Below are 139,819 nucleotides of genomic sequence, written 5' to 3' on the forward strand. Positions count from 1 at the left end.
GAGTGTAGACAAGAAAGGGCAATATTCCATTCCGGTAAACATAAAGTATAAGCTATGTTGGCAACAAAATAGCAGATATAGTTTGAAGAACAATAGATCGGGGACTATTTTATTCAACATCATTAAGAAAAAGGAAAAAAGCTTGAGTAAATCGAGAACAAGTAAATATCTGGAATGACAAATGTGAGCCTAAAATAGAGTAGTACATGTAGTCGTTTCTAAAAAAAGAAAGAGACGGAAAAAGAAAGTGCATGCCAAAAATATACATAAAAGCTGAATGTATAAGTTTTTAAATAAATCGGAATATAAGAAGGATTTAAAAAAAAGCGCGTCTTTAATTATGAATATTTAAAAATATAAGCAATAGACGATTTTATAGAAGAATAATATTTATAAATATGAAATATTTATGTAGTAGCATCGAGCAATATTATAATACTACGCTTAAATATATTTATTCTGAATTTTATACAATTATTTTCTTATTTACCTCCAAGTAAAGCATCCAAAATAAAAATCCAATATGTATTTATAGATTTTGGCAATACAAATGAGATTTTCGAATTCGAATCGAGTCTTGAACCTAATGTGTAAAATAATGCTTGGGAAGTCTTTTAAAAAGGATAAATCGATAATTCAAACAACTTTTAGACCAAAGAATAATAAGAATAACTAATGTGTATTCTGACTCTTTGCCCTGGATTTTCTGGCTGTTATGTTCTTAGTAAAAGTGCAGTTCTAAATTTGTATAAATACGTATGAATCATGTTTCTTATATTTCATCCAGGTTAACCTGTAATGCAGTAGCAATGATGATTTACAAGGCATTTTTTCTTAATTTTACGTTGCTTAATTGCCACAAAAATATACATGGTAAGTTATTAATTTTGACGATTATTTGCGCTCCCATGATTATATGTTTGTGAGTATTGTTAGAATTGAGACAAATAGTACAATACCGTATTTTGTATATTAAATATTTATTTGATATATTTAATTATTTATTTAGTTATTTTGTACAATACATTATAATACATATTAAATTAAATTAATATAAAACTGATTCTCATATTCAAGAATTATATTTATAAAAGCAACATTGTTTACATTGAGCATTAATATCATAGGAATTTGTAATTATTGTCTGTATTGTAAATATGAGGTATCGTTCAGTTTAGAAAGATGAAAGGAAAAATCTTTGAAGAAATAAATAGTAACTATTTTTTTTTTTATAAAGTCCCTCTTTAAAAGTAAATATAACACATTTGCATATAAAAATGAAATATTTGACAATTTTATACAATTCATAATTATTATTAATTTATGAAATATGCTAATTCAAGGCAATTCTTGGATATTTGATTTTTTGTTCGAATTTACTAATTGAAAGATAGAAATGCGTGGAAACTAAAATCGCGTAATATCGCGTTTAATGCAAGAGTGAATGTCATCAAAATTCTTCTGCAATGTTATTTATCTCAATTTAATTAGCCAAATATTTATAATTAATCGCATACTTTTCAAGCGACTGTTTAACATATAAGAAATATACATATTTGCATGAACACACTGACGGTAATTATGATTCACGGTTTATCTTCATTCGAGGCTTGGCGACAATTAAAGTGCAAACGCTCCCTCTATGAGTCTTTTTACTGACAGGTGCAAGAAGCGTGTAGCTCTAGGTCATTAAAATCTGCCAATTTAATCGCATGAGTAACTTATTCCGGGGCAGTGTAGAGGAGACAATATAGAACATTATATGGCGAATTATTTACAATTACAAAGAGTGAGCCATTGCTAATGTATTAACATCCGAATTTGTCGACAAGGTGCAGTGCGTCCAGGAAGACGATCCTCCACTGCATGCCGTTTTATTTATCAAACTGACATGGGCGCGGCAATACAATGTCCAATATTATGGTGTGCATGCACAAAACGAAACTCGTTTTTATTCCATTTACTGTTGTATATCATGGGACACTCAAAAATAATTTACTATCCTTCGGCAAAGCTGTAGGTTTATACTTTCACAGATAAGCTTATACATGAAAAGTATTCAGTATGGACTATATTAAGAGTTCTATATTTCCTAGTTATAAATGAACTTTTTTATAAAAAAAAAAAAAAAAGATTAATTATTTAAAATACCTCTAATGATTTGTTAATGCAAGTAGTATGAATGATAAAATGTTAACGTTATTGTCATATGACTAAACTTTACTACTTGATTTATAATCTACTACTTAATATAAATAAATCTACTTGATTTTAAATCTTACTAAAATATTAAATACTGATATTAAAAGATTAAATACTGAATATTAAATACTAATTAAATACTGAAAGAAAAACTAAAATTGATTCGATGCTATTTAATATAGAATATTTCATCAAGTTCACTAATTACAATATTACCGTCTTTAGAGCATCGAGTTGTTTTTAACAAACATTGTGTTTGTTGAATTTGTATTTCATAATTTACCTTATATCTATACCTTTTCCATATAAGAATAATGTATTTGTAATGCTAAATCTATCTATAAAGTCCATAGAAGCAATATTATAAATATTATAAAGTATTCCTGTAATTTAATGTTTACAGTGACTTATTAATGCCTGAAGTGTCAATAATTTTACTTTAAATTAAACTTTTATATTATAATCATACCTATAATAAAAAATATTCATTTTAAATGCATTTTAAATATTTTTGTATCAAAAAAAAAAAAAAAAAAAAAAAAAAAAAAAAAAAATAAGAAAAAGAGAAAGGAGCCATATTTAATTAAAGCTTAAAATTAGGTTTACAAATAATAAACGAACACTGATTGGCGCGGCTCAGATCAGATTATCACTCCGAGTTTTTATACGTTGTCTAGAATTTTTCAACAAGAAAGTTTCGAGCGAGCTTTACTTTGTAGCTGAAACTAAGATCCCAAATAAAATTATGGATATCCAGATATACAGTTACGGGTCTAAGCAAGCTTAGCCGTACGCTTTATTTATACATTCTAGGGAGCGTTGAACGCACGCACGACTGCACCTAGCACCTGCACACTCATACATAGAAAGTGCTCGACCATGGTATTGTGAATTTATGCGAACGATAAAAGGAGCTAGTAGCTCCGAGCCTTTTTTCCGACCGATAAATGTACCCCGCTAATACGTCATGTGCTCTCATGCAGTGATTTTACAGCTTATCGAACGGGACTATTATATACGTGGAATTTTTTTTTCATGCTCGAACATTCAATGTTTCGATGCATTAAGTTGGTAAAATTTATCACATCCTCGGGGCTGGTTTTGGCGAAAAATTTTATTGATTTTTAGATATGGAAAATTTATTGTTTCGTCGACAGTTAAAAATAATTATCATGAGAAAATTAATTAGGACTTAGTTAGACTCTTCATTAATATACCATTATTCGAATATTTGCAAAATTATATATATATATATATATATATATATATATATATATATATATGTAAGCATGCACCGATACATACTGAAATGAAAAATTATTCCCATCCCTTAATCGAATATGATAGGTTTATATTATAAAACATTGTTATTATTAAATTTTGTTTCAATTTTTATTTTTATTTTACTTTCAAATTTCGATTTCATTTAGATTGGCAAGTTTCATCTTTGGATTTTAATTTAATAATTGATCGACAATATTCATACGGCATTATTCATTGTTAACATTATGTAATAAAAGTTTATTGAAATTAATTCTTTCAAAAAAAAATTTTTTTATTCTTTATCTCGATGACATTGCAATTGATGTTAAACTTTAATTAAAAACAAACGAATGAATATACTAATAAATTAATACTTTCTATTTCTTAATTATTTTGCACTTGGAAAGAGAATTATTTTTTCATTTAGAATTATCAAATTAAATGAAATTTTTTAAATGAAATGAAAATATAAATTACAGCTGCTACTGAAAAATGATTTATTTTAAATTGAAATTTTTATTTTTAAATGTTGCAAAAGGGACAAATATTATTTTATCTCTTTATTCATTTGTTCTGAGGATTTTTATTGTAAATATTGAAATCAATATTTCTACAAATACTAACAAGAAATATCATTGTCTACAGCACTGTAAATTAAAAATTGATCAAATTTAACCTTTTTTAAATAATATATATGTATACGGGAAAATTTTATTTTTAATTTTAATATATCGTTAAAAATAATATGCGTATTTAGATGAATATTTAAAAATTCCAATGGTTTTTAAAAATTTGTTTTTATTTGTTAATGAATGAAAAACAATTGTTACAATGATCATTCAGTCCTTATATAAACGTAAAAAAAACTTTGTTAACGGGTTAAATTTCATATTGCATTGAATAAAAGCTAAGCTATTGGACATTAATCAACTATAATTATATCGAATTAAAAATCCATGAAAATATTTTACCATTTGTTAGGTGTGCGCGCATGTGGATGCGTTCGACCGTATGTACGTGTGCGCGCGCGCGCGCGCGTGTTGAATATAAATATACGTATATACGTTTTATATTAATGCAAGTAGAATGATATTAAATTGATTGTATTGCAAATTATTAATATCCTAGACGTTAAATACTGTACAAAATTAAATGAAAATTGTAAATAAAACATTTCTTCAATTTCAGAAGAGCATATACAGCTTGAAAGAACAAAATATCCAATGCATCTGAGATATTGCATTATTTAATAATTCAACAATATTATCATTTTTTCACTCTCTTAAGACAGTAACTTTTAATGTGAAATAAGTCATCATCGATCATTATACTTACCCGTGCAACAAGACTTGTCTACAGAGTATCATAAAACGACAAGATTTCTATTTTCATCATCGACTCCCACTGCACCCACAGCGAACCTCCGCACTTAAATTCAAAGCGTAAGCTCACCAAGACGAAAGTCACGTCCGGTGCTGTGCTCCGGGAAGCGTTGATTGCTCGCGGACTATCGGACACTTTGTTGACTTCGGCCCACGCGATCCCTTATCAGCTCTCCCCTGCAATGACGACAGATGAGCTTATCGATCGGTCATTATCCTTCCGACCGTCAAGTACGTACCACTCGGATTCTGAGATGGCGGCGAGGGGCGGAGAGGGGATGGTGAGGGAGTGCGGCGTGAGGAGGGGGGGTGGGGGGAATTGCTCGAGCACTGGCCCATTCCAAATTTGCCGTCGTGTGCTTCTCTACCAGATGATAAGCAAAAACGATATTCGGTTCCCAAGCGTTATCGAGCAGATTAATCCTTTGTGACGTACTGTTTCCATTTGTCATTGTTGAATGTCTGCTACCGAATGTAGTTGAAATCGTAAATCAAAAGAGACATAAGCAATATTTGTATCTTTTTAGTAGTATCTGCTTGACGTTATAATATTTTTTATAAATTATATAACGAATCGTAGTACCCTTTGCGAGCTTTTATTATTAGCTTACTTACACGTGAATATTAATTCAATATTAATTGTTGCAAGAAAGAAAAAGAAAAGCAACTGAAATTCGTTATAAAATTTCTTGAAATTTTACAATAAATATCTTTAATTAAATAAATATTTTAAAATTACTATTAGATGAATATTTATAAATTTTATTACCAAACATTGTTGAATTCCCATACGTTAAATTTGAAAAAAAATTAAATGACAAATATAAAACTTCAGTATAGAGGCAGTTTGTAAGTAGAATATAAAATAAATAAAATATTAAAACAAGCTTTTATTTTGTTTTGTTATTTGAAATTGTTTATTATGACGAAGAGAATATTTTGCTATTTTACATTATGAAATTATTAAAATGCTTTGTACAAATAATCTTCATTTTCTGAATAATTAATCGTTGCTCTGTGCTTTGAGCGATGAGAAATTTCTCAGTAGCCACTAAAGCTAATAGCTTCTTAGACTCAACGATTCAAAAGAGATGTAGAGAGACTAAAATGGAAAAGAGCAAGGGCTATAATAAATGTGTAATAAAGGGAGGCAAGAGAGGAATCGAGTGAGTGTGGAGGCGGACAGAGATAAAGTAAAATGAATGTTAACCACATGTTACTTTAATGATCGGAATCATTACTTATCTACCTGCTAACTTTCTTCCACACTTTGGGCGTAACTTCCGCAGAAATAAGCATCCAGATAAACACCTCAGTTGTATCTTTTGTTAATCTTGGAAATCTTAAATAAGTAACTGGTGCTTAAAGTTTTGTAAAAATTTATTTTACAAGAAAAATATTTTTTCATTATTCGCAATAATTATATACGCAACGTGGCTTATAATATACAATGTTAATTCGGAATTTTAATATATAAATTAGAATTCATTTAAAGATGTGCATGAATATTCGTTAATAATAATAAATATACTAATATTAATCGATAAATTGTTGATTTATTTTATTCTAACATAACACAATTATAAATTAATTTTCTTCATATTTCTTTTATTTCCCGTATTGTAATTAATAAATCGAAGCTTTAAATATTTTATTCTCAATTATTTATAATCTTTTTTTTTTAACTTATATGGACATTAAGTTTATTTTATGAGTAAGTCAATAAGAAATGTCCCTAATCGAAAGTTGCGTCGCTAGATACGATTGAATTTCGTTGTAATATATTTAATTATAAACATTATCATAGAATAACGAATTAGAATCGTAAAACAAAATAAACGTTGGCAACTTAAGCAATTGATCCTATTGTTCATCCTACACTACTCGATTGTATATATTATCGTTCAAACGCGTATATAAAATTTAATACTCTAGTTAAAGTTAATATAAGCCATTTATTGTTTTAATAAATATTCATATCGAAACATTGTGAATGACTCTCTGCCTTTTACGATGTGACACGTATCGTGAGGGTAGTAAATCTTCGAGAAAATTATGACAATTGTAAAAGAAAAGTGAGAGGGGGGAGGGAGGGGGCGAGAGAGAGAGAGAGAGGGGGGGGGGAGTGTATGTATCCAGTTTTATAATTCGTTAATCACAGTGTTTTAAAGGATCCGACGATCTACTGTAGTTCCGTAGATAATGATGACTGCCATGGGGTCTCGATCTTCTGGTCGTTGGTCGATGGCACATTCTGGTATCCAACCGAGGAAATTGATTCAAAAGAGAAGGTCGTGGGTACTGTTGCATTTGATCTACCTAGCTTTGACAATAAGTCCGAATTGAAAATGCATGGCGTCGTAACTTGTGAATTCGACGATAAAACCTTTCAGTCAAAGATATTTTCTATCGCTCTCAGCACCGAGGATATGATTGACGGTAGCTGGCATTTAAATTTTTGTCCAGCTTCAGCGGAATCCAGTATACTTGCCCTCAAGGTAATATTTTTAAGAGAATTTTCCTTGTACCGCAATAAATTTAACCGCGAAATAATTTTCCTTTCGTCTAAAAGGCAGATTCGATTTAGATGGATTATGCTTATCTTTAAAGTATAATATTATTATTTACTACATATAAAATGGCATTTTATAAATAAAGTTCTTAAATTCTGTGTTAATATTAAGAACTTAGAAGTATTTGCTTTCAAAATTAAATTAAACAGACTAGTTGGCTTGTAGCCACAGTACAGTAGTAAATCAAGATTAAAAGGATGCTTTATAAAAATTAGAAAGAAGACCATTTATAATGTAAATTATCATTTATAAAATTTTTATATAAATTTTTTTAAACTAAATCAATTTATGTGAATTCAAACTATACAGTTGCAAGTAGCATTAAAATATATAAAACATTCAGAATATACTTTAACTATTACATTAATTAAAATTAAACGTTACAGTTGAAGAAGCAAAATGTAGGAAATATATACTTACATTTGAATATTTGAAATATTTATAGTTAAAAAGAATCTTAGTTTTCCGACAAACAACATACAAATACAAAAGACTCTGATATTCTGATAAATAACAAATAAATACAAAATTACAGTTATTTGGATTTTGTATGTGTAGATTTTTCTTTAAAATTGCTTAAGCGTCGAAGATGTACATATTAGTAAATTAAAAATAGAAACGTCTCAATTTAAATATGAAAATTTTATATTATTTAAAAAAACAAAGAAAAAAATGTATTTTAAGTAAGCAACTTTGGTTCAGTCATTTTTACGATTTTTCTAACACACTCGGAACATCTAAGATTTGTATAAATTATTGCACTGCCGTAAGAAAAGTAAAAAACTGACTAGACTAGTTTATGAAATTTTTATAAAAATTGAGTAAATAAAAAGGTAATTAATATTGTAAAAGTAGGCTTTTGTGAGGTCGAAAATATTTCCTTATTCGATATTTAAATGGTGCGTGAAAAATTCTGACATTAATTTTGACAATTATTTTCACTTTCTTCGATAAGAAAAGGAAAGGAAAAGGACCGAAGGAAACCGGAAGCACGTAGTTTACAAAATTTTAAAGTATATTTATATTACTTTAAAGCAATAAACATTCTGTTCTATACAGACTATCTCCGTAGATCGACTTGTCATATTACCGGTACAGCCAGATTCTAATACCGGAAAACGATTGATGAGATTCTTAGATAAATATGAATTCAAGGAAGTTGGTAAAGTTTGCTTGGTGAAAAAAGCCGGCGCATTGCAATATTGTCTTCTTGAGGTTTTGCCAGCGGATGATTCCGACGTAAGAGTGCTGTTATCGGCAAGGTAAAGTGTTTATATTTTTTATATCGATACCGGTTCGAATATTTGAATATAATTTTAATTTTTTAATACTATCGTGCTACTAAGATTATTTTATTTTCTGTATATATCTGCCGTAATTTCATAATAAAGTTAAAAATCGATCTTATTCCCAAGCAGGATACTATTACCTTTTTAACTAACTAACTTTTTAATTAATAACGTAACTCCATTTCACCTTTAACTTGATTATTCATTTTTAACAGATCTGAGACACAATTGTCATTGTTAATGACGCTCATGCACAAAGAATTTCCAGAAATGTTGGATATCGAAAAACAAGAACTCCTGGAGGAAGCTGCAGAGGCATTACGCGAAGAGTTACAACTCTACCTCACCTGTAACGATCCTTACCAAATAAAACAAGCAAGAATTAAGTCGGACCTACTCATTCCATAAATCTATTACTTATGTAAATGCTTCTTTAAATCATACTTAATCATTGTCAGGCTTTTAAATTATTTTTTATTTTGTGTAATTTTATTGGATAAATATATTAAAGAAGAAAAAAAAAATACGGCGACAAACTCGAGCACAATGGCTCGTGAAACATATGGTTATATTATGTGATCAAAATGTATCCGAATGGAATATTTACAAAAGATTTTTATAATGTGCACTGAAAGAATGAAATGTCACTATATTAATTATGACTTGTGAGAAATAATCCTAAAAATAATAATAGTCCTTTAATTTTTATATCTCAATTAACGATAGATTTATTATAATGATTTCTTACAACCAATAAATCAAATACTGTAATATAATTATTGACAAATTAATTGTTTTGCATTACAATGTTATTTGCAAAATTATTTTCTTTTTGAAAAAACACGTTTAATAAATTGTGATTTTTTAGAATAATTGTTTGTTAAGTTTTTTTTGTTGTTTATTTATTATTAAATCCATTTTTCAAAATATTATCAGAAAAACATGAAATTTCAATATTTCGGAAAAAATGTAATATTTTTGTGCTAAAATTGATTGAAATTCAATAAATAATAGCTATGAGACGATAATCCTCAACTCTATTTTCACAAAACATACTGCAAGTCTACAAACCTTGATTTAAATAAAACAATATACATCGTACGTTTTTGTTAAACTGCAAAATTCTGTTTATTATTCTTCAACAAAAGAAAATTTTTATAATTAAATTATTTTTACGCAAATAAATGTGTGTGTGTGTGTGTGTGTGTGTGTGTGTGTGTGTTTGTGTGTGTGTGTGCGCGTGTGTTTTTATAATTGAACATATTATGAATTGATAAGTAAATCGATATAATATGCGTTCAACAATGTAATCATAAAAAATTCCTTTATCTTTATAATGGCTTATAATAATAAATAATATATAAATTATTATTTAAACAACCCAGGTATGTTCTAAAATAAATTAAATGATGTTGGAAAACTATTTGTCACTGTAACTGCTTAAGTTTAACATATTTAATTCATTTGTAATTGATTCACCTAAATAATCTATCTAAAAAATAAAAAGAGAATAGAGAAATTTTAAGCATTCAAAATTAATCAAAATGTATTTAATGTATTCAATTATATTCAATCGAAATTTTCATAAACAAAAGCAATTATATATACATTTGAAAATAAATTTTCGCTTATTCATATAAGAATTAAGAATCAATTCTTTGTAATTAAGAAACGATTGATAAAAAACGTGTAAAATTACTTCCATTAAGAAATGATTTAAATTTAAAAACAGAAATTCAATTGATTTGTAATTGTTAGTCTTAAAATCAGATATCTTGTTGTAATCACAGATTTAATGGGATTAGAAGGGAATTAATACGTTTATTATTACGCACAAACAAATATGTCCATGAAATATCAAAAAAAACTTTTTATTTTGCATCCTTAAAAATACAAAAATATACAATAAATACTATATTTTATTAGATTTACAATATATTTAAAAAAAAATTTTATTTCACTATATTTTATTAAAATTTAGTCTTATAACAAAATTGAATGTTACAAAATACAATAGTATAAAAGAAATTTCGTAATTAAAAAATTGCATTAATTTCGTATTTTAAGCAACAGGTCTAAAAATATAGTCAAATCGTTTATTTAAATATTAAAATGATCTCTCGAGTTTGGACACGTAAAATATATATTAATAAAAGATATTCTGAGAAATTAAATACTGAATAAAACTGTGTTTATAGAAACAACACTGAGCACTTCTGATAAAACATATTATCAAACTTACTATATTCTGTGGTTTTGTGTAGATAAAACTTGGACATTATAGTTCCGGGGTTAATTATTTTATATATTACATAGGATTCTTCTGGATATATTTTATAACTGCATAATTAAAATGAAATGTACATATATAAAGTACATGTTTAAAGGATTTTTGCCGTAATAAAATAATTAGAATAAATTTAAAATGACGAATAACAACAGAATTATTATAAAAGTTTAAAAATTACAAAAATATATTAATACTACATATTAATATATATGTATTATGTTAATAAGAAATACAAGAAATTGAAAAATTAAATTAATATAAAATAATAGTCAAAACTAAAACTATTTTGCAATGTAACATTATAATATTATGAATGATAATGATAATAGAAATATATAAAACTACATTATTAGAACATTGAAACTTATATAAATAATCAATTTGGCATATATAATGAATCAATATCAAGTTGAATGAAGTTAAATATGAAGTTTCAATAATACTATTTAAAATAAATTTAAAAATGGTAATTTTATCTATTTGAATCACATTATCATTATTCTTAATATCACATTATTTCTTATTCTACTTTAATTAAATTTCTCTATAAATTTTCTATTAATTTTTGAACCACATGAATTTTTCAAAATAAATTATAATTTTATTTCACCCACATTCATTATAATAAAAAAAAAACTTATTACGACATTGTCCAGTTAACTAATTTATACTACATTGTTAATTAGTATCGTTTAATTTAATTATCATAATTGGTAATTTTCAATAATTATTAACAATTTTTATATTCTTTTACATCTTACTAATATTATATAATTTGTAATTTAATTATTAGACTTAATAAAATCGATTGAATTATTATTGATTATTTTATTTAAGGATATAAAGAAGACAATACGTAAATGAGAAAGTTAAACTCTTTTTCTAAATATTATTTCCTCGTATTTTAGAACTTCTAATCATAAAATGTAATAAACGGGTTAAATTATAATTTAAAATTTTTAAAAAAATTTATAATTATTTGCTAAAAGTCATTTCACTTGATTTATTAAAATTATAATCGTTCATTATAGTTAGCAATTGTTATCCTTTAAATACAGAAGAATGTTTTAAAATAAATTAATAAATTAAAAATATTTTAAAAAATACATCAATAGTTTAAAGGAATTCTTAATTTTTAATTACAATAAGTATTAAAAATTATTATTTTCCATTTAACATCATTGAATAAAGACACGAAATTTGAATTATGTAGTATATTATATTTTATAGAATTCAAGTTTACAACCTTTAGTATATAACAAAATGATGATCTACAATAAATTTTTTATCTAAACATAAGTGATCCATTTTGTAATTAACCTTATTAGTATAAATAACTGAAATAGTGTCATATTTTTAGTTATAAAACGGCAATAAAAATAATTTCATTTTCATAAACATTTTATTAAAAAATAATAGAAAGTAGTAATACGATTAGTGAAGATTTTTATTGATTCAAAATCAGATTCGACGAACAGTATTTTGCCAATGTAATTTCGCACTACAAAATAAAGTCGTATATTGCCAGTCACTAATCGCCTTTCTTTCTCAAATCAGTTAATAACGGAATACGGTGAAACCTTTTGAAATTATCATCGGTGTTTCACGCGATGTTTATATCAATCGAGTTCGCAAGAACAATGTCGGTGCTTCTTCACTTTTTCCTTTTCACACATTTTCTCAATTTTATCTTATTATTTCGTACCTCGTCGATACACACTGATCATGAAGATTTCCACACGTGAAATGTACATACTTTAATGACTATGTTTCAAATTGACCATTTCATTTTCTCTTTCTTTTTATCTTTCATCATTATCATCATTATCATAGTCGTGGTTAACATTATCTTAATGCTGAAAATGAATCTACAAGTAAGAAAACGTCCATTTTTTTTAAAATATTTTTTAATCAATTTATATATTTATTTATGTTTTTATTTATTATTATTATTATTATTTTTTTTTATTGAAGCGACTGAACTTCTCTTATTCTTTCGTCTAACTGATTTTCTTTAAAATAGATTAGAAGATTATAAAACTACGCATTTTTTTAAGATAGTTCAAAAAGATTAAAATTTGACCTTTTTTTCATCAAATTTAATTCAATTCGGCTTATAAATGTCATGCTTCTTCATCACCTATGGTTCTTTTAACTTTTTTCTTTCATGTATAATTTTCATAATCGAATAAAATTGCACTCTACTTCGTAAGTATATGTGGTCTATTTGTATCTTGTAAGATTTTCCGATCATTCATCGTGTGTGTGTGTGTTTGTGTGTGCGCGCGCGCGCGCGCGCGTGTATATATATGACTGTGTGTTTATGCCTGCGCGCGCGTGCGTGCGCGTGCGTGCGTGCTTTTGTGTGAAGGACCGCGCCCGTGCGCGCGCGGGTGTCTGTCATCATTATACGTCAGCATTACTAATGCATTTTGTGAGAATATTTTTGAAAAAATTGCCATCTCCGTTACTATAGTATTTTTATTTATATAGAAAAGGAGAAAAGCCAACTACGAAAGTTGATAAAGAGGATGTTTTTAATAGTACCGGCAGCGTTAAAATTGTTCATGTATTTCTTATGAAATGATCTTGCACATACTTTTTTGATAATAACTATTTTTGATTAGAAAAAGAATGAAGCTAAATTATTAACATTTCTTTAATTATTCATCCTATAAATATTAATTCATCATCATTATGCTTATTTTTATTTTATTCTATTTTTATCCTTTATATGTCATACAGTATATTATTTTGTTTTCATCATTTTTTATTATTAAAGAGCCTTCTTTTTATCTGCGTTTTAATTAATCTGCATATTTTAACAAGATATATTTGACATATTAAATACACTAAATTAAAAATTGGCATATTTAATATGTACGTCACTAGTGTGTCATTATATTTTCTTTCGTTTTTTTTTTTTTATTTAATTTTATTGTGTAACTATATAATATATACATTAACGTATTGCGATGAATACGTGGTTACTTAATTTTCTGCGACTTCAAATTTACTTATACATTTTGAATATATTTTATTTTTACATACCAATTTGTCGAATTGGATTTTATATATATTCTATATTTAATCTATAATAATATCTTCTTTTTTTATTTTCGTATTTTATGTGTTTAATACATTATGTTTGCTAAGGCATTCATTATGGCAATTATATTTAATATTACTGATTTCAGGACATATAGTTGAAAATTTTATTCTTCTTTTTTCATTAATATTTTTATAAATATTATACTTTTAAAATAATGGAACGAATATTATGAATATTATGAAGTTATGAAATTAAATATTTTAATCTAGATTTCCAGTTGTCCTTATTCCGTAAAGCATTAACAGACGATTGATACTTTTACAGTTGTTTTTACTTTGCATATCAATGATAAGTTAAGTGACATCTTATTTTTTATATAAGAATTTCTTTATAATTTCATTATATATTTTTTCGTTAAGTTAAATTCGTTAAATTAAAATATAATATATTTTCGTTATCCCATCTATCTTAAAAATATTATTTTATAATTACGTTAGTTTTATCGTAATTTTACGGAATTTAACCAATGCTTACAAATTACATGATAAAACGTGTAATAAACACTTTTGATTCGATATTATAATATTTAATTTCATATTCTTTCAGTCTACTTATTGTAGGTAAAATAATCTACCAAGATAAAGTGATCGATTACAATACGAATACCCGTGGAGTAAAAATTAATAACTAATGTCTATACGGTCGCTTTATTAACTTATTATAAATTCACTTTAAACGTATTTTCAATGTAAGTTGCACGTAAAGTTATTTATAATTACAATTTTTTTTTATACTAGTTGCTATATATCACTAATTTGAAGAAGAAAAAATAAGACGGCAAATTGAATTTATATAGATATTTGAACTTTTCTTTTGTTTACTGTTCAAAACACTCTTCAAACATATTATTCATTATACATAAAAAGAATTTAATAAACTTCGATGTTGTAAATTTATACATAATATAATCTCGTTTTTATAAATAGGCATTTTCACTTATAGTATAAATTTTTACTCTTTCTAGAAAAATAAATTTAAGAATAGATAGTATTGTATCAGCTCGGGTGATAATACCTAATTTTAGCGATAATTAGTTGTTATATAGCTTTTTATTCTTTGTCATTGTGCTTTTTTTTTTGTTTTTGTTTTGTTTTGTTTTAATTATATGAATTATATGAATAGGAAGAATGCACTAATTTTATTTTAAAGTACAGCCGCGTTCTTATGAATTATTTTTACTGTTTGGTATTTATGATATATAAAATTTATATTTAGTGTAATAATTAATATCTTTATTTTGACAGAAACGATAATATTACAAAAATTAAAAAATCGACTTATTTAAATTTTATCTACTATATAAAATTTAATATTAAACGTGAAATTTAAAATTATTTAAGATTCATATATATATATATATATATATATATATATATATATATTTATTAATAATAATTACTTCGAAAAATAGAATCATTTTTACCCATATATTTTATTTCCAATCGAAGAAAATAGTCCATTGTTAAATATTATGCAATGTTATCCGAATGCAGTGAATAAAAAATATTTTTCCACATGATTCATTGGATACTAAATAAAAGAAATTTAAACATGCAAAAAGAAAAATAATTAAATTAATATTGAATTTAGCTAATAAGCAAATGATCCATAAATCAATTGTTTTTAAACATTAATGATGATAATAATGATATCGTGTTATATAAAAAAATTCATCTGAATTTATCTGAAAACAATATACAGTAAAAACTTTAAATACGTAATGATGATATAATTATTCAAAGAACTTAAGAGGAATGTAATGATTAATTTATTATATAAAATGCAAAAATTATCAATTTATGTAACTATGTTTTGTTGTATATAAATGAACATTTTGCATGAACTAATAGGTTTAATATAGAAATGAAAATTTATCTTATATTTCATAAACCATTCCACTGTTTTTTAATAAGATTATTTATACATAAATAATTATCTATTATACAATTATTAATAACAACGTAATTTTATTTAAATAATTTTTAGTAAAATATTTTGTTTCGTATTGTTAAAATACAATTATGTAGGAACTTAATATAATGTTCCATTATTAGTTTACTTTTATTTTACTGTAGGATCACTTATAAAATAAAAATATTGCAATAAATCGTAGTTAAATTATATTATAATATAAGTTTATACTATTGTTTTCAACCTCTTCTCCAAAAGCAAAATTATTTGAGGATCAAACTATAATTTATCGAATGTATTAATAGTGAATATTCATTAAACAATATTTAGTAATCGAATTTTTAATTAATAATATAATTGTTCAAGATTTCTATTTTGAAATGAGTTATTTTATAATTATCTAATGATGTTTTAAGAAGAACGAATTTTTTAATTTGTTCAATCTGATAGAAGAAGTTAACAACAATATATTCTGCATGATATAGAATAGTTTATCAATTCTTAAATCCATATAATATTGCTACAATGAAAAATTAAGCTCTATCTAACTACTAAATGTACCTCTATACACGTAAATGCATATTCACGCGCTTACATGTCGTCATTAAGCCGTGGTTCATCAAATCTGTGCGTTTTCTTGTCGTACTTCCGCATACATACATACATACATACATACATACATACATATATACATATACATATACATACATATGTATATATATATATATATGTGTGTGTGTGTGTGTGCGTGCGTGCGTGCGTGCGTGCGTGTGTGTGAGTGAGTGCGCGTGTGTGCGCGAGTGCGGGCTGTGCATGTAAATTGTGTGCATTTGCATTTTAGGAGGATATTGCGTGCGCGCTTACGCATGCGCGATGCTTGCGCCTCTCTCGGAATACGCGTCCGCACAGATAAGTGTGATAGTTTCGCATGTTCATTATATTCGTAGAAAATTGACACTAGGGTGATTATTTTATAAGGCATACTACATTGAGCTCTCTCAAATATAAACGCCAACAAAAAATTATATATATATATATATATATATATATCTACACATACTTTATACATACTTTTACATACTCATATTCTTAAACACGCGAATAGATTTTTAAATAAGTTTAATACTATGACAAAGTATAATTTATATATTTCATAGTGATAAATTCAATTTCAATATTAGAAAAAAAAAAAAAAATAAGAGAAAAAAGTCATGCACGTTTAAAGATTAAAATATGCAAAATGTATCATCAATTAATTAAATATAATTCTGCTTAGTTTAATTTCTTATATACTGAGATTAGAATGAGAATCGATAAATAATATTTGTCAGTAAATTTTTTAAATTAACGAAAATTTTATCATAAGTTTCAAAAGAAAAGTTAAAAAATTCTTTAAAAATTTATAACTCTAACTTTGATTATATGCTTTATCAATGCTTAAAACAATTTTACAATGAATACTGAATATATATTTCATGTAACAGATTAACGAACTAGCAGATTTATTATCCTAAAATTTAATTATCATCCTTTTAAGATGTGTCACTTTATCTAATAATTAATCATCATGAAAAGTCAATCATCGTATAAAATGTGTTAAAAATCATGTTCGAAAACTTTACTTAATAATATTCCAAATTAACGTGCATAAATTGTTTGAAAAAAGCTGAAATTTCATACTTCATGTGTGCGCGCGTGTTTGTGCGTGCACGCGCGCGTGTGTATGTAGGTGTGTAGGTTTGCGTGCCTGAGCGCGCGCGCAAATGCTTATATACGTATATAATCAATGTTAACACAAAAGCACAGTATAATAGACTTCGGTTGTGTGTAAATTTTTTTCACTGTGTCCTTGAAACCGGAAACGGGTTAAATAGTGACAATGTTAAATATTCTTTAAAGAGTTAGAATATCAATACGAAGTACTTTGTTTTGCTTCTCTTTTTTCAATTCATATATTAAAAGATTAGTACATCGGAATTCAAATTTACCATTTATTTCATTTTAAAGGAAAATCATTAAAATAGAGAAAGTTGTGAGAAAGTCGTTCAAGTTTTACATACTTATTGACAAATTCACAAGTATGACGATACGTTTGTTGTTTATTTTATACACTAACGATGAATACACGTTCATCGTTTAAGAAAATAATTTCCTGATATGCAAGATTGTATTGTTTTTGTTTAATGAACATCGTAGTCTTGAATTCCCTAAATAGTACAAGCTCATTGGCTAATTAATAGTATTATTATGAGACTTTATTACTGCTTTATCATTTCATAATTTCATATATTTGCTGCCTTATTTTACAAACTTTCAAGAAAATCGCATTTGATTTTGAAATAAAGCGAAATCTAATTTATACCACCGATTTATTTTATTTATTTATTTATTTATTTTTGTGAATTAATAATAAAAGTATTTTATCAATCAAATAGATTTTTCATTAATTTGTTCAAATAATATTTTACGTTTTTAATCATCTAATTTTAACTGTCTTGAATACTCAAAGGCATTAACTTTTCTTTGTATAAATTAGTATTAACAATTTGTCAAATGATAATTGAATTATTAAAGAATGAAAGAAGATTTTTAAACTTTTTTTTTTTTTTTTTTTTTTTTTTTAAATATACTTACTTATAAAATATTAATATTATTCCATTGTTAACAATATACTTTATATAATATTTCATAAATTGTAAGAAATTACATATTTTAATCTTTTAACTGTTTAAAACTTAAATACTTGTTACTTAAACGGTCGATGTAATTATATTTTAATTAAAAATATTAACATAAAAATCCATATATATTTTATAATGTAATTATTAAATAATATTAAAAAATAAAAAAAAAAAAAAATAATCGATACGAATTAATTTTATTCACAATTTAATAAAAAAAAATGCAATATTTTAATTTCAAAATAATGTAATATGGGGATAAAAACTTTTTATACTTTAAGTTTTATTCTTAACTGACATTTAAAGAAATTGAACTTTAACGAACATCAATTTTTTACTTCTTATTAATTATTAAAATAATTTAACTATATATTCGAATGTGAATATAATATTTTTATAATTTCACGGTAGAATCTTGAAATAAACCATTTCCGGTTCTTGGACAATTTATTTCACTTTCACATTTACGGAGCTTACATTTCGAATTTTTAGCCGCTATAAAAAAGTTATTTATCTCTTTCTCATTCTCTTTGTCAGTCAAACTACATATCATTTACACGGAACACCTGTAAGTTTATACCTTATAGATTCGCTACACGTTTTTATTTAATTTATTTTATCTGTCATTAGTTTAATGGTGCCTAATAATTATAGTTTTTCTTTTTACTAATGTTTCAGTATTTTGCAGTGTTTGTTTTTCTGTCGATAATCGATTATCGAGTATGTCAGTTCTTAATATATTAGTAATATATAATTGTTATCTATTCTGTACGAACCATTTCTATTTCTTTCTTATGTATTTCTGATCTAGAACTTATTTCGTTTTTTATGCAAGTTTTTTTCTTGAATATTTTCTTTTCTCTCGTTTAAATAGCTCCAATTGAAGTAGTAGTAGTAGTAGTAGTAGTAGAATAGTAATAGCACGCGGTTTTCTTCCCTTATTTTTCTTTTATATTACATGTTTATTTAATAATAATTATTATTATTTGTTTGCAATCGACGTATTTGTCTGTTCACCGAATGATTTTCAAGGCGAATTAAGGATCGCGTAAAATCAAGGCATAAAAACTATCACCTCTTTTTTTTTTTTGTTTTTTTTTTTTTTTTTTTTTTTTTTTTTTTTTTTTTTTTTTTTTTTTTACAAAAGAAAATAGGTATTTTACTTTTCATCATATATTTTATCATTTGTTGGCTTTGTGTATGTTTACATATGTATAAGTGTTGTCATTACGCGTGCAATTGTTTACAGTTTCATTATTCCGTGTAGGATATATTTACATTATTTTCAAGTTCTATTATTCTATATGTATGAATGCACTGTATGCCAAAACTGAAGAAACAAGCAAATTCATAGTTTATCACCTCTTCCTCATTTTAATATTTTTTTTTATTTATAAGCATTAAATTACTGTTACGCTTTATAAAATTATTAATATCACTGCTGCATAAGAATCGAAATTTAAATATTAAAACGGGGCCATTGCTACATAAATAGGCAATATTTAAATATTATTTTAAAATATTTTCAAGGGACTTTTCTATCCGCGATAGTATTAAATAAAATGATTATGTCTCTAGTTTGTGTATCAAACTTATACCTTCAAAACTTCTAAATTAATTTATAAAGAAATAATTCTTCCGGAAGCACCTACTGTTTTGTGAAATTAAAACAAGCTGAAATCGATAATTACCCTAAATATCCGTTACATGTTTGATGAAAAAAATAAAAATCTTATTAGCTATTCAATTTGATAAATCTCTTACATTTTCATAGATTAATAATCATTTTTCCATTTTCTGACTAAAGATACTCTTTTTAATTTTCTGCATATTATATTGTATTTATATATTTATAAGTCGTCTAATTATGTAGTAATGTTTTGGTAATCATTGCAATTTTAATAGTAACAATAATAATTTATTATATTTATAGTATTTATAGTATTTATAGTTTCATCGTTTTTTTTTTTTTTTTTTTAATTTATTTTATAGTACATTGCATTCGTTCAACTTGTATAAAGACTGCGTACGTGTGCTTTATGTATTTGTTTCACCTAACTCGATTTTTCTTTGTATCTCTCTGTCGTTTTCGGAGCCCTAAAATCTCTCAACAAGTTAACATGATTTTTGGACTCGAAGTATCGTTATTTATTCATAACTCATTCGTCTTATATTATTTATTTTCATGTGAATATTTTTAAAATCCATGTAACGTTATACTCCGCCGTTACACATATGTAAGGACGGTCGTTCAGATTCTGATCTTACCTTATTTAATTTTGTTCACAATTGACATTTGTATATTATCTCCTATACTTAATTTCTTTAAAAATTAAAATTATAAGTAATATGGACAAGCATATTTCCAACTAACTCGTGTATCGAGGAAATGTGAAATACTGTTCATTATAATTGTACTGACAGTGTACTAGTTTATACGATTTGCTTGAATAAACAAACTATGTGATAATAAAGAATAATTATTTTTCATCTTATAACGTATATAATATGGAAGCATTCCAATAAATTATAATCCAATAATTTGGTTTTATTAAAAGATTAAGGAACAATATTTTACAAACTAAGAACGCATTTATTAAAGTAGTTCACATTTCTTTAACTTATCGTATATTGAAGACAATAAAGATATAAAATGGTGACATTTTATGGTAATAAAAATAATATTATCATATATCTAGTATAAGCAGCTTAATTTTTGTGCTAATATATAAAATATATTCCAAAGTTGTATGCGATAAAAAGAAACTTTACAAATATCAATTATAAACAATTCTGACGACCATAAACATACAATAGTATTTCTCACATCATCAATATCCTTTAATATTTCCATCATTTTCAGTATTATTGCACGATAAGCTATTTTATATACTGTTTTTCTTCCTTTCTGCACAGAGGTCGATTGTATATTTGAATGAAAATTAAAATCAAATGTACACCTTGTTAGTGACTAATCGAAAAGTTTGTTAAGAATTACCGCTCGATTATAGTTATGAATTTTTTTTCACCACAATGTCCATTCAATATATATATATATATATATATATATATATATATACATATACATATACATATATATATACATATACATATATATGAATTATATTTAGAAAATCGTGCTTTCAATAATTTCTCTTGCTAGATCTATATAATATCTAATAACAGATAACGTAACATTTCCACCTTAATCTTTCTATTATCATTAGCGCCAGCACACAACATATTTCCTTTCATAGGCCTCTACTTTCTTTTATATTTTCAAACATTATATTTTATCTCTAAATATTTTGCTCAAATAAAGAATGAAGTTTTTATATCTCTTGTCGTTTCTGCAATTTATAGAGGCTTGATTCTTCTCACACGCGTTATCTCGAAGAATGAATAAACGAAATAGAACGTCGAATCGCACACGATTCTAACACTTCTGCACTTTTTCATTTTGGCGATATTATTTTTTATAATGATATATAATGTCAAGCTTCGAATGTTCAGGCATTATATATTATATTGCAGTAGTAGTCCAACAGTACTAAAGTATCCTTCCTCCAATAATTGTTATCTGTCTTTTCTTATTGTTATTTTGCACTTGAAAGATACACTTTATAGAGGAGAATTCATGGAACTCCCGCGATGAAACGTTCATTAATTTTTCCTTTCTTTTTTTCTTCGCATCTTGATATTGTCCTTATGTTCTTATACGCTTTATGCCAGTGGGAGCTGCGAGTATTTAAAATGCACGCATTCAGCATTTTTTTCTCCAATATCTCTCCAATCATTCTTTCGTCCTTTTAAAGAGCTGCGTAAATATATTTTGTTTCTGTGTATATGCGAGCGAATGTAGTTTGTATGTGTGTGTGCGCGTGTGTGTACGTGCGCGCGTGTGTACGTGTGTACGTGCGCGTGCGTGTGCGTGTGCGTGCGTGTGTTTGTGTGTTTGTGTGTGTTTGTGTGTGTGTGTGTGTGTGTGTGTGTGTTTGTGTGCGCGCATATACACATATAAATGTCCACATACGTAAGCATATGCAAGTTTTTTTTTTTATATTACATATATCAACATATAAATGCATATGCGTAAATCCATTATTTTTTTATCACCATAATTATACTTATTGCGTGTTACGAAGGAAAATTATTCACAGCATCGATATAATAATTTCCTTACGTTCCTCCGAAGACTCTTTCTGTACATATTTGATGTTATCCTTCTCATATTATGCGTAAATGTGATCGCGCGCGAACGTAACTGGTTCTATGTTTGTGGTGTGCTCACTCGTAAGCATGTAAAAAAACGAATAAGGGGTCCCATGAATGACGTAGCTGCTAAGGGCTAACTTTAGTACCGCTGCGTGGGCTAGTAGTAGGAGTGTCGTCATTGATACGAGTCCTTGTGGAAGGTATCGCTTTTGTGGAATATTCGACGACCTTCGCGTGTCAGCTCCTGACTAGCAAAGTTGTTCTCGGACTTCGGCCTGGGTAATAAACAAGCCGGTAGCGATCTTAATTCCATGCTGTGGACCTGCAAATGTTTGAGATATTTTCCATAAAGTTTATATATTAAACACTGGAATAATTATTTGTATTTTCCTGCCTTTTGAGGCATAAACGTTTTTTCAACATTTCTGTTTTTTCAATATTCATCGCCGCTGAATATATTTTTTTTTAAGGCTAATTTTTTAAAGTAATTCGAACATACGTTGAAAAGTTAATAATTATTATATAATTTTTCCACGGTTTTATCATTTCTTAAAGGGTAAGCGGTAAAATAATTGAAATTTAATTTACATACTTATAATTTTAATTTCTTAGATATATTTATACATTTTGTAATATAAGTCAAATATTTGTAATTATTTGCTCCATGTATAATTTATTATATTATAATATTAATTTCAAATAATAAAAAGTTTCACGAAGAAATAGTGAATTAAAATACTGAAATTGCAATAATTTAAAGTAAAATGATTGTAATAAAAAATTGACAAATATATATTTTTATATTGAATAAGTAATTCGATTTTCATCTAAATTATATTGAAAATACAATATTGTTGTTATCCGGAGATATTCATTTAAACTACAGAAATTAAAATATTTCGAATTGAATAAATATTGAAATATATATTATATCATCTTACCGATCCAGATTCATCTCATATTTTTAGATTTAGTTTCACGAATTACAAATAAGACAATACAAATATACATTTAATATATTTGTATTCAATATTCTACATTATGAAATATTTATATTCTATCATACAATTAATGCATATTTAACATTAATATTTTAATCTTTCATTATTTTTATATAATTTTTTCTATGATAATGCAATATTGAAACTAAATTATAAATAAAAGTTTCATATTACCTCCTTACATTTCAATTACTTACATTATTTTCTATTTCGATGACATAATATGTTTCTTATGATTAATAACAACACCTCGACTACAGTAGTATTTGTTAGTTATTTATATATGCAACTTATATATATATATTTGATATATATTATAAATTAAATGTTTAAAAATTAAAGTTATTTTAGGATTAAACAATAGTAAAGTTAACAATAAAAACGGTTTTGAACCCATTACCAGTGCACTTTTTTTTTTAGTCAATTATAGTTTTTCTCTACAAACTAAAAAGCAACAAATTGACCAAAAAATAGGCCAACTTCTGATCAGTTTTTGTAGTGCAACTATTTAAAGGGGATTTCTTGAAGCTGAAAATTTATTTGACTCAGAAAAAAAAGATTTCATTTAATTCTAATTTAGAGGAATAACATGAAATCGAATGTACAGGCGTTAACCATTTGGTTTGTTTATATGTACTCTCTCTCTCTCTCTCTCTCTATATATATATATATATATATATATATATATATATGTATGTATATAATGTTTTAAAGTATTTTATTATTATTATTATTGTTATTATATAAATTTGTTAAATTTGTTTTGTAATTTATTTCGTTATAATTTTATGAAAAAAAAAAAAAAAAATAATAATAATAAATTGCAACATATATTTTTCTTCGTGCTATGATATATATTTTTTATATTGTCTCATGTATTTCTAATCTAATGATTAAATTGAATAAAATAGTAGTACCTTTATCACGCGTAATAACAATTGCATAAAAAGTTTTCAATCCTCTCATACGTTCGAATATTTAAATATTTCTAATATAATAACAATATTCATTAGAATATAAGATTTTCTGGAAATATCTATAATTACAATTTTCATTATTCATTTGAGAAAAAGTTGAATAATTTAATATATATATATATATATATATATATATATATATATATACATAATGATATTTTAATACATTAGGTTTAATAAACCGAGTAGGTTAAAAGATTATAAAATCCAATATTAATTTCATTGCTGAAGTATTGTTTGAACTTTAGTTAATATAAGATCTTTTGTCGATAAGTTTGAATAAGGAATAAGAAATTTGTTATAATTTAATTGGGTAATTTTCATTGGATTTTGTTAATAAAATTGTAGCCTGCATTGATTGGAGAGGCTTAATAGTTTCACGAACGCTAGAATTGCAAATTCTCGAAATGCCAAGGCTTCGGCCACCGAAAATAAAATCTGCAATAATAAATATCTATTCTTCCTTCGCATTTTTCATAGTTACCGATTCCTCACTGGCGCTGGCGTGCGCCGCTTGCTCCGCCAGGGCGTTCACGACGGCGTTTATCGTCTTGGACTCGCTGCCAAGATCCTCCTCACGGTGCGCTACCAAGTTCGGATTCTTACCGATCTTGTTCAGCCTGTAATATGCAAGATGTCGTTAAGCGTAGGGAATGTTGCATGGAACGTAACCATCGATTAATCAGGCTTGACCGTGAAACATTGAGCAGCTGAATTAACTTGATTTTCCTCTTCCTTCTTTCGTATGTGTTGCGCGCTTATTCTGAGCCATATTCGATATAATTGGACATCCTAGACTATTTGACTATTTAGGAGAGTTCGAGTGTGCATTGAATATAATACATTTGTTAGAAGTCGGTGCTTTGCTTTTATATCAGTACCATTAAAATTGTTATTTCGTTTAAAATCTGCGTAATTTGCAACCATACCCACGATTGTGCAAGTAACATTTAATGTACCATTTATACGTATAAATGAAATGAAATTGAAAAATAATAATGCCCATTTTGCATAATTAATAATTACGTTTATTTAACGAAATTATTAGTGACATCCGTATTAAAACGAAGACTATTAATATTAATTGCAATTTAGAAAATAATTTAAGAGCATGTTAAATGCTCCTGAGAAGTAACAATAATATTCTCAAATTTATTAGCAGTGTGCTTACGTTTAACAAATCTTACTAGTAAAATCTACAATACAATTAATTATACTTACCAAATATAGTAAAAACTAAAAGGTATTAATAAATAAATTACATTTTATAGATACGATTTTTAACCTGTAATAAATATATTTTATTTCCTGCTTGCTCGAACCATTATAATCCGTAGACGTTTAGTCTATTACGAATATTCTATAACAATTATGTCTTTAAAATTGATTTACGAAGTTAATTAATTTTAATTAAGAAAGAAAAAAAAAAGAGAAAAAAATTATCTTACTTTCATTTATTTTTCAAAAACACAAGAATCAAGTTTTTAATCAAAATACTTAATTGTGTGTAATGGGAGAAAAATATTTAAATTTTTTACTGCTGAGGTGCGATAAAAAATCAGGTTACACTAGGCTGCTAAAGGTTTCGATTAATGACGGAATAGTTGATAAATTAAAACGTAGATGTTCTGATTCGAGTGTGATTTGTTTGCATGAAAAGTTATCGTGTTAATTGATATAGCAACACACAGAATTATTTAGCAAAATAGCGACAACACTGTTTTAGCAAATAGCGAGCAAAACGCTCAAGCAGAAAAGGTGGATATTTTTCCTTTAAGTAAATTTTTAAATGCCAGTATATTTATACACATATAAATACATATCTAAATACATACATACATATATATATATATATATATATATATATATATATATATATGATTTAATTCATTACTTATTGATTTTTCCACCATTTTGCTCAACGTATGAATAATGCGACAACCTTTCTGCAAACCTGCCGATCTTTGCATATTGCATTCAACCCTTAATATGTTTTAAAATCACTTTCCATTAAATTGCAAAATTTGATTATTCAATTTAAATATACGTATTTGTTTGTTTTTCTCATTAGTCGAAATAAGTAAGGAATAGTATAAAATGAAAATTAATTACTAATTTAAATAATAAATTCTAAAGTAACTGTATTGGTATTAAGTACCGACATAATAACTCTTTAAGTTTATCCGATAAAAGGTATTGAGATTTCAAAATTTACAAAAGGATCTAAAATTTTGTAACTATTGTTTCGATTATATTAATATAACGTTTTCCACTTTCGTGAATTATCATTGAGCATTCCCTTTAATCGATGCAGAATATTATAAACAAGCTATATGTAATAATTAAGATTTATTTTATATATATTTATTATAAATGATATTATTGTACAAAAACTATAAAATAGAGATTATGATTTGAAATTTATATTTAATCTGGATTCTAGAATCAGTAAGTAAGGTACTCATTGCATTTATATTAATAAATGTATTAATAATATCTTACTTATACAATTTCATTTTACACAAAAATACAGCAGTCACTTGCGTTTTTTTTTCCTTGTAATAATAATCAATTGTTATACAAAGTTTAAGAGAAGTAGTGCCAAGTTAATTATTAGAAGTTTCATTAGTCCTAGCTCGGTATGCTTGGAAAAATATTAAATTACGGATATGTACAGTTGATGGTTACTTGATTTGTAAATTAATACCATAGTTTTTGTACAAAAAATAATAAGAAATGGTATCTCGATTACAAAACAATGTACAACGGGAAATGATGTACTCGAATGAGGGAAAGTAGTGAATGTCGATAAAACAGAATGCCCAGACGATAATCATCCAGAATGTAAACATCATTGGCAGTCACGTAAATTACCGTTAAATTTTTATTATGTCTCGTTGATATAAGAATCGTAAGCTCCAGAGTTGTCGATAATAGGCAGCGTAAATGATTAGCGATGACTTGATAAAAGTGTATAAAACGAAAAACATGATCGACAAGAGCTGCGAGTCAACTGGCCGATAATAATGTTCGACTATGTAGGTGCGTATATATATATATATATATATATATATATATATATATATATATATATATATATATATATACACACATATGTATGTGTGTATATATATACACGCATATGTATGTACGTATATTGTATGTATAGTATAATAATAATGGGGTGGAAGAGAGTAAGGGCAGCGATCGACATAGATAAATAGCACACCAACTCGATAGAACAAACCTAACCAAAGCTTATACCTCTCGGCGGCGACGCTCTCCATCGTGCGGCGCATCAACGGGTACTGGTCGAGCACCGCGTTGAAGTGATCCACCGAGAGGCTGAAGAGATTGCAGTAGGTCTCGGCCCGGACCGACGCGACTCGCCTCGCGTTCGTCAGCAGGCAAATCTCGCCAAAGTACGAGCCATCAGAGAGTGATGTCGCTACCTCGCCGTTAGCCATCACGATGTCGACGATGCCCTCCTGGATGAAGTACATCTTCGAGCCGATCGTGCCCTCCTTTATTATAATGTCACCTGCAGCCATCACCAGTGCCGCCCGTGCGTTTTAGCAACCGCCGTGTCATTTCCCTGGGGCTCATTATATTGCGCGCGCGCGTGTGTGTCCGCGTTATACAAGCCTAATGTCCTTTCGTACATTGGGAGGTTATTAAATGCGCTTGCTTCTGACAAATCTCACGCGCGTCTTTCAAACTTCATGTTTTTTTTTTCATATTATTCGCTTATTATCGTTTAGAAAATTACAGAACGGTATTATGATAATATTGCACTTTATTGGAATTAAAATCGCGAATTTGAACACAACAATGGATTATTGCTCGAACAATTTTATACATGAAATATAACGTATTATCTTATTTTATAAATAATGTTTGAATCTATTATAAATAACGACCATGGATTATGCATTATTGTTCCCTTAATTATAAAAATATTTATGAATTTAACAAATGCTTTAACATTATTTCATAATTAATTTATAATTTCACCACACTATCGTGTCAATATAGAGGACCGTTAACAAATTATTTATCATCATACATTGATATAATAATTGCATAATGGAATTGGGTTCGATTTTACCTGGTTGGAAGACTTCATATCTGAGTTTCGTAACGACATCCGAGACAAAGTTTGAATCCGCGTTCGCAAAGAACGGCACTGATGCAACTAGCGATCTGCAGTTGTAATTTATTACGTCCTAAAGGAGAGTAAAAATCTCATTAGCATTCGTCGAGTAATCCTTTAATTTAATATAAAAATAATCCAGAATACGTTGCGTGATATCATGTAAAATGATGATAGATGCGGTTGGCCACTGATTATATTTGGAAAAAATGAGTATAAGAATCAAAGTACAAATCCTCGAGGGATTGAAATTTGCTTAACTACGCTATGAGCACAGGACAGATTTTAATTATAAATAATACGACTGTTAATGTGTCGCATGTTTTGTTTAATAAATGGTAAAATATAAACTGAATATAAGAGGAGTTAATAATAATAAATAGTTTCATCATTACCTCTCTTAATTTTTCGGAAAGTTCGCCGAGAATGAGCTCCTCGTCGAAGAACTTTCCTTGATAACGGTGTTCAAAATACTCCGTTATCCTTTGTCGCATTTCCCTCGGTAGTTTACGATAGGCCATGTATTCTTCTACTTGTTTCACCTAATCCAGATTAATGTTATCAATTAATCCAACTCTCATTAAATCCAGCTCTCATTAAAGCCACCATTGGGATCGGAAGTACGAATGACAAATTTTAAACATATTAACCCATTTCCTTATAAACGGGACTTATTTATTAATAATATTTTATGCATACATATTTGCAAATGCACCATTTAAAGTGCTTTAAATACACGATCAAGATAATAAAGATAATAAGTATTTATAAATCATTCTTATTACAGATGAGGCTAAGGCTTCTCCTATGCCTATCATTTTCCATAAAAATAAATTACTGCGATTCGTTCGTTATATTGCTACAATATATTTTTTTTTTTTACTTGCGATACCTTATTATCGTAGACTAATATAGAGATGTATATTATATTAACGTAAATAGCATTAAAATGGCAATATATCGATCTTTTCGTAAGGAATAGGAGGGGAAAGATATGACGGCAAATAACTATTTTGAAATAAGCGTCATATTGTGTATCGATTGATCAATTCACCAACCCATAAATAATCGCTCTGCCGTTTAAAAATATTTTATACAAAATGGCTACCTTATTTACGGAGGAGATAAAATGGAATGCTCACCTTCTCGCGATATTGTCTTCTCGAGGAATCAAGAGACTGTATGAGATTCGTCGCGTGACCGAGGAAAAGGGCGTAACACGTAGCCCCGCTGATCATACTCAGCATAGTCAGCCACATGTCGGTTAATGATTGCGGTGGAAATCTCCCGTACCCTATGCACAGCATGTGTGACATGGCCTTGAACAGGGCCCACGAATATTGTTCCAGCCAAAATGAGTCCTGAAGTGTGGTTTAGTTATGAAAATATTACATATTTCTGTTGTATTCGAATCCGTTAAGTACTTATATTACGGAAGCTCCTGCAAGCTTTTCTACGAATTCAAACAGAGATATATTGAAAGAAAAATTGTCTCTGAATAGTGAACTTTGACTTATTCACGAATTCAAGTGTCCAAGGATTTGCATTATTCATAATGTTAACTAAATATTTCTTGGACTATTGTACAGATTACGTAATTGCACTTCATTATTAACAAAGCTCCACTTAATAATTTTCAAAGGCCAGTATAAAATTGTTAACTAAAGAGCATTGTCGAACGAGCAAAGAGTATAATTTTATAATAGACTTATACCCGCCATATTCGTATTTTTTGTGACCTTGGTATTATGCAGAACTCGGTTTCCGGTAACTCGGTAATAATGTCTTTTAATTTCCGCTCTCACATTGGGCCCAAATTTTAAAAGCAGAATACCGCACTATAATGGTACAAGACTACTATACTACAAAAGAAATACTGTAAAACTATATCATTAACTATTTTTCAATAAAAAAATATTTACTCTTGTTTAATTGATTTTCTATATTCTTTACATAAAAAACTACGTATGCATTGGTATTAAATTAGTAGACAGTAATTTAAAAGTCATATTATGATTGCATCAAATTTATATCGATATTTGCAGATTCATATAGATGATACAAATGAAAATTTATTTTACACTATGGATATGAGCTTATATAGCATGATTTTGAAAAGATTTATTTCAAATATATTTAGAAAGTTTAATCCAAGACATTAATACGCATCATTCGATTTAATTTAACAAACCAGCATTATCAGGCACTTTTTTTTATATATTTTATTTACAAATAAGAAATATATATATATATATATATATATATATATATATGTCTTATAATGCCAGTTTGTTAAATTAAATCGAATGATGCGTATTAATGTCTTGGATTGAAAATTCTAAATAATTTTAGTACTGCATACATAGGCGTTCGAAGGATTTTTTAATATTTCAACGTAATTGTCGACAGTTATAATGAAGTAAAAAGATTCGCACTATCCCATTAAAAATCTATTCTATAATAATTTTTTTTAATTATAAAATGTAAAAATTTAATAAATTTGTATTTTATAACCAATCTTATCCAAATAATAAAGTCAAATATTGTTTGTATTTACTTTTAAATAATTTGAAATAATTTACAGGGAACACAGCAATATACAAAAACATGCACGGCGATTGAATCGAAATCACTTAGTTAGTAACAAGTCGTGTCCCAATATTTTATTTCATATATAAATTCAATTTATTGTTTTTCAATCGCGTAAAGTTCACATACGCGAAGCTTAAAAAATCAATTAACTTACTTGTAACTCATTAATTGCGACCCACGAATTGCTTGGGAAGCCTTGAAGCATGGGCACGAGGAATTGCAGGCAGCCGCTCCAGTGTCCGATAAGGAGCATCATGCAGATAAGGTTAAAGATCCGCATAAACACCGACGCCATGTTCAGGAACTGCCAACAACAATGTCATCGGTTTTAGTATATTTTCAATAAACCGCAGACAACCCTTGAGTCCCACCCATCAAGAAGAACACAATTCTTCCCGCTTTTACCTTGCAGAGAAATAAGAAAATAAATAAGAAAAATGAGTCGAAAAAAGATAGAAGAAAAAACTATAATTACACCATATCCCTCAAACCTTGACTATCTTTTGTCTCATTCATTTAATACGCTCGTTTGCTTCTGACACACAACCAGTCGTTTAAAAGGCAACCGAAAGCGCCGTTGCGTAGTGTACAGCAAATAAGCAAATTGTGTACTGCACGTATATAAACAAAAAATTAAAAACACACATACAAACATACACACGCACAAACGCACGCGCATTCACTCGCTCGCTCGCGCACGCACAAACACAACACACACGTGTGCGTACACATATATATATATATATATATATATACATATATATATATATATATATATATGTATATACACACACATGCCTTAAATGACACTCCTCAACTACGCTTTGCCTTCGTTGCACTGTGATGGTATCGAGTTAAAAAATAGTCTTTAGCATATTTAGTTATTTGCTAATTTCAAATAAATCATAAGTAAAAGTGCAAGGTCCATAAGGAAGTAAATAAATAAATAAATAAAGCAAATAAAATTCAAAACAAATTATTAATAATGTCTAATAAAAGTACAGAACATGATGAAAAAAAAAAGAAAAAGAAAAGGCGTTAAAAATGAAAGTTTAACGTTACGAGAGCATCGTTGAAACTACATTGATCGAATCATTTGTTTATTCTATTAAAGTACATAAAATATTATTTAAACAATATTTCATTCATGCATTCCATCTCGTTAACGATGCTCTCGACAGAACCATTGTCTTGTACACAGTTTTATACGTGCCGATGTCACAGCAACCTTTTTCTAATGTATTGAAGAGTCCGGTTATTGAAAACATGCCACACCAGAAAAATACGTATGTGATGATTTATACAAACAAATAAAAAGAAAAAAAAACAGAAAAAATTATTTACAAATAGGCAAAACTTAATAAAATAAGGAAGGCAAGGATAAAATATGTAGTGTTAGAAACAAAAGATATAAATAAAAACCAACGATTAAATACAACGTTGCTACAATGCTTCATAAAAAAAAAAAAAAAATTAAATAGCAACAAATAATTTTATTTGCAAAATAATTAGTAATGATAATATTCATTTGAAATCATCTCGACCAATCATTTATTCTTACATAGAAATGAAGTCGAATTTATAAAAAATAATTTCCAATCTCGGAGTTCTTCCCTTCGTGCAACAATTTTATGATACCAAAAGATTTCACTTTTGCTGTTTATGACAACTATGCGTTATTTTATTGCAGACATGTGCTCTACATAATCTTGCAAATCTCTGCTAATACTTATGATATAAAACTACATTTAATATTAAGGTATACACACACACACACACACACACACATATATATATATATATATATATATATATATCCGTATTCACGTGGGACAGATAATAACATTTAGTCATCTGTCCAGCATGATTCCCGTAGCAGTTATTCTGTCTTTATTAGAGGGACAAACCTGCTTGAGCTACGATCTATTTTATTTTAATTTAAAGCTTTGGTTATTGTATTTATAATCAGCTTTACATGCATCTATTACCGAAATTTTAATCTTTAATCCCGATTTATCCCTACGATCTATGAATATTTTAATTGAAATACTAGAGGAAATTTAAAATAAATTTATTAGATATTTAAAAAGATATAAGTTACGTTGCACAATTTAATAAGAAGTAATGAAACATTATTAAAATAAGAAAATCATTTAAATAGATATAATGTTTTATTAATACAACTATTATGATACAGAAATTTCTTTTACTTATTTAAATAATTTTCATAATCGAACAAAAGGTAATTTAAAGTTTTCAAATTCTTATTTCCAATATTTACCGACAGGATTTGCGAAAACATATTACACCATAATCTATATGATTTCATTTTTGTTAAATAAAAGACCTCATAAACGATAATTTAATTATAACGTAGTCAACTCAAACTGCATATAATCCAAAAATATAAGTGTAAATATGATCGTAATTATGCTCATAGGGTATTTAATATAAGCAGGTCTATCACTCACAATTATCGTAGTATTCGTGAATAGAGGAAATAATGATGCTCGCTAAATGGTAATTTGCTACTCGCAATTATGAATTGTGATAATCCGTTTAATCACTGATAATTATTTTCCCTATTATTTTCATTATAGTTAAAGGAAAGCACTAAAACAGTCAAATGCACGATCTTGAGAAAACTATATGACTTACAAATAATATAATAATACATTACCTCGTGTCTAGGATTTACAAATAAACTAAGAGATTATTGATTATTTGACTAATCAACTGTACATAATAATGAAGTCAAACAGCAAAGAGAAACAAGAAAGTTGATAAGTTTTTGGAATTGAAATACATTAATAACAATTTATTTATTAGAATTTCTTATTATTTCAAACAATTTCAAACAATTCAATAAATTTATTATAGCTAGTTTGCAAAGCCTTCAAACTCTTATCAATTGTCAAATAGTTCATACAAAGTAACTAAAATCGAAAAAGCATAAACGTAGGTGACATATCTTGTAAAGTAATTGTAAAATTATATTCTTTATTAACGCAAAATGTATGATAAAATGTGGCTTTCACTTATTATTAACATATTAATTTCATTATATAGATACCGTAATGATCTCGAATACAAATTATCTACAAGTAATCCTTTCAAAAATTCTATAATTGTAAGAATATAATTGACTGACAACATACACTTTTTATTAATATGAAATAATCAAAGGATAATCTTGTATTAATCTTCTTATTAATGTAATTCTCTGAATGATTATTTTTCACAGTGACTTTGTACGAAAATCAATTGCTGGACTCATGCGTGAATATTAAAATGCATGTAATGGGATGACGACTTTCTAAATATATAGCTCTTAAACGATGATACTCTCTCTAATTTGGAGACCGTTATATGAATGAAATGAAAAAAAAATATAATAAGGATGAAAAAGAACCGCCAACGGCATTCATCGATAGCATTCAATTGGAGAACGAAAAATGATATTAGAGATATTACAATTAAATTTAATATCGAAAGTAGTGTTTAGTAAAATAGGCAACGAGGAAGAACAAATATATTGATGCGACGAAGATAACTGTCCAACAAAAAGACAAACGATAAATATATGAAATAAAAAAAGATGCAATACGTAGTTGTGCTTATCTGTAACACAACATTACATACTGCATGACCTCTCACACACACACACACACACACACACACACACACTCCCCCTCTCTCTCTCTCTCTCTCTCTCTCTCTCTCTCTTCCTCTCTCTTCCTCTTTTTTTCTTCCTCTATATATATGTATATATATATATATATATATATATATATATATATATATATATACGCACAGACACACACACACGTATACGCGCGTACGTGCGTATGAGCGTGTAGACGTGTGTGCGTTCATATATATTATTTTATATGTTATATATGCATAAGCATGTATATGCTATTTTATATATATATATATATATATGTATATATATATATATACATGTACGCATATACAATAATAACACATAGAAAGAATGGACCAATGGAAAAAACAACGGCAGGTCGCAGTTTCTTGCAAACAAGATCAACAATACAATAAATACGAAAGCATTAAAGCGAGAAGTTTAGAGCAATAAAGCAGGAGGATTAATACTAAAAATATTCTTCTTTTTGTTATGAGTGAAAGTTAACACTTATTTAAGCAGCAATAAGCCGAATATTCAAAGCAATACATAAAAATTGCAGAAGTATGATTAAGCATTATCTTTATAGACACACATTTATAAAAAAAAAGAAAAAAAGCTAGTTAATTTATTTAGCTAAATCGAGCTAGTTATATAGCATACCATTGCCACTCTTAACATGTATATTAATATTTAATTAAACAAGCATCGTGCACTCCTTGATATACCATTATTTTAACGTACGTATGATATAAATGTATCTGTGTGGCTAATGAACAAACCGGAAATGCAGCGGTGGCCTTTTTACTTCCTTTCGCGTGACACGTAATTGCTATTTTGCTACCAACTGATTCTTCGGGTGCATATTATTTATTCCAATTAAAATTAAAATTAGCCGACAGAGAGAAAAACCTAGCTTAAATGCTGTTTCTAATATCCTATGCGTACTGTGAAATCGGCATTATTTACCATTACCATTAACAAATAATTTATACATATGCACATTGAGTTATCACACGTAGTTAGTAATACTTGTCCTCTGATCTCGAAATACGTTTCTTAAACTTTTAAAACAGGAGAAGGAAGCAATACACGCTCAGGCTATGTCGGTATACGGCTCGGACATTCTTTTATTATCTTGGTATTGGTGTACGGTTTTGTTTGTGAAAGTGCATCTTACGCGATTACAAAGCGATAAAAAGGGGACGCTTAATTACGTGCGCAATACGCTCATGAATTCGGAAATATTTGTTTAATAGAAGTTAGATCATTTGATAAGCAATGAAATAACAAGAAAACAAAGGAAAAAGCGAAAGACAAAGTTTTTTATGGAATACAACAACTTAAGTTTGTAGAAAAATAATTATTTTGATCAAGGATGATTTATGCGAAAATTATATTAAAAATAAATAAATAATTGTATTGAATTAGATATTTTCTTAGTGAAATCATTAAAAATATTTTTGTGAATATAACAAATTATTAAGTAATTTATTACTTTTACCTTCGTGGATTTAAAATTTCTTCATTAATTAATCATTTCTTACAATAATATGCACGTAAAACAATTATATAGGCGATTTTACCGATATTCTATTTTTTTTTATATTTTTTTTTTTTTTAAGTAGAAACAAATTTATTAAGGATTTTTTTTTATATGTGCAAAATTTATAATAGATGATTATATGAATAGAACCAAAAATTTATATTTATTTCGGAAAACTTTATCTTAAGCTATATACGTATTTATAAAAAAAAATGCTAAAATTATATAAATTTTATAAGATAAACTCTCTTTTGTTTGGATACTTGAATTGTTTTAGATTTTATAATTAGATTTATAATTTTATAACTTCTATTTAACGTTTTCTCATCTATTTGACGATATATGACATACGGACTCAGTCTAGCGATTAAAGAGCTATAAAAAACGCTTATAAATTGCTTTGCATTTATTAATAAGGCAAATTTAGTTTTATTTAAAATCTCTGAAACTCATTGTTTTCATTCATTGTTTTGGTGCAGTTAATTTTTCAATGTATTTAACATTGAAAACTTCATTTTCAAAAGATAATTTTCAGCTTTGCTTATTTTCTATGCTCAAATGATAATAAATTACAATGTTTGTTAAATTAAGTTTAATATATAATATCAATCAAAAACTTAATCTTCTAATACATTCAATGTATCTAAAAATAAACCATTTTAAATGAATGATTAACAATCATATAATTGTATTTTTAGTTAAATATGATTTATAATTCTATCCGATCAATTTTAAGGTATTAAAAATGGGGTAAATTTATAAAATGCGGTATGTTTTAATTTACAAAAATTTAATTATTAAATTTTAAAAAATCTCAAAAATGATGACACATGGGTTTCTAAAACATAAGTATTTAATGTTTAATAAATATGAAAAATCATATAAATCTTATAATTTCTTTAATGCGAATTTAAAAATGCGATCATGAACATCTAATATTTGTTCAAAATTGATTTTATAATATTACATATCAAAAGGTATATATATTTATTATATATATTTATTATATAAAATTATTATATAACATTATTATATATTTTTATTATATAAAATTATTATATATATTTATTATATAACATTATACATAAAATACTTATAAATATTGTTAATACTAGGCTGAAGTATGATTTGTATTAATTTTGAGAGATGATATAAATAATTTAAATTAAGTGATCACTGTAAATCAAGTATTCTTTACAAGGAAGGATATTAGTTAATGATTATTGCAAATAATAATATTAATATCGCATCTTCTTATTAGTGTAATTTATAATAATTTAAATATATATTTTAATTTTATTTTTTCAATGATATCATACTACATAAATATACATGAAATTTCACGTAAACTAAAGATTTACTCCAATTTATTTTTATAAAACTACATGATGATGACGGTATAAAATATATATGATAAAAGTTGTTCGCAATTAGAAACTTTACGTTATTTTATATAAAAAAAAAAAACTTATGGAATAGTTGTTCTTGCCACTTCTCATTAGAATAAGTAAACTCTTTTAATCGCTAGACGACTGCCAATTGCCAATGGCATGGAACTTACTACGTAAACAATGTTTATAAGCGTAGCTTATATGCTGCAGTTACATATGCATACGCGCGCGCACGCACGCACGCACGCACGCACGCACACACACACACACACACATATACACATATACACACACGCGCGCGCGCGTATATTTTTATTTTATTATATATATATATATATATTAATTTTTATTATATTAATTTATATTACATATAAATTATATTAATTTATATTACATATAAATTATATTAATTTATATTACACATAAATTATAATATAAAATTAATTATTTATAAAAAAAAATAATTAAAGCAAATGTTTTTAATATAAAACAAAAAAAAAAGAAAAAAAGAAAGAAAAAAAAACCAACGAGCCAATCAGCGTGCAGCTGCTCCTCCCTCCACTGCTTTCCACATTACAGCCGCGACACGTTAATGCTTCGAAACGCGATGGAGGCTCTCCCTATTCAAGATATCGTAATTGTCCATGAATTCACCCTAATATACTATAAAATCTATCGCTATTCGTATGACCTGCTTTTCTACTACGTACCCGAACGAAATTACGGAGCTGTGCAATTCCTGAGTCTATGTATGAGATATTTTGCAGTGACGAAATCGCGAATATAATGATAATTATAATCGATAAAGTACGTTCACAAAAGACGCTATGAGCGGCCTTGATATCCACTTGATTCCATTCCTTCTGCGTGCCTAATTAAGTTGACGCGCTACGATGATATTGATGAAGTTGATGGCAGTTCTTCCATTCTAGAGAGCCTCTATCGGGTTATCGAAGAATCGTTGGGTTTGGGAATAAAACGAGAAGCCGCGAAGGAATTGTCTTTTTACATTTAATTGGAAAACGAGGCGACGATCGGCGGGAGTGCGTGGATTAAGAGCGTTGATCGCGTTTTCGTTTTAAGGGTGGGTTACCTTAAAAATAAGGTCGCTTTTGCTGAAACCAGACTTCTTTTTATTCATATTGTCAGAGCTTAGGCGCCCTCTCCGCTCAGTGCGTTTTTTTTGTAGGTTCTGCAATATCTAGAAACAAAAGAAAGCCGGGACATAGCAAGACATAGTAAAGAAGAGGGGAGAAGGGTTACAGAAAATTTTGATTTTAAAAAAACTCTCTTTTGCAAGTTTTTCTTTTTTTTTTTTTTTTTTTTTTTTTTTTTTTTTTTTTTTTTTTTTTTTTTAAGAAGGGGGTATTTAAAAAAAAAAAAAAAAAAAAAAAAATAAGAGTGTTATATATCATTTATAAGTAGAGGAAAAGAAAAATTAGAAAGGAAATTCGTCAGTTCATTCTTTAGTTCGTTAGTATGCTATAGCTGAAAAAAAAAAGAAGGTCCGAAGAAAGTAAGAGCATCAAGAAGTGCAAATGCGAAATATGAAGTTACACAAGGCTGGCCCTTCGCATTTTTCTTTTTCAATTTATAAATTGTTTTTATAAATAAAGCGTTATTTTTGGCTTATAATTTCATTAGTGTCACTCTTTACTTAGTAAGTTATTCATTTATTATTCATACTTGCGCTTGCGTTGGCTACAATTTTTTATTCATGTCTCTTTGGTGTGTATAAAACCGGTGTGAGACGAAAAAAAAATATTTTGGCAAAATCACATGTATAATAGCACCGATATTTATTTTCATGATTGACCTTATAGTTAAATTTTATAACGAGGGCAATTGCAAAATATAAGTAATGATCGACAGCATTAATACTTCAATTATATGATTTAGAACTTGTTGACATTTTCAATTTGAAAACATTCTCAATATAATAAATGTATTGTCAATCAAATGAGCCGTACAAGTTGACCAGTGACAAAATGAAACAAAATAAAAAACTTTCTTATCGTAACTACGTATTATCCTCTTAATATAAATATCGATAAACATAATATAATATGTCAATGAAACGAGATTATGGAATAGCATATTTTATTAGACAACTATATAATTTGTGCTTGTTGTAATCTTATTTTTACGTATGCAAATAATAATATACTTGTAATTTTATAGTTTGCACATTCAAATTATGAAATGTAATTAACGTATTATAAATGTACATTGAACGTTTATTTTTATAATTTTAATATTTTCTTTTACTAACTATAATGTGATGAAAAAATATTTTCATATATTTTTGCAATGATTTTCTAATATCTACATTCAATTTAATTATTGAATACCCCAAATATTATTTGATGAATTCATGAAAAGTACAATTATTTTAAAATTTTATAATGTTTTCTCATTTCTAATATTATTACAATACACATAATTTATGTAACTATCAAATGATAAAGTACTTGTTGATTTTTAATCTAAAATAACGTAAAATTCTTTTAAGAATTTCTTTAAAAACGAATAAAATTTTATTTTCACATAAAATTTTTTATTTAAATGCATTCGTACGTATTGATGTTTACGTATTTCACTTTGGCTATGCTGCAAGTGCACACAATAACCATTTATATAACCATCATTATTATATAAACATAAAAAAAATTAAAAATTAAATTAATGCAGATAAAAAACATAAATATCAGTACTTATTGATAAAAAACGATTGATGTAGCATACTGAAATATAATTTAAAGGTAATGAAATTATTAGAATATCAAAACTAATTAATCGAACGTGCAAAGAATATTTGTCAATAAAATGATTTTCTTTTACATCTATTTTTTTTCTGGCAAAATATAATTTTTATGATTTTTATGATTAATTTGACAGTTCCATATTGCATAATATTTAATTGTCGGTATAATCTCATTAATATGCACGGGGTTGAAATTATAAATTTTGAATTAAACAATAATAAGTCAGTTTTATTTAAGGTAAACACTATTACGAAAAGATTACAACTAACTTTCCAAATTTGGCCTAGTAGCCTGATAAGGATGAGCTCAATTTTTCTAATATCATCGCTGATTGTAGATTAGAATAAATATATTACCATTCGAATTAAAAATAGTCTTAGCAATAAAACAAAAGTTAGTTATGAATATAAATCTTATTATTTAATATTTAGTTATATGGCGTGTTAATAAAACAGAATATTTCAGAATATATTACGGTTCTACAATCTTAAATAAATTATAAGTATAATAAAAGAATAAAGAAGCAATTGAAAACAAATTTGCATATGAAATAATTTATAAGGATCTATATATATGTGAAGATATAATAAATAAATATGAAATGTGCAGATTGTGAATTTCATCTATTTTAAATTTACAAAAATGACAAAAAGCACTAAATGTACTCAATTCTTTTTGAATTATAAGACATTTATGAGATCGTTGATGAGAAAAGCGTCTCTATAAATTAAAATAAATTTATCGCTAAGAGAAGAAGAATGAAAAGAATAAAATGTTAAGTATAGTCTTGGTCAACTTGCACATAATCATTAGCCTATTGTACTTGTATTCATAATACGTAAAAATGTAATTGTATACATTAATTATTAATTAATTATAAATTAGGCATAATAAAGTAATATAATTCTGATAGTTATTGTTACATCTGTTTTATGAAGTAATTTTTTTTATTAAAATATATCACATTGTTACTTTTACAGATTATATTTTTAATGTGATCATATCAAAATATTCAAATAATTCTGAGAAGGGATAACGCGTAGGAAAAAAAATAAAATATATATATATATGTATATATCCATTATCTTTCTTAATATTTTACAATTATGCTATAAGTACATATCGACAATGATTATACATTAAAAAAAGGATATATTTTTAGCATGCAAGGTTTGGTAATACAAATATTTGTTCAAAACGGAAACATAAGTACAATATAACCGTTATATAATTTACGCACCTGTTTTATTCCTCAGATATATGATTATAGATAAATAAATAAATAAATAAATAAATAATTAACAACATTTATTGGACTTAAAAGAACATTTGTATAATTTGAACATTTTTACGACCACAAACAATGGTATCAACGGTCTAAGCGTTCAAAATACTAAGAATCACTGAACCAACAATATGACGACTAATATTCAACAGTTGAAACTATAAAATCTTATTCAGATATCCTTGTTACAAAATCTGATGCAAATATTTATTATAAATAAAAATTACAAAAAGTAGCAAAATGTGTCAAATCATAGAACATCAAATCCCATAGATTTAATTGATGAAGACTTTTTTTTACTTATTATCGATAAATAAATTTATAAAAATATAGAATCAAAAACAAAAATTATTCCTTAAATTAATTTTTATTTAATAAATAATAATCTCCAAATTTCTTATACACAATATGGAAAATATATTATGTATATTAAAAATATGTTCCTCAATAATAGTTTAATATTTATTTACAAAAAAAAAAAAACCAATACATTGATATTACTATTTTATCGTTAATTAATCGAAAAAATATAGATAAATTTCATGTTTATCCACGAGATTTGACGCAACAGATTCTTAACTCGAAAGGAAAAACAATAAAATATATACGTGCAAAGACTAATATAAATATTTATACATCTCACACGCAAACAGACATTTTTTCAATTATAATATGTTAACTTATGTCTGTTAATTTAATTACAATTTCATTATAAAATTATTTATTATTCATTTTTAATTTTTATTACAAATTTGTTGTATTTATTGCATTTTATTTCGTATAATTGATACTTATGAATTGGATCTACCAATATAATTAAATATTTAATAATTCATTATCTAGGTTTTATCACTTCAATAATATTCAGTTTTTTTTTGGTATAGATTATTTCATGGCATTTTTGTTGTACTTTCTAAAACGTGATATTTTATATAATCGAATGATCAAAGAAAGAATGCTCACAAATTTGCAAATGTTTGAATTTTAATGGACAAAAATTAAACATTAAGAGAATGTTATTGTATAGAAACATGTGTAGCAAAATTTCAAATATATTAATTCAAAATTCCAATTAATTATTATGGCTATCAATTTTTTATCTTATTTTTATTAATATTCATTGGTTTTACATATTATACATTGCTATTAGTTAACAGAATGCCTATTATCACATCAAAATATTATATTTTTTGTCGATTTTGCATTTTATTCAACATTTACGTAAATATAAATTAATTTTTTAGTAAGTCTTTTTAATAAGTTTCTAACGGCAGATTACAGTATTTTCCCGTTAAAAAACAAAATTTCTATTACGTCATTAATTTCATTCCACAAATTCTATTTTGAGAGGAAAGTAGAGGAATTAATTATAAAAATTTTCCGAAGAAATATGTTATTATTGTCAATATAAGGAGTTCGAAGGATTCGATGAAAGCTGACTAAAAAAAAAATCATGAGATACTGCTTATTTGGAATATGATTACATCGCACGATTAATGTATATATTACTGTTATAATTACTACCGAATATCTAAATGAATAATTAATGTTATGTAATATTGATATCATGTACATTCTTAACATTTTATGAGTATTTCGATACTTGTGTAATAAATATTAATGTGTTTTGAAATATCAATTTGCACGTAATATTTATTGGTATGTATGATTGTTAAATGAAATAGAACATAAAAATAGATTACATTTTTAAGTAACTATGTGACATTAAAAATTTATATACAATAAATTATTTTTCAATCTAAATATTCATTATTTTTTTATCGACAATAATATTCGAAATATTAATAAGAAAAGGATCATGTATTATGCATTTTTTATAAATTATAAAATGTCGAGATGTTAAATTGAAATTATCGGAAATAAATAAATAGCCCTAAATTTTAATATAAAATTTGTATTAAATAAATAGAATTCTTCATTTAAGTATTAAAGTACGTTATTCATTTTTTTTTCTTGAATATTTTTAAATTGTCGATTAAAACTTTTGTATAGGCTCATAAAAATCTAATATATATATATATATATATATATATATATATATATATATATATATATAACAATATATGTATATAACAATAGAGGTTAAAATAATGTTTAATTTTTTTCGAAAGTTGAATAGCGAAAAATTGTTGATTATCGATTTCACGAATCAACATATAATATATCTATCGAGCACGTGACCTCAGCACAAAGGTACAAGAAATTCTCGCACACTAATTTATGCAAAATCGCCAGAGCGAAATTTGTTATTCCGTATAGGAACGGGGACATGGATCGCACCCAAATTCTAAAGGTACTTTTATAAAACTGCATTCGTGCCTGGTCGATTCGAATTTTTTAGCTACGCATTCGTCGACAAAACTAAGATAAATCGAAAACGCTTCTGGTACGTCTTTCAAACACTCTCATTAATAACATTGACATGAAATTTTTTTATAATGCTAAGAATTCTAATTCCAAATTGTTTATTATCTGTCAAAGAATTGAGGTATTGAAGAAACTTCCGTAATATTAATGTTGCAAAACTAAATGCAATAACGTAGAAGAAAGATATTTGAAATGTAAAAATTCTTGAAAATATTTTATTATTTGATTGATATTTGAAATGTAAAAATTCTTGAAAATATTTTATTATTTGAAAGTCTTTAAATTTATCGGAATAAACGATTAGAATAAAATTTTTTTCAAAAATAATACATGTTTTATTTGAAATTAGACGATATGCTTTAAAAAGAATGAATTTACATATAATTCGAAATATATATACATATATATTGATAATATTCGATATCTTAAGTGTATTGTGAATATTTTTCCTTATTTTTGAAAAATATTTGAGATTACTGATTGTTTATTGTCATTATGACCACTAAGTAATTTATAATAATTATGATAATAATTTAATGAAAATTTTGAATTTATTTTACTCCTAATATAATAAATATCACATGCACTTCTAGATTATTGCTATAAAATAGAGTTTTTCTTACGTGGACTTAAATCAACCGATCACCTATGGTGTAAAGCATCCAGATTTATAGTCTTAGGACTAAATATTAACTAAAATTAATACCCTACAAGCTCATTAAGACTTCAAAATTTGAAATGTTATTTATTCGTTAATTTTTTCGTTTAAAAATTTACTTAATTAATTCGTTCAACTAAATCTCCAAGAAATTAGTAATTAAAATTAATTCTAACGTATATATATATATATATATATATATATATATACACAGATACAATATATATCATATATGCATAAGAAATATTTATTCTCATAAGAAGATTCTAAAATATCTAAGAGTACTTTTGTATTTAACATTGTCACTTATAACCCATTTTCCTGTAAGAGTCATTTTATTTAAGGCTCTTTATAGTGTTGTATAATAAAATTATAACAATACACATATAGATAATAGTTTATTTTCTGCTAATGTGATGAATAAGATGTGCAGGAAAAATGAAGCACCACGTACAAAAAAAAAAAAAAAAAAAAAAACAAAAACAAAAAGAAAACAACAAATAAAGAAATGAAAAGAAAGTAATTTATATTTTTATGTATTTTGAAAGGGTGAAAGACATTAAAGAGTGAAAATTTTTTTCAGAAAAAATATCAAAATAGTTTTAAAGAAGCCTATCTCAAATAGTGGTGATAGTAAGCAAAATGAGTTGCAGTGTCAAATAAAAATTAAAATGATATTTAGAAAAGATGAAAGTTATAAATGACAAAGTGAAAAAGTCAGTAATGGAAGTGAAGATGGAAAAAAACAGATCGGGTGGATTTAGATAGAAGTGTGCGAATGAAATTAACGAATATAAAGAAGGAGACAGTGCCGTTGTTTTCTCGTTTTTTTATTTATTTTTTTTTTTTTTTTTGCAATTTCTGTTTGTTATCTAACACGTTATTATTTTATTGTAATTTTTTTTATCATTATTATTCTTCTTACATCATGTAATTTCTTATCCGATTCATGAGAACAAAAAAAAAAAATTCCAACACCGAAGAGAATAGATAAATAAAAGTTACCTCCGCGATAAATTTATAAAGCAGACGTTCGATATTTGAAAATCGTTTTGATTTACAACAAATAAAAAAAAAAAAAAAAAAAAAAAAAACCAACAAAAAAAATTGCAACTATAAATAACATAAAATAAGTCAAGCAGGCAATAGGTAATTTTATTTGAAGTACACAATATGACATTGGACTAATGGTAGCTGCAAGGGATCCCATAAGTGTAAAGACACGTTTTTCCACTAGAACAATGCACTATTCGTTGTACAATCAATCATTAATTCTATACAATTGCTGTATAAATTACTAGACAACCATAAGTACTTACTATCACTTTTTTTCTACAATTTACTTCGTATTATACCTGGGAATAGTAACACACGTGGAAACAAAATACGAAGGGACATTGGGGAATGAAGAAAGAGGATCGTTAAAAGGGACAACTCGTTAACAATGAAGAGATATAACAAAATATAGATTCATAAACACAGGTACATAATGTAATTAAGAAATGAACAGTAACTTAAAAAAAAAAAAAAAAAAAAAAAAAAAAAAAACCCAATATGAAAAATACGGGCAAAATTCGGGCGGTTATATACCTAACACTCACAGGCAGACCTACGGTTAGTAATAATCACAGATCAACCAATTTATCGCTAATAAAAATAATATTTCTTCACGTTCCACGTTAAATATCAATAGATTAAAGGCGATTATTATGGTCGCTATTAATTACGTTTATTTCGGATTAATTAAAGTACCGAATGTCGACAATGATCACAATAACTGGTGTGCTTAATCTTTTATTTTTTAACCAATCACGGGAAAACATAGTAGGTGATTGATAGGCAGTCAGCTGTCAATGGTTAATTGACAGCTGATCGAGCAACTGCAATATTTCGTTACTATTGTGATATTTCACGTGAAACGGGATCACATCATATCATTACACGAGATCTAATATATAATACGATGGAACACACTCGCCTAAGAACCTAAAGTCGAACGAATCATTTAGTATATGACTTTTAAAACACGTGGCATACGCATGCACACACATACACACACGCACACGCACGCACACGCACGCGCGCACACACACAAACACACAAACACACAAACACACACACACACACACACACATATACGCGCGCACACACATATATGTGTTTGCTATGATGGCTATGATATTGCTAATTAGCAAATATATAAGTAAATAGTCATAAAAATCATATACTCTAATGTAATGGTAGTCCGGCGAACATGTCAAGGCACGGAAACATAACAGAAATCGTTCCCAAGAATACAATGACAATCAGGATTATAGCTACCGCATGGAACATGGATCTTTTCATCTTATTCACATTGTATTTAATTTGAATTTAATTAAGCAACTAAAAATTAAGGAATAAAATTTTTAAAAGGAATATGTCTGAAATCAATGAGGTCGATTCAACATAATAGATAATAAATGCTCTCTAAACACGTATTATAATAGCAAACTAAACTGTAATTTCATCTATTCGTCACATTGTTTCGTTCTCATTAATGTAAAAGTAAAGTTCGTAATTCACATTACATTACATTTATGTAAATTGACAATAAATTTAATTGGATTAATTTACCATGGCTCATTCTAATATGCAGTTTAATTCCTCTATCAATATCATGTTTTTATCACAAAATGTCGAGTAGTCTCTAATCAATAGGGATGATGCTCAAGATAAATTTCGCAATTTACATTTACAACATTGTATGTATTGCCTCATCTACAATTTGCTGGCCTTTTGTTTTGATATAGTCTAGTTGTTACAGCCAATTATCTTGCACATTTCGATAATACAACAATAAGACGAACGATGTTTTACCTTCGATTAATTTCCTTTCTCTAATGAAGCCAAGAATAACGGTGAAGATGATTCTTGTAACACAAATGATAAAAAAAGAAGCAAAATTATTAATCTTTATTCGACAGCTCCATGTTACATGACGGGGATGTTTATTTGGTTGCATTTGCTTGGCAGCAGATCTGATCAAAGCACATATGGTTATTACGACTTTTTCTTTTGTTTTACCGATGATTTACGTATAACTTACGGTGTGCGTGTGAACGCCTGTTTACACGCGCACGCGTGTATGTAGGAAGCCGTCGTTCGCTAGGATGCATTTGGCAGATGCATTCGACGAGAGATGCAGGATTGCGGGACATACTAATAGCGAGACAAATGTCATTTAATAGTATAAGTCGATGAGAAACACGAACGCGTTATAGACGTCTGCGTGTTGTATGTCGGTGTTGTTGTCTGCGTGCGTATGCGTGCGTGCGTACTTACGTTTGCGTGGGCGTCTCCTCCCCCTTTCCCCTTTCTCTCTCTCTCTCTCTCTCTCTCTCTCTCTCTCTATGTGCGTGCGTGCGTGTTTGTGTTTGTGTTTGTGTTTGTGTGTGTGTGCGTGCGCGCGCGCGAGTATATGTATTCAGCGTATAATACCGAGTAATAAAGCGTTGTAATTTTAACTGAAATCGTAATTTTTAAATTGGAACTTAAACACTTAATTAAATTGCATCGATTCGAGTGTTGTAATTTTTCATTACATTGTTTCGTTTGCAATCATTGAGTCAATAAAGCTTGCTAACAAAAATCTACGATTTGTAATACTTTGTACTATTTGCGACACAATAACGAACAAATATTTAAATATATTTAAATAGCAATGTAGTTGAAAAAGTCCAAACTTTTGACATTATTCGATCACATTATCCCTGATCGTTGGTCATTGTAGCCACCTATAATAAGTGTATGGCTTTTCTCAGCGACGACTTGTCTGACTTTAAGTTCAATCCAAACTACTATACAATAACAATACATACGAGTCAATATAAGGCAATCGATGTAAGGAAATGTGGCCAGTTCGCGTCAGGTCGATCAGATGCCGAACATATCATAATAAACAGTACAATAAGATAAAAGTGAAATTGTCAGCTTGTGATCAGTTCTGCTCTCCAGGAAGGACTAAGATATTTAGTAAGGTTATGAGAAACTTGTTACTTGAGACTGAAACGACAAACTATATGCAACTCTGTCTAGTGTGTCAAAAAACCACAATTATTAATAATTAATAATTAATAATTAATTAAAGAAAAAGTCAAAAATAAAGATTAAAAAAAATAAGAAAGAAAAAAAAAAAAAAAAAAAAAAAAAAAAAAAAAAAAAAAAAATGAAATATTGGCTTGGGAAAAAGAAGAAGAAAAAAAAAGATCTAGCGTATATACGTAGAAACATTAAGTTTGAGTTAACGAACGCTTTCATATTCAAGAGAACAAAAGTGCGGGCCTTTTTTAGCGGGCCTCTGGCTATTGCGTGGGTATATCATATGGCAGGCACACCTTGCTGGTTCGGTCTGGTTGGGGCGGTGTAGCCCGACGCTCGTAGTGCCTCTCCGGCTGTTGGTAAAGGGGGATCTGCAAACCCATTTGGAATACGTGTTCGCAAAGACCCAGTACATATCTCATCCTTTATGTTAATTGTGTTGGTTTTAGATATTGGTTTTGGTATTGGTTTTGGTATTGGTATTGGTTGTGGTTTTGGTTGTGGTTTTGGTTGTGATTTTGATTTTAAATTAATGTGGGATGGGTTGTTGTGGGTCTGTTTGGGGCCGGGGGAAGGAGGACACGGGATCGGATCAATGAGAGGCTTTCTTTTTATCTTGGCTATCACACATCTATTATCTGCTCCTCTTAATTTGTCAATTTTGCTTGCTGGCTTATGCGTTGAATTCTAACTAGCACGTTTCGTTAATATGGATGTCGCGCGGCCATTGACAAGGTTCATTGAATTCGCTCGTTGGTGTAATGTAAATTCAAGACACGTTTTGCAATTATTAGAGCTTTTTAAGCACGATGTAAGAATATTCTACGATACCGACAAACGTATCATCCACTCGTTCGCATTAGAGCCGTTTGTTTAGCCAAAATCAAAATTTTCTACTGCGCGCGTTATTTTTATCTCGCGGTATTTTCTTTACACAGGCGTTCGCTTTTTTTTTTTTTTTTTTTTTTTTTTTTTTTTCATCCAAGTCTTTCAACAATAAGATATTATCGTCTTTAAAAGTCAATAAGTCTTTTTTTTTTTAACGTTGTTTTTTTGAATTATTAATCGACGTGCTTGTTAATATCCTTTAAGCTTGCCTTTTTACTTTTTCATTTTTTATTTCATTTTAATGGAATATATGTAGAAACTTCTCGATAGTTGCATTCAAAATATGAAAAATTTTAATCTGTCAATTTATTATTATTCTGAATAAATTCTTCGGATGTTCCGAATATTTCGAACTTTTCGGTAGAATGACCAGTTATACCGATCTTCAATATATATTCTAACAAATTCAATTTTTTTCTATTTTTATTCTTCGAAATCTCTCATTTTAGGAAGGAATCTTTAAATATTTCAATAGTTAATCAAATTAACCTTAAAAAAAAAAAAAAAAAAAAAAAAAAACTAAATAAATAAAATCATAGACAAAAGAAATTATCTTTAAAGCTTTATATAGGTGGTATATTTAAATAACAATATCAATATTTATTCCATCCGTATGGCATTATACTCCAATTATATTTAATACTTTCATACTTTACAGGTAAAGCAAAAAAAAAAAAAAAAAATTTATATATATTCTTGTGCTATATGCCTACTTAAAGATAAATCGAGTCTCTTCCTAAAGCACTAATTATCATGTATATATGAGACATAATAGTTTAGAGAAATTAGAGAAATGGAAGAAAAAAGATGAAAATATCAGAGTGAGACGAAATACAAATAGGTACAATCTTACAATAAAACATGACATGACTTTGGCTTTTCTATTTCTAATGCTTTCAAGAAGTATATGAATTACGTTTATTATCTTTTATCGTTGTTATCTTATTTTTATGGGTATATTGAAAATTTTGGATTATGCATTGATGATATTTTAATCGAATAATTGATTTCTACAAAGTTTTAAGATTATAAGTGAATGAATGGCTTGCACGGATGAATACATTAATTTCAATTCAAATACGTATTATAAGTTTCGAATGATATGCGTAACTGCAATTTTAAAAAATCAAACAATCAATAAGCACTGTAATTTTATAAAGATACGAATGAAAAAAAGAAAAGAAAAAAATTTCAATCATGCGTTAACATAAATAGTCTATCAATTTATTTGCCATTTATACTAATAATAATATTGTATTTTACGTATGAAATTCAATTTTCAACCTCATAGTCTCAAAATCGAACTAAATTTGTTAATTAGTAGCGAGGATGCGGACGTGTAATAAATATCATACACATGGAAATGTTTGAAGATTCGAGAAAATTGACAGTGTCTGCAATTGCCTAAATTGGCACAGCGATGACCAAGATGAGGCAACATTTTATTGCATTTGGTTGCGTCGCGCGCAGTTGAATGGAAAAATTGAATCGAGCGGCGATCGTTGTCGTATAATAGAATATGACAAAAAGGAAAATACATAGAATTAATTCTATTCGAACAATACATTTGCATGCAATGAATATATATTTTTTTTTTTTTTTTTTCCCTAATTATGCTTGTTTCCACTGATTACGCGCTCACATGTAATAATAGCATTTCTGTTTATAAGTGTAAACAAAATGCTGAATGACTCGCATTTTTACGTTTATATTCTATCACGTTTGATTGAAAGAAGTAGAGGTGATCATCTTATTCTCTTTTATACCGAGCCATATTTTATGCCACATAAGGATGCAATTAGTTTACACATTTATTCTGGTGAGATTATAAATAAACAGATCACATAGTAGAAACAATGTAACGAACGCTATTGTAATTTGAATAACAAAATTCATTTGTCTTTTAAATATTCTGCGCTCTTTATGTCACAAACAACGAAAATAACTAGAATTTTTTTTTTTTTTTTTTTTTTTTTTTTTTTTTTTTTAAGGTTAATTTGATTAACTATTGAACTAACATTCTTTAATAGCCTTAAATAAATTTGATTTAATATGAAACTTTATACGTGATAATAAAAAAACACTATTTTAAATAAAATCGCATAAATTTTATAACATTATAAAGACTTTTTTTTCATTTTACTTGCTGTAACAAGTAAATGATACAAATTTATATGGCTCGTTCATACGAATGAACATCAGTATTGTGCAGTATAATTTTTCTTTCTTTTTTTTTTTTAATATTAAATTTGGATATTAATTATACTTTTAAATATTTATATGTTATAAACATTTTCAATTTACTTTACTTGATTATATGACAGAAATTTCATAAATATATTACATCTTAAAGATTTCCTGAATATTAAAATTTGCTTTTATATTTTTATGTTATTGTAATTTTTACCGACTTTCTTTTTATTAGAGAATAATTATCGATAGACTAGTGGTACATTGATTAACTAGAGAATAGAGGTGAAAATCGAACAATATTCTTCGAAAAAATTTTAAAAACTATATTTATATGACTTTCAATGTAATCAATTTATCGGGACAAAATATTGATATTAAATTTAAAATAGAAAATGTTTAATATAACCTATTCACATAATTTTTCTTTAAATAGCATTATAAACAGCAATTCGTTGTGTAATAAATGATGTAAGCAAAAGCCAAAATAAAAAAAAATTTTTTAAATTCGCGCGTAAATTCTGTATTCGTGATTCATGGAACATCATTCATTATTAATAATATTATAATTATTGAAAGTTGTTTTATTTAACTATCGTAAATTTAACGATTCGACGTATTTAATTAATTTGAACTTTTATGTGGCTTTAGCTGATTTATAAAACTAAATTGATAGTGCACTTGTCATTTAAAGCCCACTTTTCTCTATGAAGACGTGCCTCATCCGATCCCGACTTATGTTTCTTAACATCAGCTCTTCGCAACACAAGTAGTGTTAAATTAGGCGAAATTAAGGCGACACCGCGCCGAAAGCCTAAAGTATTTATGATTAGCGTGCGACTTTCGCGGAGTAATGCCTACGGCGTTGGGAGGAAGGTTTCCTAGGTGTTTATTCACATTGTTTAAGCATTTAATGTCGATGTTATTTCGTTCAATACTTCTTGAAATATTAGATAGAATACCTTTTTTCTTTTATTTTCGCGCTATATTTTAATAATTTTCGTCCAATTTTTTATTCATCACTCTCTTGATATTTTTGTACTTTTTATTTATTCATTATTCATAGCACTTTTTATCTAACTTTATTTTATGTAAGTTTTAACTATATGATATGTCAAATTTTTATAATAGATAACAGTCATTTATTATTCGGTGAAATTATTTTAATTTATGCCTAATATAATGCATTTCAATCACGTTAAAAGTATATAAATTGTGATTATTTGATACTTAAAAAAAAAATGTAATTTACTAGTTTATTGACTAGATATTGGCACATAAAATTATTAAATAATTTTTTAAATATCTGAGATTAAATTATAAACTAATGTATTACTTACATTGTGTGAATTAATGAAAATAAGAAATAACCATATTTTTTTTATACGTATTTAAATACTATTTTTATAAAATAAGACTTTAGAATATTATCTTAAAATATGACAAACATCCGTCTAGTTAGCACATTGTTATATAAATATTGTAATTATATTATTAATTGTATTTTAAATACTTTTCGTGCTCATGTAGTTACATTAACAATTGACTTCTTTTTAAATTTATTCCAAATCACATCTACATCGATTATTTTAATCTATACATAGATGTATTATCACAGATAAACTAATAAAAAAAACTAATTAAATTGAATACTTTTTATACTCCAATAAAGAAAATTTCAATGTACGGCATTTAACATTTTAATTAGAATTTAGTTTTTTTCTACATAATAAATACGGAATATTTTCTATACTTTTTGTGTACCATAACCATTATCATTATAAATGTCGCGAGTTTTCATGACGAACGTGATACTATAAAATCTTGTTGTTTATATAAAATAATAGTGAATATTATTCATTATTCTGTTGAAAAAGATAAAAGAAGAAGTAAAAATTATTTTAAACATTCACTCTTATAAAAAGAGGATCTAGAAATTTATTAGAAAAAAAAAAAAAAAAAAAAAAGGTTATTTCATATGTACTGATTTTTAAATGTGTAATTAGCGAGCATTTTAATAAATCATTCAGATGATAATATAAATTAAAACAATTTATATTTCCTACATAGTTTCATGACTAATTCAAACGCCTTAATTTAATGTATTTATTAAACGTTTAATGTAAAAGAACAATATAGTTAAATTTTCGAAGCTGCTCCAAATAATTTTAATTGACTCTAAAATATTATCATTCAAGTAAATTAACAAGGTCATTTTACATATGCGTATATAATAAAATGAATTGATTGTTAATAAAATATACAATATTATAGGTATATATCGAGTGCTTATTCAATGGTTAAAGATTTCGTATTGTTTTATCCACTGAATTTACAAAAGATATGATTAATTATTTTTTTTTAAATATTTCCGTATAAAAATTTCGATTGTACTGATAATATATATATATATATTGAATAATAATTTCTAATTTTTCAATAAAAATTAATATTTTTTATAGATGTATATTTAGCGCGTGAAAAAAATTTTTCAGTGCGATCTATTTACTAGTTTAAAACATTATTATTATTTGTATACTCGCAGACTTAATTTATTTAACTTTTTCATAATCTAATTAATCAATTCAAAACAAATAATATTAATAATATTTATCTTAATCGTACATTTCATACATTGTTTCACTTTTGAAATATGCAACAGCTTTTAATAGTAATTTTCTTCTATTATCTTCTTTTTCAAGTGGCACTACTTATTAACGTAGCAATAATAACGTATAAACTTATTAAATTATTACAATATATAAATTGTACATGAATGTAATATTTATAAATACATGTACCTATATGCATGTGTGTATATATATAATATATATATATATATATATATATACACATGCATATAAGTACATACATATAGGTACGCGAGCGCGCTCGCGTTTCTGTTCGTATGCATACATATGTGCTTACGTAATAAATATAAAGACTCGGACTGTGTTGTTGTCAATGTATGGTAAATATATGTGGATACTTACATAGACCTCTTCCCATTGTGACACGTATCGCACCAGTCTCGACAATCGGAGTAACCTAACGAGTGATAGGAGTTTCGCTAGCCTAAGAATCCTGAGGGCACGACCAGCATGCAGAATCTGGAAAGACTCGCTGAAATCCTGAAACTAATGCCAAATGCCACGTTCATTTATCCATTCTTCTGAATTATTTATCTGTTTTTCATGATTGGCTACTCTTAACTTTGTGCAGTGTTAGTCGATGAGAAGCGTGCGTTTCTTAATAGGCATTCTTGAAATAATAACGCGTACTCTGTCGGATAAATCGTCAATGGAATATTAGTCCAGCAAACGTCACAATTTAATGAAATTTTAGAAAATAATGAAAATAGTTGAAAAAAAAAGTGTTGTCATTAAGTATATTTTCAATAAATCATATTTAACTGATTGTTTCAATATTCAAACATAATATGAAATTCACGGCGTTTAGCATATGAATGTTTTGTTGAATTGTTAAATCAATTTATGTTTTTTATTAGTTACTTTGCGTATGCGCGCTGCCTCTTTAAAGCTTAAAATAACTCTTACGCACTAATAAAATATTAGATGACCCGTAAGCAATAAGAAAAATCATAAACCCGTCAAGCAAGAAATGGGGCTATTAAATTCACAATAACCCGTAGAAGCAAAATCCCAAAATTAACTTCTAAGGTTATTTTAGCTTTTCGGCTTATGCCTCCTTCCAGTTTTATTCACGTATAAAAAATAAGCTCAAGGAGAGGAGAGGCAAATCCGGTCGGTCTCTTAACTATACTTGCCACTACGAGATACCGTAATGTAGTCCAAAATGAGAGAGAGAGAGAGAGAGAGAGAGAGAGAGATAGAGAGAGAGAATGAATAAAAGAAAAAAGAAAAAACGTGTGCCAATGCTGGTCCGTCATTTCGCTGCTGATTCTTTCTTTAGACACGTGGGAATCCGCAAAGAGGCAATACACGAATCACGGTCTTGGGAAGATATAACCGATGGCGAAAGTAATTTTGTTCCTGTCAAGGTCTCTACGAATCTCATCGTTTGAGATCTTAAGAATTTCCTCAAGGGAGGTGAGAGCCTGTATGTGTGTGTGTGTGTGTGTGTGTGTGATTTTTTTTTTTTTTTTTTTTTTTTTTTTTTTGTTGGACTTTTTCATGCATTGATTTTTCAAAGTTGCTAGTTATTTAGAGGGCTTATTAATTTAAGCTCTACTGACAAAAAATTGTACGAGTGAAGAAGTTTATAACTGGAATGAATGTAAATTTTTCTCTTTTAACGATCCCTTTGGATGAAAATATATTATTTTTATGGAATATATTTGTAATAATTCATTATAATTCATTCATCGATATTATTTCAAATTCATAAAAAGGTATTTCACACAAAAGATATTCATTTTTTTTATATAAGAATATAAATTTAATGATTTTATTATTTGACTAATAATATATTTAAGAGAAAAAACTCGTTATCGTCTTTTTTGAGCACTGAAGTGTGAATAAAAGGACTTTCATATGTGCGGATAAATCTTCTCAAGATATACAATTACAGCAATTATATACAATCTAAAGACATTTCAATAAAACATTTACCTTCAATCGAACAATAAAATTTTAATTTATTTATATGATTAATGAGGGCAATGATGTTACTAATAATATTCTTAATATTCTAAGTTCATAATGGTTAAGCCAAGACAAATATGTATATTTGCATATGTATATCGAAATTCAGATGAATTATCAATATACATTGATTATAGAAATGATATTAAATTAAATTAAATAATAATAGAATGAATTGTAGCTGATGCAATAGGCAGAGTAAAAATACAATAATAATAAAAAAAAAAAAAAAAAAAAAAAGGAAAAATGGAAGCTGATGTACTTACTTGATTAAATATGAGGAAAATATAGTCTAGCGGTATGGAGGAGATGAGGTCAAGAAAGAACCATGTCCTGAGGTAGTGTTTGGCGATTAATTTCGGATCCAGTATTACTTGCTCGGCGTTGTCCTGTTGCATTATGCCTAAAGTTATGAAAGAACATGATTAACCAGGCTCCCTTCTTTAGATATTTAATTTTTTCTATTATTGTAAATAACGCACTTAAAGCAGTAATATTCCTATAGTCTAATTATTAATTTTTCTATAAATTTTTTTTATTATTTTTTATTATTTTTAATTTATTCCTTGGTAATATATTGAGATATCTAGGTCTTCATAGTTTCTATTCAATTACTAAAATTAATAATTTGTCTGTATTAGATACCGAGTTATATAGATAAGTAACAGAATGTAATAGCGATATTTTAGTCTTTAATGCTTCGATCCACTGAATTCGAACCCCAAATGCTCATTAACGTGACCTCCTTACTTTTAACCAATATCGACTTCGGTTACACATTGGGTTTTGATTTTACGCAGATACTCGTAAATATAATTTCTTTACCTTTTTTTAAAGGGAAATCTTATGTCTACTTTAAGAAATAATGTTACTCTAACGATGGCATTTACATATCACAATGACAACATTAATAATAAATTAACACATATAGTTTATTCATTTATATTTTCAATTTTGTATTTCACTTTATTTCCTTATTTTCATACATTTTCAAATATATTTTTTGTCAGATTTTTAGTTTATATTTTGATTAAGATTGTCTTAACTCTTTATAAATATTCTCTTAAATTATTCTCTAAATACTAAATACACTAAATACTTCTCTATAAATACTTTACATGCAAAATGATACTTGAGAAAAGAAACAGCAATAAAAACTTATTTAATTCCCATTTATTAATGAATTTGTTAATTGATAATAAATATAATTATTTGGTGGAATACGTTGTCAAATATTAAATAGAATATATAGAGTGTATATTTATAGAATAATTGAGCAATAGTCACTACAAGTATATATATATATATATATATATATATATACATTACGTTATTTCAATAATTAATAATTTTCAAAATATTTATTACGATTCTCGAATTATAATCAATATAAAAAGCTTCTCTTTATTGTCTGCTATTCACTGTAAATTTTAAAATTATTATTGATTTATACTTTTCTACATTTTATTTGAAACGTTTAAAAATGTGTTCGACGTTTTTAGCATGAAATTTCCAGGAGTAAAATTAAGGTCATAAAAATTATAATAAAGTCATAAAAACTAACCTTCCTCGAATATTTCTTCGATATTGCGAATTAAATTCATTTACCTATTCTATAGTGAGTTCAGAATTAAATTATTAACTATTTCTGTAATAACTGTAGGCCGTAGCAATATGGTCGTTTGAAACTAAATCTCATTTGTTACTAAATATTTAAAATCCAAAAATTAATACCAAACGGAAATAATAAAGAAAAAAATTAAATAAAAAAAAAATGATATAGAATCGAAAAATTCGAAAAATGGAAGAAAATTTAGTAGGCCTTGCTTGTAACTAGCCTCGATTCCTTTGGGATATATTTTTTTTTCAGATACAAGTTCTCCGACGGCCGACATAGAAATGTGAAATTCCACTTGCACTAAGAAGTTCCCCTGGGCACAATTGTATAAAGTGACTCGCACTACTTCACACGATGAACTTGTTATTACATACGAAGATAATAAATTTTTGTAAACGGTAACTGCATTGCCGCAAGCAAATGTAGACTCGCGAATGTAACAATTAATATGCATTACTAAGTGATGTTCTTACTGTGAATATTTAATTATAATTGAATAACTTGTTTGTACAGAACTCAATATTTACTATTTTCGAAAAGATAATGATTCAGTGCAAAGCTTTTGATAGTTATAATTAATGGAAAATTCAAGAGAAGTAAATGACAAATTAATATTTCAAATTACTTATGTATTGTATATTTATAAAAAAAGCTGCTAAGGAGAAATTATAATGAAAGAGTACATTAAACACGTCTATTACAATTTTAATCATTACATAAAAATTGACAAATTTTCAATTGTCAATGTTGGAACATTATACTTCGATTTATACACAATTCTTTATAAAATAATAATTATTTACGTATAAAGTGTAAAAATAAATTATTTTCAAAGAAACAATAATTTACATTTCACGCAATTAGTCTTAAAATTTGAAATTTAAAATCAATTCGTAAAAACAATTTTAAATGTAGTGAAAACACCATTTACAATAGCATATGATCGTATTAATCTAAGATATAGTAATTCTTTAGAATTTTTAAACATGATGAAGTTCATCATTTATTATTCATAAATATTAAAATCTACAGTGCGTCACTTTCATACTACTGACTAATCGCCTAATCAGACTTTTATTGTTTTTTATAAGAAAGAAAATACAATCACGTGGTATAATTATCAATGAGAGTAAGAAATACAGTAATAAGTAATATAGTATTACTCGTATCCGGTATAATCATAATTCAGTCACATTTTACTAATTCAGTTAATTCAGCAATCAAAACCATTTTTAAATCTATTTAAAAAATATTATGGAACGCTTAATATTTAGGTAGACGTGACTCAAATGAAGATACAAAATTTTTTATAAAAAATAAGTGTAACAGATTTTTGTTTTAATTCAATTATTTAACTCTTCAATAAATAAATATTAAAGAAAATGTTTTATTAATAGTCGTCATTATCTCCAAGTATTCATTCTTAAGAAAATACAGCATTAATTTTAATTAATTGCATCAATCATTAAAATATTTGTGACGATAAAGGCCAAATCAAACTATGCAAATAATCAGGAATTATATATGTAATATGTATCTTAATCATAATTTATAATTTTATTATTCGCATTTAACGAAATTGATCATTAAGAAATACATTTTTTCGTTCACCTATAATTCACTCAAATTCATCTATAATTTATGATACCTAAAAAATTTCTGTTTAATTTCCATAAACAACAAATATATTACGTTATATAATATATTATATAAAACATTTACTTCGAAAATATATAGTGAATCAGAGAAAGATTAACCAAATTTTTGAAATACTAATTTTTATCTTATTCTAATGATATTATAAAAGTATTTTATTTTTAATACTTCATTAGTTAAATTAAAAATGATAATTTCAGTATGTACAAACTCAAAGAAATAATAATAATAATAATAGAAAAATATATAATTAATATTTGCTTATGATAAATTGTGTGCAATAGAAAAATCTGCTGATAATTTTATCAATGTCAACTTTTAGTAAAACATTAACCTTACAATAGACGATACAATAGAAAATTGAATTAAATAGTAACGATAAATGTTAATTCGTCGATGAATCGAAAAGTACTGGAACAATTGACAACGTACGACAATGCACTTTAATAATAAAAATAAATAAATTAAAAATGATGAAAATATAATAAAATAACAATAAATAAGTCAATTATAATAATTGTTGGGTTTGATTTTATGACAAATTTCCATCCTTAATGTAATATTATAAAATTCGTAATACAATTTTATGGTTACCTAATTTGTTAATTTTTTTATTATTTGGACATGTATCATAATCATTAAATTTTTTGATAGACTCTTTCGAAAAGTTCTAGAACTGGTATTTAAGACTATAGGAATGACATTGTTAAATTTTTTGTATAATAAACTACGTTTAAAATCTTACATTATTTACATTTATAATTCGAACATTGATCAATTTAATAAATTTTTGTAAATTATCGTATCTGAATAGATTTAAGTAATTTATATCTGCCGTGTATACAGAAATGAAAATAAAGCAAAAATCTAATTTAAAAATTGAAAATATATTTCCATAGCGTTAAATATAAATTTCAAAACAATATTAATAGGATTTTATTTCCTCGTATATACTATAGATGACAAAATTACTTAAAAGATTTGAATAAACTGTGGCATATCTAATCAGTTAATTACACATAAATTCTTTTAATTAAGTGGTTTAAAACAAATACAGAAATATTATAGAATAAATGAAAAAATATTTACAAATTATCGTTGTAATAAGTTATAGATGATACATGTCATAATTATTAAAATTCATTAATCGAATAGATAATTTTATCAAATTTTTATTAGTAGAATTCTTCTTCTTCTTCTTCTTCTTCTTCTTCTTCTTCTTCTTCTTCTTCTTCTTCTTCTTCTTCTTCTTCTTCTTCTTCTTCTTCTTCTTCTTCTTCTTCTTCTTCTTCTTCTTCTTCTTATTATTATTATTATTATTATTATTATTATTATTATTATTATTATTATTATTATTATTATTATTATTATTATACAGAAATTGTTTAACATCTATTAGTTGAAAATCCTCTATTAAATTTTATTATTTATAACTAGTTCTTTTTTTATTTTATAATAAATGCGAACGTTACTTTAAAATAGTATTTTCTTTGTTTACTTCTATAATAATAGGTTTCAAAAAATCGTATAAAGAATAATTGGAAAAAAAAAAAATAATAAATAATATAGAATTACTTTTTAAAATACACATTACAAACAAAAAATTGGAATATCTAAAAAGACAATAGGCCAATAAGTTCAAATAATCTGTTCTACAGAGAAATTTGTGTTTAAAAATATTATCTAGCAATTAAAAAATAATCTTCCCAATAACTGGCTCTACGGCTATGTATAACGGCTTCTAAGTAATGAAATTTCCTTTTCGCCAACAGCTTCACTAGGCTGATTAAATCTGATCTTTCCGCAACAATTACAAGTTTCAAAAAATGACCATCAATTATTTGTATACGAAATAAAAATGAAAAAATATATTGAGTACCAAATGCAAAATTATAAAACCATCCATGTTTTAAAATAGTTTTGAGTCCACTCATTACACATTGAACAATATAATAATCTCAAAAATTTGATTCTTTTCTTATTATAATTCATCCATTGAGACTACATAGCAAAAAAAATATTTTAAAAACTATACGTTCTTTACAAGAATTAAATAACTAAACATAATATTCAAGATTAATGTCATTACCATTTCAATCTCATAGAAAGCAAATATTATGTAATAGAATCTATCACAACAAAATTATAGATTTTAATCTAGGAAAAATCTTTTCCCAAATAATTATTTATTAATTTATCACACAAATCGAATTTTATGTGCGAAAATAAATACGATGCTTTTAGGAATTTAACCTAAATAATTATATCTGATATTTTTATTGCTTCAATTAACTCTATTCTTGAATATTGAGACTAGAGGACAATTTAATGTCTACTTTAAAATAATAACTTAATTGAATTTAAAACTTTATAAACTATAAAGTCACATTTAGTATTATTTGATATAATAAAAGAAGATAAAAATATTGATTATTTAAATAAATCTTTTTTTTTTTTTTTTTTTTTTTTTTTTTTTTTTATTTTGCAATAAAATATCTCAGTTATTATAATAAAATATCTCAGTTTATAAATCTTGAGACTATATTTAGAGAGTCCTTGGTATTTTGAGAAAGTCAAGTAAAATTACAACACATTAATTATATATATATATATATATATATATATATTATTATAAATAATTCTATGTTTTATTCATTAGGACTTTATAATTTTACTTTAAAGATAAAGTACCTTGAAAGTAGCTTAAAATTATTGACACTATCGATGCGACAATTGTCCTTAATTAATTAAAAAAAGTGCGTTAATAAAATTGGGCTTAACGTGATAATTAAATTTACCGGTTCTAAAGTTGACAACGAGATCTATAAGGAATATCGTATCAGAAAGGCAGTTGAAGGCTATCCACCGTGTGCTCAAATCGTCGTTGAAAAAACTAATAGCGACCGGTAGGATGATTAGGTTGGCCACCAGTAGAAGAAGCATGCACAAGTCCCAATAAAATCTGTAATAATAAAGAAACACATTTTAGAGATTAACTTTTACATTTTATTTACTTCCTATTGTTACAATGAAATGGAATTTTGTTTAATATGCAAACTGATATAGCTGCAGAAACCTTGAGTCCACGCTTCATTCACACTTATTATTTATCATTTTTAGGTTGATGTTATTTATTACGTAGTTATAAAATATAAGCCATCGAAGTAAACAACAATAAAAGCGTTGCATAAAATTTAATTAATTTTTCATAACCAACATTTAATGTTTGTGTTCTAATATTATTATGAATATAGGATTATAACATTATATAAATTAATTTGTAATAAAAGATTTGTAAGATGATAAAGTAGTATAAAATTATTAAGTAACATATTATATAATACAGTTTAAAAAAAAAATAATAATAATAAAAACTATTTTATTTAATAAATTTTTCATTAAGAAATTACTGCACATTCTCTAAATATACTGGAAATTACTAAATTGTTAAATACGAATGGAAATATTTTCCATTATCTAGAGCTGGATTCCCGATGTAATGCGTATGTTTGTTCGCACTATGAAATTAGTTTAAATAAATGCTCAAAATAAATGAGAAAAGTTATTGGTTCAAGTATGTAAAAATTACACAAATATATGAAAGAAAAAAATCAAATTAAAAAGGTTTGTAACGTCTGACAGAAATCAAGCACTTGTTAAAGAGCGTGAAAGGTATATATATATATATATATATATATATATATATATATATATTAAGAGAGAGAGAGAGAGAGAGAGAGAGAGAGAAAACGTTGATAGTTTTATAATTATAACAGGGTTAATTAAATCTTTAGAATTAACTTATAGACTTTGTGAAAATGTCAAAATATACTGGATTACTTAATCGAATCGATGTATTGCTATAAAATTATTTTTAACGATAAATTGTGGAAAATCTTGTTAACTATCGCTTAATTGACTACAATCCTCTCATGCTTACATTAATATTCTTATATTTGATTGTGGATATTACCGTTACCATATAAAGGGCGTAAAGCTGTAGGGCATAAAAAGAGATATACATAGATTTACGGCAGATAAGCCAGACGACAATTGTCGAATTAGTAAGTAAGTGTCTTTAATGATGTGATATTGCTCAATGCAGAAAGAAATATTAGTTGTTGGAGTATTTTAATTTCCATTACATTATCGTACTTTTAAATTAAATTAATAATGAAAATTTTGTTTTTACAGCAAATTTAAGTCAGCGTGTATGTGTGTGTGTGTGTGTGTGTGTGTGTGTGTGTGTTTATTTTTTTTTTTTTTTATAAAAACTCTACTTATTACATTAGACAATAAGAAACATTATTTTATTTATGATTACGAAATCATCTACATAATATAAATTTACTTATGCTGCACGCGAACTCAACATATTTATGAAAATATGCATCTAAAATACATATAGTATTTCAGAAATACATTTTTATATAAAACTACAATATTCGATTACAATAATATTACAATGTAATAGAGAATTTCTGCGTAATATATAATGATAGTTATCGTTCTTCCAGAGTTGGAGCTTCTGTTGTACTGTTTATACTGAAATCGCATGCCATATCAATCAGGAATTACAGCGAGCTTATCATAAAAATTCACGATAGTAACATCGTACATTCAATTTCTTCAGGGGAGTAAATTTACTCAACTTGCTTCATCGAGTTTCGACAGGCGTCGCCGATAAACAAGCTACTAATGATTGTTAATTTATGTACATATAGCGTGAGTCGTTACAATATGCCCCTTGCCAGTGATGACATCGCGATACTACCCAAACGATTCCGAAGCTCCGTCTATTATCGTAAATTATAAATGTCGCTTTACTATCCGTTCAATGATGCTTGTGCTCAAATCACATCGGACTCATCCATAACGAAGATGCCAATAAACTATTTGTAGCATATGACTGACGTAGCTATTGATCCGTATTTCCATAATCTTCCTACAATATTACGTATTCCCACCTCATTGTTCTTAAATTTAAATCATTTAAACGAATTATAATTATAAATTTTTGGTAAAGGTTATCATTCGTTTCAAATATTTATCTCCGTATATTAATAACTTTTTTAATAGATTTTAAAACGCTCATGCGTTTAAGCAAACAACTACGGATATTTTATTAAGGTAATGTAGCGTTAAGAGTGTACGTGAATCAGAAATTACTACATCTACTCAATATCATTAATGCCAGATTCCTATTAATACGCCAAGTGCGAAAAATACTAGTCCGTATAATTTTATGACATTGTTGTCAATATCATGTATGCGTATAAGTCATACAAATATAATTGTGATTGCCGTCGGATAAATTATTATAACATCATATAGATTATAAAGTATTTACAAACGATGATTTTCACTTTTCACGAATATATTTATATCGCAATACATATTCTATACAATTTTTCAAGATTACGCAAATAAATGAATATTGAATTTGTAGGTGAATCATTGCATCAAAACAAAAATGTAATATAATTTTTTATAAAAGTTATTTTTAATGAAGTTTAGTTATAATTATAGTTATATTCCTAGCAGATAATACATCAGTATATAATATATACATTTTTTTATATAATTGATTATTGCATATTGATGATTATAATATTTTTATAATGTAAAAAAAAAATTATCATGTTGGACAAATATAATTTTATTTCTTAATTTTATTATAAGTTTAAATAAAGCATAAATAAGAGAATGTATGAATACCGTATTTACTAAATTAACTGTAGATTCTTTATTATCCAATTATACAGATTTTTCATGCTTATTTTTCAATTAAATCACTTATAACAAGAAATATCTTTTCTTGATTTATTATTACGATCGAGCTTACCGATCATACATATGTTTTTATTTATGAAAAATGGCGAGTAACTATACGAATACTTATAATACGTAAACAAATATTTTAGTTTCATCTGCAAAATAACTAATATCAAATAAAAAATGATTTATTATTATATTTTTTACTCTTTTATTTTGAGTGAATGTTTTCTAACTGATGAAGACAAGTAATGAAAAAGGATCAATGAAACAAAATCATACATGTAATAAAAAGTACTTTTGTTAGTTTCGCATTTCACGTAAGATTTTCGTTCAAATCGTTGATTGAATTATGTCTGCAACCAGAAAGATAAACTTCAGCCTAGATGTATATATATATATATATATATATATATATATATATGCTTATATTAAGTTAATTATATATGTTAAGCAATTCATAAATGGGGAAAGAAAAAATTTTGATTAAGCATATAACGAACAAAGAACTTAAAAAGACCATAATTAGAATTTTCATACATACAGTGCATATATGGAAAGGACATACATACAACATACTCAAACCAAAAAGCTTCTTGGTGCTAGTCATACTAGGCTAACTAATCCCAATTAGAGACTCGAACTATAAAACTATGGATGAATTGACGTCATGGTAAACGTGGATTTACATTGGACACACCCAGAAGCTTTTTACGAGTTTTGCGTCCTTTCAAAGTTTCTAGTGGCAAAAAGCGGATGTGCAAATGTTCTGACATTGGCTGTAAGCTAGTCACATTATTCTATTAGAGTTTTCCAACTTTGTACTTCGTACAGAATCGAAAACTTGTGATGCAGCTGAAATGATGTTAAGTGCTTTGAATGTTACTTTTGTAAAAAGAAAATATTCGTAGAGAGTGCAGCGTTGTACATAAGTGACTATTGTCCTATGTCCTATTCTGAATAATTTATAAAGAAAACGGATGTATTGTGAGTAATTTAATAAGTAAGATTTAATAAATGATAATCCACATAAAGGAAATACTATTCAATACATTAAGGAATAGTCCATAAAAAATACACATGTACACATAGTATAATTAATTTATAGCGATGAATTATGCATCTGAATATAATAATATTTTTCATTCGTTATTTGTTAAATCGTTAGTTGTTCGAAAATATTTATATAAACTTTATCAATTAATCATTAATCACGTTGCTTCCTTGCACCTTATGTATTATGTATATACAATGTATGACCAAATTATTTGCTTTCATTACCATTGTATACGGATTTTATTTCAGACATTCTACAATTTTACGTGAATATTAATTTATAATTATGAAAAACAACATGAGAATGATAAAAAAAATACATTTCTTCTATTTTAGCATTATTTCGTTTTAATAATAGAAATCCTATTGTCTGAATTGCAAATGTGAGGTGAGGTGAGGGGCGGGGGGGGGCGGAGGGGGGGGGCGAGAAATTATATGAATATACATGTGTATATGAAAAAAAAAAATTTGCAATTACAGAAAGAGGTTACTAATATTTTCTTTAACTATAAGTATAAAACAATAAAAATATTTAATGTTCATCGATCGAAGGATATAAATGTTGATACACTTTTTTTTTTGTATTCATTAGATATTACTAACATGGATTTTTTCCTTTTCTAATAAATTTCTACATTTAGTCGTATGAAACATAGATGATGTATTTAATCATAAAACCGATGTCTTTGTATCACTAATAAAGTTTTATAACAAATATCATTGTTTGTCCATAGGACAAGGCCATATAAATGAAAACCTATAGTATGCTTTTATGAACAAACTTGAATAATTTAACTCAATTTAATATATTCTTGAAATGTTATTGTAATTACAAATAAATACTGAATAATTTTAATATACTTAAAAACATAATATTTTTGTAATAATTTTATCTTTTTAAAAACAAAAATTACATTCCACCAGTATAGTGGGTACGTTAGATAACTTTTTCATTAAATAACTATTGAAACCATATTTAAAATACTTATTTATGATGTTAGTTAACTTTATGTTTCGGTTTTTATGTATAATGTATTGGTTATTTTTATGACAGGTTTAGCCGAATTCTCATCAATATTTAAATAAAATTATACGTTATCTTAATTTTTAATCTTCATAGTACAAGGATATTACCTACAGAATTGAGTTAATTCTACAAAAAAAAAAAAAAAAAATTATGGTTAAATTTATTATACTTATACAAAGTTTTTATTTTTATTTTCTAATTATTCAATAATTTTTAAATCTTTTTAATTAAACCACGAAAAATTAATGGTTACGAATTATTAGATTATAAACATTTTAAAAACCATATAATCAAGTGTATTTCTTCTCTACTCCTAATATCGCCATTATACAAAGATTAATATAATCGTTTTTACAAAAAAAAATACAGATTTTTGGATGAATATATAATATTTCTAATGCTGTAGATTATAAAATTGAAATTGAATAAAGAATTGAATTCCAAAAGACTTTATTAATATTAGTTGATTAATGGTAATAATAGTACAAAAAATCCAATATATTTAATCATTGAAGATATCATAGAATAATAATTAATATAAATTTTTTTATATGTGTTTTTATATACTGGGCATATAAAAAAGCTTAAGAATTTTTAAATTAAAGCTAAGTAGAAAAGAAAAACAGTACGTAGTTCTCAAATATTTATAGAAATTGTTATTTTTCATTTTCTTTTCTTTTTCTCTTATTTTCTTTCTTTTCATTATCCATACGGAATACATAATAAATTGCTAGTTAACTATATATATATTTTTTAACACATTTTTCACATGGCATGACAATGGATTTGAAATTTTTTCGGTACTACTGAACATATTTATAACAAACATAATATTTATTATATGCTTGTATATTCAAAATAAAAATATTTATATATTATTATTTTAAATTTACATATACGTAATATTTTTGTTGAAATATGAAAAAAAAATTCACATTTGAAATACAAACATTTTAAACAAATGCAAAAGTCCACGAAATACACAAAATTTTCTTTTTCGAATTTAACTATCATTTTAATACTATTAGATACATAAAAAATTTATCTAAATTCTATTTCAATACAAATTATCGACTTTTTTTTATAGTACATTATATTGTTTCATCCGCAAAATGTATATATATATATATATATATATATATATATATATATATATGTAGATATATTTTTTTGCTTTAAGTATTGTATAATTGACTGAGATGACAATAAATATTAATTCAACAAATTTATAAAATAATACAAATTTTGATAAATGACTTAATACTTTTCTGGTTTAAGAAATATAATTTGTAATTAAAGATAATAAAACAATATATATAATGTAATTTCACAGTCTTTAAATATCCACATGTTGACACATGTACATATCCAAATGCTCCATAAATGTCGTTTATTTTCTTTTATACAAGAAAATGTAATCAATTTTTATTTTCATATTATATCTTTTATTTATTAAATATATATAATACTTAAATGTGTAGATTATTCGTATAAATATTTAATATGTCATATAAACAGTTTATTTCAACTGTACAGCTATAATTCGAAATTTTTTCGACATTTTATAACAAAAAAAAAACTATATATTATCTATTTTCATATTTCCTTTTGTTGAAAAAGACATATATTTAATACATTTTAGATTTTCGCTATTGAAATCATAGACAATAGCATCAGAGACTTTAACAATTTGTATATAATTATAAAAATTATTATCTCGTTAAAAACGTAGTAAAAAACTTACATATTTTATGAATTGCATAATTACAGTTGTCACTAGAAAATTAAGTCTTTATTGGAAAATAAATATAATACTGTACTTTTTTAATTACTTTATATACTTCTTAGAATATTAATAACAAAACGATCTGTTTTTTGAAAACCATATGCGTTCAACTTGTTTATTCTATTTTTTTATAAATTATGTTATTAGTTATCTCAGAATTCTAATTGAAACTAATTTACTTTGAGTAAACAATTCTATAAAGTGATGTTAATTAGATATTATGAATTTATAAATATATTTATTGAATTTCAATTTAATAATTTTAGTAATAAAATTTATATTACATAATTGATAATATCGAAAAGATTAAATAGTATTCAGAAATATAGGAAGTATTAATTTATCAGAATTAGATATATTAAATTACATCATTTGTATTATTTAAATGAAACTATCTCGTGTTTATTAATTTTCACAACATCATAATTGAAGCTATTGTATACAATTAAAAGAGTTGGATATGTAGAGATCAGGTTCAATAATATAATGAAGAAGGCAGGGATAATAATTTGTCATCTGACTTGTATAATTAGTCAATGAATTATGCATATAGGGATACTTGGGGATAGTTTTTGTGTAATTTGCGTTCATATGTATAGTTACAAGTATATTAAATATTTAATTAAATGACAATTATGAAAAATTTTGTATTAAATATTTGATGAAATTAGAAGATCGGATTATAAATTACAGTAAATTAATTATTATTATTGTAATCTGTGTAACACACAACTCGAGTTAAATTATAAGCTAATATATTTAAATGATTTATTTGATATCAATAGGATATTAAATTTAAACAATATTTTTAAATTTTAAATTTAATTTATTCAAATATCCAAAACAAAAAAAAAAAAAAAAAAAAAAAAACCAACAATATTAGACACATTGCGAACGTATTAATAAAAATGAAATCTGATAAGTTAATTGGTGCAGAAACTTTTTTACCTTTATATTCATTATTTATAATTAACTAAAAACTAAACTACACTATATTTTTCGATTAAAGTATATTGTTTATAAATTTAAACAAAGGTTAAAAATAAAATATACCTGTAAAATTTAAAACTAGTCTATCGATACTTTTATCAATTCATGTTAAAAATAATTAAATCGTTTAAACCAATCCAATTAGTCGAAAATATTTGAAAACAAATAATTTCGGCTAATTGGATAAATTTGGACTTTCACTAATAATATTGATCATTAAATTTTCGTAACTGATTAAAATTATATTATTTTAACCAGATACTTTTACCATATCCAGTTTTATAAAGAAAATGATAAATACACTTTGTGTTAGAGCAAATATATATAATAAATAGTATATGGTTGATCTACATTAAGACAAATTTTACAATTTATTAAAATAACTTGTTTCAATACAGCAATAATTATAACAAATTAACCTAATAGTAAAATTAAAAACTTCAAAATGTTGCTTAAAATGTTACATTTAGTAAGACACTTGTACATATATAGTGTTTGTTTCTTGTTTAACCATTTATTTATTGAGATTTCGTGAAATTAATTTTTATCGAAGATTGTAAATTTATGTGATATTAATTTTAAAGAATATCTATTTCTTATTGGTGTTGCAGAGAATATAAAATATTAAGTCAGAATTGTATAAAATAAAGAGTGATAAATCAGTATTTTCATTTCTTCTCATACATTTTCATTCTAAAATATTTAATTCCCAAATATGAAATAACTCATCATTTTTGTTTTTGTTTTTGTTTTTGTTTTTGTTTTTTTCTCTAATGACCTGAATAAATTATATTAAAAATATAATGTTAAAGCCATTCTTACATTTAAACATTATTCTAACTGCACACGCGTACGTATCCGAATCCTGAACTCCGTCGATATGAATCAATCCAGATTCCCATGTAATGAATATTTACCGAAGGCCTTAACAAGACAAAACCAATGCGATTTTCGTCAGGTCGCAACATACATATGCGAACTCGACACTGCAGCGGCAAGAAAATAAACTTTTCGTCACTGCAGCACTGAATATCTTCAAGTTAGAATCTTCGTCGTATATAGCTTTAGTACTTGACATTAACCATCATCTCTCTTCCTCATCGCCTCGCTGCTTATTTCTTTGATTCCATCATTCTGTCTGCAGTGATTTGTCTTTGCCTTTCTTTCTCTTATTCTTTTTTACATTCACTCGTAATCTCTCTTTACCCATTATCATTCTGTTGATCTTCATAAAAGCGATATCGAAAAATTCGTGTATGAATATATGTGGATTGTAAAAACTGATAAATTATACTCTCTTATGAACAAAAAACTAAAATTACGATGGTTACTTATTATCATTGTTGAATAAATAATAAGCATAATACAGAATTGATGTATTACTTCATATAAATATTATAAAGGATACATATGATTATATTTCTTTATTTTTACAAATACATTTTAAGAAGACTTCTATTTACATTGTTTTTTTTTTCTAACTTTAAACTATATTATTTGCACTTTTTGTAACTATAATTATATACAAAACAATAAAGTGCATCTTTAAAAGTTCCACAATTGTATTTTATACTTAGTAATAAAATGTACTAATAATAAAACAACGATATAGAGCATGAGATATTAAATTTAGGTTAAATTTTAAAATAGAACCCGTAAATAATGTCTGAAACATCGTTTTCTTTTATTTTTCTAATTAAGCAATTTAAGCACTAATTTTTCGTTACTTCACTTAAAGCTTACTTAATTATACTAAAGTGCAAAAAATTCAAATCATATATGCAAGGAAATTCTATTCTTTCGTAATTTTTTATTTTAATTTTATTAGCTAATCAATGAACAAAATTTTAATAATAAGTTCAATAAATTTTAAAAACGTTCAATACAACCGTTATATATGCAAAATCTATACGCAAAAGCAATAGAGGAATTTTTTAAATCCGCCAAATGTATTGACGTTAAATTTTATTCGAGTTACATTACTTTGTCTTCTACTATCGTATGAACAAGTAAAAGACGAAGTTGTAGTTTATTAATTTTTAAATTAACCAGATGCATAAAAATGTTTAAATATTAATGTAATGAAATATGTACATGTTAATTATGTATTTATGTACGCACACACTCACGCCCAGGCACACGAACGTTTATGTATTTTTGCAATAAAAGTGATAATTTGCCTTATTATAATATTATTGTTCTTAATTATTTAATATTGTTCAGGCCGACTTCTCTTGTGCTATTATCTATGTAAATAAAATATAAATTACGCAAATACGTGCACATATACGTAAATACATCGTTACGTTTATAAAAACTCATTTAATTACTACTTTTAAAAAATAGGAAAAAGTATTTACAAATTTTATATTTGAAGCTTTTCGAAATAAAAATAAATAGTTAATTTTAGATTAAATTGTACGTTAATACCAATAAATTTTCATATTTTTACTGTAAATCTGTTAGTTTATCATTATATTAAATTGTATTGGTGATTTTAAAAATGTGTTGCCTCTAAAATAAATATTGATATACATAGCATTTTATTCATAATTTGTCCAAAAGTTATTTTTACTATAAACACATTTTATTAAACAACCGTATTTTAAATAGACAGATAAATTCATATTATTAAAAATGGTATAGCATTCGCTATATCATCTCTATAAAGTTATTTACAAATACTAAAAATTACAGTTTATATCATGACAAATTAAATATCTTGAATGTAATTACAAATAAATGGTGCAAATAATATAAATTCTATGCTAATAAGCAATTAGAAATATGACCGAAGAATTTTGTAATGGTATCTTCAACACTTGAATTTGTATGTATGATTCGACTTTATATGTACAGGAAGCTTTCAGCATACAATGATGATAAATTTGAAACTATAAGATAACGCGTAGGGCACTGAAGATTTTTATTGGAGGAAGAATATTGAAATTCAAAATAGTTGATTAATATACGTAAATATTGATTAAAAGATTTATTAAATACATTATTAAATATAAAAACTGTTAATTATTTTGTCTTCTCTCAAAAACAGAGAAGATGCGCCATGAAGTAAATCTTTGTAAAAAACAAAAAAAAAAAAAATCCAATATCTTATCTTTCTGAAATAGTTGCTTAATTTTCCATTTTTTTTTTTTTTTTTTACAATTTTTCTTATAAAAACTTAATCTTTCCACTTTTACACAACAAAAACTTGACGCTACGTAATAAAACATAAATTGCATATTCTATGTTGCATATTCTTTGTTCTTCTGATCTCGATTAATCAACAAATTGCTATTCACGCGTAAATAAATATAAAAACTATGGTTCAAGAATACATGTGTAAATATTAAACGATATTGCATCTTTATTTTTTTGTAAAATATAAAAAGTCCTAACGCTCGGTAATTGCGTGTATAACCTTATTACGTTATATAAAAATTTACGCTTATTCTACTGGTAAATCAAATACTTAAAGTGTGAAAATCACAGAAACTTTATATAGGGCTTCTATATATTAAACAAAATTTTCTTTATTATAACAAGAAGTTCATTTATTATTACATAAAATTGCTTTATTTAAATTGTTATTAAAATTGATAAATATTTATACGAAATGAGTAATAATAATATGACACTTTCTTCATCTGAACCAATTATTCATAATTCAATTAATTGTTTTTATGTTAAAAATGAAAAGAGTATGTAATCATGTATTGCGTGTATATAATCAATAATTTATATAATCAATAGTTTATAGATCCAATTTTCATGTAAAGGCTGTCAAAGACAAATTAACAGTTCGTTACATAATTAATTTTAAATAAATTCAAAGAAATCAAATGTATAGTAATTCCGTTACTCAAGCACTCAAGATGAAAGATATTTATTAATGTATTTTGAAATACAAAATATTCCTTATAACAATAACAAACATAAATGCTGTCGTGAAATTATATAACAAGTGTGGAAAAAATATTTATTATATTTTATTGCGACTTATTCTTAAAGTAGGACAAAAAACGTACAGGTAATATTTTTCTCATTTTATCACAACATATATTTACCGTTAATTTATAATTAAAACAAATGTCAGGGTACAACATATGTAGCGACACTCACACGAATGCACGTCTTGAATTTAAGCGAATGCACAGAATTGAATGCGGTCGAGCACACACCATGCTTATCTAAAACACCCATATATACGAGCAAGTGTATTTGTCCGATAGGCAAACGTATAAGGAACGCTACAAATGAGAGAACACCTGGAATGAAAAGTAGGGAGAGGACGATTAGCTCGTGGATCATCTGGCAATGGCGACGGAACAATACCGCGAGGCCATCCATTGTGTCTGACTGACCGGAAGATGCTGACATAACCGATTCGGTGCCGTTCCGTGCGTTCACATATATTTTACAAATGAGAGAGATAGACACACAACCACACAGCCACACAGAGAGAGAAAGAGAGAGAGAGAGAGAGAGAGAGAGAGAGAGAGAGAGAGAGAGAGAGAGAGCGAGAGGGAGAGAGAGAGAGAGAGCGCGAGAGAGAGATAGAGGGGGGAGACAGAGTAAGAATGTCAAAAAAAAAGAAAAAAGGACAGATTCATAAAGGGAAGGTAGAAATTTCTTGATGGACAATGTGACGAATCAACGTTTTGAGTTTTTGCATGAGTAAGTACGTGGAGCTAAGTTTGTATGGTGGTGTATGTGCGTGAAAATACTGTCGGTTTATACTTGCGCGCTTCACTTATACGATTAAGAGATGGATAGAAATTAAGTGATATACGATGCTCGTACTAGGGGGGGTTATGTCTTATAATAATAATGAAGGTGTCGCCTTGATGATTTAACAGCTTGTACATCTACTTAGAGATGCCTGTTGTATTAGATAATAATTTATACGAGGATTGATCGACTTTCTAGAAAAGATATTCTAGAAGATTTTGGTAGAAATTTTAGGGCATAAATATTGCTTCTTCAAATATTTCAGCTCATCTTTTTACACAATCTTATAAATCTTGCATTTTATAAGTATTATGTATAAATGTTACTTAATTTACAATTTTCATTATACTTTTTAAAGAAAATAATAATCGATAAAAATGTTTTTTCAATTATATATCATAATTTAAATGTTTAATATAAATACAGAAGAAAGTTGCATTTAAAATGATCATCTTTTTTTTCTTACTTCTTAATAATCTCCTTTTTGTGTAAGTATATGTTTTTTTATAATAGAATATAATATAATTTTTTATAATTATTAATGCTAGTATTAACAATACTATTACAATATGTAATATTTATCATTATTTTTATAAACTATTTACAGTCGAAGATTAACACTACTTACTCTTCCAATACATTAACGAAATGTTATAAATTTGTTATATTTCAATCAATACTTTTATAAATTTTACTTCAATAAATATTTCAAATCGCTATCTAATATCTAATAATATTTTATGATTTATAATATAAGTTAATAGTATTAATAATTGAGTTTTTAGTACTCAACGTCATATTTTAACGAATGTTTTTATCAATCTAACCTGAAACCCTAAAAATATTTTTCTTCGTCATATGTCGAACGAATTATATTCTAATGGTAAATATTATATTTATACCATGAGGCAAAAATCTTTCGTACTCTTACATAAATTATTACAATGAAGTGGTGAAATAAGCATGACTTATAGTAAATCATTAGAATTACATTTACTCATGTAGATCTTGATATTCTACGATCGTAATTTTATCCAAACATTTACGAGTATTTTCATTGCATACTATAAATCACTCTTTGATAATGGACAATTCTGCTATCATCAAAGCAATTAACTGTGAAATTCATATAAACATTTTAAACGTTTATTAGTGCCCAACTCATATGATTAATCTCAAGGTTCAGAAAGACATCGTACTATTTACCATTCAAAATTTGCCATAATACACTGAAGAAGAAACAGAAAGAGAAAAATAGGCCGAGTGTAAGCTCGCAGTCACAAATCCGAGGTCACGATCAGCCGAGGATTTAAAAAAAAAAAAAAAAAAAAAAAAAAACCAAAAAAAAAACAAATCCACGTCGCTATGTATTTGCTATAACGTCCACTCGTTGGCCGGGTCACGGACGCATATACATACTAATACATTCTCTCTTCCCCCACACTCTCTCTATCAATCTATCTCTTCCTCTCTCTATGTGTGTCTAACTATCTATCCATCTATTTCTTCTTTATTTATTTTGTGATCTTCCTTACACAGACGCAAAATGGCGACATAGGGTCCAGCAATAATTATGATGTCAGATACGCGATATAAACTTACGATTTAATTAACTAATCAAGATCTCACTTGATCAACTGTTATGAAGAGGACTTCGTATAACGCCAGAAAGCATGTTCTCTTCGTTCTTTTTTTATCAATTTTATTATGATTTTTATTGTTATTTTCTTTTCTTTTTCTTTTTTTTTTTTTTTTTTTTGTATCATTCACGAGAAATATCTTAAAGATTTAATGTATTTTCAGAGTTTCGAATATTAGTTAATTATAATTTTAATATCCCATAATGTTCAGAATATCAATGTTTGTAACGTCGATATATTTGTCATTAATATTCAATCAAGGGATAAAACTGACCTTTATTCATATTTTCATTAATAACTTCCGAATATTTGCATATTTATAATGAAATAAATCTTTTATCGATATAAAAATATAACTCAGGCTTATCGTTTTTTAAAATATCAAACGTAGATTTTAATAATAATTTTATTTTGTTAAAACTTTTATAGTATGAAACAAGTAAGATTAAGTATTAATTAAATAAAAAATAATTAACGTTTCCAATAGAATATTCAAAGAACAGAAATATATTATGATTTTACATAATTATTTAAAATAATATTTAATTAATTTGCCGATTTATCCATAAGAATAAAAAATTTCTTGTCAAACTTGATTTACAAAGCCTATATTTCATGAAACGATTGTTCGAAAAAATTATTAAGTATTTTATAATTTAAAATATAATCAAAATTCAGATGAAATAATTTAGTTTAATGTTAAACTTGTGATTAATTATTTGAGTTACAGAAGTTGAAGCATTAGAAAAAAATACAAAGTCTTGTCTAAAATAAAAACTAGTTCATATAATTTGTTTATAAAACAAAAATTGTTATTAATAAATAAAAATTAAAATAAACGTATATACAAAATATTAATAAGAAGATTCATGAGTGTATTAACGCATTAACATTAGAGAATCAAGTTTATTAATTTAATAAAAGTGTAAAATCAACTATGAATCATCCAACGACTTTGTAATGATACATAATGAATAAGATAATAATCATACGAGTAGTTCTTAAAAAAAAAATGTTACAAAAAATAAGTTATTATTATTGTTTGTGTCGTAGAATAAAATGAATTCATCTTATACCTCAACTAAAGCAAATAATTTATAGCGACGAAAAGAAAATATGCGTGATTTAGACTCGAATCATTTGTGAGAGTATAAAATCGTGCGCAACTTAAGTTTCCTTTCAACTTACGTACGAAATATACGGATGATTTAGCGCTCAATGAGTCCTAGACTCGGAGATAATATTTACCAAAATGAAGAAATTTATTTGCCGGAATAAAACCACGAATACTCGCTAAAGAAGACTTTTCTTTTTAGATCGTTATTTCAGATCGACATACACGCAATGATAAAATAATTAATCGTAATTGTGGAGTGAGGGAATATAATAAAGTTGAATCGTTGGTAGATTATTGCTGATCCGACTGCATTAATTGTTGGATATAGTAGGATCGCATATTTTCACTGGAATGCATATTGTCGTATAGAAAGCGCGATATTCTCTTTTTATTATCTCTGCCGTGATTAAACCCAATGTCGTTTTCGGATTTATATGCATCGTGAGATTACCAGAAATTTAATCGATTTATGAAGCTTGAATGCCTGTTGATTAATTAATGTTTATGCATGTAATAATCATACTTTCGCTACCTTTAAAAAACAGCTTGAAATGTCTCTTTATTGAAATCTCAATAAGTTTAAATTTTACATATTCAAGTACATTAGTAAAATTGATCACGGAAAAAGCAATTAATCTTCAAATTAGAATATATTAATTGTTTTATAAATACAAAGCTCGTTTTAATACATAATATTATTTAATTTTCAACATTACATCAATTCCAAAAAAAGAAAAAAAAAAACAATGAGAAGAAATTAACCTAACGTGAATAAAAAATCTATAATAATCTTAACAAATATTAACGATATTCTTGTTCTTTCAAATTATGTATTATAAATATAATTAGAAGTTTACAATTATAAGTAAAGGCATTAAGTTTGACAAAAAAAAAAAAAAAAAAAAAAAACAAATTAACATTGACAATACGCTTTCGTGCAATTATAATATTAAATAATTACTCATATTAGTATAATTTAATCATCATAATGAAGCATATCATTTCCATTTTTCAGTACATAAGCCTAATTTTTATGAAGACATAAACAAATTTTGCTCTTTCCAATGCAAATATTATTAACTAAGGTCGCTACTTTAAATTAATGGCCGAATTACAAAATCTATTCTGATTCTGGTAGAGTAATATTAAAACAAGTGGAAACCGATAAAATGGATTTTTATTACTTTTCATAAATATTTTACGTGATCAATACAGATTTATTCTTATATATTTTAAAATTAACCTTTTAATTAAGCAAAAATGTACACTAGTACTCGTTATAAAATTAAAGCATTTGTTAGGTGAAATTTAAAAGACTTTATTAACATTTTATACATACTACAATTGATTTGCATAATATGTTAATTATAAATCCTATTAATCATCATTTTATGGAACTCTTGAAAATCCGTTTAAAAATAAGATTGAAAAATTAACATTCATTAAATTAAAGCTCAAATGTCAAATTAAAATTCAAAACAAGCTACGTCTAATTAACTAACTTTTTTTTACAAAAATCGAATTTGTACTATTTTATGGTTTTGCTAAAATATTATTGTGTCTACAACAATCATGAGTGCGTGAATACCATGAAATAAATAGATATTATATATTTTATCGTAAGAATAATTGCTAAATCCGTTGTCATGAGAATATCTCTTGATTGCATTCCTCCTCCCCGTCCCTTACTCTTCTCGCTGTTCTATCGAGCGCTTTATACAGTTTTTCTACCGCTGATTCCTTGTTTGTTTTCTTCTTCTTCCTTTTTCTTCTTTTTTTTCTGCGGAGTTAAAAAAAGATGACCGAACTAAACTCGTTTCAGCACTCTCGTGAGATATAAAATTCTTGTCGAAACTTAACTTTGCAGTTCCAATAGTGAGAGAATGATTCTTATACATGCACGAGTGTCCATGTATATATACATTGATAATAAATGAACAGGTGTTGCATATTTCCATTATTTCACAAGACGGCAAAAAGTTTAAAAATGGGCACTTTTTATTAAGCGACAATAGGAAAAAGGAATAATATATATATATATAAACTTAATTTTCTTATGCAAATATTATACTAAAAATGTACGCATTAGATAGAATATAAAATTTAGAAAGATAAAAAAAAAGAAGAAAATAATAATGGTGAATTGACTTATATTATCTGTAAAATATAAAAGAACCGAAATATTTGTAGAATTCAATTTATTTAGTTTATTTAATAAATGTGCATTTGCTTTTTATCGATAGTATTTGTAAAATCGAATTTTTGTTTATATTATACTTACATTAATTGTAATCATACCAAATTGTACTTTCGTAAATTGTCTGACTTTTGTAATTTAGCTTTAAAATGTGATTTATAGCTGTAAGAATGAAATAATTCATAACTTGCAAAAAGTATGCCTGCAGAATAGAATATTGTTGGCGAAGAAGTGGAAACTAAATATTAGAATAATTGCAGTTATAAATAACAACATATTTACAATATTTAAATGATAATTTAATATTGTAATGTTAGAAAGAATATAAAGTTGAATAAAATATGATTAAGTTTTGGCAGACATATAAATATGAAGTACATTAAGAACTTATTCCCATCCACATGAAAATATCTACATAATCATGTAGGATAAAATAATCTACTATTAATCATATTGCATTATTTTAATGTTTTTACAAAAAATTTTTCAATCTTATTAACGATTAGCTTAAGATTTTCAATGCTTGAAAATTTCACATTATTAAATGGTTGAATTAAAAATTGATGGATGCTAAATCTTTTAAAGCTAAATATTATATTTATGGACGTAAAATTATTATTCTACATTTATGTTGTAAAATCTGAAAAAATGTAAAAATATATTGTATAAATTATAATTTGTATTGGCTATGAGCAGAGCATAACGAGTTTTTCTGAAAATTTACTTGTAATGATATTAAATACATTTTATTAATTTACTTTTATGTAAAAATTAATTAAAAATGTATATGATAATAATATGTGGTAATAAATAATAATGTTTACGTGAATTGAACATAGCAACAAAATTTTGAAAATAAAACACATGACCTTAAGTATTAATGCTTATGTAATTCATCATTATAAATAAAAGAAATTACAGATGTTAAATTACACGAAGGATGAAGAAATGTTGTTTTTCATTTGTATAAAAGTTGAATTTCTATACAAATAGGAAGTACAAGAAATTTGAAAATAAGTTGAAAATTTTTTAAGCTTGAAATATTATTACAAAATCTTAGACTTGATGAGAAAAAGAAAAAATTTTTCTTTTCATATGTCTCCTGTACTTATCGTTTTACATTACTTCCATTATTTACATTCGATTCCACTCGTAAAAGTATTAATTTATTTTCCATTTTCCAAACATAATTTCCACTCACCACATTAGCATCATTGAATTTATGAATATCATCGTTTCTCACAATGCGTTATTGTAATATTAAAACAAACATGAAAATTCACAAACTCATGTCTAACGATCCGTTAATGACGTTATTCGTTCTGATCTCTGCACATCGGGAGCTAACTCGCGACCTCATTATACGTCAAAACTTGCTAAACTCGACCGTTACGCCCCTACATCCGCCGCAAAAATATTTCAATAATGCGCCGACGATTTAAGCGCCCATGAATAACATATCATTTTTTAGGGTACTTCGACTGAAAAAAGACATGTAGCATCCTCTTGGCGTGTATATGTACTCATGTGGAGAGAAGTTTCTCTCAAAAATTCATGTTGCCGGCCTCAAGTGCAGATGGCGCTTAGATCTAGTGTCTCCGGGAGTTGTATCTCTTATTTATAAACAAACTTATCTCTTTTTTAATTAAAGATACTGGCTTACGAATTACCGAAGTTTTTCCTAAACTGTTATATATCAATGAAAAAAGAGAAAAAAAGATAAAACTTACATTTACTCATTCTACATTTTGAATAGTCATGAATTTTTTTATTATAAATATGCATGTTTTTCGTTTTTATTAAATTGCATTTTTGCATTTATCAAGAATGGCGGTATATGCATGTATCTTATTATTATTTAATTATTTAGAAATTTAATGTAAATATATAAATAATAAGTGATAATGCTTAGCAACGATGAATATTTCGTATCTTTAATACAGACCACGCGACTGTATACAATAAGTAATATACATCGAAATAAATTAAAGATATTATTATTTCTTTTAAAGATTTATCGATGGATAAATAATATAACTAAAATAAATATATATAATATAAAACCATATATATATATATATATATATATATATATATATATATTTATATAACATATCCTAAAGGTTAAAAGAGGACTAAAAAGTATTTTGTTACGATTAACTTCAGGTTGTATAATAAAAGGATAATCGATGATTATTAACTGTTTGAAGAATTTTATAATAATATTTGACCAATCGAATGGAGCATGTCTAAAAAATAGAACACAAAAAGTCTTCTCATCAAATGGGAAATCTGTAGAAGGATATTAAATACGTTGAAAAGCTCATTAAAACGATTAAATGGCTGATCAGTTTTCCTGGCTTCTGAAATATTTGAAACAGTTGCTCGACCGTGACCTTCCGAATACGTTTACAAATACGGTTAATAATTAATTTACTTGCTGATGGAAAATAATTATGATCTAAAATTCATATCAAATAGATATTAATATTATTTTAATATTTCTTTAATTGATTAGTTTGAATAGAAACAGGATAAATCTTTCGTAATACGCGTATTATTACGAATTATTATGAAAGTAAATGAATTGTTTCCATTTATATTTTTTTCAACCATAATATCGTTAGGATAAAATTAATTTTTTATATTTATTTATAACTGTATATATTACTGTCAATATATTATTTAATATTAACAATTCATTAATAAGAATAGAAAATTGTCATCTTAATGTAGCACCAAAAGTTTTCAGAAATACTTAATTATTTTTAAATGATTAAATGAATTGAGATAAAAGTGAGAGAAGATTTTATAGATAGAGATATGCAACTTTTGTACTAACATACAGAAAGTTCACGCCCCAAGAGGAAAATTCCAGATTCCGTGTCATTCGATTGTCTTTTAGTAACGACGTAAGATAAATTGCAGCTGCGAGAGATATATATTGATAGATAGACACAAATACAGAGATATACATATATGCGCACTCGTCAACACATGCATACATCAGATATATATCTAATACGTATTAAGCATAAGGGTTGGTGTTGGTGAATACCTGCAAGTATACGTATACGTTCTCCTATGTGCACTACCTTGGCACATTGTAGCTTCGTGAGCTATTGGTTACCTCGTGAAGGTCTTCAGGGAATAAACAAAATTTCGAGCTCATTTGACCTCATGACGCTTTCGATATCTCTCTCTCTCTCTCTCTCTCTCTCTCTCTCTCTCTATCTTATCGCTTTTCGTTATTTTGTTTTTGTTGCCTGAATACTTAAACATAATAGTGTCATGGCCAAATATAAATTTTTACATGAGTAAAAATTTCTACCCTTTGTCTTTCTTTTCTCATCTGCAAAGGTCTAAATGGTATAACGATACAATTGGCTTATATGATCTCTCCTTTAAGTAATTTCTTTCAAATTTATTTAGACATTGTAAAAATTACTTTATAAATTTTCTTTTTAAACCCGATCTTTAAGCATTCGATTTCCAATTTATTTATATGATATTTATAGAATTGGCCTATCAGCTATAAAGTTTAATTTTATTATTAATATGCAATCTATAATAGTGAAACATGAAATTTTTAATGGCTAATAGACTGTACTTTAATGTATTTGCAAGTACTATTTCTAAATTACTATTCAAATAAAGTCGCAAATTCACAAATTCGTATATTTGTAAGTTTCTTTCTTTCATTTTGTTCCGTTGTTGATTTGTGAATACTATTATACTTCTAATTACAATATTGCACATAATTTTACACAATGAAAAGACGATTTTTAAAATTGCAAAAGATCAAAATCTAAAGATATCAATCCGTTGTCGAAGTTAATTATCAGAATCATGAATGGACATTTTAACCTAAAAACAATAAAATAAGGCCAAGTGACGTAGACTGAATCCTTATTAAATTAAAGTATTCAAGTTAAATGAATAAGCCTGCATGTCATTAAATATCATTAAGAACTGATTATAAAGTAGGCAAAATGCTAATTATATAGTAATTCGTCCAATATTACTTACTCTAATCTTGAAAATGATTTTTAATGCCATTTTCCTAAACAAAGTTTGAAAAAAAAAATCATGTCAGAAGAACTTCTATTTATTCTGGTGTATAATATCCTATTTGAGTTATTTTTAACACTTTTTTTATACAAAGAATTTCATGTCATTAATAAAGTATCAAATCAATATTTTCTCAAATTAATAAACAAAATTCTAGTATTCGAATTTTAATAAACGTTTGTGTATCATGTGCAGAATATTCCTTTATCGATAGTCATTAATTAAATGGTCTATTGGGAAAATGATATTTTTAATTATTCAAGGAAAATCGATTGAAAAATTTGAAAAAATTAATAAAAATTCAAACGCCCAATTTCATTTGTATTTATAGTATACAGTGAGGTTAATTAATACTTGTTCATTTACTACTCGGGTATTGCATTTGTGCAATTTGCAATAATCCTTATTTCATAATGGTAAGTGGTAATTAAACTGTTGCGCCTTTACAGTAGGCATTAAATTAAATGTCAAGAGCTTTTTATTTACAATTTACGAATAAATGAGATTTGTAAGCGACGATTGGCGTACGGTACAAGTTATTTCGACCAAACAATGATATAAAAATATTATTAAAATTCAGTGAAACCCCATTGCCCATGCAGATGCAGATAGAGAAATCACACTCTAATAAATCGATTCTGCCCATCGAAAGAAGAAAGATCTTCAAGTGCCAAAGCAATCCCCTGATAAACAATGATTAAGTGATTGATTACGCTAAATCGAAGTGCTTTTAGATAAAATGTGGGTTGTAGGAGTCGAGAACGAACTGCGCAATCCGATACTTTCCACGCTCAACGCTACCATAGCCCCTAAATCAGCAAATTAGCAATTCTGAAAAGTGCTTAAATCTCGGACCTTTGGATGACGAGCGGTTAAGGATTAGTAGATTGCGAGGCTTAAATCACCTAAGCGATTCAGTCAAGCCTATACGGCTAATCGCTTCTTGGCTAATTGCGCTGCCTAGGCACTTCGATATAAAATCGAAGTGGCCACAGCTTGGGTAAGAAGCCATAATTAAAAGTTTTTCTCGCAACGTATATTCGTCGATTGATAAAGTTGCACAGCAGCGACTATGATGATCCCTGGCGTAGTGCCGCCGAAGTGGGACGAGTCGCCGATCGATGATGTCGTTATTTTTCCCTCTATTCGGTTCGAGCCCGGCGTAGCCCTTCGAGCGGCCGAGCTTTCTTTTCCCCAACTGAACCTACTTTCTCGAGTGTAACTCCCATACGACACATTACGACTTGGCCTGACATGCTTTTTTATTTTCGCACTTTCCACTTTGATGTTAAAAAGCTCTTCCCCCCCCCCCCCCCCCCCCCCCACTAATTATTTTTTGGGCTTACGTTTTTTATGAGACATTTGTTTAAGGTTCAATGGCTTACGTTTTTTATGAGACATTTGTTTAAGGTTCAATTATTTTTGGATTTGTTATAAGTCCTTTGCTGTTTTATAAATCTTTCGAGGAAACTTCAATCGAGGCAATAAGTTTCCATTGCTTTTTCCAAAGTTTTCGTAAGAAAACAAAGCCTTATTTTCAATAGTTTATGTGCATTTCACAATAGTCTTATCTCGATTCTACTTGACAGTTTCGCTTCCCCCACTTTTACCAAGGCAAGACACTAATAAATATAACTTTTATGTATTCCATAATTTATGTACTCTATGGATAATTAATGGATTTTTTAATAGATTTTTAAACATATTCCATGAATTAAGTGGTTATTATCGAAAAATAAAAATTTCCGAAGTGAGTGCCCTATTTATAAAAAACATTAACAGCACCAAAGAGTCAACTATTTTTAAAATTTTAATACCTTTGGCACATCAAAGCCACGTATAAAGTTTCTTTACATCATTCGGTCATCCATCACATTGTCTCTTGTAGTGCACTTCAAACGGGTAGAGGAAAAAAAGAGAGAGAGAGAGAGAGAGAGACGGCCTTTATAGCACGCTCGACGTGAGCAAAGAAGCAGTGCGTAAGTCAAGGAAACGGATTTTTTTTTATGCAGTCACGGACACACGTTACCTTATGAAACACGTATAGGTAAAATATATGAAATTTACTTATTCTTTCATGTAAGAATTGAATGATGAAAAATCTTACATTATAGTGTGACCAAGTTCGTTGATTTTAAAATTTACGTTTCCTGTTAGACAAATCATTGATATAAATTTGCAGATTCACATATAAATTATTACATTATTATACGAGTACATTCTTATATAATCAGAAATACTCGTTAGGTCATGTAGATATATAACGTCATTAGTTCCATCATATTCAACTACAAAAAAACATATATACATTTACATTCTAGCAGATAGTATATGGTACAATGTTTCATTTCTTTCATACAGATTTCAGCTAAATTTTAAAATATTTTAAAATATAAACAATATATTTAATAATCCTCTAGTGCCAAGGCTCCGTTATTATTTATATGATGATTCATTTGTGGTACATAATTAATAATATTTTACACGTACTAATATATAAAATATTTAAAATATAAAATATATAAAATAAGAATATTATCAGTATAGTTTGATAACAATTTATTATTTTAATGTAGCTGCTGTTAAATATATTCTTCATAAGCAGTTTTAAATTTGTCATAATCAAGTTCTATAAAATCCATACATATATAATTTTTATTAATTTCAAAGCTTTTAGTTTTTAAAATTCACATTATTTGATCATTATTATCACATTATTAGATCATTTGATTTTTATGAAAATGTTTTGAAGATATTGACAATATATTTTATAATGAAATATCGCAATATTTACTAGATATGGTTACAATATCGTAATATTTACTATATATGGTTACAATATCCTACACTGACAAAATATAAAATATTTTATATCTCGAATAATAATAGTGACCGATTTTTAATTTTTAAAGAAATAACGCCGATTTTATGCATAAAATTTCAAATGGAAAGACAAAATCGATATGAAAAATAAAAATTTTTCTTCTTAAATTTGAATTATTTGACACAATTACTAAAGAATATACCATGATAAGGAAATATATTTTATGTATTATTCTATGCGCTAATAACACTTGACCGGAAAAGTCGATCATTTGTATGATCGACCTTAACTTCATTTTAATGAGTTGACGCACTACTGTGAATAGTAAATATGTTGAAACCGGAGACTTTGAACAATGAGCAGATATTGTTATGATTTCAAAGAGTGAATATAGATTTTGCACTCAAGACAATTATAATAGTGAATTGTATTATTTTTTTTTTTTTTGCAATTATACTTCTAGAATACTATAATATTAATGTATAGATAATTTCTGGCATCTAGAAAGTTCATTATATCATCGATCTATGACAGTCATAACTATAACTTAAGTTATAGCAAGAAAAATTACTTAATAATTCAAAATAATTTTGTTTAATAAGCATTTAATAAGACACTTATAAAATTGTAATTTAATATTGACTGCCGTCACTTTATAGTGAAAATCCAGTCTAATAAAACTATTACAAGCATTATGTGTTAAATCTGAAGTTATACTGTTATGTTGGAGGAATGCGATATCCACGAAGTTTTAAAATTACTTCATAAGTTCTTCGATGTTAAAAAATGAAGGGCGATTATAGTTAATCTTCCACTTTTTTACTGTCTCGAAGTAATTTATAATTTTTATAAAGACAAATATTCTTACGTCAGTTAAAATTGAAATAAATTGTCATTCATTTATTCATTTCTAAATATATTTAAAAATGTGTATTGTGAATAAATATTAACTTTCCGGCAAAAAAACACAATATTAATATTTAACTGTAAATATCAAATTTTATTACCCTCGTTCGAGTTTTATGATTGAAAAATTAATATTTTTATTATTCGCAGCACATTAAAAAAAAAAAATTGGTTTTAATTTTTTGAAAATCTATTATTAAAATTACCATTTACAAATTTTTTATATTGCTCATGCTAATTATCATATTGCATTAAAATTCATATAAAACAGCGATAATTGTAATATCCTTAAAAATTAAATCCTTGTAATTGGAAGATACCAAAAAGATTTTTATATTTATAGTAAAAGATTCTGCTTTCAAAAGTGTGTGTGTTAATTGAAATTTACATCGTAAAATTGAGCACAAACTGATTAAAAAGAAAAAATCATCAAATAGAAACATTATTATGCAATTATTATTGATATCATTACAGGACTATGTATTATGATAAATTATAATATTTTTAATATAATAATAAATAATACTTATATATTTCACAGCAACTTTAAACATATTTCAAATTTACTCATGACCTAACGTTAACAAAATATTTATTTTGATTAATTTTAATAATTATATAAATAGGATAAAAAATAATATCATTGCTATATTTACCACTATAATACTATATATATATATATATAATATATACTATAATACTACTACTATATTCATTGATAAGTATCTTATGTACTTAAATTTAATGTTTAAATAGAATTTAATATTCAAGGAAGAACATTAAAAGATATAAAGGGAATAATAAGTAATATTTTATAAAATTATGTTAAGCGAATGTAATGCAGCGAAAAGAAATTTCTGTGGATAAGAATTAAGCATTCGCTTTAAAAACAATAACAGTAGTATGAATTTTACAAATGCACCAATTGTTGAAATCTTGTTTGTAATGGAGGAATTTTATATGCTTACTCAGTATTTTTTTTAATCTTAATTGAGAAAATATTTGCAAGTACAAAACGGGAAGCTGCGTAATTCGAAAAGAGAATAAAGAAAATTAGAGCGTACGTCGCTTTTAATCCAATCATGAAACGTCGTTTTGAGCGCGAAACACCGCAGGACCATTAATTCGTATCAAGTGTAGTGGAGGGGCCTTACGAAAGAGAGGATGGGCACACGATGAGAGGGACGTTTTCTGACGTCGAAAATTAATCCCCCAACCTACAATCAGTTGAGATGTATATAAGTAAGTATATAATGTCTCTATAGATGTATATATATATATATATATATCGATATGTACATGCTTAAAAATATTGCTCTCGCTCTCTGTCTCTCTCTCTCTCTCTCTCTCTCTCTCTCTCTCTCTTGATCTAACTCTTTGCCTTTTTTAAAAACTATTTTCCATAATATAAAAGGAATTATAATAACAAAATTTGTATATCATATATGCATTAATGCTGAAAAAGTAACTTTTACATCTGTACATTTTAATTCGATATTTTTTTTATATATTCTAAGAATCTATAAGTCATATTTTAAAACAACTATTCGTATATTAGCTTAATTTTTCTATACTTTGAATGCTTCAAGATTTTTAAAGTGAACTCTAGACAAACGGCCTAAAAATAATAGCTGAAAAGGAAAATATATATGCTTTGTACAAACAAGCCTTTATCCAAAATGTAATAAATTTCATGCAAATATTAAAAAAAAAAAAAAAAAAAAAAAAAAAAAAAAAAAAAAAAAAAAAAAAAAAAAAAAAAACAACAACAAATTCAAATTATTAGAAAATATTATTCTCCTATAATTACAATCAATATAGTTTTGTAGCTAAAATTTCGCAAAATTTCGAGAAATTGTTCTTTCGTCTTCACTGCGTAACCCGAAAAGGCGCGAAGTGCGCGTGCGTCGAAACCATCGTAAAATCGGATCCACTTAAAAAGGTCGTCGAGTACATTGCACACGAGCAAAAACTCGCGCGTGTATGTGTTTGCGCCAGCTCAATCGCACACATGTTGGCGAATTTCAGCAGTTTCCTGCAGTTGCTACATTTAATACGAAGCACAGTTACGTTTTTCGACAATCACGTTTATTCATTAAAAGTTCATTCTTAGAAGGATGCTATAAATGACAATGTTACTTTATTGGTTGATTCTGCACGGATGAGAAAATTTAATTTACGAAGGATGTAATTTTGACAGTTCTTTGAAGTTTATAAATTGTAATTTTAGGCAAAATTTTACTGTTACGAGACCATCAAAATTTATGATATTTGCCGATAAAAGGTATCTCAAATTGCCTTTTATGTGTTGGCTGTGAATTATATCTTTAAAAATTTCTAAAATATAAGTGAAATATCATTTAAAATATAGTATACAAACTGTAAGTTTTTCTTACCATAAATAATAAAACTAATAATTTACAAATAAGATTTTATACCCTAATGGGATTAAAATATTGAGAAATACTATGGGTAAATTTTAAAGTACCATTATTTAAAAAATTCTCTCTATATGTATTTATATGTATTTATAAATAATTATGAAAGCATTCAGTATGTATGCATTTGATTTTAATAATTGCTATTATAGTCTTCAGACAGTAATTTATACATTCATTCATGCACAGTTCATTTATTTCTAAACCATACCATCTATAATAAAAATTCCACTGTTTTTGATTTATCTCTAACTCGCATGTCATCAAATCATTATATATATATATATATATATATATATATATATATACTTACAAATTTTTAAATTGTAATACAACAAATATTCCTTTTCAGTGGTCGATACTATATTTCAAATTATTTCTCAAATTATATGAATGTTTGTGAAATATGTTTCTTGATTTTGTGTAACTGAATTATTAACCAAACTTTTTTTGCTTCCTCTAGCGTTCTTATGACATCGCTTCATTGATAATTTAGTGGCTAGTATATTAAAATTCTTTGAATTGTATAACAAATTGTTACAAACAAAAAAAAAATCAAAACAAATGTTGTCCTCTTTTATTTATGCTCAAATTATAAGATACAAATGATAAGTTCAGTCAATATATTACTTTAATACTTAAGAAATATGTGTTTTTATATTTTCACTTAATTTTACACGAGTCATTTTACAATTTAGTTATTCTTTATATTAAAATGGATTATAATAGCTTTTATTATTTTATACTTGATATTTTCTGATTTTTATGAAAATAGCAAGACGTTAATATAATTAATGAAACTCTGATTAACAATAATTTGCAAGATTATTTGTATTATGCCAATTAATATTGCCTAGTGAGAAAGATAACATAGAGAGAGAGAGAGAGAGAGAGAGAGAGAGAGAGAGAGGAATCAGTTCTTAATTCTTATATTTTATGTTTAAAAACTGTAATTAGCCTTATCATTAGCATTCGATGACTTTTAAAATTAAAGTAGCAATAAAATAATAAGAAAAACACGCAGCTGGGCCGGATAGGTGAGCACGCGAAACCATCTATCTATTGTATAATAATAAACCAAAATAATTCACCACGACGTTTCATTCGTCAATAAATTCACTGTCCTAAATAATGCCAATGCGCCTACTATAAGAATAAATTTAGCCTTTAAAAATATCCCTTAATTCACAGAACTATAAATAATACGTAAGCGTGTATAAATCCAGGCCCTCCGAGTCTCCGAGAAGTGCATCATAAAAGGAAATTTAACAGAGGGACGGCTTTTTCCGGTCACGCGTCATACTGTAAAGAGCAGCAATGGCTCGGCTCGACCAATTAACGCTAATTAAACACGTGCTCGTTGGAAAATCGCGGCGCGCCACATGCATTCTGATAGAGCGCAATGCGATATCAATGCAACGACTAGATATGACTCGCATACATACGCGTTATTAGTTGTGAGTAATGAGATATTACGTATGTCGTTGGAGGTAAGTAGAGGGATGCCGAAAGGGAAAATTGGAGTACCTGTGTGGCCCGAGTGAAATGGTTAATTTCGCCTACTGTTCACTGCATGAATATAGATGGCAGCTAAATTTTCGCTTACACTTTTAATTTGACTACATTACGACTATTTATGACTTTCATGCACTCTACTAGTATTCCGCGAAATTAATCAATATATTTAAAGACGTTAACATTGTGCTAAAGCTCTATTAATTTGTTCTTTATTCGACCGTTAAAACATGTGGCTTTTCGATAAATGAGTTCTAGTCATATCGATAATTTTAAAAAACGCACTATAAAGATTTCATTTCATCTACACACACACACACACACACACGCACGCACGCACGCACGCATATACATATATATAAGATAATACACAACTTGCCAAGAATTCAAGAATTGGACATTATTGACAGAGCGTTTTATCAATATTTACTGAATGAGGTTGTCTTACATACCTGAAATAAAATTAATTTGATAAAATCAATTCCTATATATATATATATATATATATATATAGCAATTATAAGACACGTAAGATCATTTAAATAAAAACTCTTATTCATCAAAATTTTATGAAATATTTGAGATCTTTTAAATAAAAAAATTAATAAATAACTAAAAGAAAAACAAGAATTCTGTTAATTTAGAATAATGTTTACTTATTTTCTTGAATTAAAACTATTTTAATTTGCAATATTAAAGAAATAATTAGAGCTGAATTATTTATTCATACATTAAGTATACCTTGAAGTAATTGTATTCCAGAATTGAAGTTTAATTATTTATTGTAAATTATGAATCATAAGAAATATTAGTCATTTGGCTTAAACAAGAACAATTCATAGTCATTAAAATTTGTTCCCGAATAAAATTAGTAAATATCATTTGTGTCTCTCCTTACGGTATTAATTAATAAAAGCTCAATCGTGATTATACATTTATTTTAATTAAATATTTTATTACTTCAAATTGTATTAATAATAAATCTACAAGTATTTTCATAAATAAATTAATAATATAGACGTGCGACTATATTGTTTATAAAATCATATTTAATTAATATAATGCTATTATAAATTCAATATTAACAAAAGTAGTGAAGTAAATTTGTTCTTATTACTGACTTTGTTATAATTCGAGCGACTGCGCAGGTTTAAAGCTATTTTATACGTAAAAACGTAAGTTTTTCTCTTATTTCTATTAATATTGTTAGATTAGCAATTTTCTTAGGCAATAAATGGTGTGATGTAGAATCAATTAAAATACAATTAGAAATAAGTATTCGTTTTAGCTATTGACTGGATCGTTATTTCTTTTTACAATTCTTCATTGATACAAATTTCAAAAAATAACTTTTATTATAACTACATCTGATAGATAACACTACACAAACTTAGTTATTCACATAAATTTTAGAACAAATGACACTATATGTGATATTTAAAATAATTATAAAAAGTAACGGTAATAAACCATCAGAATAAGATTTTTAAAACGAATTTTTTGTAACAAAAAGCGTTATAACATTAAATTTATTCTAAGTCTGAACTTTATGCTATAATATTACGAAGATATTAATTTATATACATATATTGTAAATTAGTTGGATGAAATTTGTCAGGAACAAGAATAGTATGATGAAAAACAATGTTGAATTGAATTTACGACATAAAGAAATGATAAAAATCCTAAATTATACGGCAAGGCTACAAAAAAAAAAAAAAAAAAAAAAAAAAAAAAAAAAAAAACAAAATAAAGTAATAAAAAAATTTAATTAACCCATTTTTGAGGCGGGCAGAATTGTATTTAAAATTTTTGATCGTCCTTATATGGAGCAGTGATAAAAAGTTATTATTAGTAAAAATGTAGAAAAAATGAAAAAGTAATGGTAGTTCTCGGTTATATTACCGGGAGCATCGGATAACCGCGAAACACAATCTTCAAAATTTCAATAATGCACAAGCCAAAAGTATCGTGCGTTGTAAGAGTTAGCATAGCAGTTAAAAAAAATAAAAGTGGTCATAAACAAGTTGTTCGCACCCTACTTTCCAAAGCTCATCCGTCGACCAAAGCCATTCAAAACAAAATGTATAAATCCCTACCAGACTAGAGAGCGCGGGCAAGGGACGTTGCGCGCGAGAGTCAAGAGGGGAGAGAGAGAGAGAGAGAGAGAGAATCGGGTGGTAGATCGCGTGTATGAGTACACAGTATAAACTCGCCTAGTCACTGAAGTGACTCTTGATACGTACACACAGTGCCGTGGACATACGTGATTAACACGAGTTAGCGGTACTATAAGCTAATGGCGTGCTACGGCTGATACGTCGAGGCGCGCGCTAAAGCGTAACCTTAATAATACGCCACACGCGAATATCCTTCTGCTCTCTCTCTCTCTCTCTCTCTCTCTCTCTCTCTCTCTGTCTCATTATGTTGGAGAGGGATATAGGAGACGCGACAAATGATTCTCAGCAGATGCCGAGTGAGCCTCGATTAGGGGATAAAGTGCCTATTACGGCTGCTCGCATATGTAAAGTCCCGACTAGTCGCGGGACTCTCCTCCAAATTTCCTTCTCAAGCGCTAAAGACCAAATAAAAAATTAGTTAAAATCCTTATACCGCTATATCTGCCTTTGCATTTGTTTTTCTCGTTACGTCTCCTCTGAAATGTTTTTGCTCTATTCATCAACATAATTCTATCTTTGCTCGTTAAATTATAATTTCACTCCATTCCTATTCGAGCTGTCATTTTAATTGAAAATTTTAAATATTCATTTTCAATTCACTCCCTCGAGCCATTTATATTTCTCAAACTCATTTTTTGTTCTATAATATAAGCTTTTCTTCCTACATAAAATGTGGCTCGAACATTTTATAAACACGTCAGTACGCGTCGTTGGAGTTTAAACCTTTTTATGTTTAATTTAGTCTTTACGCCCATGCGTGTGCACAGGTATGCGTGCACGCATACGCCGATCCATATACCCACGCGTACACGAATGTGCCCTACACGCACAGTTGCGAGCGCGCGAATACGCCTATGCACATGAGCCCACACATTGTCGCGAGTGCACAAAGATTTATACTTATTAAGTGCACACATGCGCCTTTAGGTATACTTACGATGCATTAAAAAGAGCTCATTTGGCATTAGTATAAGACCGTGATGCTAAGGGTTAAATAAAAGATAAATAAAAAACTAGGGAATCTATAGTCTCTCGCTAAAAGATTGTAATCTTCAAGGCCAAAATTAAACGGCATCGCAATTCTTAACAAGTTGTTAAAATGAACTTTTGTAGTAAGAAAGTAGATATAGATGAGAAAGTAGCCGGGAGAAGATAATAAAAGCTTAGACATTCCAAATATATTGCAATTAGTTAATTAAGTTAATAATCAAAACTAACTGGATGATAAAAGACACGGAGGATAATGAAATGCTTCGTTACTTTAACTTCACGGGATGAGAATCGTGAGTAAATAATTGCGTGGCTTCTTGCCGTTGAAGAAAAGAAACGAGACGATTGCGGCTTTGAAGGAAAGTCAATGCCGGGGTCAAGAGCTTTCGTCGTGCCTTTGATTTCACTCGCGCTCGCCCTCAACGCGTCAAACTCTGTTGATTACGGTTGAATTACTATTAATTTGGTTCGTGTGCTCAATGATTAATTACGACCTTCTTTCTCTCTTTATTACCATCGACGCTGAGCTACACAATCATAAACCATCTATACTTCAAACATTATAATTATCATACGAGTCAAAAATTTCGTATTTTTTTATGATTCTTGAGATCCAGATGGCGTTTCGTACACGCGTAGGCCAATTAAGCGAATTATTTTTACTTGACTTACGTATTATTTAAATCCAAAATAATAGAAAATCGTTTATTTTCTCGATATTTCGTGATAATAAGAGATTCCTTAAAAATGTAAAAAAAAAAAAAAAAAAAAAAAAAACAGTGATAAATATTCCGCACGCTAACTATTAAGTGTAAACCAGTAATTAAATTTTATTTGTCACAATGCCATTATAATACAATCTTTCAAACAAAACGGCTCTGCGCTATTCTACATCCATGTTACGTAAAAAAATTTTATCCAGTTATGAAATTGTGTCTTTACGAGGCTAACGACAAATTAATTTCATATAATGTTACAGACGATAAATAAATAAGTGCATCGATGCTTTCATTGACGAACGACAAGTAATAATTCGATTTGTCGACGAAAGCATTGATTTACAGATGAGGCTTTCCGTGATTTTTCATACAAAGCATAAGCCTAGATCGGTAAAAAAAAAAAAAGAAAGAAATTCACTTACTGGAAGATAAATAAGATAATGTCGATAGGTTCGAATGGGGAGAAGTTTGTTGCTCCTTCGAAGGATTAAGCGCAGAATTAAGTGTATACGTTATTAGGCGATCGAGTGCTTGAGCCGAAACTTCACTATGATCATCCAATCAAGAATAAACAACATTAAAGCCATGGCTTCTTTAAAAGCGTCCTCACACTCTTGCAGCAAGAAGCGTCTATTAGAAGTACAGTTGGTGGCAAAAGCTGTAACATAATTGCGCGGGGCTTCCTCGTCGTGCACTTAGCGGGCGAAGCGGGCAGTGTCCCACCGATTGTTAACGGCCACTAAAGACGGGATAGGCAAAAGAGCAGATGAAGCTCATAACGCGGCCGTGGCTGTACAGTCCTGGAGATGATCTCAGAATAATCATCCGATTAAGTTGTACGTATCGGTGCTGGCGGACGGGCCGTCGGGCACCGAGCGAGTGAGTACGTGGGCGATGTAATTCGTCGTGACCATTGATTTGCCGACCCATTGTTATTTGCGCCCAACACTGGCCGCCTCGGCTTTCAACGACGACAAATGCATTACTCTTGTTATTCGAGACGTGCTAATGCCTGTTGTAGTAAACTATTTTTATGAACGGATACCCAGAGAGGCGTGTAAATACTACCATTGGGCTCAATTGATTTTGATCTTTTGGTTTGATGTTTGCATGGTATGGTAAATTTAATACGCTGCCTATGAATATGAGCTCCTCTTGTCGTAATGGACGTTTGAAAATATCTATTACGCTATACGAAATGATTTTATTCGATAAATATAAACTAATATTTAAAAGAAGTAAAGAAGAAAAAAAAGAAGAAAAAAAAAACAACACAACAAAACAAAAAACAATAAACAAAAAACGAAAATTGAATCATCATAATCCATTCGTTAGTAATTCCATTCGTTTTCGACTTTTCATATTTAATATTTTAACATTCCTAATAGAGCTCGTACCAATGTATACTATTAAGAAAATTCAAATATCTATCGGTTCAGGTTAATTTTGTCAAAAATAGGTCTTCTAATAAGAAGAAAAAAAAAAAAAAAAAAAAAAAAAAATTTTACAAATATCCACTCGTAGCTATTTTCAGTAAGATGGCAACGAGTTACTAGAGTATTAAATTTAATTTAAATCTAATCATCAAAGGCAACCATATTATTCATCCTATTCGTTACGTATTTTCCAAATTGATTTAACAAGATTGGCTAAAGTCTACTTAAATATGAGGAATTGTAATTATTCTGTAACTACGTTGAAGATATAAGTAAACTAACTGGAAACATGAGAAATGTTCGCAAAAGCAATAGCAGCTTTGACTCTAAACTTCACAAGCACTAGTCTGAAAACTATTCCCTCGTATATTCTATTTATATTTAAGAAAATAGATTTTATTGTTCATGATTTTAATATGTACTAGAGAACGAGACTGATCTATTAACGGAAAGTTAATAAACATTCATAGATGGATTGTGCGATATATCTCGTTAATTTGTAAATTAAATCTTTTCTTTATAATTAATAAGTTAATATATTATCAATATTGAACGAGTTATCAAGTGGATTATTATATAGATTTGAATCACTTTTTTTCCAATTGTATATTTGCATGAAGAAACAAATTAATTCCGCAATGTTCATAATTTGATCGTTGAAATTATTTTCAAACACGCTTATACAGGCGTAGAATTTCATTTGATAGAAAAACAAAAATATAAAGTTTTTTTTTTGTATAATTCCATTGGCTTCAGTCAGATTTACCTGTAATAATAAATCTCAACGTTTTATATATGCCCAGTTGAGTGCTGCTGAAGGGAACGCGAATTTTTCATCTACGGAAACAATATGTCTCTTTCTATTATCGTCACAGCTCAAAGATGTTGCTATATTCAATTCAATTAACAAATTCAAGGATTCAATTTCTTTCTAAACATTCGTATGTACAAATGATTTTTACATAAACAACATTCATACTCAGACTTATAAAATATATTAAAATTATTGATAAAAATATTACCGATACATTAATACATTTGTTAAAATATAATATATTGTTTAATATTTTAATTGATATTTAATGTTATAATATCGTATATAGTTTGTAATATTTTTCTTTCTTTCATCTTTTATTTATCTATTTACAATTAAAAAATAAGGATTTCAAATTATTCAATATTTAAGCAATATAATGATCTTACAATATAATGATAAATGATATAATTATGAAATTTACACTATATTTTATACACTTACTCTAAATACCCATTTTAATTTGTTAGAAAATATGTTTACGTATAAACATGCTCTGTATAAGGGAACTAATTTTTCAAATTTATTTCATAATGTTAATGATACGTGAAATATAAGATTACAATTTCTTAATATTTCTTTGTGTTTATTGATAAATTGACAATATGTCCAAACTAAGAGTTATTATTATTATTATATTAAATTCATTAATTTAAAAAGGTGTAATTTGATATTGATAGAGAATATACATATACAAAAAATTAATAATGAACAAACCTTTTATAATACTTTACAAATGATTTTTCATATATTTGTTACTCAAGTGACATAATAGAAATTTTTTACTTATAACGTGTGCATGAAAAATCTTTGTAATTAATTAATTTACCTTTAAATAATATTATTATTATTGTCCTAATTATACAAAATATAAAACATAAATGCTCTGCAGTTATTTTTTCTATCGAATAAAATGCAATTCAATAATGAAATTTTAAAAAAACCTTAATTTAGTTATACAAAATAAGCTGCATTACATCGTAAAACTGCCTTGCTTACTTCGTGTTTACTCTCTAAGCCTAAATACATGTCAGGTTCATAAATACACTATTCTTTATTTATTTTTCATAACTTTATTCATATATGCGAGCACAAAATTTTACGTTATTTTATTGTGTTTATAATGGAATTTTATAGTAATAGTACCTAAATTATTTTTACTATATTTCCTACTTATTTACTAAACTAAATTGAGCTCGACAATCGATAAAGGATTACGGAATACAAGGAAATGGTAGGTGAAATATATAGATTTTCAAATCATCTTTAGCCCAACTTCTCGCTTAAGACTTCATAACTTCGGAGCTGAAATGGCTAAATTTATTAAATGACACAAAATCATTATTGTCATTCTATTTCTATATAAACATTTCAGGATTTGATACATCGTATAAAATTATAAAAACTTGATAACTTGATTTCTTGTGAAAAATATTTTTAAAGTTTATCAATCGATAAATCATATCGAATCGTCTAGGATAATACATATAATAAACATCAACTTAAACGTAAAATATTAATGTATCGTTAGACATAAATAATCAGATGAAATTACGAGAAAGTCGTTTGCACGGCATCGTTCAAGCGCGTGTCGGACGAAAGTGAAAACATTACAAGCTAAACGACCCATTTGTCCGCTATGATTTAATTCTGATTTATTTGTATTGTTAATTAAGTGATCAATTTTTATGCATTAAAAAAATACGTCTTATACTCACTATCAGAAGAAATTAAGTATTCGTGGTAATTTGTGAAAAATCAGATTAATAAAATTAGAAGAAGCATATAAAATTGTAATATTGTAATTTATATGTTCGCGGTATTATTATAAAATTATAAAAATTATTATTTTCAAAACAGTTGCAAATATAAATTTAAACTGGGCAAGTCCAATGTACCGCCATAATTATGTCTATCGAGCCTCAATTCACTATCAATACACTATCCAGGTCGCCTAGCTAAATAATTTGCAGAATCAAGTTTAAAATTTAAATTACCTGCCAAAATAAGTAGCTCAGATGTATATTGGACACAAATGTTAATGAAACATAACCTATTGTACTGATTTAGAAAATGGGCAAAATATCAAATTTTGGTCATATCTATCGTAACGGACTTGTAACAATATTCTTGATATTTATTTTGATTGCGAGTTGAGGATAATTGATGGGAAGAATTTAACGGACTTCCCAGTCTAGTCTATTAAATAAATATCAGATAATATTTTTAATTACTAAAATTAATTAAGATTTTATCCGCAATGATATTAATATGTACAAGGTAATTTACAATGAAGAATTGTAATTCCTATATCAAGTAGAATATCAAGTAAATAATTCTTACAATAAACAATAAATCACCCTTCATAATATTCGTCTCTTCAAATTTCTTATGTTAAATAAAAATCATATACAATAACATTTATTTGTTACCGTAATGAAATATTATTGTTTTATGTATAGATATAATTAATAATATACACATTTTATAAAACAATTTGAAAAACAGTGATATGTAATATAAGAAGATATTATACTAAAGTTTTTTTTACAAAATATTGATCTCTTATATTATGATGTGCTTCTTAAATTACATATTAACAATATTAAAAACTATGTAACATATGAAAAATTTATAAACTACATATACTGGAATTATAATGACAGGACGAATAGATTAAAGAAAAACTTTATATAACAGGAATTAAGTTTGTGGCATCTTCGTGACAATTAAATGTCAGACTCATATAATAATAGTTATTATAATAATAGTGTGAAGCTAACTTCACATAAAGTTACATCGTTTTAAAAACATCGCTTTTATATATAAACTATATAAAATATATAAACAATATTATCTCAAGCTTTTTATAAAAGTTCAGTTTCATAAAATAGAGAAAAGTCTTGTCGAACATATTTTTAAGATTTCAATTTGTCTCAATATTAATATATTATAATATTATTATTAGAAGTAAAGTACAAAGTTAATAAAAACTTTATAAAGATGACAATATCCTGATAACATATGCTTTGTTATAATATTAACAAAAAAAATGATATTAATACAATAAGATATTAATGAAAATAATATGAAATCAAAAATAAGATAACAAAAATAATGTAAAAGCAATGGTGTTTAATGGAAAATAAGTTCTTTTATTAAAATTTCGATTTCAAATTCATATTCGCTTTATAAAATGAAAGCTAATTTAAGAAAATATTAATTTATATGGTAATATATTTAAAAAATTTTGAAAATCCTCCCATCTTAATAACTTTATTTTAAAAAAAATATAAATACATATTTTATAGAATAAATTTTTAAAGAAATTTTTCTATAAAATGAAAATATTTACAACGTGTAATTATTTACGTAATACTAAAATGTTTTTTATCCATAAACATAAAAATATACATAAGCTTATGAATTTATAATTGCGTTTATGATAAAAAAAAATTATTTAATTTCACGAAAGACATATAGCAATTGTTCATTCCCATATTTACAACTTGCATTATCATTTTAATAGGATAAATGAAACTATAAATTTGTAGAAGAAAATTTTTATAAATTGCTAATTTCAGAATTTAATCATTCTTAACATATAATATACTAAGAATCGTAAAGATAATTATTAATTGAATTATCTTTTAAATAACAAGAGAATTTTATGTTAAGAATTATTGTTCAATTTTATGCTAAATAATTGTCAAATAATTGTAATGAAAAATATTTTATTATTTTAAATTTTTATAATTTATGTAATTTACGGTATGAAATTTACGTCTATATAAATTTTCATTTCAATTAAATGAAAGCTGTATTTGATCGTTTATGCAGTTATGAATTATGCAGTTGAAATATTATAAAAACAAGAGATATTTTTTGTGTATATACACGACTTTGATACTACTTCATTTACAACAAAAATTATTCACTTTTGAATTCGATAATATTTTAAAATGTAATGAAATTGTAATTAAATGGATCTATTGAATAGATGAAAAATAAATAAATTTATTTTCATGAATTATATGATTTATATACAACATCTAATAACATTTATAATACTACTATTAATCGCACAATTTAGATATACTAAATATGGAAATATCTTATTCGCAAAAATATTGTTTACGCTGGCAATAGATAACGTAAATGACCAAAAATCAAAGCCTATATTATTCTTCAACTTTAATAGTTAAAACTTAGAAAACTTTAATAATTTACTTTAATAATAATCTATTAATATAAAATATAGATAATTTACGAAAATATAAAAATATTGAATTTTATAAATATTATTTTAATATTTTTGAATATTTGGAAATTGATTCGAGTTTAATTAGACAAGCTGCAACAATTAGGAACTGCTAAATCTTATTTTCTCTCTCTCTCTCTCTCTCTCTTTCTCTCTCTCTCTCTCTCTCTCTTTATATATGAACATATAATCATTACATAAAATTTCATTGAATATTATAAAATATCTTTGATGAATTATGACAAATTGTACAGCCTTCGTTGAAAATATATTTGGACTTATAAACCGTTCGAATACAGCACAAACATACTAAAACGAAACTTGACTACTGATTATTTTCTTCGTCAAGTTATCTAAAGTATAGAGAATTTTTAAAATACACAATTCAAAAATGATTCTATTGCTATTGAAAAGTACAAATTTAATGTCCGTAAAAGTAAGAACTAATTTAATTATTAATTTTATATTTTCTATTATTAAAGATCTGACAATAATAATTTCTTTTTATACGATTAAACTTATCCATGATCGGTTTTAACGTTGTAATAAGAGTATGAAGACGATTATTTTATTATTCATTATAATTTTTGTTATAACTGATCTTTGATACCTTAATAAGCAGAAGTTAAGTTCTTCTTAAATAAATTATATATTAAAAGTATTTCACATTTATTTAATTTTAGCATGATTTATTATTAAAAAATAATACAAAATCAAGTTGATATGGAAAAATAGATTTCCTTTATTGAATTGATCATATTTTTGAATTCGTTTTTAATGTTTGTTCACCATAACACGTTACTTTTAAAAATCGGGAAAATAATATATCTAATGTTACAACATCTGTTTGTAATCTAATCGCACGATAAGTATAAAATAAATTGTAAATTACAGGAATTTTCAACATAACTATTAAAATAAAAATTAAGAAAATGAGAGAATCAGAAGGAAAAGCAGTTTGGTCTTTCTCAGTAACAGTACGACGATCATAAACATCATAAGATAAACGATTCATAAGATAGAATAGGTTCATCAGTACCGTTTCTATGACTCACTACTGCTTTCTTTCCATCATTACAATGATTGAAATCCGAGTTGAAGAAGAATAAGACAACAGATGAATATTTCAAAAAATTAAATCTACTGCGCGCACGTGCATACGAGTGCATTTATACGTTCTTGCAAACAACATTGAAATTCATAAGCCAAAGAAATGCTGGTGTAAGATTAGGTATACATGGTTGCTTCTATATCTGGGCTAATTGCAGCCCCTTCATTTGTATTACCTCCGTTGAAATAAAAAAGAATTAGAATAGTGAGAAAATGCGGGATAGAGATAGAGAAAGAAAGCGAGACAATGAAAGAGATAGTACATCGTTTCACTGATTATAGTTACAGATGCCCATGCCACTTCACATTTTCCACTCCCCGCATTTAAATTTAGGCCATTCAACTATATATGTGTAGGTGTAGATGTCTTTGAAATCTGTTCCTGATACTATTACAAGCTTGTGATTTTGCATATACATAGAAAGCGATATATAGAGTCAATGGTTCGTATTAGCATTCAATTGATCCATTCAGAAATGGATGAATAAATAATAATAAAGTCTAAGCTATAATAATTTGTGTAAAGAGCCATATTTAGCTTGTCATACGAATATACATAATTTAATGGAGAAATTCAAAGAAAAATGAATTAATACATTATAAACTATTGTAATTGTACTATTATACAAAATTAAACAATTATTAAAGGTAAAAATTACATTTGCATCTTTACCGTATAATATAGTACAAAGAACAAGAGAAAAAAAACTCTTTTTTAATAGATTTTTAAAATAATGTTATATTTATTTATAGAATTTTCATATAGAATTACATAATAACCAGCATGTTTTATTATTTCAATAAATCGTTCCCCTACTTTGTCTAATTTTTATACAAATTTCATAATTTGAAAGTTCTAAAAGTATAGAAACTTGAGGTGAAGAAATTCTCGTAGCTCATTATGTTTACAGCTATATTAGTTTTCTTCGGAATCGGATTTTAAAAATAGTCGAGACCAAGCGGATAAAAACAATTAAAATTCTACGATATATCATTTAAGAGATATTGAGAATAATTATAAAAATCATATGAACTTATAAAATAAATAATAAATTGAATAAATAGTGAAGCCCTTTTGATATTATGTTAATAAATATTTCTCGATTGTAAATAAGTAAGGGACAATTATTCACCAAATACACTAAATATATCAAATTTTTCAGTAGAATCTATGTTTCTTAACTACAACAAATAATTTATCTATCTATGTTATGAAAAAAAGATAAACCTTCCGACTAAACGGAAACACAAAATTTAAAAGAAGTTTTCGTTATCGGATTAACATTGTTAGTTTAATCCTAGAGAGCAGCACCTATAGAATATTTCACGAATTTAGACAATAATTATGCATATATATTTGCATCGACGATATTTTGCAATACGGTAATTATATAAACTTCGGCGTGTTCATCTAGAATACTACGTATAATACTCAACGAGTAGGTAATTGCAAAAGACATTCGAGATTGTGATTAGAATGAGTGTAATTGTCTGTTAGAACCATTAATATCTGATTTTAGGTTTTCTAGTGAATATATACTTTAATATTATAATTTCATATGTAATTTTAAGTTCAGTTTAATTCAACAGACTTTTGTAAAACTTTGTCTCTAAAAATAATTAACCCCTTATTATATTTATCGTTAAATTGATGATTCATTAAATAATAATTTCTATGTTTTAAATGATATTGAAAAAGAAAAATTCAGAAAATATTTAACTTTTATATAATGAAGACATTAAATATACTTAAAATTAAATCATAAAGTTTTCAGAGTATTTTCTATAATTAAAATATTATGTATACTTTCATGGCAAGTTTAAGAATAACTTAATTGTCCTTGTAATGAGAAATCCAAGGAATTACACTATTCCAACTATTAACCTTCAGCATTAATTTATTGATTTGATAGTATACATGTAAAGATAGAAAATTAGTATAACAAAAATAAAAGATACAGATACCGAAGTGGAAAAATTCATAATTGCCTAAATTACGTAATTAATACTACTTACCAACTAATAATTCCCTACATAAACATTGTCAATTGATTTAATTACATTGAGGATATAACTCACCCAATTTTTCATGTATTTCAATAGAGCGTAAATCTTTTACTTAACAATTTATTTTCGCAATAGTTATCAAAATGTCATTGTTAGTTCATCAATAAATCGTAGTTTGAAAATCTGTAACTGGGGACAGTAAAGCACGAATGAGACGTATGTTACACGTGGTATTCGCATTGTATGATAAATTACCCTGAAATTTTTTTTTTTAGTCATTAATCCTATGTTTCTTTTCCCCACTCTCTCTCTCTCTCTCTCTCTCTCTCTCTCTCTCTCTCTCTCTCTCTCTTTCTACCTATCTATCTATCTATCTATCTATCTATCTTTCAATCAATCTATCAATCATTCGCATTTTGAACCATTCTAGTCCATTCCTCCTATTTTACATATAGAAGAAAATATAAAAGGATACATGTCATCACATTTTTATAAAACTAATTAATTTTTTCTCATCATTTATTGCCTATTATATATTACATTATATAAATACATTAATTATTGACATTATCATTTTATAAAAAAAAAAAAATCATCATTTAAATCCTATCCATCGATGAAAAAAAAAATTTCATCCTAATTATTGTATTTTACCTGAATATTTAAGAGATATTCAATTTTTTCAATTCAATTAAATTTTCAATTTAGAAAGTTATTATGAAATGAATGATTCCGAAAGTATTAGAATATAATAGTATAATATTATTAAAAAATTTCCATCACTATAATTAATAATATGATTTGCAATGTTTAATTTATTACAATGTCATGAAAATTTTTCTTTTCAATTTAATTTAGGACTAATGTAAATTAAATTTTTTTTTATATCTAAATCAAATTACTAAATTTCATTAATATAAATGAAATAACTTAAGTTATATCTTTTAGTTTTAATAGTCTGGAAGATTTATTTATACTATTAAATTGTACTAAATAATTGACATTTTAATGTTATTGTGACCGACAACATCAATGAAAATTGTTCGATTATTCTATAATAATTCAAACGTTTAGTTATTAAAGTATTCTTCATTAGTATAATTAGGATGTTGTGCTTCGCATCTATACACTTTTTATTAATTTGCAATTAAATTACTTATAAAGTTCAGCGATTTCTCATTTAAATGTGTAAATAAAGATTAATTTTAATTCAATATACAATGCATTGCTCATTATTAGTTCATTTAAGCAAACTATGTAAAGTATTTAAAATCAACTTTTAGGTTTTGGAATTTGAAAAAATGGCTTTAAACATAGAATCTTAACAATGCTATCCAGCTCGAGCTGTTGTTGAAAATTCAAGTTTTACGCTGAAAGTAAGAGTCAATAGAATATTGTATTTGAAAATATGTTACTCATTAAGCATCTTAATAAGAAAGACAAGACTCAGAAATACATAAGCAAAATGTTTATAAATACTTTAATAATATCAATATAAAGAATTATTCACATCAATTAATTAAAATGTAATAAAGTTTTCCATTACCAACCATCGTCGGACATTAATTAATATACCAATGCACCGATTTGGAAAGATTTTTTAAACAATATATAAAATAATGGGTTAATCGATTTCGAATAGAGTGACTGACTTACCGAAAGCTCGAGCAAGGATGGATGACCCAGTGACCCGCGGCCTTTTGCCTGATCCTCTCCTTCATGAGCGCCTTTTTGCTACCAAATAATTTCATGGCCAGTTTGTTGTCAGTTGGTTGAAACAGGGCCTGCAATTGGTTCTTGATGAAGCTCTGCTTGACCTCCTGGCCGGGCAGGCCGGGGCCCAACTCCTCCTTCGGCGTGCCATATAGGGAGACATCGTCCACCCCGAAATGGACTTTGCCGCTTCCTTTGTAATTCATATCGTTGCCTGTACAGAGAATAGAATAATAAGATTGGTAACGCGCAATTAGAACTCATTAGACGGACCGAAAGGCTAATGTGTCTACCAATACTGAGCTGTTCCTTATTTTGAATGCGAAACTTTTTTTCTCAGTAATTTACTCAGCTTTGTTTAATATCAACTAACTACTTTATATGAGATTACGGATTTTGTCATTATAAGAAACTGTGATTCAATGGACAAAGATTTTAAAAATTGCATTCCACAAGCATAATGTCGTAGAAGTGTGTTTACACAATTATTTAGTGTGACATTTAGTGCAACCTCGTGTCAAAAATAAATTTTATAATTGTACCATATGATTTTCCAATATATGTACCTTCCTTATTTTAAAAACTTATTTTGCGCGCAGACGCACGTGCAAGTGAGTAAATAATTGTACAATTGCGCGTAGAAACACAGTGGAGGATTGAAAAAATTAAAGTAAGGCACATTTGTGAGGTAATATCATTTTCTAGTTATTCGTTTGTCACTGAATAATAGAAAGAATTTGATTATAATACGAGAGCTATTAAATGATTCGAAATTCAAACACAAATGATTAGTTTAAGTGAAATAAGAAAAGTATTATAGAATTAAAAATCTAATCAAATCTATTTAACGTATATGAATTCAAATTTATGATACTAATCATTATTATAGATTATATGTCTACATGGTATATAGAATTATATATTATATATTATATGTCTTATATGGTTACAGTAAAATTTAATTTTAAAGAATAATTTAATTAGCTCAACTTTGTTCAATTCCAATAATAAATAAATATCATTTTTGCCATTAGAAATTTGTCGTAAATTACATCAAATATTGCATTAAAACAATTTGTTTGTTTTTATTTTCATTCGAGTATCAACGATATGTTGATGTGAGTAAAAGATAAACATGAAAAATTCTTAGATAATTTCTCGAGATATCAACTGCACAAGAGCGTAAACCATTAGACGCTGTTGGAGAAATTTCATGCCACTTGCAAGAATTACATTTCACAATATTAAGATCGCGAATAAACCTGAAAATTGCTCGATTTATACATTGGAGTAATTGAGATAATGAAGATAACAGAATGAGAAATGAGGAGGAAGACAAAGGCAGAAAAACGAAGAAAGCAGGAACTACATATTTTGGACTTTTTCTGAAAATAAATATTTCATTGAATATGTGAACCTCTTGTATATCCGCTAGTACACACTTGCCAGAGAATTTTCTAATCAACCTTTCCATAACAAGCGAACGGCAATTTGAAATATTAATGTTTTATCGTTACTAATACCACAAATGTTTTTTCTATTCCCAAAACTATTGCTTTACGATTCGTGTGAAGATTTCCTAAAATTATCAACTATACGAAATATAACCGTGATTTTCAGTGAAAAATTATATGAAATAATAATATTTAATTAATTTATATATGAAATCTAATTTTCTATACAATATACATGTACATGTGCATTTGATAGGAATAAAAATACATTTTATAAATATTAAATATAAATTGTAATTGTGATATTATATATGAATAAATAATACTATTTATTTTTTGAATTTTGATAATATTTATTGATTTGCGTCTATTAACTTGGCAGATACACGACAGTCCACGATTAATGAATCCATTTTCTTTTATATTTTGTCCTGTATGAGTTTTAACATCATTTTTCACATTCAAATAAACCTGTTCATTTTCATATCTTCCTTAACGTTTTCACGATTTTTAATTACTACGACCTCGTATGTACGCGTATTTGCGCGACCGTTAAACGAAAAAGAAATCAAAATGGGTTTCAAATACGATAAGAATATTCATACGCAAACGAACATATATATAAAAACACATTGATATATATATATATATATATATATATATAATAAATAAATACAAAATATTTATCTATTTAATTATTTATTTATTAAGGAAGAAATCAGAATCAAGCATAATTAAGTGAAATATACATAAAATGCCGAAATTATTGTAATTGCATTAAATTATTATTGTTAGGCAAAATTAATGAAAAAGTTATCAATAACAAGCAAGAAATATGATTATATAAGTTAATTGCATATTATTTGACCAAATATCAACTTTTTGAAATTGTATCTTCTAATAAATCATGATATACCTTATTTAGAATATTTGGGCAGATTTGTAAGTGTTAAAAAATGAAATTAACGACATGAGAGGTGTGAAACAAGTTCAAATTTTTCTTTCAAATATAATTAAATTTTAATACTTTTAGCGATATTTAATGTAGATAACGTTTTCATAAAACAGAGCTATATAAAATTATCTATATATTTATTAAAACTTATAAAAGTACTGATTAAAACCTCTTATTATAAAAATATAATTTCATAGTATATTTTATCAAAAAAAATTTTAATCTCATTCAAATATGTGTTATATTTTATATTATAGTGATTTTATTATGAACATACCTAGTGCTTTTCATTAGATTGTCGTAGGCAGAAAATATAAAATAAAACTGCGGAACATATAATGATTTTAATAATGTGAATTCTGTAATTTCGTGGAGGTAATTGTAAGAATTTGGATACCAACACTATTGAGAATGTTCGGTGTGTTATTAATTGCATCAACGTTGTTACTTCCGGAAGCCGCGTTGCAAACAGTTTAAATTTTATTTGTAAAACCATATACAGGATGTGCATGCTGTTATTATTGATGCGAATGAAGTGCGCGAATATTTTTTGCATGCATATTTAATTGCTATAATGTTGAATTAAATAATTACTTTCATTCCATTTGTAATGTTTTTATATTAATTTTTTTTTTTATTTCTAGTATCTCAACTTTTATTTCACCCACATGAATATTTTCATAATGTAACTTCTTAAATTCCATAACTTCCATTTGAGTGTTCAAAAATATATAACATACGTGAGAAATATACGAGAACAATAATAACGATAACAATTTGATAATAAATTATTGCATTAAAATTTATAAAAAAAAAATAGACTAACAAATTAAATGTACGATATAATAAAATTAATATTTTCAATAAATTTTTAGAAAAAAATTGCAAAAACGATGTCTCTAAGATACTTGTACATCAATACAAAAAAAAAAAAAAAAGTATTTGTAAACATCAAAATTTAAATATGATAATTTGAATATCATATTTACAAAAAAAAAAAAAAAAGGAATCAATAAATGAAGCATAATTAATGTTGACTCATAATGCCATATTTTCATTTTCTAAATAAAAAAAAAATTGATTTCACTATAATTTGATTAATTTAAGGGTTCGAAATGTTTTTTATATTACAATTATATGAATAAAATCGTCTGATACAGATTTTTATCAAAAGCTCAATATTTAGTGATAAATGCACTAAGCTCACTTAAATTGCCAATTTCTATCGAACTATACTTGAAAATAGTTAAAAGTTATAAAAATAGTTTAAAAAATATAAAAATTATAATTACTATTTTCATAGAGACGATTATGAAATATTAATTCAAATTTTGGTTGAATGATAAGTTATTCGATCGATAGTTAAACGATCGTGCGATAAAATTTGAACTTCCACGAACATTAAGGTCTGTCAAATAGAGAAAAAACGATGGTAGAGGGATTTCGGCTGTTATCCGCTCTTAAATGTCTTTTTACCCTAAATCGGGTCATAAAATAAAAGGGTTCGAATTCACCTCGAATACATGGTTTCGGTGTGGCCCATACCTTTTGCCTAATCCCGTATCATCATTATTATAGCGCATAAATGTTAGAAAGAAAAGGGCGGGAAAATCTCAGTTTTTTCTTACATAAAACAATGCAAAGGCATACGAGTATAAAGAGGGCATCAAATCATAAAAAAAATCGGCAACAAAATTTGAATTTTGCTCCGATAATATAAGAATTTATGCGCGCAAGTGAGTATTAATTTAACACAACTGACCTGTATCGCCGAGGAAATCAGTAATGAGAAGCGTCTCGTCGTCTAACGCGGTAACGAGACTGTCCGTGCAGGTGTTGGTATTCTCGATGCTGATCTTGATGCTGTCATCCTTGTTCAGTCGGGCATGATTGTTGTTGTTGTGGTTGGCGGAGGGATTGATGCCGACGTGGTAGTTATGGCCGTTGGTGTGAGTGTCGGTATGGTGATGGGGCGAGCGTACAGACTCGGTGCTGCTCGTGTGCAGTCCAACGCCCGTCGTTGTTCGTCCGTTCACCAGTCGTAAGCTCGGCGCCCGCCTCCCCCCGCCGCCTGCGCCCCCGCCACCACCGCCGCCGACGCCACCGACGCCGCCGCCTCCGGCGACCGAACCTCCGCGGCCACCCCCGCCGCCCTCTCCCTCCCTAAATAACAGACAACCATGCGGTTGCACCATTAGCTTACATGTACCTGAGATGTATGACGACGATGCTGTGGCCTGACTCTACTTTATCTAGGGAGCCGAGGATTAACCAGCCGCCCCCATCGTATTCTTTATATCTCTACATACGTTTCCTTGGCTAATTATTCATGACAATTTTTGAGTTTATTTGTTGAGAGTGACTTTTAATAGCCAGGATCATTCGATTTGCGCGAGATCGACAATGATCATTCTTAAGCAAAGTTCAATGGCCATAGCATCGTTATTTTAGCTTTAATCTTTAATCAGCTTAACACTCTATTTCAAACTGCATTAACTAGAGAGATAATTATTATTCTTCGACATATTGACTAATAGATTTATATTGACATTTATTATTTTCCAACAGTGAACGTCTATTTCGTAATAATTAAACACTAATTAAACTTGTCTTTGAATTCCTTACTATTACAGTTACATTAATTTAGATCTTTCCACGTATGGGTTAAAATATGTATTTATCATATATTTAGAAGAGAACAAATAAAATTATAAATATCAATATTATCTTTCTGATTATAACCGTATATAATTAAAGTTAGTCTCGGTATAAATAACATTACATTATACTGTAATTAAAATAAAATTTTAAAAAATTCTCTCACATTATTTAAAAATTTTATGTTTTATTAGTTATAAAGATAGTAAGATGAATATTTAAATATTAAATTCCATTATTAATTGAAACATAAATGAAAATATATCACTAGTATTAGATTTGGAATTTAGAGAAATTTTCAAACAAATATTTGTGCTATTCGTAAATAACTTTTAGAAAATTATATACATGCATCACCAAGAATTTCTTAATATTTTGAAATATTATTAGCAGTCTAATAATAAATCCAGAATATTTCTGCTAATCCTTTGGATTATTCAACATCCATAGCCAGACATGCAACCATTTTAGTTTTATCGAAATAATAGAAAAGAGCCAAACACTCTTACAAACATAATGGCAATGTAGACAAAAAGTAGTGAAATGAGTTTCTGTTAAATCGACAGGTGCTTTTACATTACAAAATTTATTATAAAATTTCATGAAAATTCATTAGAAGCAATGAGCTTGTAATTGTTACAATTTTCAGCTTTATATTTCTTATGCATTATATTTTTTTAGCTGAATAATTAAAAGTTATTGTCAATGTAAAGAAATATTTTGAACATTAATTATGTAAGATAAAGATATATGATACAATGTCAATATTTTTCATCTAAATATTATTATTAATTACTTGAAAAAGTTAAACATTCACAATTCTTAAATCTATTATTTTTATATAATAAAACGTAATTATTTACAAACATAATTTTACTTTAACTTGCTGTTCATAGATATAATAAATAATTCGATGAATAATAAGATTGAATTTTTAAAATAAATATTCTTAAATTCTTTAACTTTTGTAGGTAAAGTATCATATTGTTAATACCCATCGAATAAAAAAAAAGTTTATCGTAATTATTTACATTTATGAAATTGCAGAAGCAAAATTAAGATAGTCACAAAATAATACTACCATAATGAATACAAAAAAGGATTCAAAAGAATATCAAGATAAAATATAAAGTACTTTTTACGTTTGAATGAGAAGAAATAGAATTAAACGGGCAAGACTATTATTTAATAACATCTGTTGCAGTAAAAATTATATGGTTACTACTACAAGGTACTAAGGATACAACTATAAAGTACTAGTTTCACCTATTAGCTTAATTATTTCCCATCTCCATAAGCGAAGAAAATCGAATAATAAATTTTTACTATATTTATTTAGATTTATTCAACAAAACCTAATGCATTAAACTATTATCGAACGTATCAAAAGAAAAAAATTTTCTCAAACTTCAGAGACTTTGCAAAAAGTACGATTTACCAATTATTTCTCTAAAAAATAATAGCTAAACATATTACTTGTATCTCGAAAATTTAAAAGAATTAATATTTAAAAACTACTGAAACTAACGTATACTTATTACATAAATATAATAACACCCGGTATATGATTTATAAATTTACACTACATATTCTTGTTAATTTGTATTTCGAATAAAAATTAAAATATAACAGAAAGCTATTAATATTTCTCAACATGATTTTGTAAAAATATGTTTTACACTTATATGTAATAATAAAAATAAAAATAATAAAAATAACATACTTTATGTAAAATTCTGTTTTCTGTCAAATTATATAAATATATATATATATATATATATATATAAATTTTTTATGCTAATAACATTATAATGAATATTAATTATATATTATATATTATTACTGTATATTAAATATATATACTAATATAATGCAACAATAATAATTATGAACATAAACAATTATGTAATATTATATACATAATTAGTAAAGTACGCGTGTTTGTGCAAATGTGCAGATTACAGTATGTCGAAATTGACAAAAATTAAATTACAATTGTTACATTTCTGATATTTTATGTAGATAAATATAAACAAAGAAAAAATGAGTTTCAAAAGAAATGATAGCACTTTTATAGATTGATCATTTATATTTTGTTCATAGAAGAATTTGTATTTTTATTGAAAAGCAAATTTATTCCATTGTTTACGACTTCGTTAGGTTGTAACGCATTTTTCACATTTGCCACTTTCATTACTGCACAATTATGTTTTATTCTATATTTTTATTATTTGTGATATTGATTGAAAAATACAACTACATTATATTTATATATTTTTATAACATTAAATGACATTAAATGTAATATTTATAAAACAAACTACTGTTAGAATGTTTAATTAAGAAAATAAAGAAATAATTCAATGTCTTTATCGATCTATGATTCGATTATATTGATATTAAAATAATAACATTGTAAATTTGTATTTACATCACAACTGTATTGTTAGCTCACGTAATTGTGTATTTTGTAAAAGCCAAGAAATACTGATCTCGAGAATTTATGACTAGTTGAGATAACCAATACAATTGTCACTTTGGGAATTCAACTAACAAAACCGGCAATCAAGTAGGGCATACAAAAAGAGCAGCATGTATTTTGTCCGGAAAATCAGAAAAATCTTTGAAATAGAAAATTCAATCCCAGAGCATAAGAGAAATGGTTGATAAAGAAAGTATCCAACCGAAAGCGTAAGATTTCCCGCAGGATAGTGTGGTCGTTGCACATATCGACAATACCGCTTTTCATACATTTTCCTCCTATCGTGCTTGTGACAAGTTTTGTCAGCTATTCGGATACGTTCTCTCGTTAAATCTAAGTAGCTCATATAGGAAAGATCGAGAGCTCACTGTTGCAGTATGTATGAGTATAGATAGGTATATGCATGAAATCGAAGGTGGAGCTAATCTGTAGCAGTTGTGTGCGAGCAACTGGAAAATTGCATGAATTTTGCGATATTGTTTTATCATATGGTAGGCAAATAATATTTAATCATCAATTATAATGCACTTGAAGCGTGTAATTGTCATTGTATTTAATTTACTACAAGTAATTTTAGTTTCTCAGAATAAATGCAAATTAATTTATAGTCCCGCTAATACTAAATCCTTTTAGTTTAAGAATTTTGAAATTTATAAATAATGTAAAATGATATACGATGAAACTATATCATTTACATTATTAAAAAAATAAGATGAAAGTTTGATCTCATGTTTAATCTTTGATATTTTTAATAAATTTTACCAAAATTTCGATTGCATAAATATTACGAAAACCTCGCTAAAAAATTTCTCTCAACTTATCGTTTAGAAATTATATCCTAGAATATTTCTATATTAAAGAGACATGGAAAAACCTAATACGAATAACTTATTGAAATACCCTAATTATAATTTTTTAACGCTTCACATTAACAATATATATATATATATATATATATATATATAACTATTTTTAATATAGACATCGGTCAATTTCAAATATAAAACCTTATTTCTAATATAATAATTCACTCGATCTAAGTACTTATTAAATTAAACTGTTAGAATAAAGAATAAACTTGCAAAAAAATTGCATTTACCGAAAATAGCATTATGAGAAACGACTTAAGCGAGATAATGGCTAATTGTGCAGGGATGTGACATCGTTTTGTTTACTATTTCATCGATTTGCTTTACGACCGCAACTGACACCCGATACCTCCGTCTACTCAATATCACCACACGTTCCACGGATTACAATTCTCGCAATACAAGACTCGCAAAAGAGATGCTGCCCTGCATCAAACACTCTTAACCCAAGAGATAACAAATCCACAGAGAAGAGAGAGAGAGAGAGAGAGAGAGAGAGAGAGAGAAAATATCCCTGAATCATCACGTGCCCAGCCTCCTTTCAACAGCGCGTACGTGCGCAAAAAGGCCTCGGCGCACTCGACGTTCTATTTTCGAATGAACAACGAAATGAACGACACATTCGAAAATCTTTGCTGCTGTTGGTTGTTAATAATGTCAAGGCCCGTAAGGACTGACGTCGAACGGGGGAAAATCGAATCGAAGACCGGAATAAAGGGCACGCAATGTCGAGCCGAGTCTCTTCTTATAATTATCGTAAACTTCGATGAGAAATGAAAGCGTCATATTTGTGCAAGAATTCGAAGAGAGACGAGTGTCGATACTTTTTCCCGCTTCTTTTCACTTTTTGTCTTCTTTCCGCTTTTTTTTTTTTTTTATTATCGCCACACTAACTCCATCCTCCTTTTGGCTGTTTTTATCAACTTATCCCAACTTCTTTGCGATGTATCCTTTCAATAGTGTCTTGCATTATTTTTATTAAATATATAACATTACAACAATTTGTTAATTTCTAATTAGAAAATTTTTATACGTATAGTTAGAAATGATGTGGCAGCTCTATCATAGAGTGGTTTATTCATTATCTTTAATGTCTTCAACATATAAATACATAATTGTGAAAATTACGTTTCGCACGTACTTTAAATTGGGCATAATAAAATGAATGATACGATGATCATCAACATTATTATATATTAAACATATTGAAAATAATTTTAAATCTACTTATGATAATATATTTCACTTTTCATTGTTACCTAGGGATATTTAGCTTTTACAAACACAAAATATAAATAATAATTTTATGTTTTGAATTTCTATATTCAACAATATAATGTTTCAATAGATTGCATGTTATAAATAACTGGCTTATAACTAATATTATGAATAAACTTGTCATTGTTGTAGTTATTGATTTTATAAAATTGTGAGACACATAACATGTAAAAATCATTGAAACGAACTTCTGTTTAAAAATATTTAATATAAATAAAATGCTGCTCTTTTAATTGTATATTCTTAACTCACTTCTATACTCTTGAGATTTAATTTTTAACCCTTTACCTTTTCTCTTTACTTAAAAACTCAACGGTGATATATAATAATAATATGATGTAAATCGAATTCTAGAACGTCAAAAAGGAAAATGAAGTAAATGACCAGTAGAGGGGAAACGAAAAAAGATAGTACGAACGCTCGATCCAAAAATTCCACTGACAGTGATTAAATCCCGCACACGCTTGCAAACACACACCCATATGTCGCTGTACATATTAACCGTACGGATATAGGCTGTTGTATGCGGAGCCAACACACACGCGCGCGCACACATCACACAATACGGGCATCTCGAAAGTGGCTATAAAGTTTGGCCTGTCTGGACATAAGCAAAACACCAGCGATTGTCGTCATTAGCCTTCAACGACTTACGCATAATATGTTTGCTCCATTTTTAACATTCGTGCACTCTTGAATATAATAAAAACGTGAAAATACTGCTTTATTACTGGAAGGATTAAAGGCACGCATGAGTAATATATTTTCAGGATAATATGCATATTTGCGAATAACTTGAGATGAAATATACGAATTCACTTTAGCTTCGAATTTATTTGGGACTAGAACTTTCAATTTCCATGAGATAGATTCTGTTCCGATTGAATTAAAATAATTGTACACACGAGAGGCTGTTAAAATGATTGCAATCAGTACATTAATCATTTTATAAAAGAAAAAAAAAACACTTTATTTAGTACTTTGTCTGTAATCAGTTTTACTCCAAGGAGTTTTATCACGGAATTTCTATTCATTATAATAATTTATATTTATTATTAAATTTCATTCATGTAACATTGAATAGAATGTGTGCATTGAAATTAAAACAAATGTTGGATTATGTGTGAATCACTTAAATGTAGTCGAAATGTTGTCACATAAAATCGAAATCTTGCGAATGGAACGAGTAGTTAAAAATTCGATAGTGTATGTTTCTGTTACGCGGTATAAATACAATATTATAAATACAATTTGTTTATTATTAAATATTTTACTGCTATTAACATTAATGCCGATTTTACTGAACATAAATAATTAATTATTGTCATACAAAAGACCGAGGAATAAATACCTTCGAGAAGCAATGTGTACGATCAGTAAGGAGTTGGTAATATAAATGCACCAACATTGTAATATATTAACTATTGCTTTGAAATAAAATTACAATGATACATTAAGATTTTTGATACATAAAAATTAACTTCTTTTTTTCTCGTTACAAACTAATAAACATGTATCCTGGATGCTCTTTTGCTCCAAAACATGTATTTTTAATCCATACGAATACATCTTAGATATTGAATTTTACTTTACAAATTTACTTAAATTCTCTGCTTTTGTTAATAAGAAATGATTAATAACCGTGTATAATTCCATTATGGTGGTTCACATTGAAACTAATTCAATCATACAAAAATATATACAGGTGGCAGGAATAGAGAGAACATATCAACGAATTCAAAATGAGATCGGTTCGACTGATAATTAAGTATAAACGTTATATCAAATCCTTTTTAATATAGAATTCAACATTCTTTGCATAATGAATACAGCTGTATTATTAAGTAATTCTAATTGTTAAATTTGTTATAAGATATATATTTTTCACAGATATTAATTGATGACAAATTTTGTTTCCTATTTTTTGCTAATATTAAGTAATTATGAAATAATTCATATAATGTTATTATTACATTTTGATTGGAATAAAACGAAAAATATTAAATACAGCTGTAGATATTTCTTTAGACGAACAAATTAAAATTTCACAACTGAGAGTGAAATTGTTCATCGATTAATCAGTATTTCCCCTATTATCATTCGAAATAATATCTTTCAAAATATTCTAATTAATTGATCGTACGAAAAGATGAAAGGATTTTGGTAAGATCCAAGAGTTACATAAATTGATTAAGGAAAATCGCAAATACATAATACGTAAAACAACAAAGAAGATAAAGTTAGCGGTGATGTGTTTGTATGGGTTGGTTGGTTTGAGAAAGAGAAAGGAGCCCAAAGTATAGACTATAGTAGTGGCCCAAAGCCATTTAACCATACAAGAGTTCAAGCACGAGTCTTTAGATTGTTGACCGGCTTTATCCGCGTGTGAGGCGGGGGGCGATTCATTTCGATTAACACTGATATGCACTCATTTCTTTCAACTCTGTATTTATTTATATGCGCAACTCAAATGGGCAACGAAGATGAGGGAGAGCCAAAGAAAGAAAAAGCAGAGCCAATTAACGAGAGATTGAACTAAGTTACATTTGTTACATTCTCCTCTGCCAAGGGCTTAGTGCAAGATTTTACTTCTACAACTTGAAATCAGAGAGATTAAGTTCGCAATAAAGTTCTTTCGGTTGCGTAACTTCTTTAATTTTGTTAAGTACTAATCAAAATAACAAAAACAAATCAGCGGAAAATCTTTTCGTACGATACATTATATTTAATATGGTTGTATAATTGCCGCATTATTGGAAGAAAAATACACTTGGGATCATTTTACCATCCATTCAATATGACATATTTAATCGTTCTTTCTGGCATTCTATAAACACATGCTAATCGTCGTCCTTGTAAAAGTTTATAATAATATTTTATTATATAATAAATAAAATATAATAAATAATGTGTATTGACTAGTTATACAAGTCCACGAAAAGAAAAAACCGATTGATTTGTTAATTAAAGTGACATTTTTTAAAAATTTTATTGTTATGCTGTTTGTTAAGTAGCGCAGTTTTCTTATGAGATACACTCTTCTTACTAGTATTTACCATATATATTGCGATAATTTAATTACACATTGATATAATTGAATTTCTTATAAATTAGTCGGAATTTAACATAACTAGCAGTTTACAAATCCATATATTCGTGTATTAAATATTGTTATAAAGCAGTACCAACGATCTTTAATACGTGTAAACTTATTTTATTATATAAATATTTGATATACGAACATTTATAACCTGTATACATGTTATTGTAAAATCTTAAGCAATAAATTTGTAGTCAACTATAAGAGGATATCAATTTTTTTTATAAATAATTTTTATTTTCTTTCAATTAATAAGAAAAAAATTCGATGCCTTTATAGACACAACAATAAAGATAATATGTAATACCATTCATAAGGCATATTAATATTATTTTAGAAATCCATTTTGCAAATAATGTCCAATGTACATCATGAATTGCATAAATAATCAAATAATTTCAAAACTAAGTATATTTTAGTTAATTGCATTGCGTTTCAATTGAACAAAGTGTTATTGTAAATTGGAAACACTAAATAAGTTAATTAAAATATTCAACAGAACATTTAAGAGAATCCATATCATTATGCAATTGGCTTCTAAGTTAAATAAAATGAATTGTTACTATTAATAATATACACATCACTTTATTAAATCCATAATAGCTGTAAAGAGAACAAACCGTAATGTATTTAAATTCCATACGTTGTTAGTCTTTATTAATACTACACGCAAGAGTCAATTTAATTTCATTCTTTTTTCATTTATTTATTTATTATTATTATTATTATTATGTTTTTTTTTGTATTCTTCTAACACCAAGCCAAATCATAATAATTAAATATTTAATGCCCAAAAAACGAACATTAGCAGCGCCTCGCTTCTTCTTCTTCTTCTTCTTCTTCTTCTTCTTCTTCTTCTTCCCAAGCTCAAGCTCAATTTAAAACTGTCCTATTACACACGCAAACGCTGTCTTGCCATTGTATATTAGAGGACGTGACGATCGCAATTTACTGGCCAATAAGACAAGCGACGATCGAGCAGACTCTGTGATTCTGGAAAAGCCATTTTACGAGGCTCCCCCTCTACTCGCCCTCCCGCACTTGCCGAATTAGATTTTCGAAAAGACAAACTATCAGAAATTAGAGGCATATAATGAATAACGATTTAAATTAATGTGTCAGCTGAAATTATTGCTAAGTTTCGATCGAATTCAAGTTCAATTATCGTCATATACATGTGTTATGTATTTATAAAGTCAATAGCGTTGACTTTATTCTTGTATTTATTTATCAATTTCAAAGAGTAATAACGAATAAATTCATACTCAAGTATCATCGAATAATTTAGTATAAAAAATTATTTCAATTTATTGAATTAAATAGATATTAATATGAAATATTTCTACAATATATTTCTAATTCATAAAATGATATTTAATAGAATATAAATAATATAGCAAATTAATAATAACACAAATTTAAATATTTTTCAATATATTGACTAATATTTTATCAATGTATATTATTTATTATAAATGAGAGTAGCTTTCCCGCACAAGTGTAATTATAAAGTTGAATTTCTCATCTGAATGTCATCATTTACCGAAAAATTATTCGAAATAATTATCACTAAGGAATTATATCCTTTATTATATTTTTATAGAAGCTACAAATATTGGCTGCACATTGTATAATAAATATCATATTATTTATAAATTCAATTTCTCACAATTATACTCCTTTACATAGAGCCTTTACTTTCTCAATTTTCACCTTTAATCAAACCAAGTACTTAAATTATATGTATAATTGTCGACTTAGCTAAGAAAAAATAAACGAATAGGTCTAATTATTTAACTTAGCATTTTATAATTATATTATTATTATTTTTATTATTATTATTAGAAATATTTTTGACATATTTACTAAGAAAATATTTAAGCGCTTGCTTTGTGTATTATAATTTGAATAAATTATGTATTAGACCGAATACATTTAAATAAATTTGAATCTATATGCACGTAGATATAATATTTCTTTTTGTGTGTGTGTGTATTATATACAGTTTATTTAATTATATTTTCAAATAGAACATTAAAATTATAAATACTCATAATGTTTGTAATAAAAATTGCTATTTGAATTTATCTTTCTTGGTACATTGAAGCTCATGTGCGTAATATATATGAATACATTTCATATGAAGTGGTACAATGCAGAACATTTAAATTCACAAATCGGATATTCTGATGATTTTCTGCACAAATATGGCATAACATATTGCAAATTCCTTTTATTTTATCAATCTTTACATAATCATTTCTTATTGCTCGCTATTCAAATGGTTTCATTTTCAATATATATATATTTATCATTTATAAATGAACGTTTTTTAGTAAAATAAGAAAAATAATAATTAAAATAATATGCCTTGGAAAATAAAATGCATATATTGTTCTTTATTATTAATATTCTTTCTCAATAAATATTTAATATAATCATGCCATCCACTTATTTTTATAGATTTCAAATTTCTAAATATGTTATGATCCATTAAACTTACAATTACATTGAAGAATGCCGTTGAAATTTTATCATTAACATTTAAAAGTTCTTCTTACATAAACTGTATTGCATAAACTATTTTTCAAATATATATTAATTATTTATAAAATTTTATCAATTTATATATGTACATGCATACATATATATATATATATATATATATATATATATTTATTTATTTATTTAGGTGTAGTATAGACTCAAATTTGAATAAAATATTATGTAATCATTAAAAAGTAAATTTATTTACAGCAATTATTTTTTATAATTATCCATACATTGAAATACATTTATATTTTGTAATCAAATAATTTAATTTAATAAATATTATTTGGTTAAATAAATAGAATTAATTATCAAAAGAAGAAAATAGCAAAATCATGAAAAGATCCAAATGCCACTTAAAAAGTTCCGTCCAAATGAGAATTAAAAACAACGTTGTTCAAGATATTTATACATAATATGAATATTGTAACAACTACAACATTTAATGTTTACGTCAGACCATTCAAAAAATATTCACGATATTGATTTTTTATGCATTATGATACTTAACTGCCGACATTTTTCTATATTCCAATGATTTCACGCTCACTTGCAGACTGGAGAATGAATTTTGAATCACTCTTTTAATTTTTTATAGTTCAAGTTTGTTGTTTGAATACTCTTTTAGAACAACACAACAGATGGGATAAATATTTTAAATATTTCTTAAGGATTAGTTTTTTAATTTGATCAAATATTACAAACTACCCACTAAACTAAATAAACTAACTAAATAAATAACTAAATACCCACTAACTAAATAAAGTTTTCATAATTACAATAACAATAATACTTACATAAACATTACAAAAATTAATCTTCGCAATAAGTATTCATAAATTATTAATTATTATAATTCATATATATATATATATATATATATATATATAGCTTAATAATAAGTAGTTCAGTTGAAAATGAATAATTCTATCCACTTTTTATGTTTTATTAAACATAAATTCAAATTTAACTACTAGAACTACACTTTAATCTTGTCTTATTTATTTATTTTTCTATTCTTTTATACATATTAAAATCAATTATATTTAGTCGCACTCGATGTCGTATTAGATGTCCATACGAAAAAAAAGGAATATTATAAAAGAAATTAATGATAATGGAAAATACAATACAGTTGGAATACAACATAATTAAATTAACCTGTCGTTTAAATGTAATCGGAGGTATTCAGCTACTCAACAAATAATTAAAATCAAAACAACAAAAAACTAATATCCATTGATCAATAAATCAAAGAGACCCAACCATAATCAATTTGTTACAATACAAAAACTACATTGTAACTTGAAACTGGAAAATGATTCCTATTATTATTTATCGATTTTTACAAAATTTACTAAGCCGATAAGAAGCTCGAAGTATTAAAGAATTTTATTTATAAAATCTACTTGAATTACTTCTGGTATTTGAGAACATTACTGTCTGCCATATACATAATAAACAGTCTGACCGATAGAGTCTCCTAGCAACGTCAATCGACTTTGAATTACGAACAATTGATATCCGGTGCACATTGTTAATCGCTCTCGTCTCTTGCATCAACTGGAAAATCTTACAAGCAGTTTCCCGGAATCTCATAGTAGCGACAGAGTGCCATCATCCGCATTCATTGGCCGTTGTGGACTCGTCGATGCCTTATTCTCGGCTGAAATAACCAATATGTTATGCTGCAATACAAAATCTCCTGCACATGCCCTTGTGAAACCTCTATTTATCAAACGAACACAATGGACGGAATGCACTTTATAACCTGCCACTCAACAATATTCGATTCAATATATCACTCGAAGTCTAAATATATTATTATTGTTTTCCCAAAACTTTGAAAATCAATGGTACCTGAAGATCGCATTAAAGGAGACATATTCGGGGAATATCTTTCCTCGCTCATGTTCTTGAATATCACAAAAAATAATTTAACCCACAAAAGAAAAAAGGATGAATCGATGACTTTAAGCTCGTGTATTTTCTATATAATAAATCGCCTTAGTGGTATGTAATATACTATTCTTAATATTACATAATACGGAAGCATACGCGTGAGTTGAGAAGAGAAATGTAAACTTGATGCGACTGTATTGTTGATATATATATATATATATATATATATATATATATATAAACGAGAATTCCCGATCGATTCTAATAATGAATGTTTATATTGCTGCTCGACTTGCTACTCATCTGAGATTGTATTAACATCAAACGTGATGATACTAGATTATTTTATAACAATGCAGAAGGAATATGCATTTTGTGTGAATGCTAAAAAGCATTATGCATAATTATTTGAAATTTTATTACAGCTTATTGTGATGTTATCATGTTAAATAATAAGTAATTACAGAAGATAAAATAGTTTCCTGCAATGTTTAATTTTCGTTAAGTATTGTAATTAAAACATTAGATTTAATTTAAAATATGTTAATCTCGCGTAAATAATACAATATATAAATAATGTATCATATAGAGGGAAAGGGTTCATCTAATACATTTACTTTATATTAACATCATTATGAGTATAGTTATTTATTATTCCGGAAAACAGGAATTATTTTATGAAAAATAAAATAATTTAATTTATTTCACTATTCTATTAATAAAATCTATTTCTTAAAAAGCTTAAAACTTTTTAATTCAAATAATTTATTAATGTATTCGATCAAATTGCATTCTTACGCCATACATAATAAATTCTTAATATATTGTCTGCGTAACTTAATTTCAATTTAACACATTGTCTCTATTTTAAAACCATTAATAAGTATTTTGAAACCCATAATTATAAAACCCCGAAAAATGATATAAATCAATACGAGTATTATAAATTTAGTATGCTATTGCTTTAAAAAAATTTGATAATTTCTAATCAAAGGTTTATACAAATTTTAAATAAATAGAAACAGATAGTGTAATCTAATTAATCTCTTAGTGAAAAAATTAACCATCGATAATTTAAATACATTTAATTGTCTATCAATGTGCTATAAGAATTAAGTAATATTGATATAAGAAAAACATTCTCATAATGAAATTAACTAATGGATTTAGTCAATCAATTGCTCAACAATTAATACATAAGAAACTAATGTATATTTCTAATGATGAATTAATTTTATTAAAAATATATTTAAAAAATGATATTTCCGTAGCCACATGTTAAAATAAGAATTTTGTATTGAAATAAATGTGACCAAGTGTAAGTAAAAAAAAAAATTATAATTGTAAGTTAATATTCGTGAAAATGTTTTAAATTTTATAACACAACCAATGAATAATATAAATCAATATATCCTGTAAAAATTTATTCGTTATATTTTATAAAATAGTGAATATATTCTCCGATTAAAATATAATTTATGATTGTAAACGAGTTGACTAATTAATGCCATGATAAACAAAAATTAATATATAGCATACGTAACAATGTATAAATTATGTAATTCAAAATTATTTGTTCGGAAATATCTTTATGCTAGTGATACATCGACTCCAAAAAAAAAAAAAAAAAAAAAAAAAAAACGAGAGTAATGATAAACGTGATAAAATATAAACTCACTTGTCAGGCGAATCGAATTATTTATAAGATTAAATTATTTCATTCTTTTAAAAGTAGTTAAAGATTTTAAACATTAAAATCCTATATGCTATTCTACCAATTAATATTGTAGGATAAATTTATTGTAAAATCTACATGCATTTTACTGATGCTAACAGCTTCAAAGATTATTAAACAAAAAAAAAAAAAAAAAAAAAAAAAAAAAAAAAAAAAAAAAAAAACGAGAGTAATGATAAACGTGATAAAATATAAACTCACTTGTCAGGCGAATCGAATTATTTATAAGATTAAATTATTTCATTCTTTTAAAAGTAGTTAAAGATTTTAAACATTAAAATCCTATATGCTATTCTACCAATTAATATTGTAGGATAAATTTATTGTAAAATCTACATGCATTTTACTGATGCTAACAGCTTCAAAGATTATTAAACAAAAAAAAAAAAAAAAAAAAAAAAAAAAAAAAAAAAAGAAAAAGAATAGAAGAAAACAAAAAATATAAAAAAAATATGATCATAAGCACGCTATTAGGTTTTATTATTTATTTAACATGTAAATCTATGTAAAGCTTTTAGAATGCAATGAAACAATTAAAAATATCGATATAAAATTCAACGTAAAATAACAATAAGCTGGATTGTATACAATTTATTATATATAATACAAAATTATATTATGATACTGATAAATGCTTGATAACATTTTTTCATTGAATAGATTTTTACTTTTTTAATCATTCATTAGTATGTGCATGCACCGTACAAATGGTAAAATTAATTTATCTATTCATTGTAATTGTAGACAATAAAGAAATTTGATATAATGATTTAGACAATGGCGCAATATGCAACTATATGAATATATTGTTTAATAAATATTATAAAATTCTTACGTAATTATGTTTTTAAATAATGCATAAATTTTCTTAATATGGTAAAAGATTATAAACTTAATAAATAAATTCTCGCTGAATCTAAATTAATGTTCAGCTACACTAAGCATTGTAAAGAAACAAAGTAATGAACTTATAAAATTTACTTTATTATCCATTCGGTACAAATCTGATTAAAGGGTATTGCAATAACCATTTACACAGAAGAAAAAAAAAACAGCATAAAATACCGGAACTAATAACTGTGATAAATAATGATCTTTTAAAGATGATAATATAATAAAATCATGTACAGCCTCATCTATTATAAATGCAACACGTGTATATCTGATTAATCTAAAAATAGAACGACGGGAAAAGGAAAGACGAAAATACACGTATACGAGTGTGTAAAAGTTCTGTAAGAAATGGCTCGACGACCTTGACTTCTTCGTTCACTCCTGTTACAAGCCGCCCATTTTCATTCACTCTGTCTCTTCCGCTTGAGTTTCGCACTTTTTATTTTGACAATTCCTTCGCTCAACTTGATCGTAAATTAATGCATACATCAGAAAGTAAACAGTATACGCATGACCAGACGAGTAGACGTGAATTTTATATTTATGTATAAATGCTCTTTGCAATTGAATGGTACACTGTTCGCTACTACGAATGTAATCAAAGTTGTGCATTTTATCGCACAGCTGATAATGCATATTGGAAGAAATGGACAATAAATTAAATAAGTAATTCAATGGACTAGATAACAAGAGGTTATTTTTATGTTCTCCCAACTAACTGATTGATCATGGATGCGAATGATCAGTCTTCTTGCGTTCATCTATTTAATGTGACATGAGCTTCAATCTCTTCAATGTTTACATTATATACTAACACACATATAGAATGTATTAATATTATAGATTGCTCATGGAAAAAATTATTTTATATATTTACTTGTAATTTTATATAATGATTATATAATATTGAAAATTTTATATATCAAAATATTACATTTTCTATTGCATTCTCTAATATAATAATTGTGTATATGACATAGAACTTATATAATATAATGTACGCTAGAATATAATTGTTGCTAGATTATATTGTAATAATAAGTATTTTATCTAACTTATTTATATGTACTTATTGTGGTTACCAATTAAGGCACGATTTATTCACAATTTTCTACGAATATTCTACGTAATAAATCATTCATATTTATATTAAAATTAAAAAGCGAAAAAACGAAAAAAATATCATAGGCAACTGCATAAAATGCTGAAAATACTATAAAATAAAATATAAAATAAAATAATAATATGAATTATATTTGTCAATAAAATATAACTAAAGAAAGTTGATAATTATTGTAAATTGTCTTCTATAATTAGAAAATTACGATAGTACGATTTAGAAAATTCGATAATCTAACTAAACCATTGTTCAATAATTATGAAAAACAGAAACACCAAATCGAATTTTCCTTATGCTTCTTTCTTATCGCCGTCTTCAGACCTCCTCGCACTTATCGGCGGATTGAATTACGACCAACACGAGTAGCAATGAAATAAATGCAAAGCGTATGAATAGTAGAATAAGCCGTCATTTCAACATTTTTCCCCCTCCATTGCCGCCAGAACCGTTAGAAACTGTTTCTATTTTTTCCACATAATACACCGAATATATGCGAACGGTTGTCCCCCCTCTTATCTTTGGGTATGAACGCCCAAATAATATCACTCGTATATCACGAAATAACGTATTTTACATTGCCCACCAAGCATATTTCTATTCGACATGTTAGAAATAAAAAAAGTTGTACAATTATTATTGAATTAATTATTCAAAATATTGATATAATTCTTCATTCCATATGTTTTTGTCAAATATCATCCACTGACAATTTTTAGCAAATTTTTAATGAAATAACAATGTAAAATTTTCTGAACGAACTTCAAAACTTATTAAGTCTATTTATAATGAGAGCTGAATGTGTTTTCAAAACAAAAAACAAAAACAGAATAAAAATATCAGAAAATTTTTTTTTCCATTCTTCCAATGCTAATCTTTAGATATAAAAGCGGAACAATTAAAGTAAATTATAAATTCTAAATAATGTTCACTTCTATGCGAGACAAAGATTAATCAAATAATCGAAAATTGAAAATTCTTTCCAATTTAATTGCCGACTCAATATTATTTTTGGATACATTAGGAAAGACATGTAATTAATAATGATTAAATAAATATATAAACATAAAAAAATATAACAGATTTTTATTTTACTACGATAACAAACACACGTATGTATGAAAAAGTTAAGTTTTCAAAATTAAAATTTATTTAAAAATTTTTTTAATATCACGCTTAAAGTTCAGCATTGGAATAATATATTTTACATTTCTATAACAAGTAAAAGTATTTGCACTGAACTAGTTTCTACCATGCAAACTTGAAAAACTAAAATAAAACTTCGATGGTTGTTTTTCTTATAAAATATGCTTAAGCATTTTTTAATCAAGTGACTCAGTTTTGGCTTTAGCGCACATACTCATTGCAAAAGTAACATCATCAGTTCAATTAAAACTTTCAAAATCTGTAATTTCAAAATATAATATAAGTTCAAAACTGTATCTTCGGCGTTTAAAGAGTAACTTATATAAAGAAACTTGCCAATTCCATTCTGATCTCAGATGCATCTCATCTGCGAACGCACAGGCAACTCCCTGAATACTATGAAATAAAATAAGAAGTTCGGTTTCGTCCTTAAGCACACAATATGCATACAGTGATTTATACAACTGTGCAAGTAACCTAATTCTTGGGTTACGAGAAAATCATCTTTACAGCTACTAAAATCACAGCGCCACGTGTATAATGTAATTGAGAATTGGATAATATCCCTTGGGTATCCGCTTTTTGCCAAATACTTACAAACATAAGATTTATCTATTTTATTTTACAAGTAAAAATCAATGCGCGTTCATTCCTCGTCAACACTTAGAAAACTTTCAAAAATTTGCAACTAATTTTTTATTAATCTTCTTTATCAAAGTGAAAATTTTCGGCAAATCATACATATATATATATCCTTACTATTTTATTTTTACAAAAAAAAAAAAAAAAAAAAAAAAAAAAAAATTAGAATATTTCATAGATTGAACAAGTAATTAACCATATATATTATGATATTTTTGCATTTTAATAAAATTTGCCACCCAAAGTACCGACGATAAATACATAACCACTAAATATAAACACTATACATATATATTTTCAATTTAATTTGTAAATCAATGGATTCATTCATTTAACACGCCTAATTCATTCTTATATTTATCTCGATTTTTACATGATTTTTCATCGTTATATAATTTTCATTAGAATTATAATAAAATTTTCATCAAATTACAAAAGAAAAACATTTACTCATTTACTCATACAAAATTTACAATTGAATTGAAATTAATGTTTTTCTTTTTATTTTTTAACCGATACAATAATACTATTACAGAGCTACATATTAATATTCCTTCTATTATTTAAACATATTACCTACGTATAGAAAATACATATATAAATAAGATTAGAATAAAATGGACTATTTTGTTATTGTCTAATATAATTTCAATTATGTAAAGAAATATATGTCAATAATTCTATTTCAATAATAGGATTCAAATTTTATGTCATAAGACAGAGATTTCTTCGATATTAAGTAATTTAACATTCAACGTGGTGATATAAAAATAAAATGATCTGAGATATAAAGAATACTACTGATCACAAAGTATTAGCCATTCGGATTAAATTGACGTTTGCAATGGATAAAATTTCATAGACATAATGATCTTGTATCTAATTGCAAAAATTAGAATAAAAAATTATTATAGATACAACAAATGTGGAAACAAATCGAATTCCATATTTTTTGCTAATTTGTAGTTGCGCTTAAATAAATCAAATTTGTTTATATAAACACGTTAAGTTTTCAAGTAAATTTATAAGTTACATAATCGATCGTAATATTTTTTTAAGTTAAAATATATTTTATTGCAAAATGACCATATTATAAAAGATATAATTAATTTTTTTTGATTCTTTAAAAAAATATTAAGTTATTTTCAATGTGTTTTCAATATAGATTTAAATCTACTGATAGTGGATATATTTTATACTAAATTAATTGAAATATAACAATACGATACAAGTAATACCATTGTTCAATCAACATAAAATTATACAACAACTATAAATAATAATGTAAATTGTAATCTTATTATAATAATTATATGTCGAATAATATAATTTCAAATTGTATTAAAGTTTATCAATTGTTAATTATCATTAAAATGATTAGGGGAAAATTTATAATTTATCCGAACGATGCAATTTTTAAGTATTATATAACATTTAATTACATAATAAAACTCCATTGAAAACGATAAAGCCCTTTCAACATTATCTGCCGAATCGCTACTTTTTATCCATGTTAACATGATACTTTAAATGGTATTAATAATTGAGCAACGTCATTAATTCTACCATACGATTAAACAATATTTTTCAAAGTAAGTATAATTCGGCTCCAATTGGTATTTCAGGCAAAAAGTGTCTGGATTTGATAGATAGAGGAAATTATGCCGAAATTTGGAATTGCAATAAGGACGTGTTACGGCACTATCATTCGCCTCAAATTTCCTGACCGAGTTATTTAACAATAATGTTAGGCGCTTACAACTAACTGCTCATGCAACTTACACAGGTAAAAGTGTCATTGCCGATAGCTGCTCCATAAATTTATGACATTTTCCGAGTCTTCCATGAGCCCATATCAGACAACCAGCCATAAGACTCCTATTTAGTAATGATGGTCTGTCTTTGTAAATTAAAGTGAATTTGCTTTTAATGTCTCAGCAGATATTTTCAACCTTTAATCGCTTAGGGATTACATTGGGCAGTGAAATAGTAGAGCAAATAAAATAAGGAAGAGTCGGTTACGCGACTATTAAATGTGTAGGTGTGGCGATAAAGTAGTTCCATAGAGACTACAATCCACATTTAATTAAAACTGTATTTCTCGATTTAAATTGTGGTTGGTTTATTAATATTTACCTTCTAATAGACTTCGATTACGTTGCTCTAATAATCGTGAAATATTATTTAAACTTAGTAATCGTTTGATTCTTAATTATAATATTATAATATTACAGCGAAGAAAATGATACTTATAAATCTAATATGATATAATTAAATTTAAGATAATTGACAAATATTTAAACAATTTAAATAATTAAATTTATCTTAACGTTATCTTTTACCGCATATATAATCTTATTATCATACATATATATATATATATATATATATATATATATCTTATAACGTATATATTGTCTTAAAATATTTATAAATATAACGCTTTACATTATAATGTCCACTTAGAAAAAAGTATAGGTGGATATTATTTTTTAAATACGATACATATATAAGTAACGAATAAGCGAATACTTTATTACATTATTAGTTAAATTTTCTTAATACTAAAATCTTTGAATTTCAACATTATGAATAATTATTCGTACTACTAATTAATTAACTATTTTGCTCATGGCGATTCAATTATAATTAGTACATAATTTAAATATTAAAACAAATGCAATTTCATTTTCATTTTGGAATTAAAATTGTATTTTTATTCCGAATTCTACCGCTATTATATATATATATATATATATATATATATATATAAGAAGCAGCTCATTAATTTATAATTGTATATCCAAGAAAAATATTTCAGAACTGAAAAAAATTAACTGTACAGCTATAACATAAACTGTGTAAGCACATGTTTTAAAGAACTTAAAATATTGCATATTTGAAGGAAATTTGAGCTTCTTGATTTTATATCAAGAAGATTATATAAGAAATTTATATCAGATAGATTATAAATTGTATATATTTTATTTTGAACTTTTGCTTTTAACTTAATTAATATTATTGAATAGTTTTAAAATTTTTTTTTTAGTTTATTCTACTTATTAATATTAAGCTAAGATTAATATAATTAATATCTATTATATATTTAATAATTATTATAATATTTAATAATTAATATCTAAGATTAATATTTAATAACGTAATATGTGTTTTGTATTAAAATATTGTAAATTTTCAAAATAAAATGTGAGCTACTCCGAAGTGTACCTACGTCAACATTTCCGAGTCCAATAGGGTCGACTACACATTTTTATTGGCAAAGGTAACTATAGAAGCACACGTACATCGAGTAAGAAAGCAGAAAATTGAGAAAAGGAAAAAAAAATCAAATAAAAGCCGCAGCTTCAGAAATGATCCCGCACTAACTCGATACCAACCGAAATCTATAGGTAATCATCCCTTCACGCACTCGACTTTCCGATATCAACATAGAAACGAATGATCTCGTTTTTTTTCTCTATTGGATACGTGTCTCTTAATATCTCTATCATTATTATTCATTCGATAAATATTAAATATTTAACAATTATTATAGGTTGTGTGTGGGTGTGGGTGCGCGCGCGCGCACATACGCGTGGGTCCTATTATCGATATGATATTGAAAATATACATAAAAAAATATATATATTTCTATACTTATTTATAAATATATAGAAAATGAAAAAATACATATAATATATAAATATCGTTAATATTTAAACTCGTTACGACGATATTGTTTGAAACGTTTTATATTTTTGAAGTAATATAATTGAGCGCCGTGAAATGTTAAAATAAATATTCTTAACTGAATTACTTAATAGAAATTAATACATCAATGCTATAATTGGATAGATTTGATGAAAATAAAAAAATGATAATAAATAGTAGACATTGACGAAAATGTAATAGTAGCGTAATTTTCCTCAATTAATCTTAATTTACAGTCAGGTTATTAATTCACTTTAAGCATAATAAAGTTAATCTACCCGCTAATGTGTGCGATAAATTAAAAATATACCTGATTAAAGTGCAATGCAAAGTGACTGATAGAGAGAGAGAGAGAGAGAGAGAGAGAGAGAGAGAGAGAGAGAAGGCAGAAGGGCTGGGAATCAAGGTACCTCTCCTATTTAGCCATTAGATTCGTCTTTGTCGCTGCATTGGTTGGCTCGAGTTGGCAATCTCTTGTGTCCGGTTCGCCGTAGAAGCGACGGTGAAGCGAGCGAGATTACGGTAGCCGGAGGTAAAAATGTGTTTATGTGAAACTATCGAGACAGCGCTTAATAAGCTTCAGCGTTAAGTCCAAGGAAGAGCGACAGCAGCAGACGGCAGAGCTCGAGCCACAAACTTATCACAAGCGGCACGATTAGGCCGTGATCGGGCCGAAGAAAATGCACTGATCGGCCGGCGCGCGTCAAGCAAAAATTCGCGAAGCCGCGCGCGAGCATAGGAGGCGAGGCACACGTGCGGGTGCGAGCAACGAGGGGACACGAATGAGAGCGGCGTCGAGTCAGCCGAGGAATGATCGAGGCGGGGAACGCGGGCGATTAGACGCGTGACGCCTGCTAATCGCTTGCCCGGGGAAAGTGTACGCGCCGCTCGTAGGAGAGGAGCCTCGAGCCTCTCGGTTGTCGGGAGGAGCTCTGAGAGACGTCCTCCCTCCACCCTCCATCCCCCTCCCACCATCCACCCTTCCCACCTTCCACCCGCCGCGACATCGCTCAGCGCTCGTTCTTTCGGCTTTCAAAATAAAGGGTTGCCCCTCTTTTCCGGAGTCGAGCGGCAGCGCTTCCGCCATGGGCCACACACTCGAGGTCGCAAGTACGACGACGCACACGCTTCCCGTGAAAAAGTCCGCTTACCCTCGACGAATTAGCAGCGCCCTTGTCTTTTTAGGACAATGTGATCTTGTATTGTGAAGGTCTTGTTGTTGTTCTTTTAGTGAGCTTGACATTGGGCCAGGACTGCGAGACTTTTTTTCTTAATGCATCTCGTTCGCAACTATTGCTACGCTTCGCGAGCAATATAATTACAGCAAGTGTCTATTACTTTTTAAAAGCTAACTCGCTGTCTCGAAGAAGTTGATGCAAAGACCGTTTGCTATAATTATCGTGGCAATTTATAAAATTTTTGTATACATTGTAATAAAACGATCTATATTTTCAATTTCAATGTCCGTAGAATTATAAACATTTGGCGACGCCTTGCTTACCTAATAAACAAACAAAGATCCTTTCGCGATGCTTTTATTGCTTTTACGTGAATAAAGATTTAACGTTTGATGAATGACGCAGAACAAGGGAAAAAGTATATATATATATAAAACTTGGTAAGGCTAGTTGTTCAATATTTAAAATTTAAGCTATCGGATGCACGTATAATAATGCTATTTGTTCATTAAATGTTGTTGTTTAATGGCACTCAAGTAAGAGTGCACAATCAATAAAAAAATTACAATTTACTAAAAGTAATCATTTGTGTATATGCATATTGTATGACGAATATTACATTGGAATGTTCTTTGTTGAAATGTTTGAAAAATATTTGATATTCACCTGATGGTTATCCATACAAATAAATTAAGATATTCCATAATCGCGCCATAATTTTACCTTTTACTAACATTATAAAAATATTAATAAACCTGATGTTATATTTTACATAAATATTTACAACGATAGACGTGATGAAACACGGCTCATAGTTCCCTCACAAATTTTCCTTCTGTCTATATTAATAAAGACCATCATATTATTAATATGTCGATTAATCGACATTCCATAACTTTGGTCCTGTTCTATTCAGAGTTTTGCGACGTTTTGACTTCCTTTCAAAATGCACATCGTTTTGAATAATGAAATAGTGTAATAATGACAATATTCACGCGTAATATGAATCTGTATTACGAATTTTATCGTCTAATTATATTTAGCATCAATCAATGAGAATAAAGGTCCATTGTACAATGACAAGTATCGTCCTCCAGTATTTTAAATGACACCTAAGTAGATCTAAAATTGTTCATGTACATAGTAAAGATATTCAAATACTTGCATTTAATTCAAATATTCAATATTATTATTAATTTGTTAATATAAAGGATTCAAATTGCATCACGTAATGATAACAGAGTGGTATTATTTAAAGGCGTATATTACCGATACTTAATAATGTACGAAATTTTATATTATTAATTTCCAGCTATTGTTAATTAATGGTATAATAGAGCACGAGCTAAAGAATCAATAAAATTTGTAAAATTATTTGTAAAATCGTCACCTCTAAATAATAATTTATGCTTGAATTCTTACAATTTTAACGCTTTTAAATGGCAATCGTAGCTTACTTACTTACATTTGATCATGGATTATAATAAAAATAAATGATTCAATGCATTTATTAAGCCACATTAGCTTTAAATTTACTCGCAATAAATAATATAAGTAATTCTACACCAGATTTAAATCACAGCTTTATTTATATATAGATATAAGACTTAAAAGTCCAGTTTATAATTAGAATGTCACAAATCACCATACGTTAATAAACTTACATAAAGAATTTCAAATTTTATTTTTGCTCAGCATCTAATTAAATCCACCCCCACTTTTACTGCTATTCTTAATACTCATATATTTAATATAGAGATAAAGTTTGAAAATTGTGTTAATGTGAATTTTCAATTTAACATACATTAAGTGCATTGCAAAGTCTTGGGTCATCAAGGAAGTTAATATATTATATGCAATAATTTAAGCAAACAATATATCAAAGATCTGTTATAGAAATATACTATTTGTATAAACTTATTTCATTGTAGTTAAATTCATTTTGGTTTTCGTTTTCGGCCAATTAATTTATGGGTACAAGTAATAAACTTTTGAATGTCTAACTGGTCGAATTAAGATATTACAGTTTCATAAATACTCATTATATTACCACAATATTTTACAAATCCTTTATTTATTTGTAATATAACATAAAACTGTAATAGACTAGACGGTCATAATATGTTATTATATCTAATTAACTCAGCTTGATATTTGATTCTTACATTATATTTTATAATATTTAGAAACATGAAAATGTACTTTTAGTAAAAAATAAATAAAATTCCTATGACTGATATTTTTACGAATGAAATAATATTGTCGATAATTCTCGGTTGAATTAAAAAACAACGAGAAATAAAAAAAAACTTTGTTCATTTTGATTTTGCATGTAACTTATGCCTACTATTATTACATTCGTGAATTCATCGAAAATTCTGAACGAAATGGCCTATTCATCTATTCTCTCTGCTGGTTGTTTTATTTACAAAAGTTATGCCCAAAATCCGAAGTTGTGCCAATAGTCGAATAAACAACGCAACACGAAAATAAGGAAATAAAATGCTAAAATTAAATTTGTTTCGATAAGCTGAAGGAAATGCTTAATACTCTACACGTAACCCTCGGAGTCCAAATTGTAATACCCTTATTTTTTATTGCATAATGTTGATATTAACATTTTTCAAAGCTGGATTATTCATTGAAAAAAGAAAGAAAGAAAAAAAACCAAAACTGCACTCACCAACTACGCAATGAATGAATGATTAAATCACGCAGTAGAGGGACAAGCAATACTACGACCGTAAATTACCTTTCTAGAGGCTGATAAGCAGAAATAAATGTTAGTCGAAATGAGCAATTAGTGGCGTGAGAAGGATGGAAAGATGCAAGACTGTAGTCATCACCTATGAGTGCAGCTGGTAGCGGCGGGATGCTGCTCTCGTACGACTCCTCGACCAGATCGTTCTGCTTTTCATTGAGGTCTGGGATCGTGCTTTCCTCGTGTCGGGCTTTCACTTACGAAGACAACCACGACTGCCGCTGGATCGTTGCTTCGCACTTGTCGCCACAAAATGTCGTATTATCGAGAGCCACTCGCGAAGCCAATTCTCTTACTCGTTTATCAACCGACACGGCGTCTTCCGTAAAATTACGTCTTTTCGAAGTGGAGCCGATCTCGTCTCACCCTATTCGAGCCTGTGATGGTGGATGATCGATGGGACATGAGCAGTCGGTATCTTTTTAGGCCGGCTAAGCTTTATTTCCTTTGCGTTCTGGATCGTTTAGTTACGCTACTGTAAGAAGTGTAAGGACAAAATCCTCTATAGATTAAGAGCTATCGACTATATTTTCTAAAACTGCGGGCAATATTCACATTAAGGCGTATAGAGACGTATTAGAAACGTTAAGATTCGAAAGCGCACGAGCTTTGTTATGCTTTGCAATTTACGACCCGACAAAACTACGTAATTTAGCGTCGTTTTGAATTAATGACGTATTTTAAAAAATTCGCAATAAGTAATAAATATATGAAACACAGTTGTGCGAAGCGATGAATTTATTCTGATTTTACTTCTATTGTTAATCCGGATTAATTTTAATTCCCCCCCCCCACACACACACGCACACACGCACATACATGACTAAAAGACGAACGAATTAACGCGTTTCTTAGTACAACTTCTTCATTCGACGTTGAATTTTGAAAGACTTCTAAAAATGGACTTTTTCAAGATCTTTCGGGAACGATCGTCGTTACGACTACTACTCCACTCGATGATTTACAAAACCTACACGCAGCGAGCATTATTTCATGCCATTAGCTCTAAATATCGAGACATTTCACGCATCCAAATGATTGCATCCAAATACATTAGATTTATACAAAGTAGATTCACTTTATAAATATGTAGCGCGTGCTACGAATAAAACAGTAAACAACCAATCGATTCGAGCAGCGTCTATCCGACTTGATTCTCGCACGAGCTCATTGTTAATAAACATTATAAAACGCTCTACAAAAAGTATAAATGATCCCAAAGTGACGCAAGACACTAAACCGAATATTTTAAAGAAGCGCACTTCGGGGAGGTAAGACCGAGGGCGAACACAGCGGCGCGAACAAGGCTATCGTAATCGTATCGACACGAATTGGAATCGGCACGAGCGTCGACAATTGCGATACGCTTCATCGGAGCTCCAAAAGGGCGCCTAAGCGGTACACACCTCCGCAGCTCGAGGAAAAACGACGAGTCCCACTACGAGGCTGCATGCCGAGGGTTAAAGATGAGGGAGCGCCAGGGGCCGCTGGTCTGGTGAGGCGCGCGCCGGCCGCGGAACTGCCGCGCCGCCGCTGCCGAGCGACCGAAAACCGACGTCGTTGCTGAGAACGAGCGAGCGAGCAAGCGAGCGAGAGTTACGTAGATGGATAGATTGATATATATATATATATATATATATATATATATATATATATATATATACGTAAACGTATAAATATAGAGACAGAGAGGATCTAGAGAGACAG

At 26.8% G+C, this 139,819-nt stretch overlaps 3 protein-coding genes across 8 annotated transcripts; 1 reads left to right on the top strand and 2 right to left on the bottom strand.

Moving 5' to 3' along the window:
* The first annotated feature begins 6,902 nt into the window (after nucleotides 1–6,902).
* On the top strand, nucleotides 6,903–9,223 carry LOC105364447 (uncharacterized). Its single transcript, XM_011502366.1, has 4 exons — nucleotides 6,903–6,922; nucleotides 7,009–7,345; nucleotides 8,480–8,682; nucleotides 8,925–9,223. The coding sequence occupies exons 1-4, from the start codon at nucleotides 6,903–6,905 to the stop codon at nucleotides 9,115–9,117; spliced, it is 753 nt and encodes a 250-aa protein (XP_011500668.1). The 3' UTR covers nucleotides 9,118–9,223.
* Nucleotides 9,224–22,817: 13,594 nt separating this feature from the next.
* Nucleotides 22,818–112,145, bottom strand: LOC105368208 (hyperpolarization activated cyclic nucleotide gated potassium channel Ih). Of its 6 annotated transcripts, none has more exons than XM_011507184.1 (14): nucleotides 111,852–112,145; nucleotides 107,624–107,894; nucleotides 63,176–63,339; nucleotides 57,370–57,506; nucleotides 55,472–55,615; nucleotides 49,697–49,771; nucleotides 39,318–39,425; nucleotides 31,796–31,945; nucleotides 30,192–30,410; nucleotides 29,445–29,591; nucleotides 29,005–29,122; nucleotides 28,161–28,437; nucleotides 25,381–25,516; nucleotides 22,818–23,240 (listed from the first exon to the last, which is right to left on the bottom strand). In XM_011507184.1, exons 2-14 carry the CDS (start codon nucleotides 107,884–107,886, stop codon nucleotides 23,094–23,096), a joined length of 2,085 nt encoding a protein of 694 aa, XP_011505486.1. In that variant the 5' UTR covers nucleotides 107,887–107,894; nucleotides 111,852–112,145; the 3' UTR covers nucleotides 22,818–23,093. The 6 variants fall into 6 exon arrangements, with proteins under 6 accessions (XP_011505486.1, XP_011505479.1, XP_011505503.1 ...); XM_011507177.1 differs by having other exon boundaries at nucleotides 28,149–28,437; XM_011507201.1 differs by lacking the exon at nucleotides 49,697–49,771.
* On the bottom strand, nucleotides 111,838–112,284 carry LOC105364457 (adult-specific cuticular protein ACP-22-like). The gene has a single exon (XM_011502378.1). The coding sequence runs from the start codon at nucleotides 112,282–112,284 to the stop codon at nucleotides 111,838–111,840; it is 447 nt and encodes a 148-aa protein (XP_011500680.1).
* Nucleotides 112,285–139,819: the final 27,535 nt, after the last annotated feature.

The sequence above is a fragment of the Ceratosolen solmsi genome, unplaced genomic scaffold, assembly GCF_000503995.2.
Source record: "Ceratosolen solmsi marchali unplaced genomic scaffold, CerSol_1.0 scaffold10, whole genome shotgun sequence".
Classification (NCBI taxonomy): domain Eukaryota; kingdom Metazoa; phylum Arthropoda; class Insecta; order Hymenoptera; family Agaonidae; genus Ceratosolen; species Ceratosolen solmsi.

Coding starts and splice junctions, on each gene's coding strand:
- LOC105364447 (XM_011502366.1), top strand. CDS start 6,903: ATGACAATTGTAAAAGAAAA. Junction 6,923..7,008: donor ATGACAATTGTAAAAGAAAA/GTGAGAGGGGGG, acceptor CGTTAATCACAG/TGTTTTAAAGGATCCGACGA. Junction 8,683..8,924: donor AGAGTGCTGTTATCGGCAAG/GTAAAGTGTTTA, acceptor CATTTTTAACAG/ATCTGAGACACAATTGTCAT.
- LOC105368208 (XM_011507177.1), bottom strand. CDS start 107,886: ATGAATTACAAAGGAAGCGGCAAAGTCCATTTCGGGGTGGACGATGTC. Junction 29,592..30,191: donor GAAGACAATATCGCGAGAAG/GTGAGCATTCCA, acceptor AATCTGGATTAG/GTGAAACAAGTAGAAGAATA. Junction 25,517..28,148: donor GCCGAGAGGTATAAGCTTTG/GTTAGGTTTGTT, acceptor TGCATATTACAG/GCTGAACAAGATCGGTAAGA.
- LOC105364457 (XM_011502378.1), bottom strand. CDS start 112,284: ATGGTGCAACCGCATGGTTGTCTGTTATTTAGGGAGGGAGAGGGCGGC.